General features: G+C 34.9%; 2 protein-coding genes across 2 annotated transcripts in view; both read left to right on the top strand.

Annotated features, from left to right (window-relative positions):
- Positions 1–24764, top strand: part of LOC129229994 (tripartite motif-containing protein 2-like) — a 26993-nt gene extending 2229 nt beyond the window's left edge. Inside the window, exons 2-4 of the mRNA XM_054864378.1 lie at positions 4846–4903; positions 12298–12349; positions 22701–24764. Coding sequence (XP_054720353.1) covers positions 12329–12349; positions 22701–24764 — 2085 coding nt within the window. The 5' untranslated portion in view covers positions 4846–4903; positions 12298–12328. The remainder of the gene's footprint in view (positions 1–4845; positions 4904–12297; positions 12350–22700) is intronic.
- Positions 24765–49463: 24699 nt separating this feature from the next.
- Positions 49464–123868, top strand: LOC129230616 (alkaline phosphatase-like). Its single transcript, XM_054865031.1, has 9 exons — positions 49464–49535; positions 101366–101589; positions 108244–108424; positions 116418–116581; positions 117146–117338; positions 118098–118244; positions 120392–120586; positions 121710–121823; positions 123339–123868. The coding sequence occupies exons 1-9, from the start codon at positions 49472–49474 to the stop codon at positions 123629–123631; spliced, it is 1575 nt and encodes a 524-aa protein (XP_054721006.1). The 5' UTR covers positions 49464–49471; the 3' UTR covers positions 123632–123868.
- Positions 123869–144179: the final 20311 nt, after the last annotated feature.

Raw genomic sequence — 144179 nt, 5'->3', positions numbered from 1 at the left:
TTCTGAAGGTAATTTTATTTTAATTCAAAAGAAAAACTGCATAGCATAACATAAATAAAATGTTTAAAAACGAAATGAATCTAGATTATTTCTATTAGCTTGGTTCGCATTAAAAAGTAGAAAATAAAAAAGATTTCTGTTTATAATACTCGAAAATTGCTGTTGCTCTCCCAAATAGATATTTATGTAAATTCTAAAACAGCTAATAAAATTAAAAATAAAGACTTGAGAGGAGAACAGATGGTATGCATTTGAGCGAATAACTTTCTACCGCCTATATTTCTTCCCAAACTTTTTTTATTCAAATTTTATTAACTGCTTTAGAATTAGCATAAATGTAAATACATAAAAAGCAACATATAAATATAATGATATGAAAAGCAATTTCATTTTTTGCGGGTTATAATTCAAGAAGTCTTTTTTTATTTTATTTCATACTTTTAGTGCAAACCAAGTTGGTAAAAATAGTCTTGATAGTCTGACCACCGATGAGATTGAAAGTCAAACATCCAGTTTACAGTCAGAAATGGAAGTATCTATTAGCTTTCAGTGATGCCAGCTTTTGTAGATGTGTTTAGCCTCTAAATTAAGCAGTCACACTGAAATGAACGGAACAGGCTCATCAGATATTTGATTTCCCCCTGATTTGAAAACACTGGTTTTGACAAGACTGTTTCTAGAAAATTTCACAAAAAATTCTTTGCTTTTGTTTTGTTTGACACAAGTATCGGAATTGGGGCACCTCATTCCAAAGTATGTAAGATTCACCTCCCTCTTATTTTTTTAATAGTAAAAAAATTTACACACACATACATACATACATATATATATATGTATGTATGTATGTGTGTGTAATACATACATATATATATATATATATATATATATATATATATATATATATATATATATATATATATATATATATATATATATATATATATATATATAAAAGAAGTAACTCCCCCCCCCCCCCCCCCCGAAATTCGGGTCTAGCTACGCCTCTGTCACCATGACCCCTACTAGGAATCTAGGCATCAAGATAAATTGAATATATATTTTTTCAACCCTGGTTTAATCAAGGGCGCCAATATGGGGGGGGGGGGGGGTCAAGCCCCCCCCTTATTTGAAATTAGAATTTTCTTGCTTTTAGTACTTTTTTGCTTTGCAAAAATGTAAAAACATTTCTTCTTCAGCAGTTAATGAATGAGTTACTAAAAATGTCAAATTTTAATAACTCTAATCTGTACTGAAATCATTTTCTATGGGGAAAATATCCTGCTAAACCCTGGGGAAAATATCTGAGCCCCTCCTTAAAAGTTTGCATATGGGTGCCCTTGGGTTAAATCCAATTTATATATACAACTAAGCAATTTTTCTGGAGCCTTAATAACCGTCCATATGTAAGCCTTAATAACCGCCACTGATATAATTTTAATGGACTCTCTTTAATTATTATCTATTTTTTTTTTAAATTTTTATTGGAAAATAATTTTTTGTTGCAGATAGTTTTGGTTCTTATTATGGTTTTAAAAATTTCATGTTTGACATTTTCATTCAGGATCCAAATATTGTGAACTAAGTGGGTTTATGTATCTTTATACATAAAGAGCTACTTCTGTCTGGATGTCCGAGGTAAACTTAAACTACTGGACGGATTTTAACCATTTTTCACTATAGATAGCTACATTATCAGGGAGCAACTTAGGCTGTAATTTATTAATTAAAAACATAGTTTTAAAAAAGTTATGTTGAAAAACAGTAAATTTTATGTAATTTCCCCATGTTATGATTAAATATAGAATAAGGAAATATATATAGAGAGGTCCCGTCTATGGTAAAAAAGAGTTGAAATTGAAGCCGGAGTTATGGGATACAGCGGTGCAATGATGGGCGGGGTTATGATAACGTGATCGCTTTGCAAGTATAGTTTTCACCAATCTTGCAAAGAGACTATAAAGTAGCTGGTGGATTGGTTTGCATTTTAATTCATGTTTTAATGCAATTTCAAAAACGTGCTTCATAAACTTGCAACAATATCTAAGTTCAAATTAACAACCAATTGAGGTTCAGTAATGGAATGTTTTGAATCCAGATGTATCTTAAAACACTCAGCAAGAAGCTAAGGATCTTGGGATACAGCGGTGCAACTTCCGGCTTAAATTTCTTAGCATAGCAGGGCCTCTCTATGTAATTTTTTACTCTATGTGATTAAATATAAAACCCATTGTTACAAAAATTTGTTGCCTAACAACAGCAATATTAAAAGTAATCATAATGAAAATTTTGAATCAAGAGTTCTCCAGAGCAAACATGAGTTTAAAGTCATTTAAACATTTGGAAACTCTACTTTTCGCACCCTGAGGGAAACATAGTAGAGAGCTTTTTTTTTCTTTTTGTGTGTGTGTGCACTATTTAATTAAATGAAGCAAGCACTCAGTTTTTCTAGTGATCTTTGTTTTTGTTAGTTCATATTTTGGAAATTCTTCAAATTTTTATATGCTTAAATTCGTGCTTTCGTTTCTAAATGAATATTCGTTGGTTCTTTATACTTAATGCTATTTTACTTTTATGGGTAAGGAAGAAGCTCGATTTTTAATCACGTCAAAGCAGTGTGTTTTAAGTTCTTTCAGTTAAAACAGAAAACGAAAGAAAGTAGCGATTGTTTCTTACCATTATTACTGACCCAGGCAACGCCGGGTATATTTGCTAGTTTAAAATAAATTAGATCCAAGTACCAATATTCCCTTATGGCAGTAGAAAAACCACTCTTTTAGTTTATGGGTCATTCCATATTAAATCTACAAATGGGCCGTGCAGCACCATTTTTAATTTTAATGAAATTTGGTAGCTAATTTGTACCAATGTTCTGTACCCCTAAACTGTTATATTTTTTTCTTGGAAAAATTTTATTCCTGAGAAATAATAGGCCCTCTTCCTGAGCCCTCTTTCAAAAAGCTCTTGTAAATTTATTTAAATTTTAGTAAGAAGATCAAACTTCTCTTATTTTAAAGGTGAAAGAGTGAACTTTTATCTGCACATAAAAATAAAAGATTTAAAATAAGCCTAATTAGAAATTTTCGGTTGTGAAATCATGGTTGAAAAAGTGCCGTTTTTGTTATTTTGAGCCTAAAACAGTAGATGTGGGACTCAGTAGGAAGCTAATTTTTTTTCCTGTTGTAGTTAATTATGCATACTAGAAGCACAGAAAAAATAGGTTGATGCTAGTTGTCCTTCATTTGATGAAAAATTGCTTAAACTTAAGAAAAAGTGAAAAATCGGCTTTTTCACTCCCCAAAAACAGGATGTTTGTTAGGTGATAAAAATTTGAAAATGCTTAAGTAAGAGGCCGTTATATTGCCCTTTAAAATGAAACAAAAACCGTCTTGTTTTTTTTAGGTGTAGAAAAGATATAAGCTTTTAAATGAAGCATTTATTTTTGGTAAAAAATTATGTTTTGTAAATATAGTTTATAAAAATTGAAAACTATTTGTTGTTTAAAATTACATTTTGTAAATATATTTCAATGAAACATGGTTATATGGTATTTTTAAATGTATTTATCCAATCTACTTAGTCTCTTTTAAGTAATGTGCAAAAGTTATTATTGTATTACTTTTTAAAGGCTTATATCTCTTCTACGCCCAAGAAAAACAAGTTATTTTTTGTTTTGTTTTAAAGGGCAATGTAATGGCTTCTTACCCTAGCATTTTCAAATTTTCGCATTGACGAAGGCGAAGCACAGTTATTACACTAGGAGCAACAGATAAATGATAGTCAAATCCTATCCCTTTCAAAAATGACATGGCAGCTGGTGATATGTGGCACACCCATGATAAAGATCAAGATTCATGGTCACCATTTCTCACTTGGGGACGAAGTAAAAATAATTGGGGACAAACTATTTGTGTCAGTCGCCTCCCCGTCACCCCTCTTACAAACCACAGTAAAGTTATCTTTGTCTTTTCTGTCTTCAGAGATGCTTTTAAAAGGATTTTCTATTTTCTCTCTTGATTCTGAATTTGCAACTGGCAAAACTTAGTTGTGATTATCTTTTCCTTTCTGTATTTCCCCACGTTATCTAGAAAACATTTTAATGTATTTTATCTTCCTAACATGTTCTGACCTGCGAAATTCATCTTAATGTGTCAGCCCTCAGAATCAGGGTTTAAAGAAATGTTTAGCTTAATATTAGTTCTAGTTCATGAATTGCTTCAGTTTTAAAGGTTTGACTGAATATTTTCTGCTTTTTCATATTTTTTTTTGATTTGGAGTGCCTATACATAGCTGACCAAACCATAATGTGTTAATCAGTTTATGCACTAACCTTTGAATAAAAAAATCATATTCACAGGCAGTAGAGAAAAGGGTTCTGTTTTTAAATCTTACTGTTCTTTGGAGAGAGAGTTCTTTATTCCTTGGGAATTATTTTAAATATTTATTACCATTTATTCAAATTTTTTATTCTTATTTCTTGCGTTTGTGATTAAACAAAAACTAGGGATGCTTACTAAAGGATATGTAAAACAAAAATATAACATATTTGTAAAAAAATTAACATAAATAATTATTGTAGACTGTCATGTTGTGACAAATAATGTATATCTATTGCACTTTCATGATAGTGTAAGTTTTGTATAACTGAGAGAGAAACGTCTGTTGGTGACAAGGGACAATTTTGACATTTCAATTGCATTTTATTATTATTTTAAAATATAATTTAATTGTAATATTAATTGTGATTTATATATATTTTTTAAAAGTAAAGTCTTTGTAATTGTAAATTTGAATGGCATGTATAGTTCTGTAAATTATACCTCTTTTTAAAATAGTCTTATTTTCTAGTAATTCTTATGCAAGTGAAATCATGGGTATTGGCTTTCTTACGGAAGCAAGGCTGTGCGTAAGTATAACAATTTTGTACCATTTCCTTAGATCTTCTGGATTTAATGATTTGTTAGTGAATTTTCTCAGTCAAAAAAAAATATTACTTATTAAAATGGCATTCCACATAGTTGGTTCAGGCAGGTAGTTTGTTAATCCTTACTGCAATCAGCAGCAAGGCTAAAGCCAGCCCCCCCCTCCCCCCCCCCCCCCCCAATTTTTCAACGTTTTACATGCTATAAAAAAGGCATCAAAAATTTCGTTTTTCGAACTTCAACTCGGAAAATTTCAAGATATCCCCCCCATTTCCCTCCCATTATCGCCAAAGATCGTCTAAACTTTCATTTTTAGGGCTTCAGTTTCAAAAAATTTCACTGGAGCGCTCAGAAATTTACCGAAGAATGACTCCAAACCTCTCCTTCTACTAACATTACCGAAGATCTTCTTAAACCCGCGTTTTAAAAGCTAACTTCAAAAACTGGTTGGAGGAATGTCTCTCCAACCCATCTCGCCAACATTATTAATGATTGTCTTTAATTTAGTTTTCAGGGCTTGAATCTCTAAATTTTTCGGGAGGAGAGCTTCCGAAAACTCCTCCTCCTAACATTATTAAAAGTCAATCAAAAATTACATTTTTGGAGCTTCGACTTGGAAGGATAGCCGGTCCCCTTAACGTTACCAAAGGCTGTCTTACAACCGTGTTTTTAAGATTTCAAATTCAAAAATTTCCGCGGATTGACCCCGAACCTCTCTTTTCCCAAACATTACCAAAGATCATTTGAAACTGTGTTTTTGCAACTATAATTTTGAAAAATTTCAGGGCAGAGCCCTCAACCCCCCTTCTCAGCATAATAGGTGATAATCAACTATTGCATTTTAAAAGATTCAGTTTCAAAAATGGACCGAGGGGACCACCTCTCCCGTCCTTCCCTCCCCTTTTTACATTATAAAAAATTGTCTGAAATGCATGTTTAAAACTACAAATTTAGAAATTTATGGTGTTGAGTCTTTGAACCTCTCCTCCTCTTAACATTACCAAAAATCTTCCAAAACTACATTTTCAGAGCTACAATTTAAAAAATTTCGTTGGGGAGCTCCCAATTCGCCCTTTTATTTACATAATTAGAGATATAACAATTGGCGTTTTGAAAAATGTAGGGGGAATCCTCCTCAAACCTCTTCTCCCTCTAACTTTACCGAAGATCATCAAAATGCATTTTCAAGACTACAAATCCTTAAACTTTCCAGTAGAAAAGCCCCAGTGTTTAAGACACATGTGATATAAGAGACCTCCAATTTCATGCACCTCCCATTCTTTTTTTTTTTATCTCGGAATGACCCTGAGGGTCGAATCATACCACGGCAGCAACTTCTGACTAAGGGCAGCAAGTTTAAGTGTTGCGATAAAAACACTTACTGCTGAGCCAAAGGAGTTGTTTTAACCCCTTTGACAAGATCAGAAATAGACCAAAATTGCATTTTTAGGCCCTTAATTTTGGAAAAATTTTTGGTCTGAGTCCCGGATCCCTATGATCCTCCCTAATACAGTGAAACCTGTGTAAGTTGACCACTCGCGGTGCAGTACTTTGGTGGTCAACTTAGACAGGTGGTCAACTTATAAAGGGCGGTAATGTTTTTTTTTTTTTTGTCATTTCTTGCACCTTGTATTCATTTTTTGAGTAATTCAATCCTTATTCTTTCTGTTCAACTCACTTTCATTGTTTAACATTATTGAAAGTGAAACAATAATTAAAAATACTATTTAAATAATTTTGTTTTTTTTCCTTGTTTTTAACTATATTAGACACTAGTTTTAAAAATTCCAAATGTGCCGGCTAATTTTCTCTGGCTTTCTCCATTTTCAATTAATTTTAATATAATATTTCATACTTTTTATTACTCTCAAGTTCAACTAACTTTCTTTTTCAAACCATTTTTGTACAACTTATAGCACAGAGAGCAATAAGTGCGACTCTCTCAGTTCATAAAAGCAAAATTAAAATGTCCTATCTCTTAATCCCTTGCACACCAGAAACATGTACCTTTACTCATTAGCAGGCCCAGATCTGCGTATCCACAGTGCGAGGGGCCCGCGTCCTTAAAGGTGCTAATGGCCCTAGAAATTGAAGAAAAAATAGAAAAAAAACTAGCACCAAGACTTATTCACTTTACAAATAGACACTGCTGGCCACTATGGAGAGGCCCTACATATTTTGCTGCAGGGAGCCCAAAATGTATAGATCCGGGCGTGCTCTTTTTAGCACAATTCCTATGTTGTCACAACATACTGCAACTGAAAGAAAAGACTTTGAACTTTTCTACTGACACCTATTTTCATTGAACAGAGTACAAAAAGCTACCTCAAATAGAACAAAGAATGAAAAACAAGTTTGAAGAATATAGAGCAGCATAAGCTTTATGCTAGTCTGTCATCAAAGCATTAAAAACATTTTTGAAAAAAAAAGAAAGAAAGAATAATAATAATAAATATATTAATAAATAATAAAATAAAATAATTTACTGAAGAAAGTTTTAAAAAATAAACAGAGTGGTCAACTTACAAAGGGTTTTTTACAATACTCCAAACCAAATTTGGCGTACATTAGTGGTCAAGATAGACAGGTGGTCAAGATAGAGAGGTGGTCAAGTTACGGAGGTTTTCCTTCGTTATATGAGATAGGATTAATTTCGTTCCTGACAAAAGCGGTCAACATAGACAGGTGGTCAACTTACAAGGGTGGTCAACTTTACAGGTTTTACTGTATCACTAAAGGTGACTTGAATATGCATTTTCAGAATTTTGATTTCAAACTGTACGGGAGGACAGCAGCCGCTTACCTGCCCCCTATGACGTCATATTATAGTGCCTTTCGAGACACCATAGTCATACCAAACATAATCGAAAATTACATTTCTTGAATGTTGTTTGCAAACAATTTTTCCTGAGAAACGACAAGGGTAGCCAAATTGTTGTTCTTGACAAATCATCTTATGTTGATAAAACTAATGATTTGATTTCTTCTGGGCCATATGCTGAAATTTCTAAAGATCCTAGTGACAAAGAGTTAAAAACTATTTCATCTGCTGTCAAGTCTGTTAAGTCTATTCCTTCAAATGTTAAACGCTCTGTTGTTCCATCTATTGCTAATTGTGCTAGATTTTATGCTTTACCTAAGGTGCATAAAGCTGGTATTCCTTTCAGGCCGATTGTTTCCAATATTGGTACGGCTTCGTACAAACTTGCAAAATATTTAGTCTCTGTGTTTTCTCCCCTTAGGAGTCACAATTTATTTACTATTAAAAATTCTGTTGAGTTTGTTAAAAAAATTCATAGTTTCGTTCCAAATAATTCTTTTATGGCTTCTTTTGATGTTAACTCTTTATTTACGAACGTTCCTGTCGAGGGTTCATTGTTATGCCTTCGTAGAAGACTTTCTGAATTTCATTTCACCAATACGGAAATTGAGGATTTAATTTTCCTTACCCGTACTTGTCTTAAGCAATGTTCTTTTCTTTTTAATGGGAAATTTTATATTATGTTAGATGGTCTGGCTATGGGAAACCCACTTAGCCCCATTCTTAGTGATATTTACATGCATTATTTTGAGGTTAAGCTGTTCCAAAAACTGCAGTTTCAATTTTATGTTCGGTATGTTGATGATTGTTTTGTTCTAATGAACCAAAATCAGTTTGAAAGTGATGAGGTTTTATCTATTTTAAACTTTATTGATCCTCATATTCAGTTTTCTTGTGAGAAAGAACGGAATAATTGCATTTCATTTCTTGATGTACTTGTTTCTCGTACTGAAATTGGTTTTGAAACTACTGTTTATTGCAAACCTTTTGCTGTTTCTTTACCTCCTCATAGACTATCGTCTCATCCTCCAAATCAAAAATATTCTGCTTTCAATTCTTTTGTTTATCGCGCAATTAATATTTGTTCTTCGTCGGAACTTCTCAAAGTGGAACTTAATTATCTTAAAGCTGTGGCAATTGATAGAGACTATCCGCCAACTTTGATTGATTCCATTTATAAAAAACTTTCAAATAAATCCCAAACTAATGTTCTTAACCGAACCTTCATCAGAAAGAATTTGGTTGTTTTGCCATTCTTTCCATCTGTAAGCTATCAGGTTGCTAAGATTCTAAAACGTTTCCAATTCCAGGTGGTGTTTTCTCCTATTAATAAACTTTCATTCTCTTCTCTTAAAGATCCTATTCACCCTCTTAATTGTTGTGGAATTTATAGAATTAATTGTAGTTGTAAACTTGCCTATATTGGACAGACTCGGCGTGCTTTAAAAATTCGCTTGAAAGAGCATCAAAATTATGTGAAAAAACAACAATTGAATAAGTCTAGTTTTGCTCAACACTGTTGGGATTCGAATCACTCTTTTGATTTTAACTCTTATCAGATTATCCAAAAATGCCCCAATTCATCAGATCTTGACTTTTGGGAATCCTTTCATATTTTGAGGAACAGTTCTAACTTAGTTAACGATCTTAGTGCAGTTCCATATTTTTCTAACATTTGGCTCCCATATCTTTAATACTGGCCTTTCCCGATCCCCCCCCCTTTTTTTCATTCATTTTTATCGATCTTCCTTTGTTTATTTTTACCTTTTTGTCTTGATTGACACCTCCTCCCCCCCCAATTTTCTTCTATTTAGCTTTATTTTTCCTTTTTTCGAATTTTTTGTTTCTGTTTATTTTATTTCATGGTTTTCCATTCAGCTTTTCCTTTCTTGCGGTTCACGGTTACTGACAATTTCTTTTCTTTTTGTTTAAGCTTCGGCTTAATCTTTGTCCAATTGAATTCTTTCTTTCTGGGTTCGTACCTAAGAGAAAGCTCTTGGCCTTTGCTTGCATTCCTATTGGTTCCTGATCGGTTTATAACTTTGTCATTGGTGTTTGGCTAATCCGCTGTTTTTATCTTTTAAGCTGCATGCTTATCTGCTCTTGGCTTTTGTCGGATGTCTTTTCATCCATAAGCTCATTATTTTTTGCATTGAAAACGGCGTTCCCTGTAACGCCGAAACACGTGTCTGCTGTAATTTACAAATTTGCTTCTTCTAACGCTGTTTTGTCTTACTTTTATTCCTCTTTCCCTTGTCTAACATTAGAGAACTGTAGAATGTGTTTTAAGAAGAGAAAGCTCCTAAATTTCCATCTCCTTTCCGTAAACTCACATATATTTATACAATGTACACTTCGCGCACCCCTCGCCTTTTCCTGCGGCACCTTAGGATGCCACGGCACCCAGTTTGGGAACCTCTGCCATATAGCAAGATGAGACACAGATTTTTTTTTTTTTGCTCTTGCTCCGATTTTCATTTGGGGAGTCAATTGTTGAATAGTAATTTGTTAACCATGATCGGACATTGTTTTGGTTGAACTTGATTCCGTGGTAAGTTAACATAATGAACATTTCATTTGATGCATTTAAACTAAGTAAAAGTGCTTTGTAAAGCAGTAATGATACTGTTCATCAAATGAAATCTGCATTTACACTTACAGAACAAGTTTGATATTATTTTTAATGTAGTTTCTTTGTTGTCTGGCAGAGATGATGAATTTTCTCTGCAATCCCTTATGGATGGCTTGTACTTCATCAGCATTAAACACCCTGCGGCCCACATAATCTTTTTACTTCTGTTTCTCTGTAACAAACATTATTTGAATGTATATTGTATGAATTCAAAAAGGAAATGGCTGTTAGAACAGGGACACTCAACTTTTTACCCTTTGGGGAAATCTTTGAGCTTACTGTTTTCCCGAAGGAACCTCTCAATCTCAGAGCAGAAGAAATAAGATGTCAAAGCTTTCTCCTGCCCAAACAATATTTTAAATTGTATCAAATTAGTAAAAGGAGAAACTTTATAACTATTGCTTAACTATAAAACCTTCACATGAGTCAGAGAACAGAGACTAATATTTGACCTAATACAGGGGTCCCCAACTCTATGCCTGCGGGCATCATTGCTCCCATTCTTGAAATTGAGTTGATTAGCTTAGGTGCTTGCTGTCAAAAACTGGTTCGTGCTTCCTTATTTGTACCTCCAAATTGGTGGATTCAGGTAAAAGACTATTGATTTATAATTTTATTAAAAATAATTTGATGTTAAGTGCCATTTTTGTTCATGCTACTTAAATATAATCTATAACCACTCAAAACTGAAAGAAGAAAGAATGAGGGGAAAAAAAGGTACCCTGTTTGAGCAATATTCTGATACTGTTCTCTTAAGTACAAAAAGGTTGGGAATCCCTGACCTATTACATCATGATTAATGTATTTGAAGCATGTAATTTTTACAAAATTTAAGATTTTATTTCATTTATAAAATATTTATATTGATTTTCTCAAGCCAATCATCTGCAAGGATTTGATATTTATTAAAAATTAAAATTTTTTTCCTCTGACTGAGCAAATAGCAATCACTTGTGGAAACCTTTTCAAAGTTATAGGGAATCCCAGGATTCTTAGAATCCAGGTTTAAGACCTCTTCTTTAGAAATTGTGGTATGTATTAGCACAATTAGTTTGGAACAAAGTCTTGTCATTCTATCCACTATACTTAAATGAGTTGGTTTACGTTTATAGCTGTAATGTTGTTGTTCGGAATTAATGAACTATTTTGAAACATCAACTGACTTGTTGCTATAAAGCCAGATGAGTTTTTTTGTTGCCAATATGTGTTTAAAAAAAAAAATTCTGTTATTCTCATAGTTTTTTCATTACATGTTGAGCTCTTTGCGCCATTGTATGATTGTAGTTTTTTTACATTGTGTCAAATTCCTGACATAATCCCTTAGTCTAACAAAAATTCAAGATTTTTTTTTTAAGCTGAAAAATACATTTTCTATTTGGATAATCACAAGAGATTTTTAACTGGTGTGTAATGCATTATGGGATGTCGAGCCTCCTCATAGCTACCATAAATTTCACACTGCCTTCAGAAAATTTTACTTGAGTCCACTATCACCCCTTGCAGCTTTCACAACTGTACAAAGCTTTCTGCTTAAATTGTTAAAACAATTTTAATAAAGCACCAAAATTGTAAATTATCATTACTCCCAAACAGGTGTGGAATAATTTATTCATTTTTGTGCTTTATTAATGTTTATATGAATTAATTTTTACTATATACTGTTGATTCTTTTCTTAACTATGTATGAGTCCTGCTTTTTACTTTTATGTCTAATGCAAAAAAGGTGAAGTATTTGAATCTTTTAAAGAACTGGGATAACAATTTTGCTTAGTGAATTGTGTAGTCAATGATTAATCATAACTACATGTGCTTAGTTTTAAATCTTAACGAAATAATTGTGCTCCTTTATTTGTCTTAAGAATTTTATAATATATTTTAAAATATTAATGGCATGAGTTCTAAATATCCTTCTTTGTTAATTACAGGACTTCCCCAATCTGTGTTGAGGGATTTTGAATGCTTTCAAGTTTTCAACAGGTAGCTATTCATCTCATATGTCTCTATTATAAGGTTCAATGCAGATTAGGTCCTTGACTTTTCTTTGTGAATGCAGTAGATCTTATAAACAGCTGACCAAAAGTGCATTCTCTGTACAACTCACAACTTATCTATAGTAAGGAGCAAATAGTTTGTTTCAGAAATTACTTTTTATGCTCTAAAAAATAACAGTACTGTCTAGCAAATTTAATTTCCGACAGAAAATTCCAAGTTCTATTGCATACTGTGCTGTAGTAAATAGCAAGTGTTTGTGACTAAGTATTAAAAATAAAAATAATTTTTTAAAAAAGTAAAAATATTATAAAAGTAAATAGTTTGAAATGCATTGTGCAGCAAAAAGAAAACCCTTCTTAAAATGCTTCTGACACCATTCTTGCTCATTCTTTATGAAAAATGACCTCCTGAATTCAAAGATGACCACTGTTTCCCCCCCCCCCTTACCCACCACTTTCTGGAGATACGGCCTTTCTATTTTTTTCAGTATTTGACTGGTTCACAGCCTTTTTTTTTTTTGAAAAGAGGGAGCATTATATTAACTGTTAACATTCTTCTGAGATGTGGGAAGTTGAAAATCATGAATATTTGTCACAAAGAGTACGACATTTCTGGGGATGCACCACCCTCATTGTTTATCATTATATCATTATCATCATAAGTAAGCTGCCTTAATTGTTTCTGCACAAAGATAAATTTTTACTTCTTAAAAAATAATGCAAAAAAAAAAAAAAAAAAGATAAATAAATAAATAAAATAAATAAATAAAATAAAAGAAAGTTCAGCATCAAGCTCTAGGCCAACTAAGCTGGTTCTAGTCAGTTGATCAATCCCAATAAAGACGAGCCTTCTTAAAATTATTCAGTATGTTGTATTGCAAGTAACTGTCTCTTTTGGTAACTAGACAAACACCTACAACCCTAGGGAAGTATTTTTTTTTTTTTTTTTTTTTGTAATTTTAAGCTTAGTTTGGGAATAGAAAACTTAAAACAATGATTTTTTGGTCTTTGTCGTAAGTGCAGAAATTTAGTGCATCAACATCTTCCACTTCAATCAATTTAAATAGCTAAATCATTCATACATAGAAGACTTCGTTAAATAATGCATTATAAACTTTTTTTTAGTCTGGAAACATAATCAAAGTCTGAAAGTTTATTTATTAGACTAGTAACCCCCCCCCCCCCAGGGTTACCTAAGATAATTAATATCTTTCTCAATCTAAGGAGACGGAACATAACGGAATAATTCACACAAGGTTTCACCAAGCTTCTGAGTAAAGGTTCCCCCTGATTCATATAGAATGGTCTTATTTGGGTGCTTGCCAGTTTCATGCCAAATGCGGTCAGACAGTATCTCAATTTTGTCGTTCTTTTTCGTCATTTCAAGGATTGTTTAATAGATTTGCATGCAAGCATAGATGAAAACATCAATTTCTTGCTCTTTCAATAGTGTAATTGTAACAACATCTGTAAGCAAATCGTAAACAAATATTTAGGAGAAAAGGTCATCGACAAAAGTTAACTTTCTGAACTGTGCCTTTCCTGCTTACAAGATCAGAGTATAGTAAAATGTTAGGGTTAGTCTCCCCAGAGGATGAAAAAGTGTACTATTTGGCACTTTTTTTAAATTACTATTTGAGTAGCATATTGAAGTCTCGAATTTGTAAGCTGTATTTCTGATTTGCAATGGCAGACAAAATTAAAAGTTGTTTTATACATCCTTTCTTATGCTTAGCACTTGCCCAAGACAATTACAGAATAGAACAATAACGCACTGATTTTTCAAACCTATCAGGACCAGTCCTATTTCAGATTTGCAAAATATCTGGGGTAATTTGGCAAGTAATGATATAGTTCCATCTTAAAACAAAGATGAGGATTCTCTGTGTTTCAGCGAACTTCCGTGTTTTTCCAATTTTTACTTGGATTCAGCTTTTTTTCTTACCCAATTTCTGCTTCATTTGTTATTTTTACCCAAATTTCCCTCTTAATATGATTTTTACCTTGTTATTTTTGTCTAAGTTTTGAAATTTTCTAGCTAAAATAAACATAGATGTGTCACAAAAAAAAAAAAAAAATCTCACTTTTCTAGCAGTGAGAGTCCATGATTTAACATGATAATGAGTCATTTATTTCAAAATAGAGCGTGCAAATATAAACACTTCGAAGTTCATGAAAAAAAAATTTTTTTTTGTTGCATTTTTATTGAATCACATTGAAAAAAATATTGCATTTAAAATAAAATCTATTACGAAAAATAATTGAAAAATTGCATGCTATTTAGATGAAAATTTTCTAATGCCTGCTAGAATGGTTGAATGGTACAGTGGAATTTCAATAAGTCGATGTTGCAGGGAAAGCGAAAAAAATTTGAGTTATCCAGAATTTGGTTCATCAAAAACTAAAACAAAACTATAGAATAAAATAAAACACATTTTAACTTCAATCAGTGGTTGGAAAAACTACTTTTTTTCTGTAGCAAACTACAACTACTTTATTACAAATGTAGTTAACTACAACTACAGCTACTTTTTTCAAAATGTAGCAACTACAAACTACTTTTGAAAAGTGGTCACTACTTCGCTACTTTTTAAAAAATAAATAAATAAAAAGCATACACATACACACCGTTTGAGGATTAAACATAAAAATTCAAAAAGTGGTTTAGATTAATAAATTGGCTCATTTTTGAACATGGAATATTACTAAGAATTATTTATTCTTTCATTCCTTTACTGAGCCAATTTGTCATTCCAAACATTTTTTACGATTTTTACGAATATTCGCTGCGAGAAAGTATTGAAAAACTTGAAAGACCCTTTCCTGACAGTAAATATTTCATTCAAGAAGTGCAAAGAATGACATACATATAATGTACATAAAATGGATTTAGATGGTGAAAAACATCTTTTAAACAAAGGAGAAAAAGTTTTAATCTTCATTGTAGGAGTTAATTTTATAGGAGCTTATATTTTGTAGGAACTAGTTAATTGATTTTTGAATTTCAAGCTAGTGGTCGGGACCTGGACACCATCTCCTTTCTTACGCTACTGATAAAATGAAATAAGAGCAGTTTTCAATTTTACCAAATGACCTCAAAAACTAACAATATATAGTAATTGACTTTTAGTTTGTTGATATATCAACACTCAATTAGTAAAAAAGCAAAAATAAAGAAATAAGGAAAATATCCCAAACGGTACTAATATATTTATAATCAAATATTAATAAATATCCGAAATGTGAAACGTAACTAAGACGCTTACTTTACTTCAATGTGCAATTTTAAACTACAGTGGACTCGCGCTCCCACTTACACGAAATGGCTAAATAGATAGCTTTTCTCGAATCTCGTAAAAATTTTGGAGCTTACGCAAATTCCTCATCCCGCAACACGAAAGTTTTCGGAAAGGAATCGCAGGACTTAGGTATCACCATTTTTATTGGGTACTAAATATTAGTTTCGTAAATTCCTTTTCCCTTTATCATCACTGAAAGTAAAAGTACCCGGCACTGTACTAGTCGAAACATCGCTTTGTTAATTTGCAAATCGCCACCCCCGCATCTTTTTCTATTTTAAATATGAAGTTGATAAAGCATGATTTCACATAAGCGGGCTGTTAATCTAAATTTTTAAAATGGAAGTAAAAATAGAAAGTTTCAGACAACTAAAGAAACTTAAAGATTTTCGATATGCTTGAACAACTAAAAAGTGTGTCGAATATAATTACTGTATCTACTGTACAGTATTATTATAGTACTGCATTTTGTTATCGCTACATACTATGTCTACCGTCTGTTTAATTTTATGCCATGCTTTCCCATTGATTTTTTGCATTCTAACCATATTTTTATTCAATAACAGAGCAGTAAAATTTCAGCTCTCTATGTTTAAATTCGGTAATAGGAAGTTAAGAAATGGGTTAAAACATTTTGAAGGATGTTTTCAAATGTCTAAAATAATTGGTATGTTCAAAAACATCTTATAGATACCATTTTCCACAAAGCGAAATTTCAACCTGCGCGAGAGGTTTTGGAACTCATCCCTCACATTAGCTGAAATTGTAAGCCGCCAAGGCAGTTCAATATCATCCTCTTACATAACATTTGCAGTAGCTTCCTTATTAGGAGGATACTGGTACAATAATCTCATTGACGTCTAAAATGTTCAACCACGGGACATTCTCTGCTGACAGAAAACACAAACGTGGTACCACTTGGCAGTTATCGCTTCTTCTTTTTTTTTCTAAGCCATGCTCTACTCAAGGCAAATATTGGGGAAATGTGAATATTTCGATGCCAAACAAACTAAACTAATGGTGTCAAACAGATAGAACATATGGCGACAAAATATGTCTGATGTCAACTCGTATTTTTCAGAGTCTTACGAGACTGATTGATGCAAGTTTTACTCGCGTTAGATTTAAACTAGTTAAATTGTATGAAACCATTTTTTTTTTTTTTTTGAAACTTTATTTAAAAGTAGTTTTTCAAAATCGCTACAAACTACTTTTTTTGTAGCGAACTACTCGCTACTCTACTTTTTTTAAAAAGTAGTGCGCTACTTTAGAAACTACTAAAAAATGTAGCTACTACAGTAGCGTCGCTACTTGTAGCGTGCTACTTCCAACCACTGACTTCAATTTATATATAATGATACCCGGCTTAATGATTCCTTCAGTTTAACGATACATTTCACTGGTCCGGATTTAACTGCACTAAACGTATATGCTCCTCTATTTAACGATAGCTTTTTCCAGTCCCTTGACAATTGTTAAATCGGGGTTACACTGTACTACCACTAAAACTCGTTAAATATTATAACATGAGCAAAACTGGAGTTTGTATAGGTTGGAAAACAAATTCAATTTTTATGCTAAAATGTAACAGTTTTTACTTTAAAAAAATAAATAAATAAATAAAAAAATAATTAAAATCTGTAAACTAGGGGTCAGGAACATTCGTGCTGGATTCTTTGAAAACACACAATGAATCTGCTGCTCTTCTAATATCTTGAATAGAAGGTAATTTTACCACTGTCTCAAGTTCTTTCTTTTCAACACCAGAAAATTTTTCGCTATTTTCACTTATGCATCAAAAAGCATCTTCATCTTTTGGGTGATCTGTGACTTAAATTCCATCATCAACTACAAGAAAATCCATAAAATATGCATTTGATTGAATGTTAATTTTCTTCTGTAAAAAACCTCCAATCAATTTGTAAATGTGTTAGAGATTTATTAGATTCACTTTGTCCTGACATCGTTTGATGCTTTTCTTCTTGCTTATTCTATTTGGGGAAAAAACAACTACCAACAACTTTTTGGGAAAAATTAGTTTGAATGAAAAAGAGCAAATAATTCCTTTCATTACCCTTTACTGATCCAAAAGTGTACTACAGTAGGCGCCGCTTAATGTGATCACTTAGGGACAAATACAATTTGATAACAATAACCGAAAAGAATCCAGGAGACACAAAATAATGATTTTTTTCCAATTAAGGTGCATTTATTTTGGCAACCCTCAAATTAAAATCACAGTGACTCCAGAATGGAAATATCTGAATTATAAAAAATTAAAGCTAAATTATGCAATTTTTAATCACATAGTAATAGGTGAAGAGTAAAATATGACTATATTCCCCTGACCAGTTTCAAAGCACATTCAGCTTTTCTATCTTTTCCAGCATGGTTTTGCTTGTTGTTTAAATTTAATTTAGTTTTCAATCTCGACACAATTCTTTAATAGTTTACAAAGCAATGGCAACAATGGAGTTCCTACATCAGTGCCATGTCCAGCGAGTCAATTTTTTTAGGTGCAAAAGAAAGTTTTCTTAGGGGGAGTCTGTGGTCAGTTTTCTTAGGGGGAGTCTGTGGTCACTGGGGGCGAACTTTCTGTAGCTTCATTCCTAGAAAAATTTTGAACTGCTATAGAAAACCAAAATGCTACACAGAAAGTTAGTCTCGTCAGGGTTCGCCTATGTATTTCTGTTAATTGAGGAACAATAATGGGAAAAAATTGAAAGCTTATGAAAAAGTGATAACAATAAACGAAGAAGCTGATTACAATATCCGACTTTTTCAACGTGTGTTATCATACAAGTGTTCCGGGACTTCGTGATTCTGATACATTAAGCAAATGATAACATTAACCGTGATCACATTAAGCGGCGCCTACTGTAGATTGATATTGGTCCATCACACACAGTTGATTCATATAACAACAGAACAAACACACAAAGAACGCTTTTTCATATTCAATCTTGGCAAAAAAAAAAAAAAAAAAAAAGATGAAGATTGTGTTCTTTGACACATAGTAGTATTAACACTTAGTTTGGTTTAATTGGTTATGTTCATGTAATAGCACTTTAAAACTCTTCTGCATTAAGGGGGGGGGGATCAAATACTGTAATACGGTCCCATAAAAAAATGAAAAAACCCAAGCCTAGTAAAACTTTGACCCCTCCCCCTTCAGTGCATGTTTTTATTTATCATCCCAGCAATTAAAAAATTTATTTCTAAACAATTTTCTTTTAGAAAATAATTTCTCAACGCCAATTGAGACTTTAAAATTAACCTAATGTTAGTTTATCTGTCAGACTAGTTTTTATTTTTGATTTGTGTCATAGACTCCTGAAAAAAAATAGTACTTTGTGGGTACACATCACTTGGGTATCTTAATTTTTCCCAAAGAGTCTGAAATAAAACTTGTACTTATCCAAGGTGCCAGGGCTTTAATTGCTTTTTATAATAAAGTACCAGTAAAACCCCTCCTAACAAACTCCCCTCAAAGACGGACACCCCTCTTATGCGGACAATTTTTAATTCCCCAGTTCCAATGCAAATAACATTATTAAACCCCTGTCCTGCGGACACTTCTTTATTGTGGACAAAAAAATTTGTCCCGTTAGTGTCCGTATTGGAGAGATTTTACTGTATCTATTGTGAATTTATTAAGCGGATACCAAGAATAGTCGACACAGCCCATTCCACATGTGGATGGCAATCATGTTTTATTCTCAGTAGACCCCTGAACATCAGGGCCCGCCCCATCTGCTGAAGAACCCACTCGTACAAACATCCAGTCCGGCCAGACTCCTAAATGCGTTTAGTTCATCTAAGACACTAGGTTAGAAGGTACGGCTATGCCCACTTCGTCCAACACAAACCTTCATAGGCCCTGTTAGTCCTATCTTCAGCATTACCAACAAAAACTCTCATAACAATCAACGTTTGCACACACTGAGGGGATTTTAGAACACACTTGTTCTTTTATCAGGGTAAAACAAACTTTATTACATATTTTTAATGAACTAACCATGTCCTCAACATGGAAAAATTAAACTGTAGTCATCAGCTCCCAGGTACAATCTCAGCACCAAAACAACCCTCGAATTGCAGCCATGGTACCGGAAAGAGATAAGAGCTGAGAGCATTTTTAATTAACTCTCCTTTTTATACATTTCCGTTCCCACTATGCAATGGCGTGACGCATAGCCACACAAACATAAACTACTTGGCCAAAACAACTCAACACAGTTAACATTTTAAACTGTAAAACTTTAGAATTGTTTTTAATGTGTATCCAACAAAAAGTTACTCAACATTTTTGCCCATTATGTCACACCATTGCGATGGTAAGCAACACATGAATCACGGTTGGAATTTTTAACTCTGAGGAACAATTCACCCGCCGGTTAGCTAATGGGATAATTTTCATAAGGAAGAAGGAAAGGAAATTTAAGAAGGTTTTAAAAAGTTCTAATACTTTTTGAAACCTTCTAAAAGTTTTTAGGAATTGTCTTCAATAGCCTAAAGTGAAGGTTTTTACCAACAAATGAAAGCATATTTTTGTAGCCCAGGATTGCCTTGAAAAAGTAAAAACATGGTCACCACTTTTGGCGACGGGTGACCGCTAATCCAGACCTTTACATTGCCGCCACAAATAGTGGAGTTAGAAGCTGCTGTCCTGTCCATGGACGGTTGCGATCAGAGCTTGTTGCTGGCGGGTATTACCGAACTCACAATTTTTATCTGTAATCAATAATTTTTTTTTTCCCTGAACAACATATTTCCTTAGAATGTGAACCTATTTGTGATCAAAAAAGGTTAATATTGCATGTTTTTGAGGTGTTTGATTACAATGTCTCATATTTTTCACCTTTTTTCATTAAAATTATTTTTAATAGCAATATCATCCCAGAGTTAGGTTCATGTAGATTGTAATAGAATAAACAATATTCACACAAATTTTTACAACGATTAGTCAATAACTTTTTGAGCTAGATGCCCACCAGTTGAAAAATAGTCGCTTTGAGAAAAACATGTTTGAAAAAAAAAAATTCAGTGAAAAAATGAGTATTGGAACTAATCAAAATTTTGCATTGAAATTTTGGCAACATATTCTTGAATTGCAATGTACCAGACAGCCCGGTTATCCAGGGCCGGATTTAGGGGAGGGCAGGCGGGGCTACTGCCCCGGGGCCTCCACAACAAAGGGGCCCCCACAGTAAAATTTTTACAAAATATCCTAACTTTCACGGGTCAGCCAGTTTTAAGTTTTTTCAATCAGTCTTTTTTTTTTTTTTTGTATTTCTACAAAGAGTGCTTGCACAAAAATAATATTGCTATCGATGTATCAGAAAGCCCTGATTGCAAGTATCCATTTACTATCAATTTTTTATTCGATCGAGCATTTCAGTGGCAATATATTTATTTTTTATTCATTTAATTTGTAATTTGTACCTATGAATTAAAGAGAAATAAAGTAAGTAAAAAAAAATCCTAAAAATGGTTAACTTTGCAGGCCTGTCCTTACAACTTCTCGCTTCTTGAGCTCAAAAATTTAAAAATTGTTTGACGAAGTAACTTTAATGGATATTTTTTAACGAAAATATGTATTGAACACATCCATTTTCTCCCGCTTCCCCCCTTTTTTTCGACATTTTTTAATATTAACAAAGAATTCTGAATTAATTATTAAAAATCTGTTATAATTTTCTATTAGCAATAGATTGCATGGGGTTATTAAAAGGCTGATCGAAAATATCGATAAATACGTATAGATAAAAATATTCGAACATGTATATCAAAGTATCGGATATTTTCGAAAATACAGTCGAACTTCCATATATCGAAATTTTCTATAAATCAAAATCCCAACAAATTTATATATTCATTACATAGAAAAACTGTTTCTATATATCGAAAAAATCTCTGTATATTGATTTTTTTTTCAAGACATTCGTAGTTTTTTTTCCACTTATAGACTGTGTCTCATGAAAAATGAAGGTTAGAGGAGAAAATTAAGTTTACTAAAGGTTGCTACGGAACTCATAATGAATCTGGGGTTGAAAGGTGTGTAGTTAAGTCGTTGTTCCGTTCTGAAGTTCTTAAATTCTCTCAAGTTTATTTTAAATCTCAACCAGTAACATTGTAATATCATTTTCAAATTATCCCTTTTGTCTGTTGATTATCATCCCTAGTCTTCTTAGCTTCAGTAAAAATCATTCAAGTTAAGTAAATTGATTTTTTTACTTTTCTCTCGATCACATTGTTAAAACGAAAATCCTCTAATGTTGCTATCAAGTTGAATTGCCGAAGAATATGAAGATGTATGTTGGCGTAAAAATGTAATTTCTGTTAATTTTTTAAGCTTTCATTTAATCCGATGCTCGTATAAATTATAAGTTGAGTTTCATACACGAAAATTAACTTTTATTTTAATGTTTTAGCATACTTTTATGATAAAATAAGATCGTTTCCATATATTGAAATTTCTATGTATCGAATATTTTTCCGACAATTTGCTACTTCAATATATGGAGGTCCGACTGTATGATGATTTTTTCGAACCCTGATAAGGGGTCTCCACTTCTTCGTTGCCCTGGGGCTTCCCCACTTTCAAATCCGGCCCTGCGGTTATCACATCCTGAGACTGTAGTTTCATTCTTATTAGAGGTCCTCAGCCAGGAATAGTGAATAACCGAGCCGGAGGGCAGGTCTCAGGCAGTGATAACCGGGCTGTCTGGTATATTGTATGCAGTTCTGGGGGCCTTAGCTCTGCCTGCTTAGGGTCGGTAACTTACTGCTAAAATTATTCTTGAATAGTTTTACCAACATTTTATGACTTTAAAAAAGGTAGATTTTTGACCCTTCTAAACTGACTTTCCCCCTTAACCTAACAAGCATTTCATCTCAATGTTCTTACAATGTCAATTTGGGATTATACAGTCTGTTATATTTTAGTTGCAATGTAGTTAAAAATGTTTATTTAAATTACATTTGCAACGTATGTAAATTTTTCTCCAAAAATGTTGATCACAATTTTTGTTTTAGGCATTCAAATTAAGAAAGATGACCTCTTCCACGCTTGTAGAGACGGTGTCCATCGACTATGAGGACTTCAGCGAAAGTTTTCTCACATGTGGTACATGTCTGTGCACTTATGACGGCCAAGAACACACACCAAAGTTGCTTCCCTGCTCCCATACGGTCTGCCGCAGCTGTCTCGAAAGAATAGCTGCCGGGAACGGTGTCAGGGATGCTGGATCTTTCCGCTGCCCGATTTGCCGAGAGACTATACCTCTTCCGCGAGGTGGGGTGAATGCCTTACCTCCAAGTTTTCTGGTCAATCAACTCCTGGATCTTATGTCTCGGCAGAGAAGAGAAGTGATCCCCAAATGCTCTGTTCACTCAAGTCAAGAGCTTCTTTTCTGTGAAACATGTGATTGTGTATTCTGCAGAGTCTGCACTACAGGAGCGCACGGAAATGGCACTGAGAGTGGCCAGCACACTGTCATACCATTTTCCATCGCTATCAAAAGAATGTCGGAGATACTGCTGTACAAAGCACACTTATGTATCAGTAAATTAAACAGGGCTGCAGAAAATGTTAATGATGAAATTACGAAGCTTGATGCTAGTGCTGAAGACACATTTGACAGCATTGATAGATCCATCCAAGAAATTACTAGTGCTATTGAGCACAGGAGAACTGAACTTGTGGAATTGGTCAAAAAACTTAGGAACAATAAAAAGAAAATCCTTGTTGATCAGCTGTCTATAATTGAAACTGAAAAGGAAAAAGTGGAACAGCAGTGCAATGGTTTACAGTATCAAGTTGAAGTTCGCAATATAACAAATAAAATAAGCGACCTGAATAAAAAACTTGATTCTTTAAATGCTATAATGGAACCCAGAGAAAATGCATTTCTCAAATACGAACATGATCATAACTCTGCTTCTAGTGACATCGAAAAAGCTCTTAAAGAGTTTGGCCGTGTGCGCTCCAGTACGACTTACCCTGCCTTGTGCTCTGCATTGGTGGCAAGTTGTTCTGCACATTTGGAAACTATTGCATGCATCACAGCATATGATTACCATGGAACAAGACAGACTGATGGAGGCGATCCTGTAGTGATTGATTTGAGGTACGAAAATGGTGATAGCGTAAAAACACATTTACTGGATCGAAACAATGGAATGTACGATGTCAGTTTCCTCCCCGAGCAACCGGGCAATTACAAACTTAATGTCACTGTGTTTGATCGCCCAATCAAAGATAGTCCTTTTCATTTTGTTGCATCGGAGCACATAAATCCTATTTCTAAATATGGCTTGCGTGGGAGTGGGGATATCCATTTCCTGCAGCCTGTTGGTCTTGCCATGTCAAATTGCGAAAAATTGTTCATTCTTGATACTGGAAACAGCCGCATTAAAGTGTTGAAGAAAGATTTTGAATTGATTGGCCATATTGTCAATTTGGGTATGGAAGAGCGTAGTGGCACTGGCATTGCTTTATCATTGAAAAATACTTTGCTGATTGTAAATTGGAGAACAAAATATATTACCGAAATAGATACGGAAGGTTCATTTATTCAAAAATTTACTCACCCCGATTTTGTGGAGCCCATAGATTTGGCAGTCAACAGTAAAGGACACATATTAGTTGCCGATAATGGCGCTTCTTCCGTTTTTGTCTTCGAGTCAACAGGCAACTTCATTCAGAAATTTGGGAAAAAAGGTAATGAACCAGGGATGTTTAACTTAATGACTTCAATAACAGTTGGACCACAGGAAGAAATAATTGTTAGCGATTCAAGAATTCAAGTCTTTTCAAGTGCTGGGAAATACCTGAGGGAGATTTATTCCGAAGGAAAAGGGAAAAGTCACTATGGCGGCATCATTTATGATGGCAAAGGCAACCTCTTAGCCACAAGGTGTGAAAAAAATGGCAGTTTTGTCCAAGTGTTCAGCTACCAGTCTGGTAATTTGCAGTTTTCCATTGATAGTCATGAGTCCAAGTTGAAGAGACCAAGTGGTTTAGAAGTCACAAAGAATTATCATGTAATAGTTGTTGATCTAGGAAATGATTGCATTAAAAAATTTAGATACCGATAGTGCAAAAATTGTTAAACTGAATTCACATCGAACGCCATAACCTAGAAAATACTCATCTGCTTTTAGCTTTTAACATATTTAATTTTGTTGTTATCTTCAAAAGATGACAATTAGTTTTTAAGAAGCTATGAATATTGACTGTTTAAAGTATCTGAAATGTATTTTATAATCTTTTAGCCTTGAGAGAACATAGCTAACATATATTTGCTTTTATAGTACTTAACATGCATATGTAAGAACTTCTTGACCTTGAAAACGACTAGAATGTCAACCATTACTCATTAAGTCCTAATACTATATTAAAAGTCCTTATGTATTAGCACATGGTAACATATTTTCATTCATTAGTATCAGCATGTATTTGTTATTATTAATATTCACATTTCCATGAATTGAAGCTTTTCTCATATCTCTGATCTCTTAATTCTGTTTTGCAGAAACATGACCAACATATGCTTGTTTTTTGTTTTTATATTTTCTTCTAATCGTAATTTTTTTTTCTTCTTTAAGCTTGACATATTTATTGATTGATGTTTTTCAGGAATCTCATTTCTTCAATATATTTTGTTTAGTAATTCATCAAGTTTTATGTTTATCAAAACATCAATTAGTGTAGTTTTAGTGAAATTTTAATCACCTTTCACTTCTCTGCATATTCACAATCGTTCACCTTTCTGCATTTAAACTTTAAAATTATCTGACCAAAGATTTTCCTCGACCTTTTATCTCATTGCCTTTTTTATTTGTTACTTGTTTAAATATAGGGATCATTATGACAAAAGAGTACTTGTATTCCAAACAGAGTTTGATGTTTGTGATTAACAGCTTACGTTGAACCTTAAGTTTGAATAATGCAGAAATAAGAGTGTACTTTAAGTTCCTAGGTTTCAATGGATCTTCTTAATTTTACAGATGTTTTATGCCATTTAAAAAATTTTGATCTCTCTGCTAAACATCTACATTGAGGTTGAGTATTTTGAATGAGTTATTGTTTTTATGTTTTGTATGACCTGAATCGGCGATTCTCAACCGGTGGTCCGCAGTAAAACTTTGCTGGTCCTCGGAGGTTTTTGCTTATTCACAATTTAAAATACATCATAAATAAATAAATAGATATTTACTCAAATTAAATAAATAAGCAAATAAATAAATAAAAATAATAATACTAATATCCTATATATGTTTTTTTTGCATGAAATTAGTGATTAATTTTCACAATTATTTGATTTTTCTCAAATGCTTATTGATAGTTATTAAATTTATTAGCTATTTACAACCTTTGCATTAAAATAGTTTGTGACAGATTGTTAATACCTAGTAAAGTTTTATTTATTTATACATTTATTTGTAATTATTTAATTTATTTACTTATTTTGCATTTAAAAAATTAAAAAAAAAACTTTAGTGGACCTCTAATATTTCCCACAACAGTCCGCTGGAAAAAGTTTACCTTATTTATTTATTTTTTATTTTTTACCGAAAAACAAAAAGAAAAGAAGAAAATGGGGGGGGGGGGGACTTCTCCTGGTCCAAATTTTAAAAAAAAATTTTTGACTCTCTGCAACTCAAATTGTTTTAAACAATAACTAAGGAAGAAAAAACCCGACTGGTCCATGAAATTTTATCAAAGCGTTTTGCCGGTCTGCTGTCAAAAAAGGTTGAGAAACGCTGATTTGAATCATTTTGAAATGTAGAGTTTATTTCATTTTCATTTGAAACTTGGGTTTGATCACAATTCTCTGTTGTTTCAAAGATATGAAACATTTCATAGTGCTAAAGAAAGCGTCTTATTGTTATTTAAAAGCACAAACTCTATTGTGATAATTTTGCAAATATACATAATTACCCTTTGCATTTGATTACCTTTATAGTATAATAAGCAATCAGGACCTGAATTACAACATCTATAAAAATAAAAATGCATTGTTCCATTCAAATTAATTTCAATTTAATTGTAATGCGCCTTAGCTTAAATTCTTATAGTAACACACTGACACATCTCAAAAACTAAGGTTATTATTATTTTTTTTCGTTTGTGGCTGTCTTACATTTTAATAAAACGAATAAAAATGCACTAGGACATGATCAACAACTCAAAATTGACAATTTTTGACTTGCGGCGGTGTTGTATTAGGCGTGCAAAATATGCAGATTATTGCACATGTTCTCAGGCATCACTATTTGCTAGATCATTCAGTTGCTTCTGATTTTTTAAAACTTTTGATTAATTTTGGAAAGTTTTATTTTAGTTTCAACATTTTTTCTAAACATTGTTGCTTCAGAGCAGCAGTAAGACACCTAATTCAAGGAATAACAATGAGATATCCTACTGTTGCTTCTGAGGCGACGATATGTTGCAAACCCTATTCTCTTATATTTACGATTATTTTTCAGATGCATATAATATCCATATGACGTTTTGAACCCATGCTAACTGTTTCTCTGATTGATCAGCATTTTTATTTTGTAGATATGTTTATTATTTTTTTTTAAATTTCATTCAGAATTTTATTGATCTTATAGGGACGTGTAAATGAAATACAGTAAAAGACTAGTTTAACATTATTTGTTTTTGTGGGACTGGCTATTTAGAAAATAAATCAAGAAATGTAAATATTAAAATTGAGGCCATCCAAAAACTTTTTAACACTTATTTAGAAATGCTTCATGTGTAAAAATGTTAAATAAATTAATAGACTTAAGTACAGCACAGTTGACTAAGATTAACTATGTGTTATAGTGTTTATTATTTACTAATACTTAGCAGCAAATATGTTTTTTAAAAAAAAATCCTTAAAATTGGCAGATCTTTCTTGTTCAAAACCTCATAATTTATTAATTAGCTAGCCCTTAACTTAAATAATAATATAGTATTATGTTCTTTCTTGTGTAAAAATGCTCAACTAGAGTAAGCTCTCCCAAAGAACTCCTATTGCTAGAAAGTCCTAGCTGGGCCTTTTAGAAATCTTATAGTTTGACTTGTCACTGCCATTTTGTGCCCAAATAAGAAAATCTGTGTTGGCAATTTTTTAAGTATTAATAATGGGTTCGTTTCTAAAATTTTAAAAGTATTTCTTTTTCTAAAAGAGCACACTGCTTAAAAACATAGGATCTGACCATTTTTTAAATAATTTGACTAAGTTTCATATGAAAAAAATATATAATTTTAATCGGTGTGATTTCATTGTTTACGCTTCTACCGATGACATCACAAGTGATGAAATGCCATTCACTGATGCCACTCGCAGAGTACAAAACTTAATTTGCTTCTTTATTCATATGTACTGGCAAAAATATGTTTGATAGCAAGCGTAGAGCACAATATTTAATTTGCTTCTTGATTATCATAACGTGGAAACATGGTAGACCGATGCACCAAACAAAATACATCATTTGTGAGGTCATAAAAACCTTGCCTTGTGTTAAAAATCGGACATTTAAAAAAATTAATCAAAAATTAAGAGTTGGGAAAATGAAAGTTTTTCTTGCTCCATGTATTTTTTTTTCTCTTCTATCAATTTCAGTGACTAAAAGTAGTACTTTTGACTGAAAGAAACAACCTTATTGATATAATTACAGGTTACAGTTAAAAAGGATTTTATTACAAGATCACAATTTAAATTATAAAATTATTTCTGAAAACACGAAAAAATAAATAAATAAATAAAAACCTAGAATGTTTCCATGCCTTTTTAATTTGTTACATTCTCTACAAAATAGGTCAAATTTTATGTACATACCAAAATTGGTTGTTAATTTTTCATCTTTTAAAAATATTTTCACCTGTACTTTGAAACTCTGGGACATTTTTGATAAATTTTGTTATTTTCTAAAATCCTACAAAAATTTCAAACTCATTATTTCAGTTAAAAATTGCCAAAATTCAGTGCCCAGGTGTTATGTATTTTTATTCAGGCACAGAAAATAAATACGTGTGGACCATGCAATCAATATTCTTGTACTTTTTTTTATAAAATCATGACATTTTAAACTAAAAATCGACTCAAAGCATGTTCTCTTGTTTGCAATTGCTTAAAATTACTTTCTTATACATTTTGTAAATGTAAATGCTTTTGCCCCTTGACTGTTTACATTAAGGGCAAAGAAATGTGTACTGAATGTTTTTGTATTATTTATGTTGCTATTTGGAGTTATTTTGTGCCATTTTTGTTAGATGGAGCAATTGTGATGTGTGCTGGCCATGCATCATTTTTTTGCCACTTATTTAGATTGACTATTTAAATGAAGAGATGATCTTGTGTTTTGTATAAAAAACAAATTAAAAAAGGAAATATACTTATTGTGTTTTGGTGATCTGGAAAAGAAAGTCATTTACAAATTAGAAAATGTTGAGGATTGTGTATAAAAATATTCATGCCAAAAAGGAAGGTGTTTTTTTGGGGGGGGGGGGGATGAATAGCCTTTGTGCACGCTGTGAGCATGAAAATATAAAGGAGTTGAAATATACATACTGTCTGACCATGGATTGTATGGAAAGACAAACATACGTTTTACAGCCGGAAATGGACGAATCTATGATTTTTTACAGATATCAGCTTTTGCAGAAGCAGAGAATCATTCAAATGAGCAGAATATGCTCATCAGATTTTTACTTTTCCCCCTTATTCACATAGATTCTTCTTATCTGGATGTTTGAAAATTCCATGCAATCCGTGGTTGGACTATATACTGCTATGGGAAGAAAAAGTGCAGTATCTGCAGAAATGAGTTTCTTCAGGTATTTGAAGAAACAAGTTTTGGATTCCATGCTAACAGCAAAGAAATGTTGGAATTTGATGTCTATTTCGTACTTTATTTTCAGCGGAAACAAAATAAGCATGCTTGTACTATAAAGCTAAAGTACAGTAGAAAACAAAAATTAAAAAATTGCAGATACTGCCTTTTACCTTCCTATAGCAGATCGGACACAATTTCAGGACATGAATTACGAAGTTAAGCCAAATTCAATAATAGCTACATTATTTAAAAACCAAATGATGTAATTTGTTGAGATACCTAATTTTGCTGGAAAACAGTGGCAAAACAACTCGAAATTATATTCTGACTGCTGCACTTTGTGAAAATCTAGCAAATTTTCCATTATTTTCTTGCATTATGTTAATTCACTAATTATCATACAATAAGGAACAGTTACTATTCTTGCTCTATGATAACTAGTTATCCACATTTACCAGGAAGTTTAGGGCTGCTAAAATACGCTAACAAGAAGTTAGCAGCGTATCTGGTAATCATTTATCCACAAATTACGATTCTTTCTCTTTTTCAAAAAATTGCTGAAATCCTTTTTTAAGTGTGCTATGAATTTTACTTACGAGGAATGTGATGTATAGAAATTGATGACTATTTTGTAATGACTTCTTTTGCCAGATCGTCTCCTCAAATGCAAGTTGCAGTTTTCCAGTCTCTTCTTAGAGTCGCTGTGTATGTATACCTTGTGTATAGTTTCACGCTTCTAGTCAGTGGAAAGAAGCCTTGTGCAAAAAGAACACAATAAAAACATTTCTCTGTGTCATTTTTGGCTTTTATTATTTGAAATCAGTAACATTTGAGAAAACTTTGATTTACTGGGATTCTGGTAAAGGTTTGCACTTTGGAAGAAGGAGAGAAGTTCAGATGAATTGTTGATGACTTGATGAAAATTGCACCTAACATGGTACATATTACCATCAATCAATAGGTTTTAAATTTTAATGAGAGCTCAGCTTTTCATTTTCTTTTTTATGTGAATATTTCTGTGCTTGTTTTGCCAAAAGTTGATATGGCAAACATGATATGTAGAGTTATCAACTTTCAGTGAAGAATAATATGGAAGTTTTTTTATCATATCATGTTTGGTAGTTCATATTTTTATTTTCACATAACTTTATCTTTAGGCATTTCTAATTCTGGCATAGAAAATTCCACTCTAGACACATATCATAATTGGTTTAAGTAAAAAAAAGGTCAAATTCAACGTATCAACTTTTGGCAAAAACCCAGATTTATGTACAATAGAACGTTTATCCTACTCGCTTTTATCCTCATCTCCAGATTATCCGTATTAAATTTGTGGAGTTAAAAAAAATTGTATTCACTTAAATAGTTAAACTATGATAGCAAGAAAAGAACTAGTAAATGTGCCAAATATTCGCTCTTGATTAAATATACAACTCCTGCATAGAACAATATGGCATATTAGGTGTGTCCCTCCCCCGACACCACTGCAGCTGAAATGTAAGTGTGGTCAAGTACGCTTTGTTTCTTTTTTCTGGGGATATCTTTTGCTCAATTTCATTGAAAAAGATTTTTGTCAGATTACGATTTTAGAAAATAATTCCAAAAAAGCTTTAGTTTTTCAATAAAACATTCTACGCCTCCAAAGTATTTTCGTTTAAAATGGTGCTACTATTTCCAGTCAGGGCCGATCCTAGCAGGTGTGCAGCGTGCGCACCGCACAGGGGCGGCCAAAGTAAGGGGCGGCCGCAGGCCGCATCATATAGTTCGTTCAATGAAGCAAAACTTATAAAAAGTCGAAAAAATATGCTGAACTTTAAATGTTCAATTGTCAAAGTTAGTGCCGATTTCCTGACAGCATAGCATAGGTTAAGAAAAATAGAATGTTAGGGCGCATTGTGTTGCTCCATTGTCCATTAATTTTATCTACTTTCTTTTCACAACTGCTTCATTTCGCTTCAAAATTTGGGACAGAACAGGTAATCAGGCATGGATACAGGGGAGGGTCAATGAAAGAAATGGCACCCTACTGAATCATGAAAAGGTGCTTCTAAAAGGAGCACCGAGGGCAGCTAATAATGATTACCCCCTAGCTTTTATATAGACTCTAAACAATGAAGACATATTTCATAAAATAATAATAATAATAATAAAAATATGCTAATCAGATTATTTTGCACTTCAAACAACAAATTTTGCGACCAACAATCGGGGATGCGTGGAGAGACAATGGAAAATTGTGACTCCCTTGAGAGCCAAACATATATGAATAATGAACTAAAATTTTGTAATTTTTTCCCTTTGCAGCAATTTTTTCTAATTAAAATCACAAATGAACTGCCCAGTTTCAGATTAGGTAGGAGGACAGGGCCCTTGCCTAGGGTAGCAAATTTAAGTGTAGCTCCAAAACAAAGATCCAAAAGGATGCCATGACCTCCTTGACGAGACAAAAGAAGGCTTAAAAAAGCGTTTTTAGGACTTTAATTTCAGAAAACTTTCGATAGGAGACGACTGAATCTCCCTCCCTCCAGCAATGTCGACAAAGATAACCTAAAATTGCGTATTTAAAACTTCAGTTTCGGATAATTTTAGGGAACAGTGCCAATTCTCCCTAAGCAAAGCTACGGTCCCAAAAAATAGCTTCAAATTGACTTCAATTTTGAAAGAATTTTATTAAAGAACTCCAACAACTCTGTCTCCTATAATCTCGAAAAAGCTCCTAAAATTGCGACTTTTAATTTCAATTTTGAAAATTTCTCCATGGACCGTGAATATACACAACTCTTTATCCTTGCAACCAAGCACAACCAAAGATTAATTAAAACTATTTTTCATACGCCAATTTCAAAAATTTTCTGGGGGTGATCCTCCCTACTTTTCTCTCTCCTCCGTCCTTCATCTGATGTCGCCGAAGACAGACGTTGAAATGCGTTTTTACGATTAGTATAAATTTCGGTATCTACTTTCTTCAAAGATATAAATTTTACAAGGAGTTTCTTACTATAAAACTTCTCTTTCCTTTTGTAAGTTCATCCTCCTTCTGTTTTTTTTTCTTTTAAATTAGAACTTGATACAGAAATTTGAAGAAAGATTTATGCGAACGTTAAGTATTAGTCAAAATATGCAAATTGCTCTTGAGGGGCGGCACATTAGGTCTTTGCACGTGGGTGGCCGACACCCTAGGATCGGCCCTGTTTCCAGTCATCCTAGTGCCAGTCCGAAGCCATGCTGAAGTGCCGTGTTGCTTTATTTCCATTCGCCATCAGTTCTCACTGAACAGATATTCGTATAACACCTTAAACAGTGGCGTTCCTAGCGCGGGTGTCACATGGGCTGTAATTTGTGGTGTCATTCCCCCCTACCCCTTTCCAAGAAAAAAAATATTTATGAAACATGAAGTTTATAAAATTTTCATATTTTGTTTATCTGGTGAAACTTATATTCCCATTAAAAGATGCATGCATTTTATGTAAGACTATAAAGTTGCCCGTCAAGGTATGATGGGTGAAAATTGCTTCTACTCATCCACATTTGAACGAAGCAAGTGCCTGTTTGGTGATATTTTGATAGTTGAAATTTTAACCCTAACTCCTGTGGATTAACCCTTCATTGTTGACCACTTTTTCGTTTTTTCATTCTTCTAAAATGATAGCTTTACCAGTAAAACAGTCAAGTGACCGAATCCAGTTCAGTCTTGTCGAAGTAAAGCATTTCCCTGCATGTCAAACATTACCAAAAACTATTATCAAATGATCATACCGCGGTGCGAGTTTCATTGTTGATGACGTCAGGAGCGTTATTCGATCATTCGCTATTATATATTGGGTCTATCAGTACAGCGTTTACAGACTTTCAGGGCAGATAGAGTACACCTAGATGATGAGAAAACGCATAGCAATGCATGGTCAGAAACGCTTTCCTGGCGCGGTAGTTACGACACAAATCACCAAAAAGACAAAACAGGAATAAGCGAAAAAACATGTTTACTATCCTTCGTACAGCTAAAGGCTAAGAAAAAAGAACATGAAAGAGCCAACGATCGTCATAAAAATAGGTGATCGACGACCCCGGGCCGTGATGCATGCCTCACATCTCCGTCGCATTGAAGATCGAACGTCAAAGCGAGCGCGGCAACAAAAACCGCGTGTACGCATGCACCGTCATCCGATGCTTCGGTTTACGTAACGACATCTATCGTGTCCACTAGACAAAAACTTGCCATCATTTTTCCTGCATTAAAAACAATAAACATGCTTTCTCTTCTTATTCGTGTCCTGTCTTTCTTGTGCTCTGTGCCGTCACTATCGGCGTCAGGAAAGCGTTTCCGACCATGCATTGATATGCGATTTCCTATCGTCTAGGTGTACTCTATTTGCCCTGAAGGTCTGTAAACGCTGTACTGATACACCCTGTATATGAGATCTCCACTTGGTGCATATTTAACCACCCCTTTCCTGCAATATTGTTTTCCAGTTTCGTTTGACATTCCACAGATTAAATGTATAGTTTACGATACATTTCAGAATTGAGGTGTCCACAATTTTCATGAATTCTTAAATCCACTTTGGGTGTCATTCCCCCGAAGAGTGTCACCCGGTGGTGGACCACCTCCTCCGCACCCCTTGCTACTGCCTTGAAGGATAATTTTTAAATATTAGAAGGCAGTGCACACAACCCTAGCTCTTCCAAAAATCTGCCGGCCGTGCCATTTATATAATTACAGCAAACAAGTCTAGCACATACTAATAGCCCTGAATGTTTCAACGATGTAATGTTTAAACCTGTTTTGAAAATTGGGAGGCACATATGCATTTTTATTCTTTGTACCATTGGTGTAGATTATATCCTTAAATAAAAACAATTCCCTTTTTCCCCCGTAGTGGAGAGGGGGGGGGGGTGAGCAGTCACAATTAAAATGAAATCCCATTATCATGCCTCAAGTAGTAAATTAATTCCTTTCATTTGCTTCGCGGTTGGGTGTGACTTAATTCTCGGAACTATCTCTGATAATAGTACAAAACGTGAAACTGACTCATTGTTATTAATTATTGCCAATAAAGGCGCTCAAGAAAATGGAATCACACAGAATATCAATCAGCAACCCTACGGTTCTTTGACGTCATTCAAGCAGACCTTGTGTCTACAATCTGCCGCCATTTCACTTAGTTGCAGACACAAACTCAATATATTGTCTCAAGCTAAGTTCAACGGGCAAGCTATGAGTGTTATGTTCCTCCTTAAAGCGATTAAATATAGCTTAGCACTGCGTTTTGGGGACTTCTGATTGCTAGAAATTACCGAGAGAATTCTCCAAGAATTACCGCAGCACCCTATTTGTACGAATAATACAGCTCATGCAAAAGCTGAGCATATCTTCCAATTGGTAGCTAAAAATGTCTCAGCCCTCTACTGTCCAACCACGGATTGTATGGAATTTTCAAATATCCAGATAAGTCGAATCTTATCTGAATGAGGGGGAAAAGTAAAAATTTGATGCCGGTATTACGCTTATTTGGATGAGACTCTGCTTCTGCAAAGCTGGCATCGCTAAAAAATAATAAATTCGTCCATTTCCGGCTGTAAAACAGATGTTTGTCTTTCCATACAATCCGTGGTCAGACAGTAATTTTTCTACTCATAAACAGAGAGAGGGTGATTTCAGCTTCCGGTTAGAGAGTGTCATCAAAGATATTTCACACGCAAAGATGTCCCACTCTGGTAGAAACGTATGTAACCTTCCTTTCGACCCCTGACGAAAAAGTGGTTCGACCAAAAAGCCGACATTCAGGAACAGGTTGGCGAGACAAGTTTGGGAAAAAGCGTGCTTGAATGATCGAAAAGGCACTAAATCGCCAATGCTAATGTCGCTGCATTTGCAATGCGAATCCGGAGGTGAAGATGTTTTCTCTATTCTCTCCCCTCTGCGAAAGCGCTGAAAGGGAGGTAATTAAGCCTCATTTGTCCGATGGTTCATTGCTAAAGGGTAGTAAAAAAGTCATTGTAGAATCATCAAGCGTAAGTTATTACGTTAGCGACACGTGATTTAAAAGAATTGGGGCGAAATTAGAATGGCGCAAAAGTATGAAACGAGTAAAAATTTTGAATCCTTAAAATAAATTAATTTTGCAGGAAAAAAGAAAACATGCGTTGTTTTTCACTTCGAATTTTTTTTTTTTTTTTCTTTTTGTCCTTTTTTTAAATCACAATTTGCTTGACACCAGGCCTGTCATCAGTCGGTGGACCCTGGTATCAGATATTATAAAGAAACCGCTTGTGAACCCCCCCCCCCCTCCCTTTCACTTATTCATTTTTACGCGACATTTTTACCTCTTACATATCCCCCCCCCCCCCTCTCTTAATTCTAAAATGAGAGTACTAGTGGGTTGGTAAGATAACTCAAAAGTACTAAATAAACGATCAGCAAACTTCAACATATTAATTAATTAGCATACTAATTTACATCAGAACTAAACATCCGAAATCTAAATACTTTATTTTAGTTATTGGAAAAACCAAAACATACTTTTTCATTGTGTTCGTGTGTTTTTCACTGTGGATTTTTGCAGTCAAAATGTTCTAGACTTTTGATAAACGCTAAACACGTCTGTTATTTGTTCCCAAACGTGCTAAATACCCCTCATGTTGTTGTAAAACAATTGTTAGAAGATCTTCGAAAAAAAATAATTCATCATTTATTGAATTACCTTCTCAAATCAATTTGGCCAGCCTGAAAAATTGAGACGGATGGACATTCTCCATATCCAATTCTTAGTTCCGCAGTACTTCTTAAAGCACGTGAATCAATTATATCACTGATATAGTAGAGATAAGCAATTTGCAATTATTCAAGTACATATGCATTTTCTTAAAATCTGAGCTCCCGTTATGTGTGTGTGTGTATCTGTCTGTCGCACTCTAGCGCCAAAATGGATGGACAGCTTTATTTAAAAAAAAATTAAAAAAAAAAAAAAATCGAAAGGGGAGTTGATTGGGAGTGTTTTTAGCTAGGTTGCGTCTTTGGATGACATTAATTAACGAAGATATTAGTTAAAAACCTCTAAAATGTTTTTCGCGATTTTTGCAGTGAGAACATAGTTAAAAATTTTAAAATTTAATACCAAAATAAAGAGAAATTTTTTTCCGCCTTCTGATAAAATGTGTTTGGAGCTTCTATCTTTCATAAAATTCGAATTATGACATTTTTTAAAGCAGATTTTAATAACGGCTAAGCATTTATTCACGCGATTGAAAACCGAATGGGGTTGTTTCCTTCAGTCAAAAGTAGTACTTTTAGCAGGGTCGGACTGGGTCCTCAAAAAGGCGCATACCCCAATTTTTATGAAGGCGCATGCCACAGTGGGGTGGGGGTGGGGGGGGGGATCGCGGAAAGGATATAGACGATCATTTTACAAGAGCGATCAGTGGCGGATCCAGACGATCCTGTTGAGAGGGGCGATTGCTTAATTCATTAAGGGGGGGTGGGTGGACTAATGAAAATAAATTTTTTTAAAAAGTTAAAAATTTGTTGCATGTCCCCCCCCCCCCGAATAATGTGTAATGTGCTTCGCTCAAAGAGTTTGAATGAAAGTTATAAGTGTTTCGAGTATCACACACACAAGAATAAAAAATCTGAAAAAAGAGTTTCTACTAATATTCTGGATCTATTATCTAAATTAAACCCTTTAACTTTTGATTTGTTTGAAAACCCGTGAAGTTTTTTCAGTTGTTATTCAGGTCCTCAGATGTTTTTTTTTTTTTTTTCCTTATAAAAGAAAGGTTGCAGCAACAAAATGGCATCTCTTTTTACCAGTTTACGTACCGAACATAATGAAATACTAAAATTGCATTTGTAAATAAAATTTGAAGATAGTTTTGGATTTGTTTGTTGATTGAGTTTTGTTTAATATTCGCGCAAAGGAAGGAGTGTTTGCAGGCTTTCTCCCGAAAATTTTTGTTCGGAACGCATTTTTAGACCATTTGGAGGTTAACAAGTAAAAGGGAGGTTTGGAGGTCCCGTTCCGGAATTTTTTTTTAATTTAAGGGTATATTTTCGAAAACACAATTATTTGCTACCTTTGTGTTCTTGAAGGAAAAGATGAGAGACATGAGTTCTCCCCAGTTGTTTTATGATAGCTTCAAAAACGCAATTTTAGTGTTGCTAAAAACCAGGGAGTTCGGGGGCTTACCCCCGGAATTTTTTTTTGTAGTTGAACTCCTAAAAACGCAATTGTAGACCATCTTTAATGACATAGCAGAAGACATGGGATTCAGAACTTTTCAACAGAAACTTTTCGATATTAGGAGTTCCAAAAACGCTGTTTTAGACAATCTTTGAATGATGTTGAAAGATGAGGAAAGAAAGACATGGGGGCTCCTCTCCGGAAATTTTTTGGAATTGAAGTCTCAAAAACGCAGTTGTAGCCAATTTTTATGACGTAGGGGGAAGGAACGGGGTTTGGGACTTTCCATCGGAAATTGTTGGAAATTGGAGCTTTGAAATACGATGGTTAGCCATCTTTGGTAGCGTAAAGGGAAGGGATTGAGTTCGGAGGTAAACCCTCAAATTTTCAATATTGAAACTTCAGAAACATAAGTTAGTGGGTCTTTATTGACGTTAGGAGAAGGACTCGAGATAGAGGACTCTCCCCCGGAATGCTTTCGGAACTGAAGTTCTAAAAACGTAATTGAAAGCCCTCATTAACGACATTTTTTTAAAAGTTTTCGATTCCGGCGATTTTTTCGAAATTGAAGCTCCAGAAATTCAAAAGTTTTGACAATCTTCGATGGCATTGGAGAGAGAGGGTTGAGGAACTTTCCCCTGCAAAATTTTCGGAATTAAAGTCATAAAAATACAGTTGTAGACGATTTTTTTGTGATGTGGTGGGGGGGGGGGGGAGAGGAGAGAGAGAAAGAGTTTGGTGACCTTTTCCCGGAATTTTTTTAACACAATTTTAGACGATTTTTGTTTATTTGGGAGAGGAGAGATTTTGTGGACTTTCCATTGAAATTGTAAAAACTTGACTGTAGGCCATCTTTGTTAACTTTTAGGGGAAAGCACGTTTCACTAGTTTTCTTCAATCAAGTGCCAAAAACGGCAATTTAGAAAAAAATAATGAATAAGTACATTCGAATTTCTGAAGTCGCCCAGTGGTTTGATTTCGCATCTTCTGAGAGAGATATTTTTTCACTAGGTGACATTGATGTCAAGTGGTCATTATGTTATAAAATGCACTGCTACATATCTATACGAAATTCAACTTTCCCACTATGAAATTCATTAAAACTAAGTGTAGAAAAACTCACTGACAAACGGCTAGACAACTGCATTCAAACGGCAACCCCTACCGACTCTACCAACAATAATAAACTTGTTCCTGTAATTCAAAAATGCAGTTTTAGACTAACTTCGATGATGTTAGAAGATAAAGAGAGAAGGTCTAGTGGCCTTATCTCCAGAAATTGTTTTTAATTTCAATCTTAAAACGCTATTGCCGTCCATCTTTAATGAAATTAGGGGAAAAAATGCGATTCGAAACTTTCTTCCAGAACGTTTTCGAAATTGAAGTTCCAGAATAGGCAGTCTTTTTGATTAAAGATTTGAAGGTCTCTCTCTTTTCTTTTCTTTCTTTTTTTTTTTTTTGAAATAAGTCTTAAAAACGCTCTTGTTGGTCATCTTTGGAAAAATTGCGGAAAGGGAATGAAGATGGGATAGAAGGAACTTTTCCCGGAAATTTTTCGAAATTGAAACTCAAAGGACGGAAAGTTTTAGACGATAACATTAGGGAAACCGGGGGGGGGGGGGGGGGCTCGGAGGAAAATTTTCGAAACTTCAAAATAAGGGGAAGGTATGGGAGCTTTCGAATCAATTAGAAAACTTCGTTCTGAATTTTCAAGACAATTTTTTTTTTTTTTTGCTTTTCAGCGAAGGCGTTTGTATTGCATTTCATCTTAAAAAGTAGGAAGGGCGCACCTGCCCTCGGGCAGGTTGGCAGGCGGGCCAGTCCGAGCCTGACTTTTAGTCACTAAAATTGATTGAATAAGCAAAAATAAATAAATAAATAAATAAATAAATAACATAACCCAGAAAATTCTTTCATTTTCCCAACAGTTATTTTTTAATTAATTTTTTAATATGTCCGATTTTTCAAACAAAGCGTGGTCTTGGTGACGTCACAAATGATGCTCTTTGACGCATCTTTGTACCGCGTTTCCACGTTATGATAATCAAAAAGCGAATTAAAATTGAGCTCTACGCTTGCTATCAACCATATCGTTGCCAATACACGTGAGTAAAGATGCGAATTAAATATTTTGCTCTGTGAATGGCAACACAGAATGTCATTTCATCATTTGTGATGTCATAGGCAAGAAATGTAAACAATGAAAGCGCGCAGATTTTAGCATTTTTTAAAAAAATATTAAACTTAAACAAATTATTTAAAAAATGGTCAGATCATGTGTTTTTAAGCATGCTCTTTCAGAAAAAATACTTTTAAAATTTTGGAAACGACCCCATTCATTGTTGGCCAACAAGGAAATTAAAAGCAGTGATTTAAAGTTTTTATCTGTTGCCAGTTTCGATTTAATAGCAAAAAAAAAAAAAAAAAAAATACTTGACTTTGATTTTAAATAATATAAGACTTTTAAAAGGATTTTCAATTTCCCTCTTGATTCTGCAGCTGCGACTCAATCGGAGGTTTTTAAAATTTTTAATTTTATCGTTCCTTGTGAATATACGCATTTGCGTTTTATTCCGCAATTTTAACTTTAAGACAATAAAAGTCTTCAGATTTCAAGCGATAAATGTTCGCATTGTAACCTTATCAACTAGAAATCAGTCCGCAGAAATTTTCCACGACACATATATAGTGACCTTTATAACTTTTTCCTGAAAATCACCTTTTCGGACAGCGTTTTTATATGAAGAAGGTTTTTCAAAAAAGTACAGAGATAAATACAGAACGTCATGTAACACTTTTAAGAGTTTTTTTTTTTTTTTTTTTTTGAACTACTAAAGCTTAACAAGAGAGTAAATATTAGGTTTATTTTGCATTCAATATCATAATGCTTCTTGAGAACACAAAAAGCGTTTCCCCAATAAGAAAAATATGCATGTTTGAACAACACTCAAAGTTATGATTGAAATCTATATAATGATAAGAAATTCTCTTCATGATTTGAGCCGCACTTTTCTTCGTTTGTGGTGTCATTTTCTTGGAATTTTCGAAAACTACAGGAATGCTTAAATTGTCCTTTCTGACCCAGAAAGGTTATTTTGTCCTTTTGAGTGCGTTATGAAAAGTGCTTAGTATTTTTTTTTTTTTTTTAAATTCTGTTATTTAAGCACTTTTATTATACTTGGCCTGATTGTCTCGGAGAAATCTGAGGCCTGGTTTTGCTTATATCTCTGCTATTAGACCACTTAGAGACTTCGGGATTTCACTAAATGATTTGCTTAATCTTAAGGTACAACTTAGCGCTGAAAAAATAAAATTCTAAAATAAAATAATTATTTCAGTTAAGATGGAAAACCGCAAGTTTCATGTAATTTCCTCATTAAATGTTTAAATATAAAACCCATTGTTACAAATTTTGTTGTCTTTCAACACTAATGTTAAAAGCAATCATAATGAAAATTTTGAATCAAGGCTCCTCTGAAGCAATCATGAAATTAGCAAACATAAATCCTACAGAGGAACAAGGATTAAATTTTAGTGCCTACTGCTTAAAGTTTTAGACACGTACATAGGTTTTTTCCTTTTTAGTGGGGAGCATTTATATTAAAAACGTGAGGGTAAAATTATTCTATTTCTGAAATACATTTACAGTAAAAAGAATAAAAGAACAGAATGTTTTTAAAAATACCAAGCACTTTTCATAATGCACTCAAAAGGACAAAATAGCTTTTCTAGATCAGAATTCTTATATTTTTCGAAAATTCTACGAAAATGACACCACAAACGAATAAAAGTGCGGCTTATGTCATGAAAAGGATTTATTATTATCTAGCTTTCAATCATAACTTTGAGTGTTGAAACATGCATATTTTTGCTATTGGGAAAGTTTGGTTTGAAATGACTATGAATGTGGTGTCATTTTCAAAAACTACAGGAATTCTTAAATTGTCCTTTGTGACCCAGAAAAATTATTTTGTACTTTTTGAGTTCATTATGAAAAGTTCTTGGTATTTTTTTAAAAAATTCTGTTATTTGTTTGTTTACAAAATAAGTCAATTTTTGTTCTGCGCACTTGGATCGTAATGGAAACACAATGTTGTCAGCCCCGCCTTATCTTGTAACGGATAAACGAAAACCCCGCTTATACGAATAAAATCTCCAGGAACCGAATATTTCCCAATGTTAGACATTTCGCAATGTTAGGGATCCCGCTTAATCGAACAATTTCCCCGGTTAATCGAATAATAGTGATCAGCTTTCGCATATGTTTTAGCTGAGAAAATTTTTGAATACATAAAAAATTAATTAAGAGCAATTACTGAAGCAAAAATTAAAAATTGTATTTTTCGGCAAACAACCGGCGGGGGAAAAACATTCATAATCCATCAAAGCATATCCACTATTCTATTTATTTTCTTTTATCGTTGCCATTACCAACAGACAGTTGATAATTAAATTAAAAAACACAACGAAATATAAACATTGCAGAAGATAAGAAATTGATAGATATTAATTGCGTAAAACACGGTAATTGAAGTTAGAAAGGTGCTCCCAAAATACCTTGAGCAAGGAATTCACTATTATGGACTGTCTCCAAAAAATATTAAGTGAAAAAAGGTGTCGAAACAAAGATTCACTACCCATAGTTGTAAGTGACATATAATTTTCATACGTACTTTTATTTACTTAGCTTATTTAAAACGCTTTTTAATAAAAAACATGTTTCTTCTATTACTTAGATATTGATTTATTATAACGTTTTAAGACAAACGTTGTCAATCAGGAAAAATAAATAAAATTTCCCCGCTGAATCGAATAATATTTCTTGGAACTCACGGTATTCGTTTAAGCGGGGCCGACTACCAGTTTTCCATTCAGTAGGGAAATTCATCACAGACCTCCTACGATCAAGAAAAACCATCGTTCAGCTCGCCTTAAACCTTATTATACTGCCCTGTGCAGGTAAACAGCAGTAACTGCAGAAACGATTTTTCAAGATATTTGAAGAAACGCGTTTTGGATTTAATGCTAACAATAGGAAAGTGTTGGAATTAGACGTCTTTTTCGCGCGTTATTTCAGCGGAAACCAAATAAGCGAACTTGTACAGTAAAGATAACGCACAATAGATGACAAAAATGCAAAAAAATCAAAAATGAAAAATTTGTAGTTACTGCTTTTCACCTGCACACGGCAGTATAGTATTGCACCATTGATATCCTTAGACCTCATTAACAATTTCACTGATGATCTCCGGGGGGGGGGGGGGGAACTAACCTTACGGACATAGCTTTTTCTTCCGTGCCTCTGGGGGTGATGGGGTAGTGATTGGTGTTTTCGGAGGAAAGGAAGAGAAGACAGAACTAATAAGAGAGATGGGGAAGGGGGAAAGCCCGGTAAATGTATCTTTACAGAGTTTCCTAAAAAGTATCAACGACTAGGATCATTCAGCAGTTTTCCAAAAATCATTAGTGGGTCCCCTTATTAAGCGTGCAAGTTGCTCCGATATTCGATAAAGTTCGATAATTTTCCATGATTAAGTAGGAAGAGAATAAGCTTGATCCATTTCGCCGTATGAAACTATTCAAAATAGTTATACCTGGATGGAAACAATTAAGAACTCATGTTTAAAACTATTTTCGTCCAGAAATGTACTCGAGAGAACTCGTACTGAAACTTCACTTTGACAAATTCAACAGGTTCTAATAAAAGTGAAAATGTTTTAGATTGTGCAAAAAAAAAAAAAAAAATAAAAAAATAAAATAAAATAAAATAAAAATAATAATAATAATTTTTACAAAGGTCGGTAACATGATAATGAGCGATAGTCTTTCAATGATGAAAAGTAATGAAAGATGTCTAATTTAAAAAATAGCTTTGATCCCACAAATGCAATTCATTTCTGGTGAAATCATTCAATGTTTTTCATAATACAATGTTTTTTTATGCTACGTAATGTGTACTACAGCCTATATAGAGCTAATATTCTAATGATCAATAGGCAATTTCATTAGTTATTTCCTTTTATATTAAATTTATCTTGACTTCAATCAGTTTGGTATGTATGCTCATTTTCCCAATTGTATTGTTTGCATCAAAAATAAAGATTGCATTAAAAATTTGAGTCAATAAAATTCATAATACACTGAAACACTTGATTACATAAAATAAGAATATTTACATGATTAGTTCATTAGTTTGCTTCCATATCATTACATTTCTTATTGTTGTCAGGTCAACAACTTAATTACAACACTATATTTCACTAGAAATCTGCTCAGATGCAATAACAAATAAATTGGTTAGAGCATTTTTTTTTTTTTGTCATTTTGAACTGAAAAACATTTGAATTGCAACAAGCAACATTTTGAATTCGATTTTGTGAACAATTGTAGGAGAAGATTGAAAACTCAAGTCCCAAATTGTATCCTTTCTTCGAAAAAATGTAAACAATAATTAAATAATATACTATTTCCATTTTAGAACAGTCTCAAATTTCATTCTATGTATTAGACTAACTTATATTGCGTAATATAGAATAACATTGCAACTGTAACGAAAAACCCTTTAAAGCGGCCACCCATTTTGAACGGCCGAAATTTTGCGGAACGAAGGGGTGGCTGCTCAGAGAGGTTGCACGGTTAAGGTATATTTGCAGATACTAAGGACCTAGACGCCAAAATAAAATTCGATTCATATTGTTTGTTCAATTTATGGTTTAGGCTACTTTTACGATATCTAACACTTTCTGCGCAATTCCTAAAACAGATAGACCGTGGGGCAGTCAACCATATTGTTTCATTCTACGACGATGGAATTGCAAAATGAAAAAAACAGCAGAAATGAACAAGAAAATATTCCATGGTTAAAATACTAAAATATCTTGATTCGAAGTTTTATTCATAGTGTATTATACAAAAGAATCAGAGCTCAATTACCAACCAGACCAATTAGGCTGTTGGCCATGGGTCCCCAATTTTTAAGAGCCCCAAAAATACTAAAATTGCTGTAGTTTCTATTTAAGAAAATTAAGGTACTCTCCTGAATTTATCTACAGTTTTTCATGTGTACAAGTGTGGGTTGCTTTGAATAAGTGATTTAACACCTGAACACCCATAGGCGGATTTAGGATTGAGTTCCTGGGGGGGCAGGATTTTTTTTTTTTTTTTTTTTTGGAGAAACATTTTTAATTGCCCTCCCCCCTCCCATGTTTTTGTCTGTTTTCTGTGATGCGTAAGGCCATTCTTTACTGTTTTATGTGTCGTTTTCATTACTGTGTGTAATCATGCTGTCATTTTTAAATTGACCTTAAAAGAGAGGGGGCTGGTATGAAAAGAGTAACGCAGTGCTCCCTTTTAAGTGGGATATAGAATATCTCCAGTTTTAGGGGACCCGGGGGTTACTCCCCCGGAGGAAACTATCTAAAATCGATATAAAATTCTGCATTTTGAAGTCTTATAAGGGTTAATTGGAAATAATAGGCAAATATTTTTTTTTTAAAGTTTTACGCTTTAAAAGTGCTTTGTGATGCAAGTTAATACTTTAAAAGAAATGGTGCACAGATTTAGAGAATAGGTATTAAGAGAGTAACATACTACCCATTTGAACAATTCTTAATTTATACACTTGATAAGAAATAAAATTGAAGCACACTTTGCTTAGGAGTTTCAAAGACTTGTCTAATTATTTTCAAGGTTTGGTTGGTTAGATTGGGTTTTTGGTTCAAGAGCCCTTGTAGGCTATACTGCGCCAATTCTTTTCAGGGATTTTAGAACCTATCAATAATTTGCACTTTCCAGTCTCTGAAATTGAGTAGTAGATTATACACTAGTACAGTATTGTTCAAACTTTGTAAGAAACGGCTATTTTAAGTTTAAAAGAAAAAATAAACTTTAATTTCTTATTCAAAAAAGAAAAAATCATGGGTTTTTTTTTTGTTATAAGATTTTGGAAGATAAGTTGTTACTATATAAACTCCTCCCAAAATTGGGGGGGGGGGGAGGATTGCCCCCCTCTGACCCCCCATAAATCCGCCCATGTGAACACCCCTGAAACTACCACCCCTGATTCTTTATTAATGCTTTTGTTTATAAGGTTTGACTGTAGAGGACCCCCAAAAAAGTTTGTTTATGGTCTACATTAGTCGGGCCCTGAAAATATTACATACAAAGATCCAATTCGTCACACATCACGCAAAGCGAATATATGCATTGCAAGAACTTACAAGTTGACCGCAATTCGTTGAAGCCTTGTTACTAAACTTGCTAGATATTTACTCCATGTAGTGAGTTTTTCTGAATGTAACTAGACTGCAACTAGCAGAGCAAATATGCTGGAGGCAGTCCTTGTTTCAGAAGCCTACACTTTGATTTAGAAATGCATAAAATGGAGTTAAAACTGCATAATTTGGGTAAAGCAGCTGAAATTATCTGAAAACTAGAGCTGCTAGAGAAAAACTAATTTCATATTTTGATTCAGAGCCCCAAATTTATCTAAAATCAGTCCTCAAACTCTGGGCACCGAAAATACAACATTTTTTTTGTGCTGTAAAGTAGATGCTGGGACACTTGGTGTTCCTGTCAAAGGGGTAAAATTAAGCAAAAAAAAATATTAACTACTTTTAAATTTATTTCTTCGTTTAAACCATTTCTTTAAATTAAAAAAAAGAAGAATACTCCCCTAAAACAACTCCCGTAGCAGACCAAAAAGGTTATTTTGTTTTTACAACCTCAATGATATAAATCAGCAAAAGTGGAAATAAATAATAATGTTTCTTCGGGGAAATTTAGGGCGAATTCATGCTGATTAGTAGATGCATCAGTTCGCACAACGCTCAGGGGTCGAACGGCGCGATGACACTTCTTCCAGGCCCACTTAAAGAGAAAAATCGCGGTATCAGTTGCGGTTTTTCAACAGTAGCAAATGAGTACATTAGTTAAAAGAGAAGAACGATTGAACATCTGGAACTCTTCAAATCTTCAGATACAAAAGGCTTTAGAATCTCCATGGGGGGTGTGTCTCCCCGACTCTCGCGAGGGAATGGCAACCCTCCGCCAAGTCAGTTCACCGTTGGCGACGAATTTGTTCCTAAATGTCGGCTTTTGTCCCAAAACATGTTTTCGTTAGTATTTTATTTTCTCTGCGGAGCTTACAAACTGGTCTCGAAGTGGAACTTCTTCTCCTTTATCTATATGCTTTGGTGTCATTACTAGATCGAAGTATTAGCTATATGAACCTAATCGTAAGTGTAAAATTCACTCAGAAATAGGGGGTTCGGGAGTTTCTCCCTCCCCCCAAGAGTGAAATTTTCGCCTGGAAAAAATATTTCACCGGCCCAGCTTAAAACTTTTTATTTTTTACACTACCTACACAAAATCTATTAGAAATACAGCATTGGAAAAACTGCGATATACGAGGGTTAATCAAATATAAACCGGAATTTCTTTTAAAAAATTGTTTGCATCAATCAAAAAGTTTTTATACCAGCTGCTATCTTTATTCTACATAGTATCCTTCCTCTGATACTCATTTTTCTATAAAATTGCCAAGTTTTTGATGCCGTCGTGATAGAAAGAAGAGGGACATGTGAAGAGCAGACCCCGAAGAGTTCCTATTTTTCCTACACATTTTAGAGCTCTCTCCTTATTTTCCTACTTTTTTCTTTTTTCCCCTACTTTTTCTTTCTTTAGTATAGCACTTCTAATGTGCAATGACTCTTATTTTTACAATGCCGCACCGATAATTTTCTGCATGTTTCAATTTTGAAAAGTAAAAGAAACAAGCGGATCCTGAGCTTTTCATTGACTGACTACAGTAATTTCTGGAGGGAACTCCGGCCTCGGCGTTTACGTGTTTAAAAGTTAAATTTTCGTAAGTGACTCTTTTTTCGTTGCGGCATTTATTATCGACTTTTCTTTTTATTGCCCCGACTTCAGTCCTACTGTTTTAACGAAACAATAAAGAAATAGATACTGTCCAACCACGGATTGCATGGAATTTTCAAACGTCCAGATAAGCCGAATCAACCTGAATGAGAGGGGGGGGGGGGGAGTAAAAATTTGATGCCGGTATTCCGCTCATTTGAATGAGACTCTGCTTCTGCAAAAGCTGGCATCTCTAAAAAATAATAGATTTGTCCATTTCTGGCTGTAAAACGGATGTTTGTCTTTCCATACAATTCGTGGTCAGACAGTACTGGCACATTCTGATGCAATTATATATTATTCATCCGTCAATTAGAAGCTTTAATTAAAGTAAACGGCCGACTGTTCAAAAAGTGCGGGAAAAGCCGAATTTCCGATTCGCCAATTTTTTCTATAGTTGATTACAAGTGAAATGGAGCTCTATTTAAACAGAAAGACAATTTAAAACCTTAAAAGGAACGTAAGGAAGCAAAAAATGAAAAACCTGTACTCTGTATATATTTTATTGATGTTAGTACAAAATAAAAGCGACAGATAACCGAAATTCGCAAAAACGGACCACTTCAAAAATAATCGCGGAAACATTTTTCATACATAAATATTGTTGATTATTGTTCTTTCTAAATCGTAAACATGATTATAAAATTTCTTCTTCTTTCCTTGCAAAGAGTGTATTTGAAAAAAATAAAAAAATGAAAAACGCGGTAAGACCTAAATGGGCAAACGTTCCCAATTTTTGGAGAAAAATCGGAAATCAATTGAAATGCAAGATTCCGTTTGTTATTTCAGCACATTTTTAAAAGTTGGGGGATAGAGTTACAATCAAATATGTCCTGTATTTTTTTTCTTCTTTTTAATGGGTATTTTTTACTTTGTTATATCATCAACATCGAGGAGTTGCTCATCATTTTTATGAGCTGCGTTTATGGCAATGCGGCATTTTTGATCATTTAAAAATGTTTTGACAGACACTTACTCTTTTCAGGGTGCGGCAATTATATCGATGCGGCGTATTTACTGTAAGTTATTGCACTCAGGGCGCCTGATCAAAGGGAGGGGGGGGGGAGAGAACGAATGAACATTTTTGTTGTATGGTGAGGATTGAGAGAAACTACATGCCTTCCCTTTAATGCACAGAGAAACATTAGTAACTGAACTTTGTCTTTGATAAAAATGTTATGTTTACCATGCGTGGATTTTTCTTCTTTTTTTTTCATGACAAAAATTTTGGAACAAGAAGGAGGTAAAAAATCATCAAACCAATAAAACAATATCCGTTTTTATTGCTTGATTAAAATTAAAAATGGTCCGTCATTTTTATTTTTCCCAGGTGGGTGGCTAGCAAAGGATGTATACTGAATGCAAATTTTATCTGAAAACGACAAAAACCGCACAAGCTTGTATAGTTAAGCATTAATTTTCCAAATCAGGGAAGGGAAAAATTGACCCCACTGACCCCCATCATGGAGAGGATCATGGGGGGGTCACCACCCATGATCCTCTCCTTGCACTTGTATCCCTCCTCCCCCCTAAATGATGGATCTGGCCGATCACCTATCAGTGCAGTCAACGTCTCGGTTGAGATCAAAGCAACCTGCTGCTATCAAGGGGAAAAAAGCAAATAAAACAAGACTTGGCGATTCTAATTGGTGAATTCAAGCTCAAATTGGCTGGAATCTTGACCCAACCCAACCCAAGCGGGAAGAAGCGAACAGCTACGATGAAGAGCGATTGTTTTTCCCGCTCTTTCACTCTCGGCGGGAGAGAGTCGGGGGGGGGGGGGGAGATCGGGACTGTTTATCTTTCAGTATTCAAATCGTTCGATGTGCACGAGCTTCCTTCCCTTCAGTCTGTGACAGACGGGCAATCAAAGACATGTGGAATTATTTCTTATGGGTTTTTTTCTCGGCTTGCGTTGCGTCCCAGCGCGTGGAAGAAAGTAAGTGTTGAACTCATTTTGTGCAAAAATGAACTTTCTTGTTCAATTTATCAATTTTTTAGATTAGGTACTTGCACTTTTTTGCTGTTTACATCGGTTTTGTTTAATCCAGTGGTTTCCATCCTGGGGGACGCAGAATAATTTTAAAGTGGGGGGGGGAGGGCGATTGGGTATATCAGATAAAATAAAAATGAAAGAAACAATTATTTAATCAATTTTGTGTCACATATGAATTTTTAAAATGAGTGTCAGCGTTCTCATTAATGTAGTGAAAGTAACTAATGGGTAGGCTTGCCAGATTTTTGAAATGTTCAACCGGGACATCAGAAGTGGTCCCCCCTCCCCCGTGTCGTAAGTATTTAGAAGGGTGCACTTTCTTGGTTGGTTTTTTGATTATTATTTTAGTTAGTAGTTTCTTCGCAAGGCTATGAATAAATGGTTGCTAACTAGAAATAAAAATCAGAGATGAACCAAAACCCATGAAACAAGCAAATAAATTTAAACATTTTATTTCTTACTTAAGTAAGTAGAAACTATTTGAATGAGGAATAAAAATTTGAAATATATTTTCATGTAATTTCAATTGGTCAGAACTTTTAGAACGTTTTTAATCTTGTCGTAAAAATCTTCACAAGCTAATCCAATAAAAAAAATTATGTTAATATTGCAAATGGCAAATTAACTATCCTAATTAATGCTTCAATTTCTTATTTTTTGACTTTTTTGGTCATATTTTATCAGATTTATCATTTCCCGGAACTTTTAGTAAACCGGCTGGGGCACCGGAGTTTTGTCTGAAATCCGGGACTGTCCTGATCAAACTGGGACGTCTGGCAAGCCTACTAATGGAAGGGGGGGGGGTGCACACCAACTTCACTTAGATTCTGAATTACCTCATAAAATTGTATTTATTTTATTCGTTCTTTGGCTTCGTATGTTCTTGAAAAATACGTTCAAAGTAAGACTTTGTCTAGTAATGTTGAATTTTGTGTGTGAATATATCTAGATTTTTATTTATTAACTAGTTTCAGCTATCATAAGCAGCTCCAGTTTCCAATTGTACTGCTTGTATTAACCTCGTATTGGAGGGGGGGGGGGGGCTCATGTCAGTGTTCAAAGGGGAAACAGAGACTGAAAGGTTGAGAACCCCTAGTTTAATGAATGTAGATTTAATACATATCTAGGGTCTGATTACTGAATAGCCCTGCTAGGCTGTGCACTAAATTTCTTAAACTGTTTTCGCTAATGACTAAAATTGTGAAATTTCACAACAGAGCTCTCGCCCCCCCCCCTTGTCGCCGAAAAAGTGTTTGATCTAAGGCCTTTCAATGTTTTTTATCGGGCCCTGTACATATCAACAAATTATGTTTAATAGCGTAGTTTTTTACAAATAGAGCATCACGAACTTAAAGTTTTCGGGAGGAGAAAATTTCCCAATTTCTCAAACACTCAAAATTTTACATAATGATTTTAAAAACAGAAGTTTTTTTTGGGGTGGTTTTAGTGACCCTCCGTTGGCATGCCCTTGTTTACAAAAATGCCTTTACTATCTATCAAGGTATTTTAATGTAGTTGAAGTTTTATGCTTAGTTTAAGCTCGTTATAAACTTAAAAACTGACAATATTCCCAAACAAAGGCTAAAAGACTCAAAAGAATGTAAGAAAATAAAATAAAATTTAAAATAAAATGCTATACTAATGCATATGCTTAGCGGGAAATTTTGCATGAAGAAAATTTTCTGGTGAAAAAATGATTTTTCAAATTATCCTTTCTTTTTTTTCTCACGACCAAAGGTTTAGAAATTTTACCGACAGTAAATCATACACATCCGTAAAGACTCCTCCTCCTTGGAGTGTCCACCCTCCCCCCAAAGGCTCCTTGAGTTTCCTCCCAATTGACGAAAGTGCTGGTTATTCAATTCATAACAAAATTACTCCATAAAAAAAATCTTTGAAATATTTATACGCTTTCAAGGATTAATGTTGAGAACTCAGAATCTGAAAGCTTTTAATCCAATTAAGAGTACAAAAAGATTCTGCGTTGCAAAAATACTGCTAACAAAACGAAAAAAAAAAAAAAAAAAACACTTGTACTTTTTTATACCAGGGTTTTATTTCAGATAAAACAAATATGGGTGCCCTTTTATCTGCAGAACTTATTTTCAGCGGTAAATGTAGTATGAATCACATGAAATTGAAACTAACGGTAGGAGTCGGCTCCCGTTTCTTTCCCTGCCATGTGAAACAACTTAAGGTAAAACCACTTGCACGCGCTGTGGTGACACTTACAAACAAATAATAAACTGAAAGGTATGATGCATTGCAATTTTTAATTCCATTTTATAGTTTTGAGTAACAAGGCATTTAGTTCTTTGTTTTATGCCTTTTAAATAAAAACAAAATGATGTTTAAATTTGAATTGCTTACCTATTCGCTTTTTCTTCAGAAGTATCAAGCACTAGTGCAGTGTCAACTATTGATTGTATCACCTCATAGTGTTGCATGAAAAATTATCAAAAATGCTTTGCGTTAAAAGATGTTTAAAATGAAAAAAAAGTAAATCAAACACATTTTGTCAAGAAAATTTCACGTACGAATTATCGATTTTTCTTAGAATTGGTGATTTATTTACGTTTTTTTTTTTTCATTTAAACCAGAATTCATAATATTATTAACTGAGTCATGTTATACGTATGCGTGGAAGTACTAGCTCAGACAGAATACACCCTCTCGGGGAAGGGGGGGGGGATGGGGAGCATGGGGCATCAGATTCCTTTTAACCCGTAACAGGGGAGGTGAAAAAGTAGGACGTAACAGGGGACGTGCGGTCTCAGAGACCGCTGTATTCAAAAAATTCTTAAAAATCGTGTAATTAAGATACAGTCCTGTTATTTCCCTCAGATTTTCCTTCAACTTTTATTACCACGGGGAAAAATATTTTTTAACCTTGAATCGAAAAATAAATTTTCCGAGGAAATTTTGCTAGAGTCTTCAGATTTTTCGACAGTCATATGCTGCAGTAAATAACTCACTGTTTATAATAAAAATTAATCTATTATATATTAATGATTTCATTTTAGTTGTTATATATTTACAGAACATTTTAGTACCAGAAAATTGATTATATCGAGTTACGGGAAAATGTTGACAGCCCTTTAACTACTATGTATTTCGCGTCGTATTTAGAGAAATAAGTCAGTCTTCATTGTCCCTAGAACATCATTGTGTAACGTTTGTGAACATTTCAAACAATTCCCAACCTCATCTAGAACATTTCGCATCTTTTCCACATAACGCGGATAAAATTAAATGAACCTATTTCCGCGGTTTCTAATGTTCAGAGCCATGTCTACTACTGACGAAAATTGTAACACTGAAGGGCAGGTGCAGTCTCACAGACCGCTTCTAAAAATGCAATGAAATTAAAACCAGATGCACTTGCCTAAATATACTGATAAGCAAGGAGGGTGTTCATGGACACAAAACAAAAAGCTATTGGGAAAAACCATTCAATCGGACTGAAACTGAAATAGGGGTGATCGGATGAACTTTTGAGCGGTTTGTGAGACCGCACCTCCCCTGTTAAGAGTTAAAGACCGTACTAGGAGAAATATGGCTTAAAACCTAGGGTTCCTGATCGCGCCCAGGAGTGCCTCGAAGGGAGCTTAGTTCATGCTTGGGTCACGGTAGGTCACTATGACCTCCCAAAATTTTCTTTATTCGGCTGATTTTCTGGCGATTCGGCAAATTAAAAGACAGTTTGTCAATGTTAATGAGCACCAAGCGAACTTGGGAACCAAACACTGGGAGTTCCGCGTTAGGTTGACCACTTAACCGGAACATGTGCCTTGCAGTCCAGAGCCCCTGGTCAAGAAAACTGAGTTGGGCACAGTAGGCCTTGACACTCACCGGCTATCGTGCCACAGGGTTTGATTTTTATGTCAATGTTAAAAATACCTAATGTATCTCATTCAGGGCCGTCGCTAACTAAAATATCTGGGGGGGGGGGTGTGTATTGACAATTGGCGGCCCTCGTCGATCATTTAAAGAGGTCTATTGCCTCCCCCCTTCCTCCAGGTATTGAAAAATTAATGTTTTTACATATAAGTGGGTGTGGTTTTCGTTGTTTTCCCATAAAATTTGCGTTGAGTATACACATTTTGTCCCCAACTCCTGGAAAAATTTAAACTGATTAGCTGGGCGGCCCCAAACAGCTCTACTGTTTTCAAGTATATGTAAAAAAATTTCAACTGAAATGAAGAACTGTTTGTACAAATACCACATAAATGCAAGAAGTTCAAAAATTAGTTTGTTGAAATCTTACCCTTTGGCGTTTTGTCCTGAGTATATCCTAGACTAATCAACATTGACAATGAAAAGCTTTAGAGGAAATGCAGATTAAAAATGTTTTCAAAACGTAGATCCTATTATTAATGCCCCCTATCAATTTATAAATAAAACAAATCTGTACTTATAAGAATTTAATCTTAATATTACTTAATTAAGATTAACAAAGCATTTTTTTCTCGATACAACCCCCCACATACATACACATTTTTTGTACGATTGAACTTGGAGGGAGAGGAGTATCAGGAGAGGGTTTGAGAAGAGGACGATCTTAAATGCGATATAGCATACTCAGTTTGAGGGGGTCCGGGGGTTTCTCCCTCGTGAAAAAATTTGGAAAAATAGATGTAAAATCCTGCGTTTTGAGGCCTTATCCAGCATAATTCGAACTAGAAAAATATCAATAAAAAATAGGCAAACCATAACTTTTTACAAGTTTCACGCTTTTTTTGCAAATTAAGAAAATGCAAAATAATTTTTTTTTGGTTCGGCAAATCGTCGACACTGATCGAGAGAGACAAAAATGGACAACGTATCGTCACTTGCTCACATCGGCCTTTGGTAGAGTTAATTTTTGATCATCCCCCTTAACCAAACGACAAACAAAATAAGTAGTAAAAAATAATAAAACTCTTAAAAGAAATGGTGTGGAGATTTGCAAAATAGGTAACAAGAGAGTAAATCCTTGACATTCAAGTAATTTAAAGTTTATACACTAGATAAGAAATAAAATTGAAGAACTTTTCAAGTACAGTGAAACCTGTGTAAGTTGACCACTTGCGGTGCAGTACTTTGATGGTCAACTTATAAAGGGTGGTAATGATTTTTTTTTTTTTTTGTCATTTCTTGCACCATGGACCATGTATTCATTTCTGGAATAATTGGCACTTACTCTTTCTGTTCAACTCACTTTTATTGTTTACCATTACTTTGAAACGATTATTTAAAATGTTATTCAAATATTTTTGTTTTTTTCCCTCGTTTTTTAATAAATTAGACACTGTAGTTTTAGAAAATCTGTAAGTGTCAGCTAATTTTCTCCGACTTTCTACCTTTTCAATTAATTTTAATATTTCATACTTGTTATCAATCTCAAGTTCAACTAACTTTCTTTTTGAAGCCATTTTATGTAAAACTTTTACAAAGAGCAACAAGCTATGCTCTCCTAGTTCATAAAATGCAGTTGAAAATGAAAATGTCCTATCTCTTAATCCCTTGCGCCAGGAATAAGTAAGTTTTCTTTTTAGCACAATTCCAGTGTTGCCACAAAATATTGCAACTGGAAGAAAATACTTTGTACTTTTTTTACAGACACCTGTTTTCTGTTTTCATTGGACAGAGAGTACAAAGGCAATCTCAAATAGAACAAAAAAAGAAAAACAAGTTCGGAGAATAAAGAGCAGCATAAGCTTTATCTGCTGTTTTATTTAGTTGGTAAAATGCTGGTCTAAAGCATCAAAATTATTCTTGGAAAGCTTTAAAAAATAATAATAATAAAATAATTTGCTTGTTTAAAAAAATAAATCAAGTGGTCAGCTTACAAAGGGTTTTTTACAATACTCCAAACCAAATTTGGTGTACATTAGTGGTCAAGATAGACAGGTGGTCAAGATAGAGAGGTGGTCAAGTTACAGAGGTTTTCCCTCATTATACCCATTCATATATATTATTCATTATAAGTCCAATTCCGTTTCCGACAAAAGCAGTCAACATAGGCAGGTGGTCAACTTACAAAAGTGGTCAACTTTACAGGTTTTACTGAACACTCAAAGACTACTGTCTGACCACGGATTGTATGGAAATTCAAACATCCGTTTTACAGCCGGTAATGGACAAATCTATTATTTTTTACGGTTGTCAGCTTTTGCAGAAGCAGAGTCTCATTCAAATGGGCGGAATACGCGCATCAAATTTTTACTTTTCCTCCTTATTCACATAGATTCGTCTTATCTGGACGTTTGAAAATTCCATGCAATCCGTGGTTGAACAGTAATTTAATAATTTTCAAGGACTCTCGTATAAATAAATTTATTTAAAGCACTTTCCAGTCTCTAATCGTTTTACCAAGTTTTTCTAAACTTGTAAGAAACTTGTTTCAGTTTTTGTTTTTTCAAAAACTGTAGATTTCTTATTCTAAGATATTTACTGTAAGTCAGCGCGGAATCCACTATTGGCGGGGTCCTGTGCGGCTGCCCAGACTGCACGACCCTGGAGTCGCCCCAATCCATTAATTACATCTTATTTCCGGTCTAGGAAGATTGGGCGCCGCAGATTAGGCGCCGCATATTGGGCGCCGGGAACTTTGGGCGCCGAGCACTTTGGCGCCGAGCATTTTGGGCGCCGGGAACTTTGGGTGCCGAGCATTTTGGTCGCCGGGAACTTTGGGCGCCGAGCATATTGTGCCCAGTATTCCCGGGACCTAAAATGCTCGGCGCCCAATGTTTCCGGCGTCCAAAATGCTCGGCGCCCAATGTTCCCGGCGGCGAATTTTGAAACGCTCTCAATGCTTACGTTACGGTAGCTACCGGTTAGTTAACCACGTGACAGCTAATGATCACGTGCTCCAATCAACTGCTTAGAATGGTAACCGGTTGATCATAGAACGCTGGGGTTAATTACCGGCCGACCGGTGAGGTTCGTCGAACGCAAGGAATGCTTGCGTTCGCCGAGCTCAACTGGTAGCTACCAGTTAATCGATCACGTGACATCTAATGATCACGTGCTTCATATTAATACGGTAACCGGTTGATGATAGAACGCAGCGGTTAGCAACCGGTTACTCAGTGGTCGACCGGTTAGGTTCGCCGAACAAAACCAATTACAGTACATTGGCGAAATGAGAAATAAAAACGAGCGCGTTCTAATAAACAGCATGGTGACCTGGATACATTAAAGCAACCCCGAGTAAAATGTAAACAGAGCCGCCCCTTTAAATTGTGAGGTAGAAATTGCAATGCGAAATATTGCTGTTTAAAGTTTTAGTTCGTTTTAATTTCACGATTTACTGTTTTTTGTGTTGTGAAATATTTCCGTTTTCGTAATGTTTCTTCTGAATCTTAATTTATACGTCTGTATTGTTGTTATGTTTGGAAAATTCTGCTTGCTGTAAACATTCGCAATAAACTCACATTAAAAGAGACGCAGAACAGATTTTAACATGGTAGATAATACATGCTGTTTCAAAATGAGTTTCTTTGACTGTTGATTTTTTTTTATATTCTTGAGAATGGTAACTGAAATACAATCTGAGTGCGCTTCACTTATGTTGTTGATGTTTTAATTTATTGGTTTTCTCTGAACAATATGTTGAAGGTTTTGGTTATTTCATAAAGTTTTTTAACAATAAAAATGTCGTGAGAAAATCTGTAAAAAATACTACCATTTAATGATCTAAGAAATACATTTTATCTCAGGAAAGAATATAATCCTTTTCATTTAATTTAATTTCACCTTCATTTGTCTCAGTTTTTAGTTTTATAAAAAGAAAATAAAAAGGGGAAAGGATGAGTGGGAAGATGTTGAGTCACTGCTCCTATGCTCTGTAGGGCTCTTGAGAATTTGAGCGACCAGTGTCAGCCTTTGCACACTCCCCCCCCCCCCATTTCCTAGAAAAAATTAAAATGACACGTTTGGCTACCACCAACTACTCGCAATCAGTAGTCATTGGCCCCAGGAACTGTAAGCTTTTCCATTTTGATTGTTTTATGCTCCGAGCTTGTGTCACTCCTTAACTGTACTAAATCATTATAGTCTATAATAGGTGTGAGTTCATTTGTATGCTAATGATAATAATATATTCAGAGCTCTAAAAAAAAAATTTTTTTTTTTTGGCCTTGTTAATTTTGCCAGAATGAACTGATAATTGATAACAATTTGCAGATTGCACCAAAACCTTAATTATATTAAAATGTTCCCTAGAAAAAAATTTACAGCAAATACTGTATAATTGACTTTGAATTCATAGCACCTGTGATAGTTAAGTTAGAGGGGGGAGGGGAGCCAAAGTGAGTGCCCTTGGCTAGTGCATTCTTGCACCCTTTGAACTTGTTCGTTTCCGTTTTTTTCCCTTACATTCATGGCATGCGAAAAATCCGGAAAACTTGCAGAAGGGGTTGCTTATTCATATTGTATTGTAATTAACTCTGAATTTGGAGCACTTCAGAAGTGATTGGTAGGGGGAAAGGGTTCCAAACATAACAACAATACAGACGTAAATTAAGATTCAGAAGAAACCCTATGAAAACGGAAATATTTCACAACACAAAAAACAGTAAATCGTGAAATTAAAAGAAACTAAAACTTTAAACAGCAATATTTCGCATTGCAATTTCTACCTCACAATTTAAAGGGACGGCTCTGTTTACATTTTACTCGGGGTTGCTTTAATGTATCCAGGTCACCATGCTGTTTATTAGAACGCGCTCGTTTTTATTTCTCATTTCGCCAATGTACTGTAATTGGTTTTGTTCGACGATCCTAACCGGTCACCACTGAGTAACCAGTTGCTAACCGCTGCGTGATTATTAGATGTCACGTGATCGATTAACCGGTAGCTACCAGTTGAGCTCGGCGAAAGCAAGCATTCCTTGCGTTCGACGAACCTCACCGGTCGACCGGTTACTAACCGCAGCGTTCTATGATCAACCGGTTACCGTTCTAAGCAGTTGATTGGAGCACGTGATCATTAGCTGTCACGTGGTTAACTAACCGGTAGCTACCGTTACGTAAGCATTGAGAGCGTTTCAAAATTCGCCGCCGGGAACATTGGGCGCCGAGCATTTTGGACGCCGGAAACATTGGGCGCCGAGCATTTTAGGCCCCGGGAATACTGGGCACAATATGCTCGGCGCCCAAAGTTCCCGGCGCCCAAAATGCTCGGCGCCCAAAGTTCCCGGCGCCCAAAATGCTCGGCGCCCAAAGTTCCCGGCGTCCAAAGTGCTCGGCGCCCAAAGTTCCCGGCGCCCAATAGTCGGCGCCCAATCTTCCCATTTTGTCTTATTTCAATACCGAGCAAACTTCTGCCAGAACAGTCTCTAACAGCCAAAATGTCTGCCAGGAACAGTCACAAGTGATCGAATTCTAATGGATAGGGCAGCTTTTTTTCACCGAGACGAACTGAGCTCGAACTATCTATCTCGAATTTACTATCGAAAATTACTGTCTCGTGAAATTTTCTCTACATATGATGTTTTTTTTAATTGAAAAGTTAGATCGTAAAAGTGTTACATTTTCCACCAGAAATGTAAAAAAGAAAAGAGCTAAGAGCTTCATTATGCGCCACCCCCCCCCCCTCCCCGGATTTTCCGTTGCATGACGAGTTTTTAGTTTTTAAACAGTATAGAAACTGCCCTAGGAAATGTCTGGAGAGGTGACGCGGGCTTGCCTGCAAGAGGGCCATAGGTTAAAAAATCAGACCTTCCAGCCTTTAAATACAGGACCACCAAGAGCCAACGGCTCCTTGCCAGCCCCTCCCCCCATAAAACCTACTACAGTTACTCCGAACCCCTCCCCTCCTCCAAAGGCCGGCTCCTTTGTTTTCGACTAGGCTGGCATGGCTTCTGTCGGCACTGCTTAAATATCAAAAATTTTAGCTCATTTAAAGCAATGATTCTTAGAAATAGCTAAGTAAAATATTAATAAAATAATAGTTTAAAAAACTAATTGACAAGCTCTTATACGAGAATGAACTAAAAAGTAAAAAAGAATTTTTAAATGTAGAGTACATTCAACAGGGAGAGGATGCCCCACAGCGCTACAGCTAAGTATAAATTAGCTTAAAACAATGGAAATAAAAAAATTGACCAAACAATCAACTTTAATATAAAAAAGTACGGGGTGCTCTCCATTTACATTTTTGCAAGGATTCTGAAAAAATGATAACGTCTAAGCCTGCAATGAGAAATCTAAGACATCTGATATCAAGCACCTCAACGATTTATGTGATACGATACGCTAAAAACTTCGGTTTTAAAGGTTTTTTTTTAAATAGTTTATTAATAGTTTTGCTAAATATATTTTCATAAGTTACTTTTTTCTTCGTGAGGGAGCGGGATTTTAACATTGTTCGAAATAAATTGAACTCGTTACTTAAATTCTATTTTTTTAGGGGAGGGGGTGGAACGGAATTTTCATTTTTTCTAATCGTAGCAATTATTTTAATCTGATTTTTCCTAAAAGGCATAAATCTTCGCGATCCAAATAAAATTCCGCAAGAATCTTTGGAAGTTGTTGAGCGTCAACGAGCAGGGGGCGGGGCCCCTAGTAATTTAAAATTAAATTCAAATCTCTTCAATGAAATAAATTTTCCCTTGTAAAACAGGGGTGTCCATCTCCCCAAGAGCAAGAGCACATCCTCCCCTCCTCCATTACCACAAAACCCCCCCAACTCGGGTGCCCTCCTCAAAAAGAAACATAACCCTTAAAATACCCCTCTAAAAACTTCAGTGGCGCAGTGGGCACCACTGTGTAAGACAAATCTTGCCTATTAAGGTATTACAATGACCTCATATACAAGACTAGCATTCCCGTACCCGGCATTGCTCGGGTAATGGAATTAGCAGGGGTTAACAGTGCTTGGTGCACCTAGTTTCGAAAATCCCCTATAATAATTACTTATTACCTATAACTTTTTCTAATTTGGGGAGGATCCCGGGGACCCTGGACTCCTTATATATATATATGCCCTTGTCCTTAACCGATCTTTAATTGTTATTAACGATCCTTTTAAAGTATTGATTATCTTTGCAAACACAGGTCATCCACATTTTATTGTTATACCTATATTTAAGCTAAAACTTCTTTGTATACAACATTTTTAGTTTTTTTTTCTGGTGCTAAAATTATTAAACTGCTTGATGAACTGGCTTTGGAGCAAGCTACATAACATTGGTCGCGTGAAAAAAAGTCTTCTCTTAAATCGATCCCTGCTACTTTTAATGTCTGTCCTTGTGACTTATTAATGGTTATTGCAAAGCAAACTTTAACAGGAAACTGCACTCTTCTAAATTCAAAAGGATAGTCCGCCTGTGATGATGTTCTTAAAAACTTCGTTTCTAGTTTTGAAAAAATAAAAGCAAAAGACAGAAACATTATGATTTGACTTGAGAAAAGCCTCGAAGAATCACGCGAGAAACAAAAACAATATCAAATTTATAGTTCGCTATCGACCAAAAGTTGAGATGAAGTAATGAATAATGATTTGAATGGAGGAAAGCCTTCGAAAGTAAGGGATTTGAATTTCAATGACAGGTTTTTAATTTAGCAGAAATTAAGGGGTTAATTTCTTCCGAACTAATTGAGAATTCGAAAAATCCTTTCTTAGTGGTTACTTTTGTAATCATGCGGACATGCCTGTCAAATTTCAAGTCTGAAGCTTCAGCGGTTTCGGCTGTGCGTTGATATATATATATATATATGTATATATATATATATATATATATATATATGTTATCTCAGGACATTGATTTTTATATATTAAGATAACCATTTAATGGTTGAAAAATCAGAGTTAAGGCAATTATAGATTATAGTTGTAGAAGTTTTTTTGTTCTTTTTTTCTAACTGAAAAAATAAAGAAAAAATAAGTTAAAAGTGCAGTTACACGCGAAGGTTGGAAGGGGCCGAGGGAGAGTAAGAGTGCTTTTATGAGGAGCAAATATAAATAATAAAAGTTAAAGAAATGAAATGGAAAAAGCGGAGCTCCGCTTTCAACTACATTATGGACTAAATTCGTTCAAAACACTTATTACTACTTACACTTTTAATGTTGCTGAATGAAGCAGCTTTTCTATGCAGCTCCTCCAGTAGTCTTTGGCTTTGAGCATGAGCTCTAATAAATAATAGGAAAAATTTCTGTCAACACTCAACTGACAGCGGACGAGTAAGAAAATAGAATCAGACGTTTTCTCGGAAAAATATCAACTCCCCTCTCTCTCTTTCAGCATTGCTCTAATAAGACTCTCAAGGTCACACTCGGAACAAAAACCCCTCATGCGAACTGGACACACCAGGCAGAATTCTATTAGAACACGTGATGGTACCACACAGAGACACAGGGCTGCAAGCAAGCCCTGGCTGCAGGCACTGCTTGAGAGCCCCGTCCCGTACGATGTACTATCAAATGACAACCAGACGTGGCGAGAACTACAGATCCGCGGGCTATAAAGCAATTAGTCCCTTCGATTTTCGACACAAAATAGACAAAATAGCATCTTTTTTCTGCGAAACAGTCTAAACAACGAGAGTTGTATCCGGTTGTATCGCTTGTTTCTGTTTTCCACCAAGGGAAAAGTCTTCGTCATTTGACTACGCTGTTATTATGCCGCGCTGTCCGTGCGGCAGTGCAGTGGAGTAGCCAAGGGATGGATTAGGGAGTTCATGCCCCCCTCCCCCGCATATAGCAACAAAATGACTTGAATGAACACACTGCAAGTGCCTTAAATTGCACTATCCGACCTTTAATTTCGAAACATATTATATGACCCCCCATCTTCCCTTCTCTCCCGAGGAAAGTTTCTTGGAGCACCACTATGGCAGTATACTGAAAATCTAAAAATGTTGCGCGTATTTATGCAGTACTTCTTTTTTCAAACACGGGATGATCGATTTGTAAAATCCCGTTTACGCGGTCCCACTTAGTGATATATTCGTATTTTCCGCATCGAATGTCGCCTGAAACGAATCTTACCTTTTTTTTTTTTTGCGGCCCCATTTATAGTTTTTTAATAGCTGAAAAGTACCGGATGTTTTAGATTTCAGGTATACTGATGTTGCTAGTTATGTTTCAGTTATTTTATTTTTCTTCTAAATTTCAAAGAACCCTACCGCAGTTTGAAACAGATTAATGTAATACTTCTGCAAAAAGAATTGATTCATGCCTACTCCACTTAACAGATTTTACTAAAAATGTTGGAATAACTTTTAAAGATCTCGCACGTGTTTACACAGTACTTTTTTCTCCTAATAAGGGACGACCGGACGACCGGTATGTAATCGTTCCCGCGGCTCCACTTGGCGATTAATATTCCGCATTTTTCGCAACGATTCTTAGCTGTTTTTCGCCGCCCCATTGATTATTTTTTCTTTTTCTTTTTTGTGACTAGGGCCGCGATAGATGATAAGTACCGGATGTTTTAGATTTCAGGTTTACTGATACTGCTAGATAAAATTTTAATTATATTTCGATTTTCTTCTAAATTTCATTTAAGAATTCCCCGCATTTTTTTTATTTGCGGTTTTATTCCTTACATTAGAAATTAATATTAACGTAAAATCGGCGGCCCCTTTCTCCAAAAAAGTGGAGGGGTGTTACACCCCCCCACACCCCCCCTTGCCGACGGCCCTGATCTCATTAAATGTAATGTTTGTGCTTGCCCGAATTTAATCATTTGGTAAAATTCAGAGTTTAATCCGGTAAATTAAAAATCCCTCCCCCATCCCAAAAATTTTAGCTCGGTGCGCCCCTGACCACGCCTTTGCGTAAAACACTTTTTATTGCACTTTGTATTTACTACTTATCAAAAAACATTTTACTATGAAATAACACTATTATCTTAGGCATTTATAGCACTTACAAACTGCATAAGCAATTGTAAAAATATTTTCCACTTGATTTTCATACTGTCCAACCACGAATTGTATGGAATTTTCAAACGTCCAGATGAGACGGAGTTATCTGAATGAGGGGGAAAAGTAAAAATCTGATGCGTGTATTCCGCTTATTTGAATGAGACTCTGCTTCTGCAAAAGCTGACATCGGTAAAAAATATAGATTCGTCCATTTCCGGCTGTAAAACGGATGTTTGTCTTTCCATACAATCCGTGGTCAGACAGTACGTTTGTCTGTTTTTACTTTTCCCATATTTATGTATGGGGGAAAGAAGTACCTGAAAACGTAAACACACAAAAAGTAACATAGCAACAATGAAAAAAACTTTGAAAAGGAATTTGATGTGGAGAAATAACTGCGGCAATTGAATTGTTTAAACACCGAACGGTTGTTATTCGTGCCTTGTCAAGAACCTGTCGGCTTTTTTTCCCTTCTTTATTTGTGTACGTACAGGCTGTGCTGTAGTTGAACAAAAATATTTGGGGATAGCGACGAATTTATCTCGTCGCAATTGCGAAGGGCACCCACTAAAAACAACCCCGAAGGCAGGGGCGTGCACAGGGGGGGGGGGAGAAGGGACTCGTTGATCCGGCCCCGAAGGGGGCCCAATATTTTTAAAACTAGGCGTGAAATATAAAGGTAAACAATAGGGAGGAGGGCCCAAAAAAGTCATTTGTGACGGGTCCCAAAATTTCTGTGCACGCCCCTGCCCGAAGGGAATCCAAAAATGTATACCGTACGTGAAAATTATTTTACATGTTCCGTTTTTTTTCATAGGGGTCCCCAAAAACACATTGTACCCTAAACCTGTAAATCTTTCCCCTGTTTGACAGAACTCTCCTTTCTCTGTTGTAGATGGCATGCTTGACGGATTTTTGATAGACCGAAAAAGGTCGGTTTAGGTTACTGAATCAGCTTTATTTTTTAAAGCAGTATTTTTTGATATGTTTAGTTACTAAAACCCCGGTACCCTCACGACTTTGCCCGTAGTAAAAAATTAAAAGGTCATTCGGTCGCCTGTATATTTACAAATAATGGATGATGAATTTCTCGCCAATATGCTATGTTAATTTGCTCGTCCATGTTATGGTAATTTTCTCGTCCAAGTCATGGTAATTGGTAATTTACTCGTCCATGTTATGGTAATTCGCTCGGTGCAGAGGAATTAAATCCACCAATGGTGGTAAAAATAAAATCATAAAAAAAGAACAAATTTGAATTTTCGAAAAATCGCTTCGAGGTGCTCACCCCCTATACTACGACTAATTTTTTGTCTAATTTCGTGAAAATCAACCGAACGGTCTAGGAGCTACACGCGTAGCAGAAATCCAGAGACACTGACTTACAGCTTTATTATTAGTAAAGATTTTTAATGCGTAAAATGTGGCGCGTCAGCATTGCGTTTGCAACAGTATGTCATATGTTCCTATAGGGATTCTTGCTTGTTATCGTCACTTCTAGCCCCTTTCAGAATTAGGTTACACATTTCCGACCATCCTGTAAAATACAGTAGAGTCTTGATTTTTGCGAGGGATGCGTTCTAAGACCCCTCGCGTAAATTACAATTTCGCATTGTGAAAAGGATTTGCGTAGAACATTTTGATAAACCAGCTGTATCATTTTAGACACTCCCAAACACTCCTCAAACAGTCTTAAGTCATTCCTTAACTATATAACACCGTTTCCTACATACAGAACTAAATTCATACTGTACATTTTTTTTAAAGCTTTGTTATTCAGGATAAAATACTGTCACGATGCATAAAATCGTTCTTGAATTGTAAGAAATTATATTTTTCAACAATCACTTACTTTTGATGAAGCAAAATTAGCAGCAGAATAGTAAAATAATCGAATGTAGTAGATCATTTTCCAGTCGAGGTTGTAATAAACCGCAACAACATGGGGGCGGGGGGGGGAGAGAGCCCCACTATGATTTTGTTGTTATTTTTTATTGAATTTGTAATTTTATATTCAAATCAATTTTTTCATTAATTATATATTAAAATGGATACTCGTAAATTATACTCGTATTAGATAATTTACGAGTGTCCTTTGTTTCTTTTGAATAAAATCGGGAAGATAATATTATTTCGTTTCCATACAGGTTTCTTCTAATCTCCGAGGCGTGGCTGTAAAATCACGGGGGCATCGAGTGGGCAGGGTGATAATTCGATCGCATCGTTAAAATAACATATGTTATCAACAGCATCGATAAGTGAAAAGTTATGTTCTATTTGAAGTTGAGAAATTTTTATCTTATTCAAGTAAAAAGTGGCAGGGTTTATCAAATTTACTTTTAATAGATTTTTCGAAGTTTATAAGTTGACATAAGATAATGGTGTTCAAATCTTAAAAAGAGAAACACTTTTGCTAGCAGTCTTAACACATTAATTGGAATTTAACGCTTAACTGGTGAGGTGACTTTTCTTTCTTCTTTTTTACTTCCTTTTACAAAAAAGGAAGTATTGTATTCGCGAAAAAATTTTCATTCAAAAATCGGCCTTAATTTCCATTTTGTTCACCCCGAATGAATGTTGAGTTTATTTTTCAACCCAACCACACGTGGATGTATGCCTAGGAACGTACAGACACCTGAAATATCTATTTTGACGATCCCCGAGTTAATTACAACGAGTTTTCTCGTGACGTCTGTATGTACGTATGTATGTGTATATGTGTGTATGAATGTCGTATAACTCAAGAATGGAATGTCCTAGAAAGTTGAAATTTGGTACTTAGACTCCTAGTGGGGTCTAGTTGTGCACCTCCTGTTTTGGTTGCATTCGGATGCTCCAAAGAGGGTCTTTTGCCCATTTTTGGGGGGAAATCATTGTTAATTTCGATGTGAACTCAAGTGGTGTTATAATTTGGCGAACATTTGGCAATATATCACCAGTCTTTTGGTCGCCAAGTTTTGTCACCAACTTGGCGATTATATATATATATATATATATATACATATATATATATTAAATCTGGTTTTAATTTGGCCACTGTTGGTGATATTTAGAGAGTAAACTATTGAATCACATTAAAACTGCCAATAATGAGAAAATGACATTAAATTGGAGTAAAAGGAAGTCATGTGATGCACACATCAACTCGTTTTGTAACGTATGTGGTGAGGTGTGTCATAACCCCAGCGTTATATTTCTTGTGTACTCCAGAAAATGTAGCCAGTTAACCCTTAACTGGTGCGGTGGGTTACACACACATAACCTCATCATTATGTTTCTTATGTTCTCCACGAAATGTAGCCAGTTAACGCTGAACTGGTGAAGTGATTTTTTTTTTGTAACGTAAGTAGTGAGGTGGGTTATACACCAACATTATATTTCTCGTAAACTCCACAAAATTTATCAAACCATCGCTTAACTGATGTTATATTTCTTAAACACGCCACAAAATTCATAAAATTTTAGTTGGAACATTTTGAACAACTTCTGCTATATTTTTTGACATAAATGCAACTGAAACAGCCTTGTAAGCAGCGGCGGACTGGCCAGGAGACTGATCAAAAGAGCCATTAAGCTCTACCATCAATGACGCCCGCCTGAGGCGGGCGCGCCATCTGAATGAAGTCGGCTAGTCGGGGATCCCCGACTGGGCCAACCGCCGAGTGGGCCACTTTAAGCAATTTTTTATACTAAACTCAATACATTTAAATTGACACATAACATTTTTTGAAATGTTATAATTATAACAAGAAAAAAAAAGGAATTTGTTATGTGAAAAAAGTGTTTGGAAACTGTGGTTTATTAATTTTTTTCCCATTTTAAGCAAGGACCAAAATAAATGTCCGAAATCTATACGTGCGAATGTTTTCCTCTCTTATCAACTTTCTCTCTAGTTTTTAGATCTCTGGGGTCCATGGCTCCCACATTGAGGAAATGGGAGGGGGCCAGAGAAATTAGAGTTCGACGTGGCCTGAAAAAGGACCCGGGACGAAAAATGAGCTTTCAAAAATCTTATATTAGTACGTCTATTAACAACAATTGGCCTCACCACTAGACAAAGCGACCCCGGCCCTGCTACAAATGCGTGGGCCATGTTTTGGGGTGTTGATACATGAGCAGGGCATTCACGAGTGGAGGGGGGGCATCTGTTGACCCGGTTTCGAGCCTGAAGGAGGTCCGAGATTTTTTAAATGAGGGGTGAAATATATGTAGGGATGTAGGGGTAAGGGGCACCGTAAAAGTCATTTGTGACAGGCCCCAAAATTTCCGCGCACGCCACTGGTTGTGACAGATTCAACTAAATGCTGTCAGGTGGCAAGATATTTCATTGACCTATTGTAAATTATCGGTATACGAGTATTTCCATCTCAGAATCGCATACGGGGAAACAAGTCTGGACTACGATAAACTGAATCTGAAACAGGACAAAATTTCGACTTAGAAGAGAGAGCTCCTGCACATAGGCAAATTTAAGACTGAGTTCCAAGGGAGGGGGGGGGGGGCGGAGGGCAAGATTTCTTTTTTTGAAAAACATTATCTGTAATCAGGGCAGGATTTATACTTAGCAGGGTACCTAATGTATTTCAGAGTCCCTTTGTAGTTCTAAAGTCACCAAAGATAGTATTACGTCTAAAATTGTGGACTTTGATGCAAGAACCAGTTTAGTCCAAACTTTTTTTTTAAATTCATTTTTGCGTGTGAGGAATATAGAAGTTACAATTGGTGCAACAACGGGACACAATTGTAAGCTCAGACCTCTGTTTTCTGGTATAAATACTGTGAGAAAGATATTAGCCTTACAACCGGACACTGATGTTATTTGTTGGTCTTACCAAAAATGAGTTTGTCCGGACTTACTTGGTTCTTGGATCAAGGCCCTCAATTGTGTTTTTCAGATTTAAATATCGAAAAATTGCCAGACCAAGTCTTCGAATCTTCGCCATTTCCTTAAAATCATTAAAGATAGCTTAAAATTTCATTTTTTGAAATTTTCGTGGGAGAGCTCTGTAACCCTTTTATTTGCACTATAGCCTAAAATTGAATTCAGTTTCAGAAAAAAAAAAGTGCCCAGAGGAACTACTGTTTCCCCAGGACAAAAAACTGGCGGTGCGCTTTCAGATAAAAGGGTACTTTTTAAGAGAAGTTGTGTAAAACACAAAAGGTGCTTCTTTTATTTTTTGGTTTTCTAGGTACTTACAAAGTTCAAGTGTTTTCGATAGTAACTATTTTTTAAATATTGAAAAGTTTTTTGATGTTTAGTTTTAAAGGTAATGCAAAAAACATTCAGATACATTCTAATCAGATTCTTGTGGATAAGTTATTGAAATGAGAGAGTGAAGTTTCAAAGACAGGCTTGCGTGAATCTTTACCTTTTGAAAAAAAATTCGCTTTTGTGAAGTTTTGTTTAAACTTTTAAGGGGCAAGGAGGTTTGATCAAGTTAAGGATCAAAGGTTAGCTTAATTTAACAATTAATTTAACTGCAATTAATTTAACTGCAATTAATTTAATTGCAATTACCTTTTCAATCAATTAACAAGGCAATTGAAAAAATAATTGATTAATGCCCAACACTGTTTCAAACGAAATCTAACAAACCTTAACCCTCATTGTTTGCTGAACAAAGGGCAAATGTTTACAGTTTGAAACGCAGTACGGTTCAAACTTGGTTGTACCCCCACCCAGTTGTTTTAAATATTATGTAAGTTTGATAGAATGTTTTTTTATGATGTTACCTTGAAGTCTTAAGAAGCCATAAACATCGGTCGAACACCATCCAATTGCAACACAGCTGAATTCTGCACCATGTTCTCGCAGATGTTTTGGTGATTCGAAAATGTCTTGGCAGAAAACATCTGCGAGAACATAGAGCAGAATTTTGGATGTTACTGCATGGAGGGTGTTTTGCCGATGTTTATGACTCTTAAGAGTTGAAACTAGTTTAGGAGGCTGAAATTTTAGTGTTTTTCATGATTTTTTAACAGGAAAGAAATTATCAGAATTTTTTTAAACTTGGGGGATATTTTATTTATGTTTTGATTTGAAGTACTCGTTGTAATTTTTCGAAGTTTTTCCTCCAGAATTAGGGGAGTTAGAATCTGCTGTCTATGGGCGGACGCCATCAGATCTTGTTGCTGGTGTGCATTATCAAAGCCGCAATTTTTGTCTGTGATCATTATATTTTTTCTTTCTCGTAAACAACATATTTCTCTAGAAATGAACCTAATTGTGATCAAAAAAGTTGAAAATTGCATGTTTTCTAGGTGTTTGATTACAATGTTATGTTTTCATACCATTTTTTTCGCACTTCCTGCATTAAAAATATTTTTATCCATAATATCATCAAAGAGTTAGTTTCATATAGAGAATAATTGAATAAAGAATATTTGCAAAAATTTTCATAACGATTGATCAAAAACTCTTTGAGCTAGAATGCACACCAGTTGAAAAAAGTTGTTTTGAGAAAAACGCGTTTGAAAAAAGAAAAAAAAAAGTGCTGTGAACGTTTTCGAATCTCCACAGTCACTTTAAAAACGCATAACATTAGAACTAAGCGGAATTTTTCACTCAAATTTTAGCAACATACTCTTGAATAGTTTTACTAACATTTTATGACATAAAAAAGTGGATTTTTTGACTGGTCTAAATTGGTTTCCTCCCTTAAGATTTCAAGGGTATTTTTCACACATACTTTTCTCCACCTTACCCCACTACTTAACGAATACGCCTTACGAATTGTAATTGACATACTGGGTCACAGTAAAAGGGGGGTGGGCGCGCTCACATTCGGACCACTCTGTGTAGAAGAAATATATATATTTTTTTAAATATAAAATAACTCCAAAAAGTTGCAGAAGGAGTTTTTTTTTCCACTTTTGTCGAGGTTTATTACACCTTAACATAATGGGCTGCATTTAAAGATTACTTACCCTGTCATGCTCAATCACTTACTTGCTGGAAAAAAAGGTACGGAGAGAATCTAGTAGGTAAAATAATGTTTCAGAAATTTTTCTGAGGTGTAAGACACCCCACCTATCAGTTAAGGGGACCGTGGTCCTTCCAAATAGCTCAAATTGGTCAAAAATATGATTTTTTTATTCCGTGGAAGTAACAATATATGAAGTGTGCTGAATCGTATGAAAAAAAAACGCTTGTTGATCTGATGTTTTATCGCGAAGTTATATGCGTTTAAAAAAAAGTAAACAGAACGTGTTTTCGATTAAAATGACTGTAAAACGTGTAAACAAAGTCGAACAACTAAGTAAAACTAAGTGTCAAACATGTAAACTAAGTTCCAATAAATCCTTACATTAGTATTAATGTCAAATATTTAGTCATCGTGAAAATATCTTTCGGGAGGTATTAAAATACGAAGATCATGAAATGTAGGTGAAATAAAGACTTTAACGTCATTTATCTCGGACTGGAAAATTCGATGCTGACATAGATTGAAAAAAGCTCCATGCGACTTAATTTTTGTTCGATATGCTTCAAATTTCAGAACATGCTACTTTGGTTGTAGTTTGATAAAACTGGGTATGCATTAAGGTTTAAGAGAATTTTATGTTGCTTAAAAATATTAGAGTTTTGATTTTTATGTAATATTCGCAACAAAAACTATTGCTTTACGCGAAAAAAAAATACTGCTGGAAAAAAATGCAGTTAATAATGAACCAATCCTTAAATGGATACCTAAAGTTCTTGGCAATGTTCTGTTCTCTGATAAAATGCAAATTGTTTGAGAAGAAAGCAAAAATTGAGTCGCGTGGAGCGTTTTAAAATTTTTATTTTAAATTTCAAAATTTTTAATTAAACTTTTATTTTATTGCATTTTTTTGTTTAATATTTTGCATGCTAATAAACTTACTAACTTTTATGCCGAGTGCCACATTTTAAAATTAAATAATAAATAAAAGAAAAAGCTTTCAAGGTCCACCGTCCCCAGGGTGGAAAAAGGGAAAAATAAGACTTTTTGTTTCTTTTCAAAATGCAGATTCAAAAATACAATCCCGCTTTCGAAATTAGCATCAGTTTGCAAGATTTCCCTGATACTTCCCATTCTTGTTTCAATAAATCCATCTCCAGAACATCGCCAAAAGCGAAGGACTATTTTTTGAAACAATATTATGGGATCATTTACAATTGGAGATTTTCTCACATCAATCCAAACTCGACCTCACAATGGTAAGAAGCAAAAATATGTTACCATTAGCGTCTATTTTTGTACACTGGTTGTACCCAAAGCGATGCGTTTGATGCAAAAGTAAGCACTCGAAGGATTTCAGGGATATCAGCGTGCATCGTTTTCTAGTCTTCTGCAACAAAAGTACAGTAAAATTAGGCCAAAAAATGGCCAAACCCAAACATCCAAAAAAAAAAAAAGGAAACCTGTTGCAAATTACTTCTTACCCTTCTAGCAAGGAGGGTAGCAAGGAGGGGTTTGGGGGGGGGGGGACAAAATAATCCTCTATTTAAATAAAAATAATTTCTATTACTTAAAAAAAGTTCTCAAACCTCGCAGAAACCACTCTATAATAGTAAACTAATAAACTCTCACAGAAAAAAATTCTAATTAGCAGGGGTGCACAGGCGGGGGGGGGGGGAATGGGAGGGGGGGTTCATGGAGCAGCTTTGCGCCATTGGAATTTTTAAAGCAGTTTTTTCAAGGGGTATTTCTTTCTTTTTTGAGGGCTTTTATTCTGGATGGATACTCCGTCACACTAAGGGGTGCACCATCGCTTTTTTTTGGGGGGGGGGGGACCCTGAATTTACATTCTAAAATCAACTATTGCAGTGAAGTTCACGAAAAAATTTCCCTGATTTAAACTTTTCCGAAGTACAAAATGCCACACAATGATATAGTAATGTCAGAATGATAATTCTAAAAGATCTAAGCGAGCTCAGTAACCAAATTATTTGTGACTGGAGTTATTAAACTGTTAAGAGCGCTGGAAAACAAAATTCCTGTGCAGCATAAAAAAAGTCCAAATTGACCAAAGTTTCTCTACTTCTTCTTGATTACCAAACTTCAACTATTCTACAATCTTTTGCCATCACCGTAAGGGGGGACAAACCGAAAATGCCAATAGTGAGGTGGGCAATGCTGCAATTCTGCACCCTCTAAGTCGGTGGGAGTTCTCATTTGCAAACGCCGAGCTACCTCTCTTTTACGTAGCTGGTTATGTGAATTATGCTAAATATGCAGACATATACTTTCAACACTATCTCAAGCTTTTGAGTACATTATGCGATATAAAAAATTTGATCACATCGAACGTCAGCTATACAACGATCTAACTCAGTGGCAAATTCAGGTGGTCTAGAACCTGTAGTGATTCAACGATAGAACAAGTCTTGATGAGAGCAATGAGCAATACAACAATTGAATGCTAAATATTTACACCTTTTTGTCTCTCAGTTTGGAAATCACAATCCGTTTCTAAAGCCCCCAGAAGTTTCTTCCCTCGTAAGTTGGTAGTAGTATTGCTCGCTGATGATAAGGTGAGTTGCGATGAGACCTTTAACGTTCGGGTAGTAACATCAAAGGATATTGAAAGGCAACAATTTTGTCGCATTTCTTTGTAAAGAAGGTAAACAATTATGTCTTAGCTTCTGTTAGGAGAGTAGTTACTATTGGTAAAGATGTGTAAGCCCAAACCATCTTTTACACAAAATGGTATGAACAGTAAAGATGGAATAACAAACTGTTGAAAACTTCTGGTACGAGTTGTGCGCTGATCCTCCATCAGTATTCGATGAATCTGGTTTCAAAAGGAAAGAAATCTTATATAGTTAAAGTGCTATTATCTGCAGCAAAAGGTTCATCCACCATCAGAGAACGAACAGCTGGTGTCATATATGAGGCAGTGAGAAGCAAAGGGATGTAAGTGGACACTTTCAAGTTTTGAATAAAACGCGTTTAAAGATAAGATCCTAGGTAGACTTTCATTGATTTTCTTTTCTAAATTACGCTGTATAGAAGAAACTACCAGGTCTACTAGTACCATCTCTTGCCTCAAGATAGAGGAGAGGTTCACCAATCATTTGTACTGGTTATCTCCAAATTTTTAATTTTTCCACTTGCATCCCTTTGCTTTTCACTGCCTCATATATAATAGATGGAAGATACCTGCTAGATCATATTTTTGGTAATGATCTGTAAACTTCAAGGAAATATGCCAGCAATGCAGTGTATAGGTAATTTGTAAGTATGGGAAAGATAGTGTCATTTTTGATGGGTGCAAAGAAAGCACCACAGAAATATAATCTGCGTCCTATTACAACTGTCAAGCCTTCTGTTCTAGAAGACTTTCTGCGTCTCAAATCTTATGCTCGCTCTGAGAAGTTCATTGGATGTAGTGAATATTTGAAAAGTCTGAAAGTGGACTGAAGTGCTCAATTATATGCACAAACTGTGTTAGACATAGCTGCAACAATAACGAGTTTGCTGAGGATCTAGATTCCAAAAAACATCTTGATAACGAAAACTTTTTGTTAGAAGCTTAGGAGAATCATTTGAAAGTAAAAAAAAAACAGTTCAGTGTAATTTTTCTCGCCATTTAATCAAATGTGCACCATTAGAGGGGGTGGGGGAAGGATAATATTTTAGTATATAATTTCGTTTTGGGAGGTGAGCTACTGTTCTTATGGGGTGGACAGTTCTGATTTAATGCATTTTTGATTTGCATGAAATAATACTTCTACTTGAAATAAAAGGGAAGGGGGAAGGGGTGCTGTAGCTTTGAGAGGAGGTGCATCATCGATCTTGGAAAATGGACACACTCAATTTCTAACTTTAACTTAGCGTAAAATAATGTTTCCATATGAAATGTATGGAGAGGGGTTTGGGGGTACTGCTTCATTTTACGGGGTTAGGGGGGCTCTGTAGCATTGGTGGGTTACGTCATCCCTCTTAAGGGTCAAACACCTTTAATTTCATGCTTTTAAATTTAGTAAACATAATATTTTCACTTTAAATTTACTCTAAAAATTCTGGAAAAATACCCAAAACAGCAATTTTTAGATGCCCCCCATTCCAAAACCCGACGCACAATGGGGTGGGACTTTTTACCTGTTCTTATTGGGAGGGTAATAAACAATCTGCACCAGGTTTAGTTTTTTTTTTTTTGGATGTTTGGGTCCGACCCCTATTTTTACTGTACTGTACAAGTTGCGTATGCAGTTAGAACCTCGTTTTTCCGGACTAACTGGGACCGAAAGAGATCTGGATCCATTCTAAAAAAGCAAAGCAGACTTATCTTCCCAGGCTACCCTTTTTTGGAGAAATCTCCCCCACAACTTTTTTTAGTTTTCAATTATTCCATAGCCATTCATTAGTTTGATTTAGAGGGAGTAATGCAGAGTTAACATAACCACTGCAATCACCCCTGTGTGGGCACCCCTGTTTTCAGAGTAAAAGATTCCGCTTTTGAATAGCATATTTAGACCCAAAAATGTCAATTTTTCCTTTTAGATTCCCAGCGAGACGGATTAATTGTTTCCACGAGCAGTATAATTTCACCGCCGCCATTAGATATGATGAAGAATCGGGGGGCACGGCAGTGCCCCCGCCAAGTCGAGCGCGAAGCAAACACTGCCGTGCCATCCTTTACTGGAGCCATTTCGCCGCATTTTCAGGCCCCTATTTGAGAACCTTCTGATGAGACCAGAACGCAGAAATTTCGTCATCCAGTAAGCTATAATCACATACTTAAAATCCGAAATTTCAAGTCTGTAGGTCATTTAGTTCCGAAGTTAAGCGAAAGCAAAGTTTCTCATTTATGACACTCACTCACTCACTCACTCACTCACTCACTCATGATCATCAAAATAGAACTAGTACTTCTTATAAACTCAGAGAGGTGAAATTTGGTACAGAGTTAGGGTTTGATGACTACATAAAGGGAAAACTATAAAAACTAGACTAATCGAAGATCTGGAGTGACCCTGATTAGAAAACACAAGAACCCAACCAAACTATTAGAGATCGACATACCGCCTTTAAAAAAATATTCAACTTGGTGTACCGCTTCATTTGATGTCAAAAATCGAAAGTCTGAAGTATCTAATGAAGAACTCTTAGCTGGTCTCAGCTGTATTAGAGATATGGTAATGCCCCCTTCTACTATTGGTACATCAAAAAATCGACTGTCATTGCAAAAGTCCAGCGTAGTGGGACACATCTTCTAATTTAATCTAGCCTAACTTTAGTCTACTGGAACATTACACAAATTAAATGTTTCTACAAAAAGAAGTGAAATCCCACCAAAAACATTCTGTAAAAAACTAGCCAAGTACCGATGGAGCTGCTTGTTTATCTCTAAAAAGTAATGAAATCTAGACAAAGTCATGACAAGTCTAAGGTTCCTTACTGCGATTTCTTTATTATTATAGTTAATGTTGTGTGACTTGGCCGTTAAAGGGTACACAAGGGTACAAAACCATGTGCTCCATGACACCATTGCACCAATCTGTCGCCAGAACAGCTACCCATTGACGATGGAAAATTGCCACTTGGAAAACGTGTAAACAAAATTGACTTGTACCCACTAACGTATAAAGAACGTTTAACGGCCAAGTCACACAACATTAACTATAATAATAAAGAAATCGCAGTAAGGAACCTTAGACTTGTCATGATTTTGTCTAGATTTCATTACTTTTTAGAGATAAACAAGCAGCTCCATCGAGACTTGGCTAGTTTTTTACAGAATGTTTGTGGTGGGATTCCCTTTTACTTTTTGGTTTGAGTTTTTTCCCCTTCATTTGGAGTATTTTACGGTCGGTAGAGCTCGACGCTTGTTTGACTCTGGCGCCGTCGAGCTGCGCACGACCTTGCACATAGGGACGGTGCGGCCCTGCCTAGAGGGAATTATTTAGCGAAAAGAGCACTAAATTTAGGTTTTAACTCAATAGTTAGCACGCTTTTCTCGAATTTTGAATTGCGTCACTTTCCTTGTCGAGGAGCGATATGTAAAAATGTTAGGAACAATGAAGTTCTATTTGTCTCACACGTGCTATGATTCCCACGTCTCAAACGTTTTCATGAACCAACTATGATTCGTGGCTGAAAAAATATAGAAACTACTATGGTTAAGCTCTTTAATTCTGTTACGTAAAAGCAGGCAACTTGATGAGGAATCTTTGTTACTGCGACGTCTTCACATCCTTATTATTGTTGTCAAGAGAAGCTGGGATTCGAACTCGAGTTCTTTTATTCTCTGTTGTTGAATACCAGTCATGAAATAAACTGATCCTTTTTTATTTTACCTAAAACGGGACGTTTAACAATTTAAGGCAACTGCAGGTGTATTCAAAGTCGCATAATTTTTAATTCGTCTTGTTACAAAAAAATAAATTTATTAACGCTTAAAAAATAAACTATAATGTAGCAGGGCAAGCACCCCCTAAGAGCAATGGCGCATTCCCCCCCTCAAATATCACGGACCTCCCTTAAGGAACGAGAGCCCCCAGAAAAGAGAAAAATTAGCTTTGAACCCCCCCCCCCACCCCTAAAAATTTCAATGGCACAGAGGTGGGCACCCCTGATGTAGTACAATATTTTTAATGCTCAAACTTGCTTGAGTACATTTTGTACTAATTCTAAGCAAGAATGAAATTCTTCAAAACCAAAAATCATAATAGAACATTTTGTGGTTCTGCTCGAGGTTTTTTGAATGACTTAAAATGAAAAGTGGTGCTGCAACCCAGTAAATGAACATGTGTAACCAGAGAAAAAAACAAAATAAAATTGTCTAGTTTTATATGGAAGGAAGCGAGTTGTCAATTGATCTATGAAAAATCCTTCGGAAATTTATATTTTAGAAACAATCATGAACCGTTTACTTTCCTAGTCAGGCTACCCTATTAAGATTGATTGCATTTTAAAGCAGTTGGGAAGTTATTCAAAGTTTTAAAAGAAAATTGATTTGAAAAAATTGCAGAAGCAGAATAACAAGAGCTTTTTTCGGCATTTCTTTTTACTGTGCAAAATAGGAAACAGTGCCCTAGAAAAAGGTGATAATCATATCCTAAATTCTTTGGTGCGTTTTTGGGCTTCAGTCATCCACCGAGTGAAACCTTAAAAATATACGACGGAAACTCATTTTGAATAAGCTAGGCCTGCCATTTTACGGGGGGTTATCAGGGGGCAGTGATCCCTCTGGTTTTTTGAAATCAATGCATTTCAGTGTGTGGGAGTAGTTTTTGTTTTTTTTTTTTAATATAATATGCATCGAGTACGTGCCTTTTGTGTCCCTTTTCCCCTGGAAAAGATTGAAATGACGGGTCTTGAATAAGCATTTAATTTCAAGACTTTTTTTTCTAAAACCTAACGAAGCCTTTCAATTTTTTCGAAAAATGTCAACAAAGACCATCTTCGTGTTTAGCCCATCAATGATTTCTTTAGCTTTTTTTATACTTGCTCTTTCGATGGGAGGGGGGTATTTCGTTCTTAAGAATGAAAAAGTAAAAAATGTATTAAAAATAAAATTGACCCCCCCCCCCCCCATTGTCAACTGTCTGCTCTGCTTTATTGAAAAGTTGGTTCTGTACATGATATTTCGCTTGTTTGATAATGTTATAATTAAAATTTAAAAAAAAAATTTCATTTACTGCACATTGAAATTATTAACAACTTTTTTTGGGGGAGGGGAGGGGAGGGGAGCGCCAGATAATTTTCGCACCAGACGCCGTTATTTGCGTAATATCCGTGAGCAGTATGGAAAAAGTTTAAATTTGTAATGGGAAGTTTGATAGAGGTGAGATGGAAGTGTGATGAAAATATTTGCTCACATTTGAAACTTAGCTTCTCTTTACTGCCGTTTTATTATATTTAAACAAGCGCTAGTAAACAACAATATTACGAAACAGATGCGATGTGGAATTCACATAAAATGCTTCCAATGTCACCAGCACTATTACCAGACATTATCTTGGCACAATTATCGGTAAAAAGAAGTTTCTGCCGATATTTGTTGCATTATAATGTAATTGTTTATGTCATTAATTTTGTTTTTCCGATGTATTTCGACGATAGATTCAGCTTGTTTCAAAACATTTTCAGCTTTTAAGTCAATAAAAATATTTTCATGCTTATATAACTGACGATATCACAATAATTTGCAGTAAAAGTATTTAAAAAAATATCCTGTTCAAAAATCATGTGCAACCTGTGGGTTCAGTTTGAAGTTTTTTTTTTTTTTTTTTGAACTTAGTCGTTGAAAGTATTTTTCAGTGATGCTGAACCTACGTCCGCGGGCCACATCCGACCCGCGAAGTTGATCCTTGCTGCCCGTTCTGGTTCATTTTTACTAATTGAAAAGTACGATTAATGACAATGTTTAAAATTTCGTACCAAATATTCAGAATGGTTTCTGAAAAACTGATGCATTTCATAAAACAAGTACAGTAATGATAAAAATTATTGGTTTTTAAATTTATTTTCTTTTTTAGATCTTCTCACGTTATTGAGTAAAATTTTAAATATTTTGAAATTTTATATCTGTTTAGGCAGTGAGAATCATTTTGATAAGAGATGTGGCCCTCGCGGTGGCGACCCAACGGGAAGTCACGAGAGGTCACAGTGTCCTCCCAAAAAGGTACTTATTCGGCAAATTTTGTCTAACGGTTCGGCAAAAGTTGGAGGTCAATTCGGCAAGACTATTATCATTGGGCGAAATTTGGTATTCCATTCGGCAAAATTTGGAGTTCCATTCGGCAAGATTATTATCATTCGGCGAAATTTGGAATTCCATTCGGCAAAATTTGGAGTTCCATTCAGAAAAATTATTATTCGGCGAAATTTGGAATTCCATTCGGCAAAATTTGGAGTTCCATTCGGCAAAACTGTTATCATTCGGTGAAATTTGGAGTTCCATTCGGCAAAACTGTTATCATTCGGTGAAATTTGGAGTTCCATTCGGCAAATTAATACTCTCCCAAAAACTGAAGTTCGGGGCGTACCTGAGCCTTCGGGTAGAAAAGGTTGGGAACCACTGGTAGTCTTGAAAGATTAAAAAATACTAAAGAAAAACGTTACCAAGGAAGAGGAATATGATAAATGAATCTATGTTAGCGTGCAAAAAAATGTCAATCTTTTGGAAAAGTAGAACGTTAAAATTAACATAAATAAAATTAATTTTTAAAAAAATCGAAATTTTTTTTGGAAATACTAATTTGCATTTTTATTTATTTGTTTTTAATGATTATTATTATTATTATTATTATTTGTTCGAAACAAAATTACTACGTAAAAATAAATATTTTTGTACCACTGGTGGCAGTGTTATGATATGGATATTGATCTCGAATACAAAGTGCAAGCAGTTTTACCTACAGTGGCTCCCAAAAGTCTTCGTACACCTACGACTTTCAGCGAAGTTGGCCCCAATCCATTGGTTAGAATTAATATTTCGGAATAGATATTTAATTATAAGATCTATGATCAATTTTTAACAAAACTACATGAAAATTGTTTAAAAAATATTAAAACTTAATTTTTAAAAAATCAAAAACCAAAAAGTGCCGGAAATTTTATGTCACAAAAGTCTTCGTACACTTTATAAAATGTCTATATATTATTGAATAATTAACTTTTTATTAAGTTATTAATTAGTAGAATATCATACAGTATTCATAACACCTTTTAAACGTCTGGGAATAGATTTCATTCTTTTTCTTTCTTTTTTTTGCGTAATTTCTGAGTAAGTGTTCAACCACACTTTGAATCTTACTGTTTCTAGCTCTATTTTCGTTTTAAAGCCGTATTTTCGTAATCTAGCCTCCAGATATCTCTAAATACGTTACATTAAGTTCAAATCTGGAGATTGAGGGGGTATTTTCTAAATTTTAGGACAATTTTCGAGGCACTAGACGCAAACGTTGAAAACCGTGTGCTTCATATCGTTATCTTGATAAAAAACAAAGTTGTTCCAATAACCAAATTTTTGGCTAATAGTTCACAATTGCTTTTAAAAATATTTAAAGGAATAGCATGATTCATTATTTCGTCAAAAAATTCCAAACTACCAAGTCTTGATGCTGATATGCACCCTCACACTAGAACACCTCCACCGTCGTGATTAACTGATCCAACTAAGTTCTTAAGATTAAGTTCCTAATTTTTTCTTCTACTTACAATTATGCAACAATTTAACCAAAAATGTTGAACTCATTTTTATCTGTAAGTAAGACGTAATTCTAAAACGTTTTTGAGCTTATTTATCCTTGATTTTGCGACGAAAAGCGTAAGCTTTCTGTTTTTCGCGCGACCAAGAAAATATCTGCGGGAAGAAGCCCCATTTAATCCAGAACTTGGCGAAAAATTTTAGGTGAAAATTAAACGTAAAATTTTTCTTTTAACTCTGTAGAAACTTTTACAGCACTCAAATGTGTATTTTTCATATTTTTTTTCAGTTTTAAATCTCCGATCACGCTTTGTCAACTTGCCGGTTGACCTTTTCTTACCTTGTTTTCGGTCCGATTCCTTTCTTTAAAGCATTTTATCAAACACTTTACTATACAAACAAGTAAATTAACTAATTTAGAGTCATTTCAAACCAATTTACCGCTATTCCGGGAAACAAATTCGAATTTTGAATGGTGTTTGCGGTTTTTTACGAATACCAGCGATTTTTATAGTAATAAGCACAATATTAAGGAATAAATAAACAAAACATTAAAGCCAAATGACTTATAAGGGTCAATACAATGTAAAAATATTAATAAAACGGCATATGATAATTTTAATCATGAATTTATTCGAAAATATTTGAGTGTACGATGACTTTTGTGGTGTGTTATTTCTCTGTCTCTTCGTTTTCTGACCCATTTCAAAAAGAAAATCCGTCAATATTTTGAAAAAACCAATGGGTTGTATTTAGAATGACATAGGAATGATGTGAAAAAATATTGGACTTCATATTCGAATTCAGTTTCGAGTTATTTTGATTTTAGTAAAAAATTTCAAAGTGTACGAACACTTTTGGGAGCCACTGTATATAAGCTAAGCAAGGTATAGCTTTGAGCCCCGGCTTTTTTTTTTTTTTTGAGAGCCCTAATTCCCGAAAAATTGCATGATTTGTTCCCCAAAAATTGTATTTAAAAAAGAATTTCCTTTTCAACTGCTTGAAAACCTTGAAAATTTTGGAAAAATGTGAATTTTAAAATTTTTAAAAATAGGTGTGTGTGCGGGGGGGGGGGGGGAGTTCAAGCCAATCCAAAAAAAAAAAAAAAAAACAAACAAACGGAGAATTAGTTTAAAAAAAAAGGAAAATAACTTAGATTCATATATTATTGAAAAGATACACACAGTGAAAAAAAAACTCGTTTTGCCCCTGCCTTAGAGTCATCTGCACTATAAAAAGTAGGCCCCATAGCTTAGGGTCCTGTCGAGTATAAATCCGACCCTGAGTGCAAGTGATGCAAACTGGTAAAAGACATTAGCGAATATTTCATTGGAATTATGACAACCATTTGCAAAAGAAAAAAATAGCAAAATCTGACAGTTTTGAGCAACGAAACGATCCATAAAAAGAAATAAATAATGCACTGAAATAGCGAATTTTAGCAGCAGCTCATAAGTTGCAAAATCCATGGACAGCAGCAAATTATGAGATAACGCTTTCGTTCCCTTGAAAATGGTTAAAAGGAAATATCTGAAATTTGCAGGAAACAATGCGACGCAGGTGATGTACATTTTCTTTTTCCTATCCAAACTCGGTGATGGGTCATTCCATGCGAAATGAGCAAATCAGCTGTGGCTGACATGTCACAGATTTCAATGAAAATTTTTATTTAGGTAAACCATGCATATCTATGAGGGAATGCAAAGTATGGAAGTTTAAAAACTGTTTGTCGCTTTGTTATTGACATTAGAAGTTGATGCTTACGCTAAGCCTAAATTTTCAGGGTTCATTGCTGCCAGTTTGTGACTCAATAACTCCATAAGTTATAAACGTACACTTAAAAATAAATATTTCCGCATTCTATAAACAAATCTCTATTGGGAAAAAGCAAAGTAAAATTTATTCGGATCTTTTTCTGAATCTGAGATATTAACAAATATTGAAATTTTGCCAATTTACTTCAGATTCCAAATCACTCTTCTAGCTCTTCAGATGTTTTTTTGAAGATGAGGGAATGCTCTAAATTCACTCAAGTTTTTTGATGTAATATATTGAAGTGTCTTTTAGATGCTATTAAATTTTAATCATTGGTATCAGCGTATTTTTGTTACTAGAGTAACTTGAACTTAGGCAAAATTTCATTAGTTAGTTCTTTTTATTGTAAGTTTGGCAAAACTAACCATTTCTTTCGTGTTTCATTTTCTCAAAAGCATGTTTATGAAGTATTTGCTAAAATGTACATTTTTTAAAAATCGAAATAAATGTTAGATATACTTGCTTTTGCATCATTGAGTCTTTTATCTAGTGTTTTGAATTCTCGTAATTTCACATAAGGGTCAATCTATACAGGTTTCATACAGTGTAAACTACTCATTCATGTTCAAATATTTCTAAGTTATAAAATTAAAATAATTATTTTGAAAATTACAATATGTTTTTTCAGTATAATGTATTATGTAGGGCACAATATATGTAATTTAAGAAGGTGCAATGAAGTTTTCACACTTTTAATTTCTGTTTTAGTGTGTGAATTGACTAGCAAAATTGCTCAATTTCAAAGACCTGTATCTTTTTTACAAATCAAATACAAAAAACAATATATATATAACATGTATAGTACTTGAATGGAATATTCAAAATTGCTCAATTTCAAAGACCTGTATCTTTTTTACAAACCAAATACAAAAAATAATATGTATAACATGTATAGTACTTGAATGGAATATTCAATTGGCCAAGAAATTTTATTTTTAATTCCATCCCCTTTTGGTTTACAGGGGTCTAAAAATGTCATTTTTGTCATTTTTCCGATTTTTGAGGGGCTGTAATCTATAAAGGGCGCACAAACACACAGCAACAGTTACATATTCTTTTTAGCATGGTTCCAGTGATTAGTTTTTGCCGTATTTAATTTCGTGTTTCCGTCCCCTACGCGAGTTATCCCCCTTTGAAATGAGTAAAATTTTTACATTTGGTCTTGAACTAACCTGTTGCCATTATTTTAATTATTAACATACAGCTACGTAACTCAGCATGTAAGACTATCAACTTATGCACTTTAACATCAAAGCGTTAAATTAACTGTCATAAATGTAATTCAAATAGATTTTGGCCAAAATGCAAAGGTCTAAAAGTCCCATTTTTGAAGACGAAAATCACTTTTGATGACCTCCAAAAAATCAAAGTTGAGAGAAAAAATAAAAGAGGTTTTAAACATCTTTCATGTGCAGCTTTAGGGATATGAATTTCAAAAAAATTAAAAATGGTCGAGCGCAACCATCCGTCGAACCTGTATGGATTGACCCATAAAACAGAAAATGCTATTTTTCTGAATTTTATTTTACGTTTGGAAATCAAAAACCAATTTCGAGTTTCTTCAAGCAAATAGTAGAAACACAGCTCTATATTCTTGAAAAATTTTAAAGTTGTCTGAATTTTCCCTCATTTGAATTTTTGTGTGTACGTGAAGGGGAAAATCATCATTTTACAAAATGTCACTAAGTTTAAAACTGATTTTGAAGACAAATGAGTTAAAATACAACTTCAAAAGTAAGGTATTTCTTTTATGATACTTAGCACATTATTGGGTATTAATTTCATCAAAGCTAATGCATTCCTTAAAGATTGAGATTAAAAAATAAAATGCTTAATTATGAGAAAATTGAAATATTTTCAGTTTTTGAGACTCGGTTAAAAGTTAACTATAATAACTTTGAAAATTTTACTGATATCAGATTGATTACCCTACTCCATAGATTGCAAAAACATATAACTTTTATTTTTTCATTAAATAGTTAACAAGATACAAGCCTTCAAAAGTGCAACATTTAGCATTGATGAGAATGCTGTTCAATTTGACCAATTTTCAATCGCATGTAACTATTTAAATAAAAAATTTTAAGCAAAAATATTTTAGATATTTTTATATAGGCATAAAAGGAACCTGTATACCAAATTTGATAAAAATCTGTTACCATGCGGCCACCACTTTTTTGCGAATTTTGCTCATTTTGCATGGAATGACCCTGATGCGACTTTCAGTTTCGATTGTCTGTGAGGACAAAAAGAGAAAAAGAAATCGAAAGTACGTAAGAAACGGTGTCGTGTAGGGAAGTTTTAATTTCCGGTGACGTGACTATTAAAAGATGATTGGATTACGTAAACTATTCTTCTCTTTGGTGTTGAAATTGTAGCAACAGGTTTTGAAGTTGTCTCCTTCAGTCAAAAGTAGGGGCATGTGGGGCAAACCGAATATGAATAAGCAATGGTGTACCTAGCATGGGTGACACCCGTGGTGGTAATTTGTGGTGTCAACCCCCCCCCCCCCTTCAACATATCTATCAATACCTGGTTCGATGGTAAGTTCACTGGCGTTCGGGAGAAGTAACTCGGACATAGATGAATACATGCATACATAGGTGCATATGCTGAGTTTTTAAGCATATAAGATCACTAGCTAAATAACCGCCAATTTTCCCAATCACATCTGAGACACTGATTAAAGTTAACGTTTTTAATTATTTGTGTAATATTAACCTGTATTTTAAACGTAATTTTTATATTTTAGTAGTAGTTTAAAGCTAATTTGTTGTTTATTTACTTTTTTACTGGTTCACAAAAAAAAGTAACTAAGAGATTTGCTTCTCCCTTCCAATGCCGGCCAGAAAAATTTCCAAATTTTAAACACTGGGTGAACGGGGGGGGGGGGGGGGAGCATTTTACAACTGTCTGAAGGAATAAAGCAAGCAAGTCGAATGTGTACTATCGGGGAAGTCGCACAATAGTACATCATTCAGAAAGTGTTCAGAGCTCGTCAATCATTTTTTCACGTCAACGCGTCACTACACACAGGCTTGATAGCCCATGAAAAATTCTTGTAATTTTGATGAAATGTATTACCCCATCTTTCCAGCCGGCTGTGTAGTGTGTTCACCACCCTATTCGCCCGACCTTGTTCCCATGGCCGGGGTTAAGTCAATCGAATCCATTTTTCTCTCCAGCTCTCGTAAAAGACTCATTCGTTCGCGCGCTCTGAGTAATTACAATATCAAATGTGCTGTGAAAAAAAAAAAAAAAAAAAAAAAACTGTGACAGAAATGCGGAAAATTAATTCAAATCCAAGCTCTTGAGGAAGAGGTAACAGTGACGGATTTACCCAGCAGGGTGGTTCAAAATTTCGAAGGTGAAAATTTTTGGAGTCTTACCCTTCCATTTGGTTCCAATACATAAGAAAATAAGTGGGGCAAAATTTTATAACATTTGAATAATATTTAGAGGTAGCTCAAAGCCGATGAAGTTTGCATAATTGCCGAATATAAGTAAATTGAAAAAGGACTAAACTAATCACAAATATGATTGCTTTTTCCATAAACAGATATTAATTACATTGTAAAACTAATATTTTTATGTACACAGTTTCATCATTACTTTAGCTAGCCATGAAATATATTCTGTAAATACACAAATGTTTCTTGTAAGATGTAGCAGTTAATGCAATTCTGCCCAATTCTTTGAAAGTTGCAAAATGTTGTGCTTTGAGGCTTTGACTAAAGAAGCATCAATACTGGTAAAAGCAATAGCACCTGTTTTACTAGTACAATAGGAATAGAGAGGTTTCACTGTATTTGGTTGGGCTGAATTCTCATAAATATTATAACCAATGATTGAGTAACGCTCCTGACGTCATCAACAATGAAACTCGCTCCACGGCATTATAAGTTGACAATATATTTTGAAATGTTTTAATATGCAGAGAAAGGCTTTATTGTGACAAGGCTGAGTTGTTTCGTTAACTTAACTGTTTTATTGGTAAAACTATTTCATTTTAGGGGAGTGAAGAAACGAAAAAGTGGTCGACAATGAATGCTCTCAACTGGAGTTTAGAGTTAATCCACTGGAGTTAGGGTTGAAATTTCCAAGTATCAAAATATCACCAAAAAGGCAATTGCTTTGTTCAAATGTAGAAGCAATTTTCACCCGTCATTTCATGACGGGCGATTTTCTAGTACTTTAATTTTTGGCAACTAAATCGTTAACAGGTTCAAATGTTCGACAATTGGTTAATAAACCCTTTTTTTTAACACAATGAATGAAAGTTGTAGTATAGTACCATAGTACAACTAATATTATCACATTCAAAGTAACTTTAATGGCAGAGAAAACATCCAGATGTTTTATTTAAACCTTGTTTCGTTTCAATTTTTCTGAAATCTTATGACACAGTACATTAACTGTGCTGTTACAAACTCATTGAGATATGAAATAGAACCAGAACAAAAAAGCTTAGATATTGATTGTTTATCAATATGAAAATTCAACTAAACGCTATTCTTAAAATACACAGCGAAAAATAAAATGATCTCAGAAATTATTAAAAAGATGATTAATAATATGCAAGGTAAGATATTCGGTATTTTCCAAAATATGGTGTCCGGCGCATCTCTAATACATAGTTTACATTGTTTGGGGATAGGCAAAAGGGCTTCCAAAATGGATTGCTACGAGCCTCCAGCCCTGTAAATTCGCCACTGTACTAGAGGTCCATTGGATTCTAAAATCGCTCAAGAAGCAGACTGCGAAAGACCTCGAGAAATTTAGAGCTGGAGAAGGTTGCTTCTCTAGAAATTCACTCCCTTCTAAAATCACTCCAGAAGTTGACTGCAAAATAACTTGAAAATCCACCGGTTGAGAAGGTAATCTCTCGAGATTCATTCGATTCTAAAATCACTCGAGAAGTTGACTGCGAAAGAACTCCAGAAATTCACAAGCTTGAAAAGGTTACATGTCGAGAGATTCATTCGATTCTGAAATTATTTCATCTCATAATGTTGTAATCGAGTCTCGAATAATCTTGAATAATCGAGTAATTTGGTTGTGGTCCCTCGATTATGCCAATCCTTAGTTTGTTCTCTAAAAACATTCTGTTTCGCTGAATTGGTGCAAAACTTACTTCATGGTATCATACATTGCATGCAGAATTTCTTCTGAGTGTTGAAATTTAAGTTTTATATGAACTAAGAATTCATTTTAAAAAAATGTATGAATTTTTGCTATCTAGCATAAGTATATAAGCACACACACATTTCTTCTATATTTTCACTTTAAACTTATGTTCGGTTGAAATAACCAATATTCGATTTTTCAGTATTTTTTTCTTTTTCGTGTAATCCTTGAATATGATCCTAGCGGGTTTGTAAAAGATTAATTGTATCCATAAAACAACTTAATCAAAACACACATATTGCAAGAAGTAGCAAACACGTGTTTTGGAGTATCAAGACATTGTTTTTCAATGCAGAAAGTTGTAAGTTTTTGAATGTAAAAAAAGCTTACACTTTTCTGCATTGAAAAAGGGGCTTCTTGAAGCCCCGAAACACATTTCTGCTTTGTTGTACAAAGGTATTTACTTATTTCATATCGACTATATCCTTTCTTTAGCTTTTTCAAAACAAAGAATGAAATGTTTGATGCCGTTTTATATCAATATTAGTAGAGTGGAACTCCAATTATCCGAATCAACTGGGACCGGACCTCATTCATATAATCAAAAATTCGGATAATTGGACTTTGTCCGAAAAAGGGGTCTATTTTAATAAATTGTTGAATGTAAGTAGAAAATGGGAGAAAAAAAAACTTTTCAAAGAAAGAACGCTTTTAGCTATATTCAAATGAAAAGGCAATATTCTTACTTGTTAAATCTACTTACAAGAGTAGTACAGTATGTACATACCGTACCTTAAATGAAAATCGTTGCTTGCATTGCATTTCTATCTCTGTCGTCTTTATCTAGTTTCATGGATGGATTAGCGTATAGACAGAATAATTATTTAGAGAATAGCAATTCTGAAAGCATTTCGCATAATCAGTGATTCGGATGATAAGAGTTCGGATAGTTAGAGTTCTACTGTACATTCTTCCTGTGATCGACTATCTTTCTTATTACTCTCTTTTCAACTTTTCATTGCTTTTAGAGATGCATTCTTTTCTTTGAGATCACGTACTGCTGAGTAAGCAAAAAAAAAAAAAAAAAAACTTTTCACTTTGTCTGCTACTATTACTGAATGAGTGTGAAATGCAATAAATTTGGTGTCATTGTTTTTGCACAATGGATTTCTCAGACTTTTTTTTGATGAACAACCAATTTTTCGCTAGCTTTCACTCTGTTTATGATTTTGAGCAACGATGATTTTATTTTCATCACCTCTTAGCAAATACTCCTTCATTTACATTAGGATATTGAAAAGCAATTGCATAATTACTATTTCTCTAATGAGTTTTATGAAATAAGAGGTTCATGCCGTAATTTTATTCTCAGAATAAAGAATAATTTAAGTTTTTACAATTTAAACTTAGAATTGTTTTTCAAATTTTGTTCGAAATATTGATTTTTGGGGGGGGGGGACTTCTGTATTCAAAGCATTACAAGTAATGACAATGATGGTTGAATTTGTTTTTGAAAAACTAAAGATTTCAGAATTAAGGATCTTTGATTACGATTTTGTCCTTGAGCGAGCATAAAAATAATTCCTATTTCAACCCAATCAGAAGTAAACTCCTCCAAGGTCGAACGTGTTGTTATCAAACCCATATTGCAAAATATTTTTACGTTTTAAAAGTATTTTTACGTCCTTAAATTTCATGTTTTTTTTATTTTGTTAATTTCATTTAAATAATTATGCTGTCAAAAGTGCTTTTAAATAATGTGCACATTTTGTGAGCAGGGGCGCCTCAATGGGAGATCACGGGAGGTCACTGTGACCTCCCTAAAAATTTCGGCAATTTTTTCAGACTATTCGGCAAATTTGGAGACACAATTGCAATTTTGAAATGCTCGAATGCCCTAGGGTGGTTCAAAAAAAAAAAAATCTTTTTTTCAGCTAGAGTCCAGGATACCCTCTATTTTTTTAGACTTACTAATAGTATTATGCTGTAAAAGTTTTAGCTTCATACTCAGTTTTAAGAGGGTGCTCTATGACCCCTTAATTTAACATTAGCCGTAGCATAGAAAATGCCAAATTTAGAAACATTTCCTTTCCCGAGCTGTTTTTTTTTTTGTAAATAATATTTTTTTTGCAATGTATATGGGGCGTTCTCCAAAAACGTAACTTTTGAACGCAAATACTTTTTAATTTCGAAACCTTTTGTTTTCTTTTTTTTTCATTCTTACATGAAAGTGTTACCTACTAGTAGAAACCATAAACAATGGCCCAGCTAAGTCCCAATTATTTTACTCATAAATACAAAAAATAAAAAAAAAATGCCTTGTTCACGGAAATGAAAAAAAAAAAAAAAAAAAAAAAAATAGAAGAAACTATTAATATTCAAAAATCGTGGCCAATTTAATATTGAAGTAGTAATTTTGTTCATTGTGCAAACAATCAGCTATTTTAATGATTAGTGGGAATATAATATTAAGCTCTCTTAATTCAAGTACGGCTTAATTAGTAGTTTCAAATGTATGTTAAAAAATACTATTTAGTAAATTTGAGGATGTATTGGCAATTTATAATTTGTTGGAATGCCTATTATTGATGTATTTGGTGTGTATGTGAAAGGAATAATAAATAAATAAGTATATTCTTTTAATTAAACAAGTTATTAAGCAACATTAACAGTCACACAAGGTGTGTGACATGCCACGGAGGTGAGAATTCACATGTTGTGAACCAAAAATATACTAAAATAAAAATTATTATTTAAAAAATGTTGGCAGGTTTCAATAGATGTACTTTTGATGAAATTAAAAATTATATTGTCAAATGAATTGTTCCTTAAAGTTTTTACTGTAAAAGGCGTGTGACAGAAAAGTTACTTTTTGAAGAATGACCCATATGCACATTACTCGTGTATATTATAATATGCAGCATTGTTTTATCAGTTCAGTGTATTTTTTTAATCCCCCTTCCCATTCTGATGAAGTTTGGGGGAGGGGGTTGAGCACCCTCTTTCAGTTGAAATAGGAAGCTAAAATTCTTCCACTATATTACTATCTAAAGGTCTAAAAATATTGAGTGGTGTCCTGTTATCTAGGAGAAACTTTTTTTTACATTTATTTTTGAACCACCCTAGAATGCCTCTTTTTCATTCGGTGTACGCATGTGTGCCTACTCGGAAAATTAAAAAAATTCCTGCTTAAAAAATTTAAGTTCGTTGCGTCTCTGTTTACGAGAAGAAAGTTTGGCTTTTTGAAGCAAACGTTTACTTAGAAACAAGATAGGAAATATTCTACATTCCAAAACTCATTCTATCCTTTCAAAAAAAAAAAAAAAAAACATTTCAGATCAGAACTTGTTCTTTTCTTTGCTGTTCTTCAAATCGGGTATTATCTTCTAATCATAACATGGGTTACTACAAAATAAATATTCTTATCCTTGAAATTTTATCACTTAGAGAAGTTAAACGACTGTCAAACATATACAAACCTTATTTAGACAACCGTTAGTAATCTAACCGATCTGACGAAGATAATGTAAAGAATAGAATCATTCTTTTTTTTAATCGAAGTGGTTTCCGGCACTTTCTTATCGTTGTAAAAGGATAATAAAAGATTTCACTTCTTTTAATGTTTTCAGTTCTGCTCCTTATCTGTGTCACATTATTTCATTTATCATGCATAATATGCATGTAGATAATGTTGATAGCCAAGTTTTCTTTTTTAAGTTTAATTATATACCTTGCGTCACACAAGATAACCTAATTTTTTTCGTTATGGGGATAGCATATCTAGACCAGTAATCTGAAGTAGACTTTCAGAAATGGAGCATAGGACACCTTTATTATCAAATTTTTATGATTACACCAGTGGTACCCACACGGCTTTGCCCGTAATAGAAAAATTAAATGGTGTTTTGGTTCGCCTGTATATTTACAAATAATGTGTGGTGAAATTTCTCGCCAATTGGCTTCCGGACAGAGAGACTTCCAGCTTTATTATTAGTAAAGATAAAGATTTCTTTATATTATTAAGCGTTATTAGCATCAAATATTGCTAGAGTGTTTTTCAAGGTGTGTTAATAGTATTTGGCGTTTTTCATGCACTGAAATTCATTTTAAAGGAGTAAAATGCACGAAAACAGTTAAGACCATAAAAGTGATCAATTCCATAAAAAAATTGACATAAGAGGGGAAAAAAGATGTGTATTATATTTTTATTTTTTAATGTTTATAACTTTTGACACTTTGAATTTAAAAAAAAACAATGATTACGTTTAAATGTAATCTAACATTCCAATTGCTCCCTTCTCCCATTTTCTGCGATGCTAATTTTTTATTCAAAATAAAGCTTAGAAATACGATTGGCTAAGTTTTTGAGGCGTATTTTTTTAATGCGTGATAATACTTGTAAAGCTTTTAAAAATCTCAGATTAACATACAGAGTTAAAGGAAAATATTTTACAGGTTGACAGTGAGAAATAATGGGGTTGTTTCCTTCAGTCAAAAGTAGTACTTTTAGTCACTGAAATTGATAGAATAAGCAAAAAAAAAAAAAAAAAATTAATTTGAATTTTGACATCTTGAATTCAAATTATGTTTTTCGCAATCACGAATGTGTGTATGTAGGCATGTGTGTTTGTGTGTACGGGTTATGTGTATGTGTGTGTAGGCATGTGTGTTTGTGTCTGTGTGCTGGCATAAGTGTGTGGGTAGTTGTGTGTATGAATGTGTGTGTGGGGGGGTATGTGTGTGTGTGTGTGTGTGTAGGCATATGTGTTTGTGTCTGTGTGCAGGCATGAATGTGTGGGTAGTTGTGTGTATGTTTTTGTGTGTGTATGTGTGGGTGTCTGTTTGTATGCGTGTGTGTGTATGTGTTTGTGTGTGTATGTGTGCGTGTGTGTAAGCGTGTGTGTGTAGTTGTGTATGTATGCGCGTGTGTGTAGGACATGGATGCAACCTGGAGACGGCTTTCGCTATAGGTGCTGCATCGTGAGGAGCCCGTCGACGGTGATGGTGCGGAGGGTGGCGGTGGGAAAATAAAATGATAGGAACTCCAAAAACAGTCAAATGGAACAATAAGCAATCGTGATTGCTCAATAACGTGGACCCAGAAAATTATTTCATTTTCCCAAAAGTTATTTTTTAATTGATTTTTTAAAATGTTAGATTTTTCAAACAAGGCGTCGTCTAGATGACGTCGCAAATGATGCTCTTTGGCGCATCTTTGTACCGCGTTTCCACGTTATGATAATCAAGCAGCGAATTAAAATTGCGCTCTACGCTTGCTATCAACCATATCGTTGCTAATACATGTGAGTAAAGATACGAATTAAATATTTTGTTCTGTGAATGGCATTTCATTATTTGTGATGTCATCGGCAAGAAATGTAAACAATGAAATATCACTGATTTAAGTAATTTTTTAAAAATATTAAACTTAAACAAATTATTTAAAAAATGGTTAGATCCTATGTTTTTAAGCATATTCTTTCAGAAAAAAATACTTTTAAAATATTGGAAACAACCCCATTGAGGCATATAACTAGACATAATAATATTCAAAATATTTAAATTAAGCTTCCCCGCTAAAAAATATTTTTAAGATTTTTGTAAAAAAATGCATTGTTGAACAAAATGATGCAGAAATCTGGTGATATTGTAGGAGATTAAAATTGTAGGAGACCTTTAGAATGTCTGATGATTTTTAAAGGATGAATTTTAAATTAATTTTGAATAAGTTGTGCAAGACATGTCACGATGTAAATCACGACTAATCTCACATGTAAGTCAAGAAATGTCACAGAAGTTCAATAACGTTTTCACATTCAAGTGCAAAATGTCTTCAAATTTGTTTTCAAGCATTTCAAAACTTTGAGGGAAAAAAAAACTTTGCAAGCAATGTATCTTAAAAATTCTTGAAATGCCACATATGTTAGCCTATTGTATCATTCATTTTCAGTTACATTTTATATAAGAATGTTCTATTTTAAATACAAAATCTCAGATTTAAAGCAGCAGGCTCTAGAAGCAAGCATCTCTACTCTCTACATAGTATAAAATGTAGTCTCCAAAAAGCGTCTGTTTGTGTAAACGCGCAAAGCTCGAGAACTATTCGACCAATTTCTCTGACATTTTCACAGTAGTATCATAATTATGGCCACAGAAAGGTTTGCAACCGGTTCGAAAAAAAATTCGACGAGTAGTTCTTTTTTTATTCCAATTTAGGCCTAATTTTCACATAAATTCCCGAATATCAGGGTGAAAAATTACTTGCATATATCAATATTACATATCGTTGGAAAGGGTCGACTTTTCCGCGTTCTACGCAATTTGTTTCAATGCTCTAACTCAATTTCCGGCGGGAGTTATTTGTGTTTTTTGCTTGAATTTTTTAAGACTTAGCTGAAATTTAGGCACTACTTACTTTATTAAATATATCAATAAAAAATGAAGGAACCGTCCTACAGTTTTCTTTTTGACACCATTGGAAAAAGCGACATTTTTTACTCTAGATCTATCTCCTCCAGATCTATCTCGACTTATGGTCGAAAAAATAAGCTTTTATTTCCGAAGGAAAAAAGTTATAAGACTTTTTAAACCAATTTCTAAAAGTCTCATCTCCGGTTACGTTTTTTGAATCCATTGTTTATTTCCATCTTTCTCATTTTCACTTTTTATTTTATGTTTCCATGGTTACACTTTTTAAACCCATCTTTCTCCTTTTCATTTCTTAAAAGTATTTTATTATCCGTTTTTGTTTAGGAGTGAAATTTCGCATTATGATTTTTTTTTCTTTTATTTAAGCCTGATTGTTGAATATACGTCACTCGACACAGTTTTATTTTCAAGATAGACCGGACAAAGCCGGGCAACGCAGCTAGTTAGCACTAAAATGAAATGAGGACAAAGCTTTAATTTCTGATGTGCCATAAATTAACAAAATTTGGTGCGATGCTTATTTTGAGGTGAAATTTTTTTTTGTTATTTTATAAGGTTATCTTTGGAATTATTTTTTTCAATGTTTTTCATATTTCTGCCGTACAAGCAGCTGTTTTTAGAAATGGAACAAGCGGAGCAATTTATAATCTTTTGTTTAGTTGCTATGATTTACAATAAACCTCCTCAAAACACACTTTAGATAAGTGCAATGCTGAAATTCATGCTGCTTGCGCAACTGCTAAAGGTATTTGATGTCGTTGAAACCAAAGCATTTTAACTATACAGTAAAGGGCACTCCCAAAGGAGGTCACGGTGACCTCCCAAAGATTTGCTTGTTTGGCAAATTTTGTCTGACGATTCGGCAAAACAATAATCATTCGATGAAATTTGGAGTTCCATACAGCAAAATTATCATTATGAGGAAAAATTTAGAGTTCCATACGGCAAATTGAGGATTTGCGTCCACCCGAAAATTTAGTTTTGGGGCGCCAATATTTCCTTTTACATAGTAGTTCCTTTATAAAGCGAAATGTATCTAAGAGTTCTTTACTGGCGGAATATTTGATTTCTTTTAAGAATTTCTTGAATTTTTCCCTAGTCACACTCACAAGCAGACGCCGTTTCTCAACAAAACGAAATAAAACACACGCGCACATACATGTATATTTATTGAATCAACTTTGTTTTGCGTTCTTTAACAAATGTTCAAATCTTACGAAATTTCCGTCGTATTTAGCGAAATTAATTCTTGAAAAAAGCTCCAACTAGAAATTCTAGAAATTTCGTCAAACTGACGAGCATTTTGGCAGAACTGAGCATGAAAGCTTGGTTCAAAATTAAAATTTACTCACCTTAAAACGTGGAAGCCTCAAATATTCCATTACAAACGACACAAAGGAATTTCGATTCACAAATGGCATGTTTTGTCTGGACATCAAGTTCAATTACATTTGTCCAGAACGTACCAATGGGAATAAAACGCGATCACATAAAACATACATCACGCTTCTATTTTACTTTTTAAGCAATCACGAATTGCTTATTGTTCTCATTTGACTGTTTTGATGTCCTTTGATTTTATTTTTGTACCGCTTTCCTCTGCAGCAATACCGAGCAAATTACCATTACATGGACGAGCAAATTGCCATAACATGGACTAGCAAATTGCCATAACATGGACTAGCAAATTGCCATAACATGGACTAGCAAACTACTATACCCTATTGGCGAGAAATTCATCATCCCTTATCTTTCATTGAGTTAAGCTTAGCGTCAAATATTCTTGAAATACATAATGACTGCAGACACACACACGTACACCATACACCTACATATACACAGACAACGCCTACACACAGGCACAAACACACACGTCTACACACAGACGCAAATACACACGCCTATACATACACACACTGGTGCCTCCAAAAACACACTCGTAATTGCGAAAAACGTAATTTAAATTCAAGATGTCAAAATTCAAATTGATTATTTTTTCTTTTTAATTGCAGACCACAAAACATAAACTTTAAACCTTTAAATATGCATGGTTTAAAATTAAAACTCATTATCACGTCAGTTAAAAAATATCTTTATGCTGTCCTGTTCACGGAAGACATTTTAATTTTGCAACTGCTTTCTTTCAAGCTTCTCAATTAAGTTGGTTTGTGTAGCTCTATTAAGGGATCTGTAGACTTACTGGCGGATTTTGTTCAGATTAATGAAGTTTCTGCATAGATTTGTTACAACTCTTGTTTAAATGTGTTTTGGCTGCTCCTTAGAATTATTACTGCACTGCAAAAACTAATTGCTATTCTTTTTGTTGGATGGCACGATTATTCTTGTATACTCAAATATTAGTTGAGTCAGTGAGAAGCAAAGGGATGTAAGTTGACTTTATAAAGTTTCGAGTAAAACGCGTTTGAAGTTCAGAACTTATCTAGGTTTTCATTGATTTTTTACTTCCTTTTACAAAAAAGGAAGTATTGTATTCGCGAAAAAATTTTCACTCAAAAATCGCCCTTAATTTCCATTTTGCTCACCCCCAAATGAATGTTGAGTTTTTTTTTCGATTCGACCACATGCGGAAAAGTGCCTAAGAATGTATAGACACGCGAAATATCCATTTTGACCATCACCGAGGTAATTACAACGACTTTACTCGTGACGTCTGTATGTATGTGCGTATGTGTGTATGTGCGTATGTGCGTATGTGCGTATGTATCTCGCATAACTCAAAAATGGTATGTCCTAGAAAGTTGAAATTTGGTACATAGACTCGTAGTGGGGTCTAGTTGTGCACCTCCCCTTTTGGTTGCTTTCGGATGTTCCTAAGGGGGTCTTTTGCACCTTTTTGGGGGGAAATCATTGTTAATATCAATGCAAACTTAAGTGGTGTTATAATTTGGTAAACACTTGGTGACGTATCGCCAAGCTTTTGGTCGCCAAGTTTTTTCGCCAACTTGGCGACGATTTTTTTTTTATTTTAATCTGGTTTCAATTTGGCCACTGTTGGTGATATTTAGAGAGTAAACTATTGAATCATATTAAAACTGCCAATAATGAGAAAATGACATTAAATTGGAGTAAAAGGAAGTCATGTGATGCACACATCAGCTCGTTTTACTTCCTTTTACAAAGAAAGGAAGTATTGTATTCGCGAAAAAATTTTCACTCGAAATTCGGCCTTAATTTCCATTTTGCTCTCCCCCGAATGAATGTTGAGTTTTTTTTTTCGACTCGACCACACGTGGATAAGTGCCTAAGAACGTATAGACACGCGAAATATCCATAATGACACGATTCCCGAGTTAATTACAACGAATTTTCTCGTGACGTCCGTATGTACGTATGTATGTGCGGATGTGCGTATGTATGTCGCATAACTCAAGAACGGTAAGTCCTAGAAAGTTGAAATTTGGTACGTAGACTCCTAGTGGAGTCTAGTTGTGCACCTCCCTTTTTCGTTGCATTCGGATCAGGGTTGGCAAAAACCCGGGTTTTTTTTAAAAAAGCCCATGGACCCAGGGTTTTTTGGGTTTTTTAAAATAAAACCCAAAAAAACCCAAATAAAGTTGGGTTTTTTAAAAAGAAATGTGTTTTTTTTTTTTGTCTTTCTTTAGGGAAAATGTGGGGTACTTGTAGCATATTGTAGCGTAAGTATATGGACAAAGCGCAAAAATTATCTTCGGGTAAAAAGCTCGAAAACTAGTTAAAATTCAGCGTTTTATGAAGAAAAGTATAAAAGACGAAAAAACCCAAGAATGTTTAAGTTTCAGATTTTTTAATTTTCATTATTACCAACAGTTAAGGCAAAGTTACTTCTCGGGTGATAAAATCTATTGTTCGTTTTTAATTACTAATTTTTTTTTTTTTTTTTTTTTTGCATTTTACTTTATAGTATTTCATTTTTTTATGCAAAACTACTGTAGAACCTCAATTAGTTTAAATCCCTTTTTACTGAATTCCAGCTTAATCAAGACATTTCTTTGAATTTTATGTTCCCTGTTTTTCTATTTCTGTGTACAGGGTAAGAAATATTAAACTTTTTTGTAAAATAATGAAAATACTGTACCTGTTCTGTTTTCTGTCGACCGTTTGAAAAATCTGTTTATTTCTAAAAAATTTCCCTTGTGTTTATTCAAGATTTGTGACGTGTTGGTTAGCAGAAAATAATTTACATGAAAGCCTTTTAACTAGATTAGTTTCCTCTGTACAATCTACAAATATTGAGAAAATCAGACGTGACAGGACTTGGTCAAGATAATTTGAGTTATTTATTGACCAGAAGAAAAAGTTAAATACATTTATTTAAAATTTTTGATGCCGTTACGAATTAAGAAATACTATTAAAGTTCAAAATTCATTTTTTATGTTCATTGTCTGTGGTGAAGAACAAATAAAAAAGAAGTTTAAATTGTAAAAGTATTTAAATTAATTTTTTTAAAAACTTCTCACAAAATTAAAAAAAACCCAAAAGTGGGCTAAATAATGGGTTTTTTTTAAATGGGTTTTTTCAAAAAAAAAAAACCCATTGGGTCCAACCCAATTGGGTCCAGTTTGGCCAACCCTGATTCGGGTGCTTCTAAATAGGTCTTTTGCCCCTTTTTGGGGGGAAATCATTGTTAATTTCGATGTATACTCAAGTGGTGTTATAATTTGGCGGACACTTGGCGATCTATCGCAAGTTGTATGGTCGCTAAGTTTTGTCGCCAACTTGACGACAAATTTGGAGGATTTTTTTAAAAATCTGATTTCGATTTGGCCACTGGTGGTGATATTTAGAGAGTAAGCTATTGAATCACATTAAAATTGCCAATAATGGGAAAATGACATTAAAATTGGAGTAAAAGAAAGTCATGTGATGCGCACATCAGCTCGTTTTCTAAATCATGCTGTATAGCAACACTTATTAGGGCTACTAATACCCATATGTTGCACCAAAACCTTCACCTACTATGTGTACTGGTTATCTACAAGTTTTTAATTTTGCTACTTACATCCCTTTGCTTCTCACTGCCTCAGTTGTAATTTAAATCGGTTTTATCACCGATCGACGATTGATTTAGAAAATGAATCTTTGCCTCCAGATACTTTTGATTTCAAACCTTACGATTTCTTCGAAATCATCATAATTTTTCTTGATTTTCTTTCGATTTTTTAAAAATTTTGAAGCAACGTATATGAATAATGAAATAGAATAATTATACTATCGATGGTGTTAGAAATGGAGATTCCAAAAACCCCAGTTTTTGAGCTACGGGAAAAAAACCTGAGAATTTTGGGGAATAAACTCGGTACATTGGGAATCTTGTGACTCCATGTCCAACTAACTCCATGTTTTTCTGCGCTGATTCTAGGCTTAAAACGTGATTATGTAAAATATTTTCAGATGATATCATTTGCTAAAAACTTTTGTATGTTCTCAGTGTAGAACAAGTTTTTTTTCATTTGAAATCGAATAAAAACTAAAAATATGCTTGTTGAACAGTTTTTATTTATTAACCCCCGACATACAAATTAAGTGGGTTATTGTAAGTTTGACGTATCTGTGTATCTGTTTGTGGCACTCCAGCGCCTAAACGGATGGACCGATTTCGAAAAAAAAAAAAAAAATGTTCGAAAGGAGTGTTCGAGAGTGTTCTTAGCTAGGTTGCATCTTTGGATGACATTAATTAGCGAAGATATTAATTAAAAACCTCTAAAAGGTTTTTCGCAATTTTTGCAATGAAAACATAGTTAAAATTTTAAAAATTTAGTACCAAAATAAAGAGCATTTTTTTCTGCGTCTGACAGAATGTGTTTGAAACTTCCATGTTTCATAGAATTTGAGTTATAACGTTTTTAAAGCAGATTTTAATAACGGCTAAGACTTTATTCACGCGATTGATAAACGGATTCATTGTTGGCCGAGTAGGTAAATAAAACACAAATGATTTTAAAAGTTTTATCTGTTTCCAGTTTCTATTTAATAGCAAATAAAATACTTGACATTGATTTTTAATAATATAAGGCTTTTAAAAGGATTTTCAATTTTCCCTCTTGATTCTACAGTTGCGATTCAGTCGGGTTCTTTTTTTTTTTTTTAATTTTTAATTTTACAGTTGCTTGTTTATTTATTTATTATTTTTTTTGAAAGAAATTCAAATTGTTGGTTGGTGTCCAAAAATAATTACGTAAGCAACTCTTGCTGCCGTATTAAGTATTATGTATGATAATGATTTATCTCAATGGTATTGTTAAAGAGAGCTAAATCTATATACATAAATGACTACTTCTGTATGTAAGTATGTCCGGGGTAAACTTCAAAACTACTGGACCGGTTTTAATTATTTTTTCACCACAGATAGCTACATTATCAGGAAGCAACATAGGCTATAATTTATTTCTAAAAAACTTAGTTTAAAAAAAAGTTACGATGGAAAACAGTAAATTTCATGTAATTTCCCCCATTAAATGATTAGTGATAAATCCCATTGTTACAAAAATTCGTTGCCTTACAGCAGCAATATTAATAGTAATCATAATGAAAATTTTGAATCAAGGCTTCTCCGGAGCAAACCTGAATTTCAAGTCATTTAAATATTTGAAAACTCTACTTTTTCAAACTTAGGGAAACATAGTAGAGAGTTTTTGTGTGTGTGTGTGTGTGTGTGTGTGTGTGTACTATTTAATTGAATAAATAAAGTGCACGGTTTTTTTCTTGACCTTTGTTTTTGTTAGTTCACAGTTTGGAAATTCTTCAAATTTTTATATGCTTAAATGCCGTGCTTTTGTTTTTAAATGAATACTATTTCGCTCTTTATACTTATTGCCTTTATACTTATTGCTATTTTACTTTTATGGGTAAGGAAGAAGCTCGATTTTTAAATACGTCAAATCGGTTTGTTTTGAGTTCTTTCAGTTAAAACAGAAAACAAATGAAAGTAGCGATTGTTTCTCGCAATTAATTACTAACCCAGGCTACGCCGGGTATTTTCGCTAGTATACAAATAAATCATTTTAATGTTTAATTACAGTAGTGTTCATAAGAATATTAAACATCCAATTCAATCAGTTAAATATTGAATTGCAAACTAATGAAAAGTTTGTCGGTAAAGGCTAGTTTTAATGCTCGTAACAGTCAATTTCGAATTATTTTTTCAGGGGGAAAAAAAGTTTCGTAACAGTGAAAAGCTTTAAAATTTTAAAATCGGAAGGAAAAAGGTTAAAATTGAAATAAAATTTTCCTTTCAATTACTTGAAGATTCCCGGAAAGTTTCAAAATTTCCATCCCAAAAAAACCCGGTTTATTCCCGGGAATAAATCCGGTTTTTTCTTCCTTTACAACACTAGCTAGAGATGAATATGCTCCTCATTCATGTTTTTTTTTAGAACAAAATGATTTTATCTTGATTCCGTTTTCGTTTACCTCCCACCAGCACTGGGATCGCACTGGCGTCAGACAGGGTACAAAAGCATCCAGTCGTCCTTGTTTCTCCGCAGTATTGAAGGGAGGGCCAAGAACGTCATCCTCTTCCTCGGGGATGGAATGGGCATCTCAACGGTCACAGCAACCCGCATTTACAAGGGACAGAAGAAAGGCGGGCAGGGAGAGGACGAACAACTGGCTTTCGACAAGTTCCCCTATGTCTCTCTTTCAAAAGTAAGTGCGGGAGGCATATTTGCAATTTTTACATTGCTAGAGATCAGGTAATGGTTTTGGGACTTTTGATTGGTTAGCAAGTAAATGCGTCTGCCACGTGTTTCCTCTCGCGCACATGTGAACGGGTTTTGCTCTTCAAAAGTTCTAAGTATGATTCGAGTTTGAAGATTCCAAATTTTGTTTTTACTTTGACAAATAAAAGTTAACCAACAATAACTAAAATATTTCACTATAGTTAAACACTGCACAGTATTAAAAAATAAACAGCATTTCGAATGGGCTTTTTTCTTTTTGAAAACCGTAGCAAAAATAGTTAGAAAGGTAATTTTTTTCATACATAACAAACAGGGGATTCCGAATGGGAGTTTACGGGAGGTCACTGTGACCTTCCAAAAAATTTCTCGGCAAATTTTGTCTGATGATTCGCCAAATTAGGAGACATAATTGTAATATTTAAATGCCAGAATGGTCCTTTTCATTAGAAGTACTTGTGTGTGCATACCAGTATTTTTATCATACGGCAAAATTTGAATTCCATTCAGAAAATTGAGAACTTGCGCCCTCCCAAAAATTTTAAGTTCGGTTCGCCCCTGATAACACATACACCAGCTATATACAAAAATTGTGCACATTTCAAAGCGGAATCAAGCAGTATTTTATTTCAGTGAAAACTGTTTTGTAAAGAAATGTTGCAATGATTGGAGTAGGCAAAACAAGTTTTTAATCCATAGATGTAAACATTAGGGTCTGGTGGGGTAAAGTGGTCATAAAATCGTAGGTTTTCAACTTAGGTGGATAATAAAAACAATAAATTCTTTAAACACTTCAACTTTTTTTGTTGTTATTTTACATTGCATTATTAAAGAACACGGTACATTGCATTTCAGGAAAAAAATATTGAATTTAAGTAGTTTTATAACACTTACATTTCCCTTTGTATTTATGACCACTTTACCCCATGGGATGGGGGAAAGTGGTCATGGCATGGGGGAAAGTGGTCATAATTTTAAAAAACTGCAAAACCGTTACAAATAACCCTAATTTTTGTATATTTCGGTTATTTTTATAGTTACAAGTATATGTACGAGTATATACGGGTATACACGAGTCTACTATACGTGTCGTGTAGACATGAGTAAACATGTTCATATATGAATAGATACATGTATACATCAGATGCATGCACATGCCTACTCAAGTATATACGTGTATACACGTATATACTCACGCATGTATATGTGATTACCTATAGGAGTGTATACGTGTCTACACGAGTATATACGTATCACGTGTATATGCGAGTAAAGCGTAGAAAAGAACATCATATGCGTGTTTTGCGCTTGTATCTCGAGTATATGCGTGCATACCTGAGTATATACGTGTACAATCGACGCATATACGCATATAAAAGTGTACATACATACTTATACGAGTATACACGAGTTAATTCGTGGATATATCCAGTGCGTGTTTGTACGTGTCTATTCACGTAAATATATATGAAAGTACGAGTATATTCGTATGTTTACGTGTAAACACGATTCTATACCTGTTAGACGTATATACGTGCATTTACGTGTATACACCAGTACATGTATCCACGTATATCCACGAGTATATCCGCTAATATACATGTATGCTTACAGAATGAATCCAAGATTTTTTGCAAAATCTAAGTGGTGTGAAAGGGGAGGATAAGAAGCAAAGAATCATAAGGAACTAATAGTCGCTGACGCGCTACATGCACAAAAGGTCAGAAACTGACGTTAGCAAAACAGGTCACAAATTTGTTACACAAAGATGATTTCACCCGACATTTTAGTTTTTAAGACATATTTAGAGCAGTTGTTAAAAGTTACGGCCTGTAGTACTTCGAATACACGCATCGCAACGAAGGTGCAGCGACTGATGAAAGTTTTTCAAAAGTCTCGTAATTGCAACAGAGTGATTGCGATGCATGTATTACAGCTGCCGCAAATTTCATCAATAACTTTAAAATTTTCTTAAAACCTAAAATGTTGTGTAAAATTGTCTCTGTGTAATAAATTTGTGACATGTTTTGCATCCATCAGTTTCTGGCTTTGCGTGCATGTAGCGCGTCAGCCTTGAGTTTGATTCTGGATGTTTCTTATGATTCTTGCTTCTTATCCTCCCGTCTAACACCTTTTAATAATTTGACCAAGAGTTTAGACTCACCCTGTATACATATATATCATATGCTTATATGCAAGTGTCTACTCGAGTACGTACGCGTATATACGTGTCTCCCTGAGTATATAATTGTTCGTATATATACGAGTATATAAGCGGGAATATATGTGTATAGTCGAATGTATATCTGTATAGATAAAAAATACTTGCAGATACCCAAATACGTGTTTATTGGTGCATTTATGTGAATACGTATATATACGTGCCTACACGTGTATTTGCGTATACATACGCATATACTCGTATATTTAACCCTGCTTATTGTAAAAACAATACATATGAAGTGAAATTAATATTTAATTTACATCTGCCTTAAACTTAAAGATTTAGTGACTTTAGAAGAACAATATTCGTTAAGCCTAATATTATGACCACTTTACCCCATCTTACTTAAATTGTTCTAACAAATTATTCAAAATAGATTCAGCTAACTACTAATGAGTAAGAGTTCTTGAGACATGTAGGAAGCTTCCTGTGCAGTCAATCTGTTCATAATTCTAACAAACAAAATTTCCCAAGGAAGTTAAAAAAGGTGTTTAGATTTTAAGAATTTTCATATTTACACAAAATATTTTTTTTTGCCAAATAAAATTTTGCCAGTTGTAAAATTTTGTATTCAAAATATAGTTTATAAATGCACTACACTAAAATAAAATTTTCACATTTATTCGAACATTAATTTCCAAGCTATAGCCATTTATTTGAATTATAACCACTTTACCCCATTGACCACTTTCCCCCACCAGACCCTACAAAATGTATAAAATTCAACTTTCCTGTGAATTAAGATCTCCCAAATCCACTGTTAAGGCTGAGGTATCCCATTAAGCAAGATACATTTTGAGAAATTCTTAGCGATCGTGCTTTCGAACTTACAAAAAATTCCAACGATTTATACTAATGTGCCACTTTGAATGCTTTGAATGGAGAAATTTGCTTCCTGCCTGCATTCGTTGATCAGCTGTAGATTGATATTTCTTACAAAATCGAAGTGCGAAACAGTGTGACATCTCTTTTCAACGATTTTCATTCAGTTGCACCTGGCTGTTACGAGCTCTCTGCATCATCTTTCATTACTAATAATAAAGCTGAAAGTCTCTCTGTCTGAATATCTCTCTGTCCGGTTCTTTCTTCTGTCAGGATCTCTGTGACGCGCATAGCGCCTAAAGCGTTTTTCATGAAATTTGGCAAAGAATTAGTTTGTAGAATGGGGGTGTGCGCCTCTAAGCGATTTTTCGAAAATTCGATTTTGTAATTCGATTCCAATTTTAAGAACATTTTCCCGAGAAAATTATCATAAGATGGACGAGTAAATTACAAAGTTATCATAACGTGGAACCGTAACATGGGCAAGCCAATTGGCGAGAAATTCATCATACATTATTTGTAAATATACAGGTGAACCAAAAGACCTTTTAATTTTCTACTACGGGCAAAGCCGTGCGGGTGCCACTAGTTAAAAATAATTTTGATTAACTCTCTCAGTCTCAAATTAATTGCTATATTTGAATGCAGTAGAAGTCCAATTATCCGAACTAATTAGGACCGAACCCCATTCGGATAATCAAAAATTCGGTTAATTGGATAGTTTTCAAAAGTACCTTGAGAGTAGTTCATTGTTTGGAACTACTTGTTTGTTTCGTAATGGCTGCCGATACCATCAACTTGAAGTACTGAATTAGCTAAAAACAAATTACCATAGATGGTCCAAAAACAGATAAGTCCACTTTTTTTGGACCAACAATGCTAGCCCATTTTTGGACCATGAAATTAGTGATTCTTGCTAATTATGAACTACTATGCTATTGCTTTAATAGGTTTTTTTAAGGCGTGGACAAGAATGGAGAGGCGACTGATTCTTTTTCTTTCAACCTAGTTTTAGGATACGCAGAACCAAAGACAAATACTAAAAAATTGGTTAAGATCGTACCTTGACGACATGTAGAAATTCTTTAAGGTGGTTTGCGAACGTAATATGGGAGCTTTGAAGACAAGAAAATCTTTCCATGTTGTTTGATATAGTTTTCTTAGAAAAAGTTTCAACGTTGCCGAATCAGGATTTTCAATAATCCAGAATAAATATATTTCAATAGTTTCAAGGAAAGGAAGAGAAAAAAAAATGGCTGCTTTAACATCTGCTCACTATCAGAGTTATAGCTTGCATAAGTGCTTCCGGGAATTTTAATGTTCCCTTATGTGATTTTTTCGAATGTGAACAATTTCACAACGCTCATGAATGGCGGATAAAATATTTGATAAAGTTTTTGAGCAGAAATTTCATGTTTTTGTTCATTTATTACGAAAGAAATTATTTTTTGTGCAAGTAACCCGTATTTGGACCAACACTTAAAAAATGGGTTTTTTCACCCTTTTTTGAGATCATATAGTTTTAGAGAACTAAAACTTTTTTTTTTTTGCTTTTTTAAAACTTAATATACCTTCAAGAATGCCTGCATGGGCACAGCATTGCCGGTGTCACATGTGCAGCAAAACGTGCGATCGGCATTTTGAGCACTTGAATCAAAATGCAAACGATTTCTGTAAAAGTAGTTTTTCTGCCTTTACAGTGTCAATGCAGAGTAAACATGTTTTCGCTGTGTTAGTTTTAAATGCCTATAAATAAATTCTAATTTGCTTTCATTGTTTCAAAAATACTTTATAATGAGCAGGGCCGGATTTAGACTTAACGGGGCCCTAAGCTGTTTCAGGTATGGCCCCCTTTTGTAGTTTGAACGACGTTTCTCTCGGTGGTATAAGAGGCAATTTTTTATGCCTCCCCTTTTACTTTACTATGTTTGTCTCTTTCCTCTGGTACATACAGCAATACTTTTACTTTTTTGATCGTTATTTCCCTGAAGTCGTTTTTGGATTGGATAATATCAAGAGAGTGACCTAGAACTCCCTTTTTAAGCGGAGTTTAGAATGGGATCCGGGGTTTCTCCCCCGGAGGAAATTTTGAAAAATAGATAGAAAATTCTGCATTTTGAAGCCATATAAGATGTATTTGGAACTACAAAAAATATCAGGACAGAAATAGGCAAACAAAACATTTTTTAAAATTATATACCCTTTCGCAAATTAAGATGATGCACAGTAAAAATTGTTTTTGATTTGACAAATCATTTACAGAAAGAAATAGCGTGGGAAGAGAAAAAATAATGCATTGTTACTGTACAATTAGTTTTTAATTACCCCTCCAACCCTCCGACAAATACAACAATGAATTAAGCATAAAATGATCAATTGTAAAAAATGCTTTAAAAGAAACGTTGTACAGATTTAGAAGATAAGTAACGAGAGAAACATACTGCCCATTTGAACAATTCCTAATTTATACACTTGGTAAGAAATAAAATTGGAGCCTCCAACTTTATTTCGAATTTTCAAAGACTTATCTAATTTGCAACGACTCTAGAACAATTAAAATTATTTAACGCTCTTCATTTGTTCTTTCCATTCTGATACTTTAGTACTTGATTATAAATTTTTACACTACTGTTCTAACTTTGTAAGATACAGCTATTTTAAATTTAAAAAAAATTAGAGATTTCTCATGGCAACAACTTCTCTTCAGTTGCAAGTGGGACAGAAAACGAAAAGGAATAGAGGTAGTGTATTTTTTCCATGCTAAGCAGATTGACAATATGCAGAAGAAGTAAGATAAAAGCAAGCAACACCAAAAGAATTTCCAAAATATACTGCTTTCAGAATTAAGCAAGATATGAAGCATGTGAATCACAAAAAATTGTAATATGTTTCAGAAACGTAAGAACCATGGTTTTTACATATTTGGTGCAGGATAAAGTAAGGAGCTGAATTTGAAATATATATTGGCATTTCTTCTCCCTACCTCCTCCCATTTGTGGTTTGTAGCCACACTTTAAATTTTCAAGGTTTTCAAGCATTAGAAAGTGAAATTTATTTTTCAAGTACTTTTTTTTTAGAACGAATCATTCTAATTTCCGGGAGTTGGGGGGCCCTAGCAAGGAGGGGGCCCTAAGCTATAGCTTGCTTAGCTTGTACGTAAATCCAGGCCTGATAATGCGACATTTTTGGCAGGCCCGTCATTTGGGGGGTCTAGGGGGTGCAGCTGCCAATGTAACTTTTGGAAATTAATGTATTTACGTGTAAGTGGGCAAGGGGTTTGCTGTTTTTTGGCAAAATTCTCATTGAGTATACGTTTACATTGAGATTGCCTCCCTCCCCCCGGAAATAATTACAAATGACGGACCTGATTTTAGGGAATTTTAAAAGTGGGTATTGTGATTATAGTTTGGAAATTACATAATCTGACCATATTATGTGACCTGTTCCTATGGTCTTATGGTGTTTCCCAAAAGTTATGAATAAAAGTCGATGTGATTTTGTGATGTGTATTTTGATGATGGTGTGTTTTGTCTGTATTGCGTAGTTTTTTTAGTGCTATTTTATTTATTATTGCAGACTTACGGTTTGGACAGGCAGACTTCTGATTCGGCTAACACAGCTACAGCCTACTTGTGCGGTGTGAAAGCTAACTGTGGAACCCTTGGGGTTGACGGACGCGTCAAGTATCAGGATTGTTCATCCTCTCTCGACAATTCCACCCATGTTGATTCCGTTTTAAGCTGGGCACAAGAGGCAGGTAAATACAATTTCTGCATAGCGTTTTAAGAGGGAAAAGCAGTTTAGACGGGTTAAAAAATCTACTTTTTTTTTAATGTTATAAAATGTTAGTAAAACTATTCGAGAATATTTTGCCAAAATTTCAGTGAAAAATTCAGATTAGTTCCGGTGCTATGAGCACTTAACTTACTGTGGAGATTCGAAAACGGTCACAGCATTTTTTTTCAAACGCGTTTTTCTCGAAACAACTTTTTTCGACTAGTGGGCATGCTAGCTCAAAGATTTATTGATCAATCGTTCTGAAAATTGGTTTGAATATTCTTTATTCAATTGTACTCTATATGAACCTAACTCTGGGATGATATTATTAATAAATATTTTTTAATGCAAAAAATGTGAAAATAAAATGGTAGAAAAACATTACACTGTAATCAAATATCTCAAAAACATGCAACTTTCAGCTTTTTTGACCACAAGTTCATACTAGTCGACCCGTGCGGAACTCCACACTGTGCTTCGAATCGTTTCATGTGGCATTTCACTCTTTATAAATTTCAAAGAAAGAACATTATGAAAAATAATCGAAAAAAAGTAAACGGATTCAAGTAAACGGAAAAAAGTAAACGCACACAAAAGAAGGCATGTAATTTGAAGACATCAGCAACAAAACCTCGTTAAATACAATGTTGTGATAATGTAATCATCGCTCACTTTTTGGTTACACGTATTTTCAATGCAAACATAAATATCATTAAAAGTGTGACTGAGTGACTCGTGAAAAAACAGGAATTGTGCATGTGAAAAAACTGGTTTTGGCAAATACAATTCTGCCTGTGTGAGTCTCTGACGGGGAAAAAACAAACAAACATTAAAGAGATATTTATTGGCACGGATTCAAACTGGCGCCATTCTGATTATCAGCACGACACTCCAACCAACCGAGCAATTGCGCTTTCGTTTTCGAATGCTATTCATTGAAGCAATGTGTAATAAAAAACAGCAAAAAAAAGCTTTAAAAAAAAAGACCATGCGTCTATGTTTTGTCATTAGTCAGCATGATACGCTTTAAAATTAATCGTAAAACATTGATTTTGATTAAGGAATGAGGAAGATCTCGCGTAGCTAATTGAAAAAAAAAAAAAAAAAAAACCTTAAGAAATAATAAATTAGAAGTGTTTTTAGTTTTGAAAATTGATACAATTTCCCATATCAGGCTGTTTTAACCGTTACGGCTTGAATGCCAACACATGTTTTTCTTTTAACCGAACACTTAAAATTCGAAACCAAAACCAGTTGAAGAGAGTCCTTTTTTTAAGCGTAATTTTTCGAACGTAGACAAAATGCATTTTTTTTCAGCCGAAAGCAGAGGAGTAGAAAATTATTTCTTACTTATGAAATTGATGGTAATTTTAATGTTTTACGTCGTATTCGAATAAATAGTTGAAGGTTCACTGGATGAAACTCGTAATTTCAATTTGGCGTAGGACTTTTATACTTATACAAAAGAGAGAGAGAGAGGTCGAACACTGCTATTAGAAAAATCTATATTTCAGCATACAATAAAAAAGTTTTTCAGCACAAAAAAGATTCCCTTGAGGTCTAAATTTTTAAATCTAATGCTTTTTTTGTATGCTTACATTATGCTTAGATATCTGAACGGAATCAAAGCTTAAAAAAAGAAGGAACACCCTTCGATTAATAGTCAACTTATCTGAATAATAACTGTAGCCTGTATAAAGGAGTCCAAATGCCAAGGAGCATTCCCGTCGCATTTATTTTATTGCCTTACGTGTGTTATCAGTTGTATGTAATGAGTACATGTCATGCGTAATATTAATCAAAATCAGTTATAATGGCGGACAGCCCTGGCGGTCCCGAAGTTCAGCCCCGAACGCTCTACCGAAAAAAACCGACAACTAAGTCCAGTGCTTTTAAGCTTTATTTAAAAAAAAAAAAAAGAAAGAAAGAAATCAATTGTGAATTTTTTTTTCGCCGAAAGCGACACAAAAAAATTGGAAACTTGTATTAGAATTTTGCTTTAAAAAAATATGCACAAGAGCTACAGGATACATCAAGGTTTTGCAACAGCAAGGGGCGTTCCCGAAAAATTGATTTTTTAGACCATAGGTCTATTTTCGTCATTAGCCGGCCCGGTAAGTTTTAAAATGGGGGGGGGGGGGGGATTTTTGAAGAAATAAGAAAGATCTCGCATACCGACAGAAAAATAATCCACAGAAATGATATACAGGGTGTTCCGTTTTAACCTGCAAGACCTTTGTTTTCGCAACCGTTAGTCCTAGATGTATACTTTCAATTGCAAAAATGTTTTAAATCAGATGCAGAGTTAAGATATTGAAAGTTTGAAGTGAAAATAAAATTGAATCAAAAAATGCAAAATTTAATTTTTTATATGGGCCCCAGGTCCTCCTACTTATATTTAGAGAAATAATCTCCATTGAAATATAATTCCAACACAGAAAGTTTGACATTGGTAAGACAAATATTGACCGAGATATGAAAAGCAGCGTTTTGTGACTTAAACCACTTTACACTCGCCGTCAATAACACCTTTTGGGGGAAAGTATAGCGGTTAAAAAGTGTTTAAAATTATATGTGTGCACAGAGTGTGGTTTTTCAAATCGTTCGAGGTTTTGTAGTGTGTTTTTGCGTATAACGAGATAACATTTGCATTCATTTTTGAATGGTAGTGAAAAATATAAATACTTGGTTTTACTTACTTTGACGACCTGTCATTCTTCCGAAAGGGCGATAAGTTCCAATCTCATCTTCTGTATGGTCCCGAAAAACTTAGAACTGGAATATCTCCTTGAGTTTTGGCCGCACAAATGTCAAATTTTTTGTGTCAATAATAGTTTTCAGCGGAGATTATTTCCCTAAACATTAGTTAGGGGACCTAAGGCCCGTATAATAAGTTAAATTTTGAATTTTTAAACTCTTTTATATTTTTGCTACAAACTTTCCATATCTTAACTCTGCATCTGATTTTGAACATTTTTGCAAGTGGAAGTATACGTCTAAGGACTAACGGTTGCGAAAATAAAGGTCTTGCAGGTTAAAACGGAACACCCTGTATAAGATAAGATATTGAAGAGAAGTGTTTTTATTTTTGAAAATTTATACAATTTGTCATCGCAGGCTGCTTGAACCGTTATGGTTATGATGGCAGCACGTGTTCATCATTTAACCGAACGGCTAAAATACAAAATCGGTTAAACTAAGTTTGTTTTTTAAGCGTAGCTTTTCGAATGTAGTAAAAATATGACTGGCTGCTTGCCGAAAGAAGAAAAAAAAAATAATTTACCCATCAAGTTGTTCGGGGGGCACGGCAGTGCCCCCGTCAAGTCGAGCGCGAAGCAAACACTGCCGTACCATCCTTTACTGGAACCATTTCGCCGCATTTTCAGGCCCCTATTTGAGAACCTTCTAGTGAGACCAGAACGCAGAAATTTTCGTCATCCAGTAAGCTATAATCACATACTTAAAATCCGAAATTTCAAGTCTGCAGGTCATTTAGTTCCGAAGTTAAGCGAAAGCAAAGTTTCGCATTTATGACACTCACTCACTCACTCACTCATGATCATCAAAATAGAACTAGTACTTCCCATAAACTCAGAGAGGTGAAATTCGGTACAGAGTTAGGGTTTAATGGCCACATAAAGGGAAAACTATAAAAACTAGACTAATCGAAGATCTGGAGTGACCCTGATTAGAAAACACAAGAGCCCAACGAAACTATTAGAGATCGACTTACCGACTTTACAAAAAATATTCAACTTGGTGGGCCGCTTCATTTGATGGCAAAAATCGAAAGTCTGAAGTATCTAATGAAGAACCCTCAGATGGTGTCAGCTGTATTAGAGATATGGTAATACCCCCTTCTACTATTGGTACATAAAAAATCGACTGTCATTGCAAAAGTCCAGCGTAGTGGAACACATCTTCTAATTTAATCTAGCCTAACTTTAGTCTACTCGAACATTACACAAATTAAATGTTTCTACAAAAAGAAGTGAAATCCCACCAAAAACATTCTGTAAAAAACTAGCCAAGTCTCGATGGAGCTGCTTGTTTATCTCTAAAAAGTTATGAAATCTAGACAAAGTCATGACAAGTCTAAGGTTCCTTACTGCGGTTTCTTTATTATTATAGTTAATGTTGTGTGACTTGGCCGTTAAAGGGTACACAAGGGTACAAAACCAGGTGCTCCATGACACCATTGCACCAATCTGTCGCCAGAACCGCTACCCATTGACGATGGAAAATTGCCCCTTCTAAAACGTGTAAACAAAATTGACTTGTACCCAGTAACGTACAAAGAATGTTTAACGGCCAAGTCATACAACATTAACTACAATAATAAATAAATCGCAGTAAGGAACCTTAGACTTGTCATGACTTTGTCTAGATTTCATTACTTTTTAGAGATAAACAAAGCAGCTCCATCGAGACTTGGCTAGTTTTTTACAGAATGTTTTTGGTGGGATAGTAATTTTAATGTTTTACTTCGTATTCCAATAAATATTCATAGGTTAACTAAATGAAAAGCGTAATTTCAATTTGGGGTAGTAATGTTTTATTTGTACAAAGGTCAAAAACTGTCATTAGAGAAGAATCTACTTACGTACAGTATACGATTTTTTTTTCTGAACAAAAAAACATTCCATTGCAGTCTGAAATCTTAAACCTGATACTTATATTTTTGCTTACATTCTGCTTTAGTTTTCTGACCGGAGCCAAAGAACTTACATGTAAGAATCACTTTAGCTACACGTTGCATCAAGTTTTCGTAACAGCAAGGAGCGTTTCTTTCCCAATTATTTTATTTCCTCACTTGTGTTATTTACTGTATTTTAAGTGTTCATGTAATGCGTGATATTTGTCTAATTTTTAGATGCAGATCGTCTAGGCTGGGCCCGAATAGTCGTTCTTCTGGTTACCAGTCGAACGCTCTGCCGACCGAGCTATTCAGCTCTGTCGGTCACAGCGCAAGTTAAACTTATAAATTTAACCGAAAACCTCAGTACGGTGCTTTAAAACAGGTTTTTTTTTGACAGAAAAAACAATTTTAAGACCGTGGGTTTACTTTTCGTCATTAGCATGCGCGATAAGCTATAAAATAAAGGATAAATCAAAGAAATCGATCGAGAAATGAGGAAGATTTCGCGTAGCGAAAAAAAAAAAAAAAACAGGCCACAGAAATAATATATAAGGATTCTTAGAAAATATGTTGTTTACGAGAAAGAAAAATTGTAAAAATTACAGATAAAACTTGTGGCTTCGGTTATGCCCACCAGCAACAAACCCAAATGGCGACCGCTCATGGACAGCAGCATCTAACTCCACTATTTCTGGTGGAAATGCCTAGAAAAAATTACAAGGTGTACTTCAAAGGATGAATAAAATGTCCTCCAAGTAAAAAAAAAAAATCCTGATTATTTCTTCTCTGATAAAAAAAAAAATTCACAGAAAACACTGAAATTTCGGCCTTCTAAACTGGTTTTAACTCTTAAAAGTAAATTTCCAGCGTAAGTATCATAGCATTTTTGATTTGACACCGAGTTTCTTTACTCGAAAATTAATGTTGAACTCCGCTAGTTGTATGCCTATTGTGCCCTATTCATTTTAAACCTTAACAGCTGTGGCAGCCTATTAAGGTTACGTTAAGCCTTATCCTACTCTCGAAATAAATAATAATAAGAAAAATAAACAAATAAAGATGCCAACAAACCTTAGCAATATCCACATTTGATTTAATGCAGTCCTGGAAACGAAAACGTATCTTGCAATTGCGTATCAACGCAATTGTTTCTTGAAGCATTTATTTCTCATCTAGGTAAATATTATTTCCTAGGCCAAAACTAAAATGTTTTTCAAATTTCGCAAAACAGGAATAAACTAGTATGTTGTGGCCATCACGAAACTTTCTTCTATATTTTTCTTTTTTTTTTTCTGATCCTCCCCATGCTTGACGAGGAAGCAATATTCCCAACAAAAACAAAATTACACATGCAAAAACTTGACGACTATCCCAATGTCTGAATTATTGCAAAAGCAAAGCAAAGAGCGAAAATTGAAAGTTATTTTAAAAGCCTTGCTTGAATTAATTACAAATATTTTATTTGTTAACAAACATAAGATGGCAACAGTTAAAAATTTTAAATCATTGAGATAATATTTCCTATCATTTCCATACAATTAAAATCACGAGAAATACGCAGACGACAATCTATTACGATTTATCTTTCTTATTGTTGCATTAATAAAAATATTTTTATTCGCAAAAAAAAAAAAAAAAAAAAAAAAAAAATCAACACCTCTTGGAGCGATCGGCGTCAAAATTGAACCAAAGCCTGTTTACATATGGGTTCACATATATTCCAAATTTCAACCAGAACGTAGCATTACTTCTTGAGATAGGGCACTCAAAATGGAAAAAAAGAACGGGTGATTGCGCTATCCCCTTTTTAGCTGTTGACACCAAAATAAAATCAGCTCTTATACCCACTAAGGGCCACTTGCCGATAAATTTTTCTTTCATTCCGTTCATTATTTCTTGAGATACAGCAGTCACAATTGACGACAAAAAACGTTCTATAGCTCAACCCCCGTTTGAGTTATTGACACCAAAATTGAATCAGCACCTGTTCCTGTTAATACCAACATATGGACCAAATTTTGTTTGATTCCGCCAGTTACTTCCTGAGGAATAGCAAGCACGCGTAACTCGAAAAACGTCCCATTGCTCCACCCCCCTTGGAGGAATTCGCGCCAAAAACTAATGGGCACAAGTTCACATAGGGGCACATATGTGTACTAAATTTCGTTCGATTTCATGCGGTAGTTTTTGTTGTAGAGCGGCCACAAAAAACTAGTCACACACAGACGTGACACACATACATACACACACACATACACACACACACACACACAGACAGACAGACATTTTCCAAAAATGGTCGAAATGGACTCAGCACACCTCAAAACGTTCGAATCCGTCAAAATTCGAAATTCGAAAATTTGCACGAATCCAATACTTTCTTCTATATATTAGATATAGAAGAAAGTAAAAATGGAAACAGCAATAGCTAGGACCATGACTCTATATTAAAGGGGTTGGAAGTAAAGTTTAAGAAAGTTAGTCGTAACTGGAGTTCCCAGCAGGCCCGTCATTTCGAATTTTACCAGGGGTGGGGGAGCAAAAGAGGTGTATATTCAATCTAAACTTATTCGGAAAGCAGTAAAACCACGTTCTCTTATACGTAAAAAATAATAAATTTTCAAAACCTGCCGTAGTGGGACGGGGGGGGGGGGGAGGGGCGGGGTCATTACGCTTACCCCCATAAATTTCGGACCTGGTTGCCCAGAAATCCCGATTTTATCAGGATTGTCTTGACTTCAAGAATCTTTTAAGAAATTTTGAAAATATTCTGATTTAGTTCTGAAATTAGTTGTTATCTTGATTTGTGCTGAACTTTTGGACAATTTTAAGATAATCAAGTCAAAAGCGCTATTTTTGATCCATGCCATGGAACCTTTTATTAATGTCTGCTATTAAATGTAATGATTTACATATTATCTCTGGTGCTTAGCGAAAGACTTTCAAAAAGTTTTAGATCGCTTGGTATTCCACTAACACTCGTTGTTTTTAACCATTAATGATTCTAACGCAGCGCAATCGCAACCCAATGGTGTCTTGTGACCAGCCTCGTCAGAAGTTCACTGAAAATGGGAAAGTGATATTGGTGCTGAGATGAGCCAATACAATCTAGAGTTACCTCGTATATGATATTGGTAGAGTTTGATTACCATTACAATGCTACTTCGAAGGTAAACCAACGCAACTCAATTCGGCGTCAATAAGATTCTCGTTTCATTTAACTCCCAAAACCAACATTCTGAAAGTAAGGTCTCATCTTACTGGTGCCGAAGTTACCCTTTCTGTGATCTATCGATGTAATTTTTTTGTATATAATTTTCTATCTTTTACACAGGCAAGTGGACAGGATTGATCACTACAACTCGAGTGACTCATGCGACTCCTGCCGGATTGTACTCACATTCAGCTAGTAGAGAGTGGGAAGGGGCCTGCCCTGACTCCAGGTGTCCCGATATCGCAAAGCAGTTGATCCAGCATTCTCCAGGCAAAGATATCAGAGTGAGTATATAAACAAGAATTTGGAAAAGGAAAGAACTTTAGGAAGGTAAAAAAGGTGGGCAGTTGTACACAGAACTGGAAAATTGTTAAAATTTGATTCATGATAGAGAAATTCGAAAAATAAATTGAGCAAATAGCATTTAAGGACTTCATTTTTATTGAGCTCATTCGAGGCTGATACGATAAGAAAATTCCCTATGTTTAGGGATTAGTGAATCGCATGTTGCTGTATAAGCAGATGCTACTGAAAATCCCTACTCTAGGCTTCAAACTTATTCATTGAATTTCATTTGTATACGTGCCATAAGACTCACAAAATTTTTTGTTCCTGGACGACATAGGCTTCAAGAAATATCCTCGAAAACAATTTGAAGGCTCATTAGTCGCTTACTGCTAGGGACTTGACATCGGTGGCAACTTTTTGTTTCTGTATATTGAAGTCTATGTTCGTTGAACATCGACGGTTTATTCTCAAAGCTTTTGTGTTATCTATGTTTTATTTTTGAGTAAAAAATTGCCGTCATTACCAAAAAACAAAAACAATTATTCCCTATTTCTGGACAGGTTATCATGGGTGGAGGGCTGCGTAACTTTCTGCCCTCGGGCAGCGAGTATCGTGGTGCAGAAGGCAAAAGAAACGATTCGCTCAACCTGTTAAATGAATGGCTGGATGACAAATCTGCAAAGAGGGGCAAAGCCGTCTTCACTGCTAAGGAACTGCTGACTCTTGATACAACAAATGTTGACTACTTAATCGGTAAGTATATTGCAGTATTTTTGTCATTATGATATGGGAAGTTTCGAAGTAGAGAACACGGTATTACCAAAAGTAGGGGCTGTTCTATCAATCAACAAAAGATTCCTCCTTCACTTCTTCAATCATAACGAAATTAGTTTCAATAATCCTGAGTTCGCATAGTGTTTAGAAACGCCACATTTTGTAATAACTCTACCATCAATGCACCAGAAGGACCATATTGCTTTCCAAGGAATTTACTTAGCTAGAAGATAGTTGTATACGATTATTGGTGGACGAATCCTAAAAAAATGCAGCGTGGCTTAAGAATGTACGAACTCTGGATTTTTGAAACTAATATGTTTTTGATTTAAGTAAGAATTGATTGGCAACTAGATGTTGTTGATTGATAGATCACACAGAAATATCCGAACACTGTTTCATTAAATTCGTAACCCCCAGTTTCAATGTTTACGTACAGCAGTATTCAAATGGAACAGCTAATTTGGGACAAAATTATCGGCCTAAACGCAATTTTAGACGAAGGAAGTGTTAATTTCAATTGATTTATATTGAAATTAAAGAAAAAAGTGATATGTTAGGAGTAATGGCTGGTTTCTGCAGTCTAAATTGATAGTTTAAGTGTAATTGATTGTAAAATTGATAGCAGTAAGTCTTCTGAAGTAGAATTACCTCTAAAATAAATTGCGATTTAAATAATAATTATAGAATATTGTGTATTGATTTTGATGTGTGAGAAAATGCATTCTCTTGCTTTAGGTCTTTTCCATGCTGACCATTTGCCATATGTTCTTGATCGACCCACTCTGCCCGACCCGACACAGTACCCGTCTTTAGCTGAAATGACTGCTGCTGGGATCGAAGTGCTCAGGAAAAACGATGAAGGATACTTCCTTCTCGTCGAAGGCAAGTGCTTTCAAATTTCCATTTCGCAATATCACTAGTTTATATATTTCTGGTTGACACTTATGATACCGCAGAATTATATATGTTTCGCCATATGTTCAAATGGCCGTATGGGTCAAGATGTGTTGCATTAACAGTAAGTTAGCAGCTACGTCAGTCGTCGATGTGACTGACCGCGGGTGGTTACTGAAAGTATAAATGCGATATGAAACTAATAAAATAATAGTTTAAAACACTAAAAAAACACGCTTTCGCAGCAAAATGAACTAAAAAGTGAAAAATAATCTTTGGATGATAGTAGTTGACCAATCACTTAATTTTTAGTGTAATACAAAAAATTGTGGGGTGCTGTCTATTTACATTTTTGCATGGACAACAAATCGAAGAAATTCAAGACAACTGATAAGAAGCCCCCCACGCTTTTTTGTATTACATTAAAATTAAGTGATTGGTCAACTACTATCATCCAAAGATTATTTTTCACTTTGTAGTTCATTTTGCTACGAAAGCGTGTTTTTTTTTTTAGTTTTTTAAACTATTATTTTGTTTTCTTCTTTTAATTTAACTTGTTTTACGAAAAAATATTCATTTCAACACTGTTCAAAATCTTTCATATTCATGAAATTTGCCCAAAAATAGCGACTAAAGGTCTCAGGTGGCATTCGAAACGTGGTTTCTCGGAACTCCAAAAAGAGCAACTGTACCCCTTTAATAAGTGTAATGGCCGAGCTATAAAAACATTCAACTTCCCTGAAAAATTGCCTGTGGAGTAATTGTTTAATCCAGCTAATCCATCTCAGTCATCGATGTATGTGTGCGGAAATCATATCTACATTACTTTGAAAATTTAGGATGCATTTGAATAAAAGTTTTGTTCAACAATGGTCTGATCAGCAATGAATTTCCAATTGAAGGCTCACCTAAATTTTGACATGAAATTAGTTGAAAACAATGATATTTCATGTTCTAATTACCTTGGAACATTGGAACAAGTTTTGTCTGATGCAGAAAAATTAAAGGTTTTTGTAGATATATGAAAATAATTTTTGCGAGTATTTTTCAATGTATTTTTAAATTTTTTTCCTTTTTCACATTGTTGGATTTATGCCAAAATATTGATTAAAATTGGAGGAAACTAACAATTAAAAGAGTTAATTAATTTGATTATAGAATATTGCATTGTCATCGGGTCTGAGGTCGCGTGCCAAACTTCAAAAGAATCCGATCGCAGGAAGTGGGCCAAATTTGAGCTGCAAGATTCCGTTACAAGATACATACATACATACAGTTAAAGCTAATAAAAGCGTGTTAAAAAGATAACATTGTTGGTAAATTCAGAAGCATATCGCCATTAAGTTACGAAAACTGAATGAATTTTGTTGAAAAAGATTAACGAAACGAAAAAAAAAAAAAAAAATGAATTTTGACATTTTGAATTTGAATTATGCATTTCGCAATTACGAGTTGCGATAGGACCCAACTATGTTTCTAGAAACGGCTACTGTCCCCCCAAGCTTGCCCCTCCTCCTGGGCAGTTACTTAGTACAGTTGTGTAAGTAGGCATGTGTGTGTGTAGGCGTGCGTGCGTGCATAGACCTGTGTGTGGGTGTGTGCGTATGTGTAGGCATGTGTGTGTATGTGTGTGAGCATGCGTGGGTGTAGGATATGGACGCCCCTGGAGAAGCGGATTCCGGGGACAGTGCTCAGCACCAGACGAGCAGCACCTGCTGACGCCTCTAGTCCAAGCTGAAAAAGGAACCAAACATCAAGGACGGTCAAATGAAAACAATAAGCAAAAAAAGCAATGTTTTGAAATTTTACACGTGTTCTTGCCGGCGAGAATGATTTTATTTGAGGTCCAACCCTCGGGCAGAAAAGGGGTGGGCACCACTGGTTTAGAGCTAACGCTCGCTAGTGAATTACATAGCGATCTATAAGCAACGCGCGTTGATTTCAACGCAGCTTCAAAGCAAATGATTTGGAACGTCAATTGCTAACTTAGTGCAAATCTCTCTTTATTTTACTACCACGTATTGGAGCTGCATTGAAATCCAACCTGCACTGCATGTGGACGGGCTTTTAAATTCTGAAAAAGCCTCTAAAATCTGAAAAATATTGCTTGAAATATGGATCTATTTGTATTCTAGGTGGCAGCATCGATCTTGCCCATCACATGAACTGGGCAATGAAATCTTTAGAAGAGGGATATCAGTTCGACAAGGCCATTCAAACTGCACTCAACATGACCGATTCCAAAGACACTTTGATAATAGTCACTGCTGACCACTCGCACACCTTTACCATAGGAGGGGATTATCCAATCAGAGGATCCAATGTTCTAGGTAAGTGTGAACGCCATTTTATATCTCAATAACTCACTTGTGCCATTTGGCTTTGCTACGTGACTGGATTCTACTTTTTCTACTGGTAATGAATTTTTCGTCAACCTTACTTCTAATTTACGATACATTTCGTAAATAGAGTTCTAAAGATCGCGATGCAACCCGGTCGTACTTATTAATTTCTTCCTGTAAACATAAAATGTTTGGAGGGGGGGGGGGGGGAGTTGTGCGACACGGTCCTTGAAATTCAAGGAAAAATGTTCAGGGCTTGTGTGAAAAGAATACAGGAGAGTGACTCGGTTTGGAATCATTGTTTATTTTTCTAACTTTTTGATATAGGCACATTACGGACAAAATTTCACCTTTTATTCTATTAACCTTCACCACTATCATTAGATAGGTTTCCAGCTTAAAACTATAATAAAAAGTAAGACAAATTTAGTGAACTTTTGTTTTGCAGTGCCCCCTTCAGAACATAATAAGATCCTGTTCTTTACGTGCTGTATCGGTATATCAATTTTTCTTCGAGTCCTTGTAGTGTTTCTCGAGGTATTGCAGTTCGGCTTAACGAGGGAGCTATGTTCCTTAGAGCGATTGGCGCCAAAAATTATTAAGCACCAATATCCATCGGGGTCCGTGTCCGCACACTTAATTTCTTTTGATTCTATATGCATTACGTTTTGTGTTAAAATAGCCTCCAAAATCATTCATTTTCGGACACAGTTATTTTGCACACAAGGTCAAAATGTGTTAATCCATCAAAATTTAAAAATTTCCACTAGTCCAATATTTTCTTCTGTATGAATTGTTTTGGACATTGAAGGAAGTTAAGAAAAGTTGCTTTTGTGTATAAAACATCTGTAAACAAGTTTTAGTTTACATACAAAATATGCCCCCCCCCCCTCCCAGATCTATCTTATATAGGGTACTTTCATGTGAAGTTCAAAAATGCATATGCTGCAATTTTTTTTTCTTCAAAAATTCAATACAAAAAGACTAAACTGCTTTGCTTACAGGAAAAACACATCAGCTAATAGTTACTTCATATCTAAGAGTTATGGATTGTCTTTTACCGATGAAAAAATGTATTTATATCGATCTTTTCTTCACACCTTTATTCTAGGACTAGGCGGAGTGTCTGACGTCGATAATAGAACATACACCACCCTTGGTTATCACAATGGCCCTGGATACAAGATGGATTCCCGGGAACGAAATTTAACGCAAGAAGAAGCTCGTAAGTAATCGCATTAGTCAGGTGTCTTTCATTCGAATGAAAATGTCAAATGTGAGAGAATTGCATCTTTATTGCTGTGGTACGAAAAGAGAGAAGGAAAGATTCGGATAAAGGTTTTGTTGAATACAGGGGAAAAGAGGGGGTTATGTCTCTTATTATTATACTACAGAGAAGAGTCAATATACTTTAATAGTCAATATACTTTCTAAAATATATACAAATTTTTTATATAATATTTTACTTTTTTAATTTTTTAACACTGAGTTTCAGAAGTAAAACCTTCTTCAAAAATAAATAAATAAATAAATAAATAAATAAATAAATAAATAAAATAGTAGTAGTTGAAAAGGTCATTATTTTTTGAAGATTATTTTAGCTCTTATGCTCCTAAAATTGTTTATTTATACTCTTATAATATGGGTAATGTGTATCAGGGGTGATTGTATTTCGGTACTTTTGAGAAGGTTAAAATCAGAAATCCGGTATTGTTTGTTATACTTTTATCTGTACACTCGAGGTCTGATTAACGCACGGTACTGCAAAGTTTGTCCCTGGTCAGTCAAACTTTAGTCTCCTTTCCATCAAAATTTAGCTGCAACCATCTTATCGGTGATAAGTTTCACCAATGTAATGTTGCTTTGATAAACGGGTGACCACCACAAGCCCCATTATATTGGTGAAACTTATCACCATTAAGACGGTTGCAGCTAAATTTTGATAGATTCAACAAAATTTTTAGTGATAAATTGAATATTTTTAAGAGTGTTCTACAAATAAACACATTCAAAAAACTTAAAAACCAATCTATTGATGTGGAGGTTATTATGTATTAATAGAAACTGTATAACAGTTGAAACGAGCTGATGTGTGCATCATATGAATTCTTTTTACTCCAATTTAATGTCATTTCCCCATTATTGGCAATTTTAATATGATTCAACAGTTTATTCTCTAAATATCACCAACAATGGCCAAATTTAAAAAAAAAACCCAAATTTGTCGCCAAGTTGGCGAAAAAAACTTGGCGACCAAAAGATTGGCGATGTATTGCCAAGTGCCCGCCAAATTATAACACCACTTGAGTTTACATCGAAATTAACAATGATTTCCCCAAAAAAGGGGCAAAAGACCCATTTAGAAACACCCGAATGCAACCAAAAAGGAAGGTGCACAACTAGACCCTAGTAGGAGTCTACATAACAAATTTCAACTTTTTAGGACATACCGTTCTTGAGTTATGCGACATACATACGCACATACAGACGTCACGAGAAAACTCATTGTAATTAACTCGGGAATCGTCAAAATGGATATTTCGCGTGTGCATATGTTCTTAGGCACTTATCCACGTGTGGTCGAGTCGGAAATAAAACTCAACATTCATTCGGGGGTGAGTAAAATGGAAGTTAATGTCGATTTTTGAGTGAAAATTTTTTCGCGAATACAATACTTCCTTTTTTGTAAAAGGAAGTAAAAATAAGTATGGAATCTTAATATCTAATGCTCTTTTTACAGTTAACAAAGATTTCAAAATGGATACTGCCTTACCATTGAGCTACGAAACCCATGGCGCCGAGGACGTAGGCGTATATGCCCTGGGTCCGTGGGCACATCTGTTCCATGGTGTTCATGACCAATCATATATTGCCTACGTCATGGGTCACGCAGCCTGCATGGGCCCACATGTGGACCTTGCCCAGTGCAGTTCAGCGTTGTCGAATCTGATGGCTGGAGGATGGTTCACGGTGGGGAAAATGTTATTCATGACTGTCACTAGTTATGTGTTTAGTGTTTACAGACTATCTTGATGATACGAATTCTATGAATTCACTGGTAATCGTAATTATGAAACAAATCCTGCTCTGATGTGAAAGACTTGTCGACTGTCCGTCGTGATGGCACAAAAATTGCCACAAGCTGGATTTTCTATGTGTTCCTTTTTGGGCTTCATGACATTTGTTTCAGCGTATCACAGAAGAAGAAAATCTCTGAACAAGACTTATACGGCAGAATCGAGACAGTGTTTCTATGGTTGTAATGAGTACTTTTTTACTTATTGGTGTACATTTGTGGAAGTTTTTCATATTCTCTTTGTGAAAAAAAAAAAGACATTTTGATGAATTCAAAATAACAATTCGTTTTAATAAAGATATGTGTATTGAAATTATTTTTATTTAAGCCATTTATAACGATTACAAAGTATTGTCGCAGACTGCGGGAGGGGGGGGGGATCGTGACCCTCATGACCCCTCCGCTCTATGTGCCGCATAAAAAAAAACTTTTTAAAGTTTTGTAAAACATTTTCCAATAATTATCCCATAAGTGTGCGTACATTAAATAACTAAAGAGAAATATTGGTTTAAAAATGTAAAATGTTTCTGAATGAAAATAATTTTGATACATACCATGTAATGAAGCAATGTACGTAAGTCAAGGTGTACATGACTTTTATTTTGACGTATTTTTTTTTTTTTTTGATCATTTCTATCTTGAGATTTAATTAAAAATATTGTAACGGATTCGGTGCGACTTCCACTTTCTTGAAATGAAAACACAGTTCTTGATAAAAACACAGGAAATTTATTTACACTATGTACAGGAAAGATCGTCAACAACTGCTAAATTATTCATCAGCAATTAAGCAATTATCACACAACACCGTAAACTCAACGTTTGCACACGTATTTACTTCCAAATACGAAAACAACACAGCGAAATGCCTCGCTATAAACAGAGCTAATACACACTCTCAGTTCGAAATCTGAATCGAAACTCCCCTGTTTATCCATCGCTAACGGCTTATATAGACACCGAAAAGAAATTTCTCAAATATTCCACACGCTTCTGTAAAGTAGTAGACCGTTATCAAATTTTATCAATGAACAAAAAGGAAATAGGGGTCGTATACTTTAGCCATATGAAAAGGGGTTGTATATTCATTACGGGAAACTATTTACAGGTTACGTTCCTACAATAATTACTATTTACAGGATTTGTAACATTGCCCCCTTCCCAAGAACTGCACGTCCCGGGCAGTACAATCCCCAGAAAGGGTGCCAAACTTCTATCACAAGTTTACAAATGTACACATTAATTAATAACTAACAGATACAGAAAACACAATAATAACAAGAAATATTACTAAACATTAAAAGCAAAAATTATCTACAACTTTTATGTTATCAACCATGGTTGTTTACGTAATACTCATGAACTATGGCCATAGTATGGGGCTAACCGATCATAATGTACAACCCTAGGTTTTGCATTAGGTGATTTTTGGATCCTCACTACGACGTCATTTAGTCGGTTAAGGACTTTGTAGGGTCCATCCCAATGCGACTGCAATTTGGGTGACAGACCTTTCCGTCGGATGGGATTCCATAACCAAACCTTGTCGCCTTCGTTGAATTCATGTCCAGTAGCCCTTGTGTCGTATCGGGTCTTCATTTTCTCCGCCGCGATGTTGATTCGCTCTCGTGCGAAGTTATGAACGTCTTCCAACCGGGCCTGGAGATCCTGGATGTACTCTTCAGGTGATGAAGGCGCATCCGGAGGACGACCGAAGACGAGATCACAGGTAGCCGAAGCTCTCGTCCGAAGAGCATCTGAGATGGGGCATATCCGGTAGTCTCGTGGACAGCACTACGGTAGGCCAGCAGGAACAAAGGTAGCTTCTTGTCCCAATCCTGTTGATTTCTGGATACCATAAGCGAGAGATTATTCAGGATTGTGCGGTTGAATCTCTCCACCATGCCGTCCGATTGTGGGTGTAGTGGTGTTGTCCTAGTTTTCTCAATTCCGAAAATTTGACATAGGCCCTTAAACACAGCAGAGATGAAATTCCTCCCTTGATCGGAATGAATATGCAAAGGTGTTCCGTATCTCGAGATCCAATGTTGGACTAGGGTCTCTGCTACGGTGGTAGCTTCTTGATCTGGAATGGGATATGTCTCCGGCCATTTGGTGAAATAGTCGATGGAAACAAGAATGTATTTGTTCCCATCAGCAGTTCTTGGTAGAGGACCCAGGATGTCGATCCCAATTCGTTCGAAAGGAGCTCCAACGTTGTACAGATGTAGCTTCCCTCTGCTTCTCTTCTTCGGTCCTTTACGAGCAGCACAGGCGTCACAAGAATGGCACCACTTCTCCACGTCATCCTTCGCCTTGCTCCAGAAGAAACGCTCCCGAACTTTATTGAGGGTTTTCAAGACACCAAAATGTCCTCCAGTCGCACTACTATGTATTTCTTTCAGAACATCTGAAATCCTTGATCGGGGAAGTAGTAACTGCCACCTAGATGTTTTGCCGTCGTCAGATTCCCATTTTCGGTACAGTACGCCGTTCTGTAAATGGAGTGAATTCCATAAAGCCCAGTATCTTTTTGTTGCAGGACTAAAGATGGAAACGTCCTGCCAGCTAGGTCGCCGACTGTCACTCTCCATGAACTCCAAAATTGGTTTTATGTCGGGGTCTTCAAGTTGATCTTTTCGAACTTGGTCGTCACTCCATGGATCAGGTTCTGATGATGTTGGGGTCACTGTCACCTGATAGGCAGTTGGGAGAGTCGTTCCATACTGTTTCTCGATTCGGGAACAATAATTGCAGTTCTCAGGACAAGGTCTCCTTGATAAAGCGTCTGCATTACCGAGAGACAGCCCTTTTCGGTGCTTGATCTCCATGTCATATTCCTGGAGCCGCTGTATCCACCTGGCTATCTGGCTTTCTGGATTCTTGAAGTTCAAAAGCCAAGTTAACGAGGCATGATCTGTCCGAAGCAGAAATTTTCGGCCGTAGAGGTAATGATGGAAGTGTTCTACAGCTTTCACTATGGCCAGTAACTCCTTTCTGGTGACGCAGTAATTTCGCTCCGACTTTGATAAGCATTTGCTCCAGTAAGCGATGACATGTTCATTTCCGTCAATTTCTTGGGATAAAACAGCTCCGATGCCCTCGTTGCTCGCATCAGTGTCCAGGATGAAGGATTTTTCAGGCTGAGGATAGGCGAGGATAGGCGTTGATGTTAAAGCCTCCTTCAGTCGTAGAAATGCATCTTCGCATTCCTTGGACCATTCAAACTTTTGCTTGCTCTCCGTCAGCTTATGCAAAGGTCGTGCCATGTTGGAAAAACCCTTTACAAACTTCCTGTAGTACGTGCAGAGCCCCAGGAAACTTCGCAGCTGATGGATGTTTTCGGGACGACTTCAACTCTTGACCGCAGATACCTTTTCTGGATCGGTTTGTACACCTTCAGAAGAGATGATGTGACCAAGATAGTTCACTTCCCGGCGGAACAAATTACATTTGGACGGGCTTAACTTCAGATTGGCTTCCTTAAGCTTTTGCAGCACCTTCCTAAGATTTGCCAGATGTTCTTCGAAACTGCGCCCCACGTTGGGCGCCAATTGTAACGGATTCGGTGCGACTTCCACTTTCTTGAAATGAAAACACAGTTCTTGATAAAAACACAGGAAATTTATTTACACTATGTACAGGAAAGATCGTCAACAACTGCTAAATTATTCATCAGCAATTAAGCAATTATCACACAACACCGTAAACTCTACGTTTACACACGTATTTACTTCCAAATACGAAAACAACACAGCGAAATGCCTCGCTATAAACAGAGCTAATACACACTCTCAGTTCGAAATCTGAATCGAAACTCCCCTGTTTATCCATCGCTAACGGCTCATATAGACACCGAAAAGAAATTTCTCAAATATTCCACCCGCTTCTGTAAAGTAGTAGACCGTTATCAAATTTTATCAATGAACAAAAAGGAAATCGGGGTCGTATACTTTAGCCATATGAAAAGGGGTTGTATATTCATTACGGGAAACTATTTACAGGTTACGTTCCTACAATAATTACTATTTACAGGATTTGTAACAATATCGTTGTTGTAAATCTCTTTGCGAGGCAATAAATTTATACAAATAAGTTATAACTTTGCATTAAAAAAACTAACAAAATGCTATCATCAATCGCAATATCTGAAAGATATCTATTTGAAACTCGCAGCTTTAAAAACTAAATGAGATAGTTGTCATTAAGGAACTATAAAACTCACTTCCCATTTAAGTTCTATGTCCTATAAAATAATGCTGTTTCAGTGCTGATTCGTTCACGATTCAGAAGAACGTACGAATGAGATTTAACTAGGTGTAATTAAATACATAAAATGTAATCCATGAAACTTTACAATTTGCATAAACTTATTATATTAAACACAAGATGAAAGTTTTGTGCTTACACACACTGCCAAACAGTTTCAAAGATTGCATTTCAAAAATTAAAAAACCGAAGTAAAATGACAGGAAAAATAGAAGAATCTGATGAAACTACACATAGGAAGCATTTTCTCTAAAAAGGTATTATCGCATAGAGTAGTGTGGTTCAAAAAAACTTTTTTTCAGCTAGAGTCCAGGACACCACCTATTATTTTTGACTTATTAATAGTATTGTGCTGTAAAAGAGTTTTAGCTTCATATTCAAATTTTAAGAGGGTGCTTAACCCCTTAATTTAACATTAGCCGTAGCATAGAAAATGCCACAAATTCGAAACATTTAATTTCCTCAACTGTTTTTTTTTTTGTAAATAATTGTTTTATTGCAATGCATGCATGCTTGCTTATATGCATGTTGCTAGTGTATATTATAATATGTAGCATTGTTTTTTCAGTTCAATGTATTTTTTAACCCCCCTCCCCATACTTATGAAGTTTAGGGAGGGGACTAAGCACCCTCGTTCAGTTGAAGGAGGATGCTAAAACTCTTCCAATATGTAACTATCCACAAGTGTAAAAATATTGAGGGGTGTCCTGTTATTCTAGGAGAAACTTCTTTTTTTACATGTATTTTTGAACCACCCTACTGTAGAGTCGATCTATAGACTCTACAGGAGTAATAGAGGTATATAACCTTCTGAGTAGTTGTAGCCACAAAAGAGTTAAGATCATGAAACCTTAATAACACGAAAAAATACAATTTATAAGTTAATTGCAATTAATTTACAAAATCAATTTTAAACTTAAGGGAACATATGCCCCATGGTAAGGGTTAAAAGGACATTTTGAACCATGATGCTTAAACGAAGTTCAGGTCGATTTGAGCACTCCTTAAACTTTGGGCATTTTCTGATTACCTTTCCTTTTATGTTCATGAAATATTTGACACACATGTTAGCATTTACCCATTTTATCGTTTTGAAATCAGGGGCGGATACAGACTACCATTTTGAGGGAGGGGTCTTGCTGAAGAATGACATCTCTCCTCATCTCTCGCTGCGAACAGACCTGAGCGTCAATAAAAAGCACCAAATCTGCTAGGAATAATACGCGCAATAGGGCATAAATGTTACAAGTTAATTTCATGAGCAATGAAAAGGAGTAGTTTGGTAAACACACCAGTAGTGGCGAGTGCTTCAGTAGTGGCCACTTCAAGGTTTAAAAAGCACTAGTAGTTGCCACAGTTAAGTATATTTTTAAACTGTGGGTCTACAGTATTAATTACCTCTCTTGAAACTCAATGAGCGTATTTTATCTCAATTCTTCCTTAATCGTCCCATTTGCTAAAAATGCCTGAATTTCAATTTAATTTTTTATCAATTTTTTCCCAAGCTTCAAATTTGATCCAGAAGTGGCCACTTCAAAATTTGAAAATTTCTGTAGTGACTGTCCATCTGACATTCTCTTGTCCGAAGAATTTACATTACTTTAAATTCAAATAACTGATGAATAAACTATCTAATTTTGACTTGATGAATAAACTATTCTAATTTTGAATGACTATCAAATTGGTTCAATATGATAGTTTCATTACGTTCCAATATAGTTATCACATTATTGTTGTTCATTACGTTTTTTAAACCTTGAAGTGGCCACTACTGAACACTGGCCACTACTGGTGTATTTACCTTATTTGAAATAATTACTTAAACGAGCTGATGTGTGCATCACATGACTTCCTTTTACACCAATTTAATGTTATTTCTCTATTATTGCAATTTTAATGTGATTCTCTCTCTAACTCTCTAAATATCACCAACAATGGCTACATTAAAACCAGATTTTAAAAAAAATAGCCAAATTTGTCGCCAAGTTGGCGAAAAAATTTGGCAACAAAACGGCTACCAAAAGACTGGCGATATATCGCCAAGTGTCCGCCAAATTGTAACACCACTTGAGTTTGCATCGAAATTAACAATGAATTCCCCCCAAAAAGGGGCAAAAGTCCCCGTTAGAAACACCCGAATGCAACCAAAAAAGGAGGTGCACAACTAAACCTCACTAGGAGTCTACGTACCAAATTTCAACTTTCTAGGACATTACGTTCTTGAGTTATGCGACATACATACGCACATACGTACATACAGACGTCACGAGAAAACTCGTTGTAATTAACTCGGGAAACTTCAAAATGGATATTTCGAGCGTCTATACGTTCTTAGGTACATATGTACGTGTGGTCGGGTCGAAAAAAAAACTCAGCATTCATTTGGGGGTGAGCAAAATGGAAATTAAGGCCGATTTTTGAGTGAACATTTTTTCGCGAATACAATACTTCCTTTTTTGTAAAAGGAAGTAAAAAAGAGTCACCACTGAGCTGAATATATGTTTTTTTAATCTCATTCTTATAAAATAACAAATCAGGAATGGCTAGGTATATTTGGCAGGAGAACAATTAATTTATAAGAAGCACAAAAAAAAAAAAAAAAAAAAAAAACAAGAAAAAAATAATTAATTTGAATTGACATCTTGAATTCAAATTATGTTTTTCGCAAATCACAAGTGTGTGCATGTAGGCGTGTGTGTTTGTGTGTAGGGGTATGTGTATGTGTGTGTAGGCATGTGTGTTTGTCTGTGTGCTGGCATAAGTGTGTGGGTAGTTGTGTATATGAATGCGTGTATGTGTGTGTGGGGGGGTATGTACATGTGTGTAGGCATATGTGTTTGTGTCAGTGTGCAGGCATGAATGTGTGGGTAGTTGTGTGTATGTGTGTGTATATGTTTTTCTGTGTGTATGTGTAGGTGTCTGTATATATGCGTGTGTGTATGTGTAGGTGTCTGTATATATGCGTGTGTGTATGTGGATGTGTTTGTGCATGCGTGTGTATGTGTTTGTGTATGTGTGTGTGTATGTGTGCGTGTGTAGTTGTGTATGTATGCGCGTGTGTGTAGGACATGGATGCAACCTGGAGGCGGCTTTCGCTATTGGAGCAGCATCGTGAGGAGCCGGTCGACGGTGACAGGGTGCGGAGGGTGGCGGTGGGAAAATAAAAAGATAGGACATCAAAAACAGTCAAATGAAAGCAATAAGCAATCGTGATTGCTCAAAAAAAAATCGTCGCCAAGTTGGCGAAAAAACTTGGCGACCAAAAGCTTGGCGATACGTCACCAAGTGTTTACCAAATTATAACACCACTTAAGTTTGCATTGATATTAACAATGATTTCCCCCCAAAAAGGTGCAAAAGACCCCCTTAGGAACATCCGAAAGCAACCAAAAGGGGAGGTGCACAACTAGACCCCACTACGAGTCTATGTACCAAATTTCAACTTTCTAGGACATACCATTTTTGAGTTATGCGAGATACATACGCACATACGCACATACGCACATACACACATACGCACATACATACAGACGTCACGAGAAAAGTCGTTGTAATTACCTCGGTGATGGTCAAAATGGATATTTCGCGTGTCTATACATTCTTAGGCACTTTTCCGCATGTGGTCGAATCGAAAAAAAAAACTCAACATTCATTTGGGGGTGAGCAAAATGGAAATTAAGGGCGATTTTTGAGTGAAAATTTTTTCGCGAATACAATACTTCCTTTTTTGTAAAAGGAAGTAAAAAAATTAATGAATTGAAAATGTTACTGCCAGTGTTTATTTTATTTATAAGTATTTGAACACAATGAGAATAAATAATATTGTCGATGGTTTAGGGAGAGGGGTCATGACCCCGCATGACCCTACCCTTGTATCCGCCCCTGTTTGAAACATGGAGTACTTTTTCTAAGAACAGTTTTTTTTTTAACCTTATAAGTTACAGCCACTTCTCATTAAAAAACAAAGCCATTTTAAACGATGATTCTTATCAGTTCTTTTAAAATGATTATTTTGGGTCAGCTAGATCTGAACAATCCTTAAACTTAGGGATATTGCCAAAAATGACCGTCACTTGCTATGCTTATGAAACATGTAGACCAAGATTACTAGGATTGTCCTTAGAACGGTTGTGAATGCGTCGCAGTTCCAGAGCTGCAACGAGACGGATCCAAATCGGGACCGATGCAAGCCGCGTGCCCCATCACGTAAGGGATGTAGGATTCGTCATGGACCCAGTGGAAGAAATGGACCCAAGGTCCCAGGGCGTAAACAGCTACGTCCTCCGCCCCGTGTGTGGCGATACGCTTGGGAAAAAGAGCGTCTTGTCGGAAGTCTTTGTCCACTGCAAAAGCAAAAAGTAAATTGAGTTGGGACATAGCACAAAATATTTAGGTGCTGGGGCCAGTTACAGAACGGACGTCTGTGACGCTAAGAAACACAGATAGGGCTCAGTAGCGAATGAAATACTTTTGGAACACTTTTTTTCAACTACAGCATGGTTTGTACATAACATACTTTTGAAGTCCCAATGAAAATTTAAAGACGCTCTGTGAATTCTAAGTAGAGATGTTCCGGATATCCGTATCCGTATCCGCGGATATCCGAGGGAAAATAAAGATCCGTATCTGTTACTTTTTTGACGGATCTTAAACGGATCATTCTAAAATTTTTTAAATATTTGAATAAAAGACTCTTAAATTCCGTTTAAATTAGGTTTTATTCCCTATTTAAATTATAAGGTATCATTTTAGAAGTCAATCTATACCCCCCCCTTGTCGCAAAAAGGAAGGGGAAATTAAGTTTTAAAAGTGTGTATCAATGTGTCTTTTTGTGGCATCGTTGCTCCTAAACAGATGAACCGATTTTATAGTTCATTTTTCGTTCAAAAGGTGACTTGATCGAAAGTGTTCTTAGCTTGGCCTCGTTTTTGTTGAACTTTAATTACCGGAGGTATTAATTAAAAACCGATTTAACGTTTGTCACAATTATGGCAGTAAAAATTTACCCGTCCGTTAAAAATGTTGGCTCTAATTGAGAGAACGAAGTTTTTTGCGTTTGATATTTATTTGAAACTTCTAACTTATACACAGTAGGCGCTATAATCTTGTTAAATAAATTTTAAATACAATTCTAAGCCTTTATACGCGTGATTGGTAGCGATTTCATAGTAGGCAGATAAGGAGAAAAAGCTCAATGATTTAAAATTTTTACCTGCTGTCAGTTCATATTTGTTAACAAATGTGTGTTCTGACCCGCGAAATTCATCTTAATATGAGGTCGGCTCTCTGGGACATGTTTTGTTTTTTTAATTTTTAATTGAATATTAGTTTTTGTTATTGATTTGGGGTTTCTGTTATTCTTCATTTTTGTTTTTCTCGGCATCCTTCAAAAAACGTGAGACTAAATTCTTTATTTACTGTTTGTAAAGGTGTTCCCGGTTCTGTATTTCGTCGGTCGGAGAAGTTCGGTGGAATGGGTCAGCGCTGCATTTATGCTGAAATAAAATGGGAAAAATTATTTCTAGCCTGTCCAGTAACAGCTTTACACTCTTGCTGCTGTATCTCATATCTACCGAGTAAGCTAGAAATAATTTTTCACATTCCATCTAAACATTAATGCAGCACTGACCCATTCCTTCCAACTCTCCCTCAATTTTAACGGAGATTTCTTTCGAGTAACTCATAGTCTTATTCAGTAAATTATCGCCCATTAGCCAGGGCTAAGGCAGAAATACATGAAATACACCGCCAGCTCAGTCATTTTCAGCCGAGGACTGCAGTTTCGTGCTTATTAGCACTCATCAGCCCGGCATAGGAAAGTGACTGAGCTGGCGGTGTATTTCATGTATTTCTGCCTTAGCCCAGGCTAATGGGCGATAATTTACTGAATATACCATGCCTTGCCTTCAATCTTCGAGTTGTACCGAACCATTGCTTCGGTCACTCGTCTGGTCTGTGCTAATTCTACATTAGCTACCAGTTTGTTTGGCACTCTTGGCTTCCTTAAGAGGTTTTCCATCTCCAGCTCAATCACTTTCCTATGCCGGGCTGATGAGTGCTAATAAGCACGAAACTGCAGTCCTCGGCTGGAAATGACTGAGCTGGTGGTGTATTTCATGTAAATCATAGTCTTGATTATATTTTTGCCGCAGTTGACATTTTTTGAAGAAACTGCCATTATTCTGACGGGAATACCTTCCGTAACAAATTTTACACTTGGATAGTTGAATTGAGAAGAAAAAAAAATTGAGATCCGTATCCGTGGATCTTGACTTTAATGATCCGGATCCGTATCCGCGGATCTACTTTTTTAACGATCAGGCACATCACTAATTCTAAGCCTAAACGTAATGTAACTGCTTTTGTTATGTAACAGGCATTTCTCAGAAGCATGGGAATTTGAATTTAAAGAAGTTGAGAGTGTCGGGTTTTTCTGCCCCTCCTCAAAATTGTTGAGTTTTTTTTATTCTTACTCGTATATAGTCTTTTCTGATTAAAAAAAAAAAGTCTATTCTCGCTCGGAAACGTGCCTTTAAGTGTAATCCTGCATAAAGTTGAGAAATATTCCTCACATTTCAGAAATCTCAGAACCATATTCTAGAAGAAAAAAAAATCGGTAGCATTCCGCTTCGAAGAGAGAGATTAAGGTTAATACTCCTCCCCTCAAACCGTTTTCACACAAAAATTCAGCTAATGCTGGGCGGTCATTCCAAGCTCGTCAGCTTGCGAGATCGATATTCTCGCTCACGTGATCAATTGTGATGTAGAAATTTTGCAAAGTAGTATTCTAATCTACTCGAACTTGGCTTGCGGCTAGGTTCGAGTAGATTAGAATACGATATTGTGACATTTCTACGTCACAACCGATCACGTGAGCGAAAATCTCGATCTCGCAAGCTGACGAGCTTGGAATGACCGCCCTGGTTACGGTTTCCGAGGGGAGTTATGACGTCAATCCGAAGCGAAATGCTACCGATTTTTTTTCCTGGAATAGCGCACTTATTATTATTCAACAGTCTGATATTCCAAATTAATATATACGATCGTACAGACTGGTTCGAATAACAACGCCTGTACTTCCCAATACAGCATATGATTCTGAGTTAGGTTTAGAGCTCCTTATCACTCCAAAATCTGAATTTCCTAATCTTGACCCTTTTTTTTTTCCGGTCGTTTCTTAATTCTTCATCCTGACGAGTAAATGTTCAACTTAGTGGGAGAACAGAATTCATATTTACTTGCTTCTTCGTCCGTTAAATTTCTGTCTCGCGCATTTTTCTTATAGCCAGGCCCATTGTTGTACCCCAGTGTCGTATAAGTTCTCCCGTCAATGTCTGAAATACCACCAATTCCTGCAAAGAAAAAATAAAATTAATTTGAATTTTGTCATTTTGTATTCAAATTATGTTTTTCGCAATCACGAGTGTGTGTGTGTACGTAGGCGTGTGTTTGTGTGTGTGTGTGGGGGGGGGGTACGTGTGTTTGTGCGTAGGGGGTATGTGTGTGTGTAGGTGACAGGAAAAAACGTCCCCGGAAATAACGTCCAATAGGAAAAATCTTCCCTTAGGAAAAAACGTCCCTGATGAAAATGCGTACCGTAAACAAAATTGAGATGCAAAGTGTTTTACCATTTCCACTAACGAATTGCATTTTGTTCAGAATTTGCTTAAACACTGTTTTATAGTCATTAAATAGCATCAATGTGCGTGAATACTAGCATGTAAACAGTCATTACATTGTACAATCAAACGAAAACGAATGTTCCCGACATGGATTACACGAAGAAATTTATACCTCGAGTGTTCAAGCAAATAGAATACATATATATTACTCACATTTAAAAAACTGGTAGCTTTTGATGTTCAGGACTCAACCTTGTAGTATATATACTTTTAATATCTGGTAAACAAATTTTACTGGTGGCTATTTGAGACTATATTAAAAAAAATATTTTTTGTTTATTAAAGCTAAATAAAGCCGCTAAAACATTGGTGGAACAAATTCTGTCTTGGCCATGTGATAAAAGTAAGAAACCACGAAACTCCAAGTTCGTGTAATTCGGGTTGGCCTAACTCGGTGTATTACTGTATTACACAGTTTGAAAACTTTTACAAGAGAAAAAAAAGCATCGATTTCATTTTTAACCCCGACACCTAAAGGAAGGGGGTTATAAGTTTGACGTGTCTGTGTATCTGTGTGTTTGTGTATCTGTCTGTGGCACTCTAGCGCCTTAACGGATGGACCGATTTTCAAAAAAAAAAAAAAAAATTTTCGAATGGAGAGTGATCAGAGTGTTCTTAGCTAGGTTGCGTCTTTGGAGGACATTAATTAACGAAGATTTTAATTAAAAACCTCTAAAATGTTTTCCGTGATTTGCAGGGAAAACATATTTAAAATTTTTTAAATTTCATTCCAAAATAAAGAGAATTTTTTTCCGCGTCTGATGGAATGCTTGGAACTTCCTTGTTACATAGAATTCGACCTACAACGTTTTTTAAAGCAGATTTTAATAACGGCTAATCCTTTATTCATGCGATTGATCACCGAATTCATTGTTGGCGAACAAGGAAATTAAACGCAATGATTTAAAATTTTTATCTGTTGCCAGTTTCTATTTGTTAGCAAATAAAATAGCTGAAATTGATTTTTAATAGTATAAGGTAGAGCCGCTATATAGATAGGCCGACCATGGCCCCACTGAATACTTAAAGGCCGTGGCAATCGCTGAAATTCATGGCAACAAAGAGGGCGTCACTGGCTACCCCTGTTTTTGTTTCCACTTGGCGTGATTGTGAGAGTTGGCGCTTTGGCATCTGCGAATACGTGATTTCTCGACTTATTATCGGGCGTACGTCATTTGACGAAAATTTTAATTTCAAAAGAAGAAGGAATGAAGAGAAAAAGTGCTGAATAAACATTGTATTACAAAGGTGAAGAGCATTTCTTATTGTTATTTTAATATCATATCAAAAATTATGCGTCATAAAAAATTTAAACTAAACACGGAAAACATATGATTTTTTTAAAATATTAATGCGTAATTTTTAATATATTTTTTCAAACGCTTTTTTTTTTTTTTTTTGAAAGCTTTGCCAATAATTTTCAAATTTTTTATTGAAAATCCCCTGGGGTTTCCTTTTTGGATACAACAGTTCTAAGATTGATGATATATGGCAGACAGCCCTCATTTCTAATTTTACATGCTCATTTACATGCGAATTTTTTCTGCTCAATAAATTACATCGAAAAAAAAAAAACACGCTCCGCAATCTGTAAATACATTCATTTCTCAAAACTTGAGAGGGTCATTCATTGCCCCTTTTGACCCTGATGAGGATTAGAGGGCGGGGGGTATAGGAATTTACGTTAACGATTGCCATTCTTTTCGCTCGTAATGTAGTGTATATTTTACAACGATTACCAGAATTTAATTAAAAATGTACGCTTGGGAACAGGCCCGACACTTGAAAATTTCAGGGGGGGGGGCAAAGGTTTTGTGTTCGGGAAAAAACAACAAAATATGAGCAAAAATGCCTAATTTTAGTATGTTTGTAAAATTTAAGGGTGTCATAATTGCCCCTCCCCCCGTGATATCCCCACTTGACAGGCATGGTTAGGAATATTCTTTTTCAAGTGAAGAAGAACAATAGAAAAGTTAAAAATATGATGGCAATTTAAGAAAATGAACCATTAACATAATTTTAAAAACATTTAAAATCAGAGTGTGACTAATACATGGTTCTACGACGGGTCCGTGGTTCTCGCACCAATATTTTACGGACACCAAAATAATGGCATTTATCTTTTTCCCCTTCCATTTTTAGCACATCACATGTTATAATAACTTTAGTGTAGATTTTAGTAGTATATTAGTGCACAATACGCATAAAAATGCACAAACATTTAGTGCACAAGAGCTATTTCGAAAAAGTGCAGTTTTTTTTTCCTTGCGAAAAGAAATTCATAGACTTAATCAAAAAATAAATAAAAATAACATGGAGCTAGAAAAAACTTTCATTTTCCCGACGCTTAGTTTTTAATTAATTTTTTTAAATGTCCAATTTTGAAAATAAGGCGTGGTCTTTATGACGTCACAAATGATGTACTTTGGCGCATCTTTCTACCGCGTTTCTACTACATGATGATTAAGAAGCGAATTACATATTGCACTCTACGCTTACTATCAATCATATAGTTGCCAACACATGTGAGTAAAGAAACTAATTGAATATTGTGCTCTGTGAGTGGCATCAGTGAATGGCATTTCATCATTTGTGATGTCATCGGTAGAAGCGTAAACAATGAAAGCGCACCGATTAATGCATTTTTTTTTTTTAATATTGAACTTAGTCAAGTTATTTAAAAAAAAAATGGTCGGATCCTATGATTTTAAAAATGTTCTTTCAAGAAAAAAAAAAAAAAAAAAACTTAAAATTTCGGAAACGACCCTGTTGATTCACACGCTTCGAGCATTAATATATATATATATATATATATATATATATATATATATATATACACCCAATCCTCTTTTTATGTGGTGAATAGGGACCGCATAAAAAAATCGTGAAAAAAAATGCTTGAAACTTCACCAGTAGCTTTAAAAAGTTTCCGCAACTGAGTTAAAAAATATTTTTTATGCGGTGGATAGTAACTGCACAAAAAAAGTATCACGTAGAAAATACCCAAAATGTTATATTTAAAAGAAATAAAAATAAACCAAGCGATGATAATTTTGCCGCCTCCCGAAAAATTTCCCGAATTAAGAAATTTTTGGAAAGTCACAGTGACTTCCCATCGGATGCCCCTGTCGACCCTTGATGATACTACCATGCACTCGTTTGATAAATAATTTTCGCTCGTTTGATGAATAATTTTTATAAACTACACAAAAAAAAAAAAAAAAAAGTCCGCACAAAAACAGGTTTGGGTGTACACACACACATCGGAAGGCGCACAGACCGGAGAGCGTTCACTTAAGCTCAGGAGCTCAGGTTCTATCCTCACTCCCACCCTCCCGCCTTACCTATAACATCCCAGGTGCTATTACTTCAATATATAATTCAATTGTAATAAAGTGTTCACGCAGTAAATAATATTTATGATAAAGTGTACTGGTGGATATCGGGCATAAAATATTTTTCTTATTTACCGTATCAGCATTTTTTTTTTTTTGCTAATGGATATGCCTCATATTATCTATTCTAGAAAATCAACAATTATATTATGAAGGGTGCACATTCCATTTCATTCCATTTGTAGAAACAAGAAACCCAACGAGTAGGATCCTATCGCAATTCATGATCGTGAAGAACCTAATTCGAAGTTAAGCAGCCAAAATTCAAATTATTATAATTTTTTTAATTTATTTTTAACATTTAACAAATCATGCAAAGGGAAAGAAACTCCTCAAATATTTTCACATAAATTTGAAACTAATTTAAAAAAAAAAGGAACAGATTATTTTATAAAATATCAACACTGTTGATGTTTTATAAAATTCTAGCAGGAGAGAGTTCCACATAAAATTTATGTTTAACTTGCAAAAGTAAAACAATGATATGGAATTTTTTTACTTGACATTTTTGCGATATTTTTAAACATATTTTTAAGAAAATTAAAATATTTAGCGATGTAAAATCCTGTAAACATCGAATTCTAGTCATAAAAAACTATTTTCTTCACTTTAAGCATGAATGAGAAAGGAGCTTTGAACTAGAAACTTTGCAGGAAATTTGATCGCCAAGTTTGGCGGAAATTAGGATATGAATTTTCTGTTGGAAAAATAAAATACGCACACACAGTAGACCGTCAAGAATCCGCAGGAGTCTTAAGATCTGCTTACAAATTTTTGTAATCTTGCTCTAATTGTATAGCATTAAGAGCAGCTCTAAATATCTAGCATTTCTCAAAAAAAAAAAGGAGGGGGTAATTTTCCGTTATAGGTACGTAGTTATAAGAACAGTGCTTTGTTTGAGAATATAATATTCTTCTACATAAAATTAATAAGGGTTTGGGCTACTCGCGCATCTATCAGATGCTTAACGGTTGTCAAATAAAACATAAAACATGAGAAGGAAGAAAGAACCATTATTAGCCGTTGATATTTAATAAACTTTAAAAGTAACAATTTCGCCGCAGCGATCCAGCATGACTACAATGGCGGACTACAAACCGGCACACAAAGTTCCTCAGTTCACTTCAGTTCTTTTTGTCCCGAGTTGAGAAGTCGGCATTCCGTTTCTCAACATATCCTCCCCCCTTTTGAGGCGACGAAGGCGGACTCAAAACCATTTCCACATTACACAAGTTTAACCTCTTTGGCTCTCGAACCATCCGTCCACGCCTGGTACGTAGAGGTGTCATAGCAGCAGGAGTTGACAGCTCGTCAGGAGACACATGCTCGTCCGTTTCACTGCTAGGCTCTGGAAGGGTCGAATTCCTAGACCTCGGAATTACGGCTTCTGCAACATCAGGTTGGCGAGCTTTTCCAACCTGCAAAAGAGAATCTAAAGAATTATTAGAGGTCAGTTCTAAAGAAAACACTCTTTGAATTGGTCTGATCCAAATTCCAGTTTGAGTTTTTAACCGAACCGTTCGTATCTTGCCATCTTTTCCAGGAATCAATTCAACGATTCTGGCAAGTGGCCAATCTAAACGCTTTTTATGATCATCACCTACTAGGACTATTTCTCCTAATTCTACTGGACGTCTTTCGCCATTTTCCTTTTGTTTTTGAATCAATTGACCAAGATACTCTTGACGAAATCGTTTTCTCAACTCTTCTAAAAGTTTCATCCGATATTTAATTCTTTTGCGATAGTGCTCTGTATCGATAAGGTCAACATCAGTTACTCGCGACTCAGTCTTTTCGAGCAAAAACATGGCTGGCGTAAGAGGTTTTAAATCGTCCGCGTCTTCGGATAAATAGGTAAGAGGACGAGAATTCATGACAGATTCACAATCGCAAATAATGGTTAGCAATTCCTCGTAAGTTAAAACGGCTTTACCGAGTGTTCGTTTAAGCAGTTCTTTCAGAGTCCTAACCAGTCTCTCCCACCAGCCACCCCACCAGGCGGCTGTAGGAGGATTGAACTTCCAAGAAATTCGGTATATCTCAGCTTGATTTAACACTTGGTTCCAATCAATTTCACGAAGGCTGTTAAAAGAACCTTTGAAATTTGTGCCGTTATCTGAATATATGACACGTGGCCGACCCCGTCTGGCCACAAAACGTCTAAGGGCAAGGAGAAAGGCATCTGTACTAAGAGAAGTGACAAGCTCAAAATGTACCGCGCGGAATATCGCACAGGTAAACAAAACCACCCATGCTTTGTCACCATGCTTAATATATAAGGGGCCAGCGAGATCAACACCCACAACCTCGAACACTGAAGCGTCTTTCACGCGATCAGCTGGTAGTGACACTGGATCAGAAAGGTGAGCTTTACTTTGGTAACGCTTGCATTTTATACAGTTCCTAACTACACTTCGTACAGTCTTTCTTCCCCTCACTATCCAGAATTTTTCTCGCAAAATACTAAGTAAAATTTGCGTCCCTGCATGGCAGTGTATCCGGTGATAATGTTCAATTAGTAGTTTGCTGAAAATACAATTATCAGGCAGTAATATCGGCGATATAAATGACGGTTTATCAATTCGTTCTGTAATGCGAGTTCTGACTCTAATCATACCTTCTTCATCTTTGAAAGTATTACAAATGGAAATATCACTAATTTTAGGAAAAAAAGAAGACTGTATGTCCTTAATTAAAAACTTCTCTGCATCTACCAACTCTCGCAATGAAAGTCTTCCGTGAGCTCTTGCAGGGGTTTGCATTCGAGCATTAGATGCAAATCGCAAGACCCATGCCACTAATCGAATAATTGATTCAAAATTTGAAAATTTCTCGGCATACCAAGGCAACTTATCAGCTCCTACATTCATGGCACTCAATTTGATTTTACGTCTTTCCAGATTTACATCTTTTTCGCAAAATATTTCATTAGAGGGCCAATTATTCTCAGAATCTCTAAGCCATATTGGTCCGTTCCACCACTGAGATTTTTCTAATTGGAATGGAGTCCCTCCACGGGATGCTATATCCGCTGGATTTATGTTCCCCGGGACGTATCTCCATTGCTCTGGAGAAGTTAACTTAAGGATTTCCTTTACCCGGTTTGACACGAAAATGGACCAATCACCATGTTCTCTAATCCACCATAAAGCAGTCATGGAGTCGCTCCAGAACGTAACCTTCATATTAGGCAAGTCAAATGCTGATCTGATGGAATGAGCCAATCTGTTGCCGATACAACAAGCCATAAGCTCCAATTTTGGTATCGACATTTCTTTAATTGGTGCGACTCGTGATTTGGCTCGCACGAAATGAACCTTAACTTCATTATATAATTTAGTTCGTAAATATGCACAAGCTGCATATGAGCGCTTACATGCATCGACGAAAACATGTAACTGTGAGCTCTCATTTGTTTCCATGTACCTCGGTATCGTTAATTCGTTAAGATGAGCTAGCTGCTTCAACCAATCGGAGAATTCTTTTTGCATGTCCAAGGGTAAGGGGTTATCCCAACTTAATTTATTTTTCCATGCATCTTGTAATAACAATTTGGGCAATAAAGTTATAGGACTTAGGATACCCAGCGGGTCAAAAATTTGCTGAACCACAGACAGAACAGTTCTTTTAGTTTCACCTTCATCAGTTTTTACATGGGAAGGAATACTACATCTAAGTGTGTCATGTTTTAAGTTCCAGATCATGCCTAACAGTTTCGTATCACGTGTAGAATTGGAAAGGTAAGAACTAGAAACGTTGCCTTCCCAACTTCGTAAATTAAAACAAACAGTACTCAGCAATTTCTGCGCTTTAGGAACAAAGTCCTCTAATTCTTCCAAAGTTGACACACCCGTAATGCAATTATCAACATAAAAGGAGTTACGAAGTTTTATGGCAATATCTGAATATTCACCGGGTGCATTTTCAAGTAAATGATGTATGGAAGCCATTAAAAGAAAAGGGCTGGTAGTTATTCCAAACACAACTCTACAGTGCCTGTAGACCTTATAATCTTCTTTTTCGGAAGGCAAGAAAAAGCGTAAAAAATCGCGATGCTGGGAAGCTATACTAATTTGAAGGAATGCCTTTTCAATATCTGCCGATAGGCCAATAGGATACAATCTAAATCTATCTAGAATGTCCGGGATCAGTTCGATCAAATTCGGGCCTTTTATAAGACAGTCATTTAAGGAGGGTTGGTTACATTCTCTTGACGAAGCGTCGAATACTGGTCTTATTTTTGAAGTCTCACTAGATTCTTTTATTATGGGTCTATGGGGCAAGTAATGTCCAGAAGCATCTAATTCCTCATCTGGAACCTTTTCTATGATTTTTAGCTTTTCCCATTCATTAAAAACTTTCATGTAATCATTAAGGTAACCACTTTTAATTGCGCGTTTACACATGTTCTTATGTCTCTTCAAAGTTAAATTTTTATTATCGGGCAACTGAACCTCACACTTAAATGGCAGCAACAGTTCATATCTTCCACTGGGAAGAATGGTTAAATGATCTTGAAATTGCTTAATAGCATCAGATAACTCATATTTTTTTCTAGCATTCTCCCATGGATCTGTTATTCCCATAACATCAAGATCCCATAATTTATTCACTTCGTAGTTCATAGAATGCAAGGATATAACATTAGAAACATCAATACATAAATTACTTTCAACACATAATTGTTTAGATTCAAAATTAGATTTATGCAATACATTACTTTCTTTTCCTGTTAAAGTATTACCAAGCTTTGTTTCTATCATAACCAATCCGGACTTCAATTTCAGGGACTTACCTGTTATGATCATTCCAACAATATCTGAACCCAACAATAACTCGATTTCATGATTCTTGAAATTAACATCAGACACAAACATCATATTTTCATTCAATTCATTTAATGTTAAATGAGCACTAGCCTTTGGAATAAAGCCACATATTTTCTCCTCGGATAAAACATCAAGTTTAATAGTGAACAAGTTCTGCAAATCACATACTTCAATTTCATACACATCGTGAGAACGGGGTTCAGACGTTCTCCCCCCAAATAAGCCATGAACAATACTTTGTTTACACTTGGATTTTAACTTAAGCTCTTTAATTACATTTCTACTTAAATAAGAAAGTTGAGAGCCTGTGTCTATTAGAGCTCTTACTAA

The sequence above is a fragment of the Uloborus diversus genome, chromosome 9 (genome assembly GCF_026930045.1).
Source record: "Uloborus diversus isolate 005 chromosome 9, Udiv.v.3.1, whole genome shotgun sequence".
Lineage (NCBI taxonomy): Eukaryota > Metazoa > Arthropoda > Arachnida > Araneae > Uloboridae > Uloborus > Uloborus diversus.
Note: the sequence above shows the minus strand (reverse complement) of the source record. Positions and strands in the feature narration are given on the sequence as shown.

Coding starts and splice junctions, on each gene's coding strand:
- LOC129230616 (XM_054865031.1), top strand. CDS start 49,472: ATGTGGAATTATTTCTTATGGGTTTTTTTCTCGGCTTGCGTTGCGTCC. Junction 117,339..118,097: donor AAATGTTGACTACTTAATCG/GTAAGTATATTG, acceptor CTCTTGCTTTAG/GTCTTTTCCATGCTGACCAT. Junction 120,587..121,709: donor CAGAGGATCCAATGTTCTAG/GTAAGTGTGAAC, acceptor CCTTTATTCTAG/GACTAGGCGGAGTGTCTGAC.